At 42.5% G+C, this 144,179-nt stretch overlaps 2 protein-coding genes, 2 long non-coding RNA genes and 1 pseudogene across 10 annotated transcripts in view; 4 read left to right on the forward strand and 1 right to left on the reverse strand.

The window, feature by feature from the left end:
* LOC118161224 overlaps positions 1-240 on the reverse strand; it is a 1,339-nt pseudogene extending 1,099 nt beyond the window's left edge.
* Positions 241-5,655: 5,415 nt separating this feature from the next.
* LOC118161226 lies at positions 5,656-17,283 on the forward strand. Its single transcript, XR_004747906.1, has 3 exons — positions 5,656-5,857; positions 7,211-7,219; positions 17,273-17,283. It is a non-coding gene; the product is annotated as an uncharacterized LOC118161226 (long non-coding RNA).
* An 8,837-nt stretch (positions 17,284-26,120) lies between these two features.
* GFOD1 (glucose-fructose oxidoreductase domain containing 1) lies at positions 26,121-107,445 on the forward strand. Of its 3 annotated transcripts, XM_035317332.1 has the most exons (3): positions 26,121-26,125; positions 30,871-31,180; positions 103,073-107,445. In XM_035317332.1, the coding sequence occupies exons 2-3, from the start codon at positions 30,928-30,930 to the stop codon at positions 103,990-103,992; spliced, it is 1,173 nt and encodes a 390-aa protein (XP_035173223.1). In that variant the 5' UTR covers positions 26,121-26,125; positions 30,871-30,927; the 3' UTR covers positions 103,993-107,445. The 3 variants fall into 3 exon arrangements, with proteins under 3 accessions (XP_035173223.1, XP_035173222.1, XP_035173224.1); XM_035317331.1 differs by lacking the exon at positions 26,121-26,125 and having other exon boundaries at positions 30,760-31,180; XM_035317333.1 differs by lacking the exons at positions 26,121-26,125; positions 30,871-31,180 and adding an exon at positions 64,481-64,626.
* LOC118161726 lies at positions 44,689-48,145 on the forward strand. The gene is made up of 2 exons (XR_004748143.1): positions 44,689-45,432; positions 45,862-48,145. It is a non-coding gene; the product is annotated as an uncharacterized LOC118161726 (long non-coding RNA).
* Positions 107,446-118,715: 11,270 nt separating the features above from the next.
* The window catches only part of LOC118163093 (TBC1 domain family member 7), a 28,203-nt gene continuing 2,739 nt past the window's right edge, over positions 118,716-144,179 (forward strand). Inside the window, exons 1-8 of one of the 5 annotated variants that reach the window (XM_035319560.1) lie at positions 118,716-118,734; positions 120,282-120,402; positions 121,115-121,195; positions 124,916-125,103; positions 127,463-127,600; positions 129,282-129,427; positions 136,768-136,897; positions 137,708-137,985. In XM_035319560.1, the coding sequence (XP_035175451.1) occupies positions 120,291-120,402; positions 121,115-121,195; positions 124,916-125,103; positions 127,463-127,600; positions 129,282-129,427; positions 136,768-136,897; positions 137,708-137,794 (882 nt within the window). In that variant the 5' untranslated portion in view covers positions 118,716-118,734; positions 120,282-120,290 and the 3' untranslated portion in view covers positions 137,795-137,985. Of the gene's footprint in view, positions 118,735-119,633; positions 119,839-120,258; positions 120,452-121,114; positions 121,196-124,915; positions 125,104-127,462; positions 127,601-129,281; positions 129,428-136,767; positions 136,898-137,707; positions 138,100-144,179 lie in introns of those variants that run through there. The other 4 variants (XR_004748844.1, XM_035319559.1, XM_035319561.1 and 1 more) reach the window with 4 other exon arrangements.

The following is a 144,179-nucleotide window of genomic DNA, read 5'->3' on the forward strand; positions in this document are numbered from 1 at the left end:
AGAAGAAAGCTGTCATAACAGTCAGCATCATAAACCTTGTTGTAGAAATCCTTCTCCCTGGGACCTCAAGGTGATCGCTGCAGCTGCTTCAGGACAGTCCTATCCAGATGCTGCAGAATACCACCTTTATCCTTGCTGTACAGGTGCCTGGCCACCTGGTGCAACAGCAGCACACAGCTATTAAATCCCTGCCACCAGCCCCTTGGTGCTACCGCCATCATCACTGGTCCCAACCTGGACATAGAACTATTGACTGCAACTCTTTTGAGTGCAACCATCTCCAGCCAATTCCTTAACTGTTGAGTGGTCAGTCCATCAAATCCATGTCTCTCCAGTTTGGAGACAAGAATGTCATGCTAGACAGTGTCAAACGTTTTGCACGAGCCCAGCTGGATGCTATCAGTTGCTCTTCCCTTATCCACCAGTGATGTAATCCTGTCATAGAAGGCCACCAGATTTGTAAGGCATGATCTGCCCTTAGTGAAGCCATGTTGGCTGTCATCAGTCACCTCCTTGTTTTCCATGCACCTTAGCATAGTTTCCAGGAGGATCTGCCCCCATGGTCTTGCCAGGCACAGAAGTGAGACTGACTGCCCTGTAGTTCCTCAGGGCTTCCTTTTATCCTTTTTCTAATATGGGGGTTGTTTCCTGTCTTCCAGTCACCAGGAACTTCACCAGAGTGCCACAACTTCTTGAATATGATGGATAGCGGCTTAGCAACTTCATCCACCGGTTCCCTCAGGACCCTTGGATGTATCGCATTAGGTCCCATGGACTTGTGCACCTTCAGTTTGCTTAGATGGTCTTGAACCTGGTCTTCTCCTACAGTGGGTGGTTCTTCATTCTCCCAGTTTCCATTCTCCCTTTGGCTTCTGGGACTTGGGCTATATGACGAGAGCTCTTGCTGGTGAAGACAGAGGTAAAAAAACTGTTGAATGCCTCAGCCTTCTCTGTATTCAGGGTAACCAGTTCTCCTGTTTCCCTCTGGAGATGGCCCACAATTTCCCTAGTCTTCCATTTATCACTGGTATACCTATAGAAGCCTTTCTTGCTGCCCTTGATGTCCCTGGCCAAATTTAATTCTATTAAGACTTCAGCTTTCCTAACCTGTTCCCTGGCTGCTCGGATGATTTTTCTTTATTCGTCCCAGGCTATCTGCCCTTCTTCCATCCTCTGTAGGCCTCCTTTTTCTGCTTGAGTTTGGCCAGGAGCATTTGTTCATTCATGCAGGTCTCCTGGTGTTTTTGCCTGACTTCCTCTTTGTTGGGATGCCTCACTCCCAAGTTTGGAGGAGGTGATACTTGAATATTAACCAGCTTTTTTGGTCTCCTCTTCCCTCCAGGGTTTTGCCCCATGGTACTGTACCAAGCAGATCCCTGAAGAGGCTAAAGTCTGCTCTCCTGAAGTCCACAGTGAGCTTGCTGTGCTCCCTTCTCACTGCCCTCAGGATCCTAAATTGCACCAATTTGCGGTCACTGGAGCCAAGGCTGTCCTTGAGTTTCACATTCCCCACTAGTCCCTCCTTGTTGGTGAGAATGCGGTCCATCATAGCACCACTCCTCACTGGCTCCTTTATCACATGGAGAAGGAAGTTACACTGAGAACTTCCTTACTTTATTACACGGAGAAGGAAGTTACAATGCATTCCAGGAACCTCCTGGACTGCCTATGCCATGCTGTGCTGTCAGTCCAGCAGATACCATGGTGGTTGAAGTCCTCCATGAGGACCAGGGCTTGTGAACATTAGCCTGCTTCTATCTGTCTATAGAGAGCCTCATCTGTTTGGTCTTCCTGATCAGGTGGCCTGTAGCAAACTGCCATTGTAATGTCCCCTCTCCCTGCCCCACAAGCTCTTTGTCAGCTCCTCATCCACCCCCAGGCAAAGCTCCATGCACTCCAGCTGTTCACTGACATAGAGGGAGATGCCCCCTCGTCTCCCCTGCCTGTCCTTCCTAAAGAGCCCATATCCTTCCATTCCAACACTCCAGTCATGGGAGCCATCCTGTTAGGGTTAAGAAACATATCTTGGTGATGGGAGATTCATAGCCAAATATTATCATGTGTATAGTAAAGGAAAGCATAAATAAATGATAAAAGGATAGAGCAGAGACAAGACGAGCCTCGAGAGATAGAAGAGGAACAACTTGAGCCTTGATAAGAAGTTAAGATGGATGAGGTGGGTTAGGACTGAAGCCAAGAACTAATAAAAGTCAAGAACTGAAAAAGAGCATGTGCCAAGAAGAAAAGGTGAAAAGTTTAACCCTGAGGATGACTCCTTACTTCATCTGGACGACCCTCGGGACAACCATCAGAGAGCACCACACATGCGTGAATGGGAGGAGAGATAATCAGCATATGAAGCGAGGCGGATGTCGTAAATATTAATGAATACTAATGAATATGTAACCTGTATGATATAAATAGCGATCAGGATGTAACAGGACTTGAGGCCAGATTTGGGCACCTGCCCCTGGTTTCCCAGCGCTGAATAAAGCACCTTCATATAATCATGTTGTGGTTATGTGTCTGCTACGCTAACAATCCTACTATCTCTGTAATGCCAATGAGGCATGCCAATGCATGCCCTGCAGGCATGCAGACATCTCTAACTCCTCTTGTTTATTCCCCATGATACATGTGTTAGCATAGAGACATTTAAGTTGGGTCCCTGAATGACGATGACTTGCTGGAGTGGCTGCAATTCCTTTATGCTGCTCTTCAGGTGCTCTCCTGCTGACCTGTGACCCTTCTCCAGACTCTGGGTGGGCATCACTGACACTGGCATCAAACTGGGAGGAGCAGGATGGATTAAGGTTCCCCTCCCCCAGCAACTTTAGTTTAAAGTCCTCTTTACCAGCTTGGCAAGCCTATGACCAGACGTTCTTCCCCTTCTCTGACAGGCGGACCCCATCAGCCCCCAGCTGATAGGGTTCCTTAAAGCCATGAGTTTAATTGTTTAACAGTTCAATGGTTCCCATGGTTTAAGTAGCCAAAGCCCTGCCTGTGGCACCAGTCCTGTAACCATCTGTTGATTTGCCAGATTCAACTGGCCCTTTCAATCCCCTTCCCTTTGATCAGGAGCATGGTTGAAAGGACCACCTATGCTCCTTGAGCCCTTTACTGGTGCTCCCATGGCTCTTTAATCCCTTCTGGTTCTCCTCAGACCACTGTTGGCTGCATCATTGGTGTCCATGTGAAGCAGCAGCAGTAGATAATAGTCCTTATGCTGTACGAGGCTTGGCAGTCTCTTGGTGACATTCTTGTTATGAGCCCCTGGTGAGCAGGAAACTTCTCTCAAGAGCAGGTCAGGTCATCAGATGGATGACTGTACCTCTCAGAATCACCTATTACCATCACCTGACACCTATTCTAAGTTGCACTGGTTGTTATTCAGGTAGCAGACTGGGCTGCTTTACTCAGCTCTGCTCTCTCTGCAACATGTCTTTCCTTTTAAGTCTGTAGAGGTGTAAAGCAGGTCTGTAAGAACACCTCAGGCTTTGGGGAAAGACTTCCTCCTGCTGGGCTTTGTTGTTGCCAACCTCCACTCTCCTGTTATTCCTCTCCCCCTCCTGCCCCACACCAATTGCCTCGGACAGTGATCAAAAAATCTTAGCAAGTGTGGATTCCCAGAAGAGCATTTCATGTCAGTGCTGACACGGGCAGATGGTACTGTGATAGTTGTATCTGAGCTGCCAAGGTATATAACCTTGGTATACACCAAGGTACGTAGCATTGGTATCAGCAGTGACACACTGGGAGTGCCTTTGTAAGCATTTCAACTTTGTATGTGAAAATTTATAGGAGCAGGACTATAGAGAAAGGGTGAAGAAAAGGGATAATAACATTTATATGGATTCTATTTAAAATATCACTTAAGAGTTGTAAGGAATATGGAACTGGAAATAACCAGCACTGTCATAACTGAAATTGAACGTAACTCAAGCGCCCGACCACGCGTTAAAGTTGAATCTCGGGCCCTTGCTTCGCCACGGGCGGCCCCAGGCAGCTGCACAACCAGACCGCACCCCCCAGCTCTCGCGAGAAGGTCTGAGACGAGGGGCGTTGCCAGGGCAATGGCGACTACGCCCCCGCCCCCTGCCTAGGAACAGCCTCCGGGAGGGCGGGGCAGGGCCAGCAGGGCGTGCGCACTGGTGTGGTGAGGCGCGGGAGCTGGGCAGAAGGAGTTGGCGGGCAGTGCGGTTGGCTACTCGTGTACCGCGGTGTCCGTCTGGCAGAGAGCCCGCTCCAAAGAGGCTGTGGCGACCCAGACGCAGGGCCTGCCCAGAGAAGTGGTTGTTCAGGCCTCTAGCTGCAGGGAGCGCCTGAGCCTGCCGCTGCCGGGGGAGGGCAGCGGAGGTGAGGAGACTGAGGAGCATCAGGCCGTGTGAGCAGGAGATTGCCTGGTGGAGTGCCATGGTGTGCCAGGGGACCGGGGAGATGCCCCCCAGAGGGTGGTGGAGCCTCTGCCCTTTTGTTGTCGGGCAGAGGGAGGGGACCAAAAAGACAGGAGAGTTGGAAGCGAGACCCACATTGGTTTCTTGGGCAACCCCCCTCCCTACCTCGCTTTCCCAGGTGTCCCTCCATAACAGGTTTGAGGCCCTGGATCTTAAAGGAGGGGCTGGTGAGGATTTGGTGGAAGGCCTGCCTATGAGATCATGTAGAAAGATGCAGCTGACACCATGCCTCAAGAAATGAAAGACACAGACATGATCTATCTTGATTTCAGTAAAGTATAAGTATTTGCCCCAGCATCCTCACAGGTAAGCTGAGGAAGTGTGGTCTGGATGATCGGGTAGTGGGGTTGGCTGTGAAGTGGATGAAGGGGAGAAGCCAGAGCGTTGTGGTCAATGGGACGGAGTCAAGTTGGAGGCCTGTAACTAGTGGAGTCCCTCAAGGGTCAGTACTGGGACCAGTGTTGTTCAATACATTCATCAATTACTTGGATGAGTTAATGGAGTGTGTTGTCAGCAAGTTTGCTGATGACCCTAAACTGTGAAGAGTGGCTGACATGCTGGAAGGTTGTGCTGCTGTCCAGCAAGACTTAGGCTGGAGAGTTGGGTGGGGAGAAATTTAATAAAATTTAACAATGGCGAGTGCAGAGTCCTGCATTTGGGCAAGTGTACAGTCATGCATTTGGGCAAGAACAGCTCCAGGTACCAGTGTAAGTTGAGGACTGACCTGTTGGAGAGCGTCGGGGAAAGGGACCTAGGGGTCCCAGTGGACAGCAGGATGACCATGAGCCAGCACTGTGCCCTTGTGGCCAAGAAGGCCAATGGCATCCTGGGGTGTATTAGAAAGGGGTGTGGATAGTAGGTTGAGAGAGGTTCTCCTTCACCTCTACTCTGCCCTGGTGAGATCGCATCTAGAATATTATGGCCCCTCAGTTCAAGAAGGACAGGAAACTGCTTGAGAGATGGCAGCGCAGAGCCATGAGGATGATAAAGGGAGTGGAGCATCTCCCTTATGGGGAAAGGCTGAGGGAGCTGGGTCTGTTTAGCTTGGAGAAGAGGAAACTGAGGGGTAACCTTATTAATGTTTATAAATATGTAAAGGGTGAGTGTCAGGAGGATGGAGCCAAGCTCTTCTCGGTGGTGACATCTAATGATAGTACAAGGGGCAATGGGTGCAAGCTGGAACATAGGAGGTGCAACATGAGACAAAACTTTTTCACAGTGAGGGTGACAGAGCACTGGAACAGGCTGCCCAGGGAGGTTGTGGAGTCTCCTTTTCTGGAGACATTCAAAATGCGTCTGGGTGCATTCCTGTGTGACATGATTTAGGTGTTCCTGTTCCGGCAGGGGGATTGGACTAAATGATCTTTCAAGGTCCATTCCAATCCCTAACATTCTGTAATTCTGTCGTTCTGTTTAATGAACGATTTATGAGAAAGTCACATATGTTACCCACCAATCTGTGTTTAGAACCAGGATTTAATAAGGCCAGTGTGCAAAATGGAACACTGCATAAGCAGTAACAAGACAACAGTCTACTAGTAGTAGAAGGAAACCCAGCCCCTAATCAATTCTTTTTTACTTTGTCTTTCATTAAAAATGGGTCTGCTGATGGCTGGCAAAATTAAACATCTTCACAACTGGTCCAGAACTGGGAAAGAATAGGCTATAGAAGACTTGAATGTTTTCACATTGGTGGCACCTAATGAAATTAACCTTGTATAAAATAACTACATAAAACAATCTTAAAGATATTAATGGACAACTTTTTTGTTTGTTTGTTTTTGTTTACTTCTGTTTAAGACTAGGACTATACAGTTACTGCCCAGACTGCCTTGCTGTCTCTCCCAACCCTGAGTATCTTTCCTCAACCAGTCCAACATTTTTCTGTCCATCAAAGCAGGTGTTATGACCAAGCTGGCACCTCTTACAGAAATCTGCTTTCCTTGTATTTTGAGAAAAATGATGAAAACTGTAATTCTGTTATTAATGTAAGGGGGTAAAGATGTTGTTACTACTTTTCCACTCCTTTTCTTTGTTTAAAAAAAATAAATAAAAATTGCCTCTCACAACCTTCAACATTAACAGGACAGCTTTGTACCATTAAGAATTCTTGCCTGATAGAGAGACTCATTTAAATATGTCATAGTTTTATTCAAAATATGTGTTTTACTTTCATTACATTCTAGTACCTCATCAAACATACAGTCAGCATATGCTTTCTACTGAATTTGTCTCCAATCTAAGTTGCTATACTGAAACCCAAAACCTTAAGTATTTAAAATTTTGTAATTATTATATACCTGAGTCCACTTTTCCCAGAAAAACTAGCACACAGCCAGTTTGACCTGTTTTTCAGGGGCTGTGTAGTGGGTTTACGTGGCAAGGTTTTGGTAGCAGGGGGGCCATAGGAGTGACTTCTGTGAGAGGGATCTAGAAGCTGCCCCATGTTTGGTAAGGGCCCCACTGCTGACCAGAGCTGAGCCAATAAGTGATGCTGTTTGCACCTGTGAGAGCATATTTAAGACAGGAAAAAAATAAAATAAAAGCCACTGCTACACAGCAGCTGGGAGAGTGAGAGGAGTGAGGAACAGCTTTGCAGGCACCAATGTCAGTGAAGAAGGAGGGGGAGAGGTGCTCCAGGCGCCAGAGCAGAAGTCCCCTGCGGCCTGTGGTGAGGACCATGGTGAAGCAGGATGTCCCCCTGCAGCCCATGGAGTACCATGGTGGAGCTGGGGTCCACACTGCAGCCCATGGAGGAGACCACAGTGGAGCAGGTGGACCTGAACTGATGGAGACTGTGGCCTGTGGAAGACCCCTGCCGGAGCAGATTCCAGGCCGGACCTGTAGTTTGTCGAGAGGAGACCACGCAGGAGCAGGTGACCTGGCAGGAGCTGCTGCCCATGGGGGACCTAGGTTGGAGCAGTTTGCTCCCGAGGGATGGACCCTGTGGTACGGATCCATATCTGGAGCAGTTCTTGAAGAGCTGCTGCCTGTGGGAAGCCCACACGGGATCAGTTCAGCAGGGACTGTATCCTGTGGGAGGGACCCCACAGCACAGGGGATGAGAGTGACCGAAAAGGAGCAGCAGAGAAGAAGTGCAATAGGGGGACAACTGTTCCAAGTAAACAAAACCAATCAAATTGTTTTACTTTGTTTTGTTTTTTTTGAAGGAAATATGTCACTGAGGTTGACAAAAATCTCTCAACCTTTGCCAAAAAGAAAGGAGCTTGCAGGGAATAAGCGGGTCCAAAAGTCCCTTTCCTGAACGGTTAGGTGGTAGAAAATTCAACTATGCTTGCATGAAAAAGTCTGTCAGTTCTCTAAGATGGAATAGCAGATGTGTTTTGCTTCTTGTCGCACAGTAAAGCAAAGACTTTGCCAAGATATTTTAGGAAAGCTGAAAAGCTTTTTTAAAAAGTAGGTAGGCTTTCTTTCTTTTTTTTTAAAAAAAAAAAAAGTAAATAATTAAAAAGTTAAAGCATGCCAATGAAGAAAACGAGTAACAAGTGAAGTTACACAGATTAGCACAGCAATTTAGAGGAATAATTACTTGAAATTGTGGTAGGCCTTACAAATAAGCTTTTGATGTGGCAGTAATGGAGAAGGCAAAGCAGCATTGAAATCCAAATTCCAAATGCAGGAATTGATGTCTGCATATTTAAGTAAGTGCAGAAAAGACCTACATAACTGTTTAGTCTAGAAACTGCATAAAATGGCTCAAAATAAAAATGTTAGAATAAATGATTTCTATTACTAAAGGCATGAAATTATTGTTTTACAGTATGAGACTAGTTCTGCATGTAGATAATACGTGGTACTAAAGAGCAGTTAATTTATCATCATTGATTGGATGCTAGAACCAGATAAAGAGCTATCAGCTTAGTACTTGGAGAAATTAAAGGTTTCTGAAGTATATCATTTTGGGCAAAATCCTTGAACTTTATAATTTTAAACTTCATGGATTTAAAAATCTGTACAGCCGTCTCTGGTCATACTACTTTTCCTGTTCTTTGAAGTCTAGTTTTTTAATTTTTTTATATATTTTTTTTAAATAACAAGACAAGGTCTTGATCTGTGCTTCCATCTACATGGTGATCTCTTGTTTGTTTCCTTTGTTTTGTTTGCCAAGAGTTCATTTACCAATTATTTTTAAGTTCTGGAACCAGTCTGACCTTGTTATAGTTGCTGAAGTGAGTCAGTACACTGCCATCTTCCTAACTACTGAACTGTTTACACCTTTCCCATTCTTCCTTACCAACTGATCTGTGACACTTAAAAGACCACTGTATTATAGACTGCCCACAGATTTTAACTTACACTGTTCAGTTGATGTAATGTCAGCAGCTTAAGAGTTATAACATGCAGGAGGGCTGTGGCCCAAGCCTAGAAAGCTACCAAGAAACCCCACAAGCAACCCCTGTCCCAGGCAAAGAGACCAGTCCTGTGAGTCTGCCCAAGAGACGTGCACCCTGACCCAAACTGCCCAACTTCCTTGGGCAGCATGTGGACTTTGCACTATGCTGCAGGTAGCATTGCCCACTGAAATGGAAAAATAAAACAAAATGCCTATTCAGGAGAATAAGCTAAAGTAACAAAGGACATCTTGAAAAAAAGACTAGATGCACCAAAGCCTTGAACTGGAAATTGAACTTCAAGTTAAGTTTCACTCAGATAATGTGGGTTGTGGAGGAGCACTCTTTACCCACAGCTCTAGGGAGCTTACATCAATTTGTAATACTATTACGGGTTGGAAGCTTTTGTTTCCTTATATCCTTAGTCTGAAACTACAAATGAAAAGCAGAAGACTAAGAAGGAAACTAAGAAATAGGTCTGTGAACCACGATTATTCTTGAAAGGCACAGATGGCCTCTTTGGATTGCTTCTGGGTACCTAAGAACAAGAGACATCCTGAAGATACCATCAATAAGGGCAAAAACAAGGAATTGTAACAGTAATTTATCATCAGAAAAGGAAAAAAAAGAATGTCTGGGAAAAGTAAAATTTTGTTTGAAAGAACAGGAAACACCATTGTCTATTGGTTGTCTCACATTAAGCAGAAATCAGCAGCATCTATTGGCTGCTCTACAAGGTGGTGTCCTATGCTCTCTTACTGTCTCTGTGACACAAAAATGTCTTGCTTCCTACCAAAAATTGAGAGTTCTCTCCAAGAACTTCCTCTGCGGCCCAAACTTTTCTTTCCTACAGAATTTCCTTAACAAATTGAACCTTCACTGGAGATGCTTGGCCAACTCCAAACATGCAGATCATCTTCAAACTGAGATGTCGTTCATTATTTATTCAGTCTCACTTCTGGGGATTGGGCTCTTCAGTGATCAGTTTTCTTAACTGGACTGTTTTGAGATTGATTTTCTTAATTAGATATTTTTGTGGTTGGTTTGACACCACCACCACACACACACTTACGGGATTGGTTTGGTGCATTTTGTACCAGTACCTTTTTTGACGTATATACACATAACCTGTCATAAGTATAGTCTTGATAAGTGTAACCTATGTATAGCCATTGTTATAGTATTGATATGTTTGTCATGAGTAATAATTACATTCACTGACATAATATTGATAAATTGGTTGAACCTATAATGCTAATCTATATTTATTGTTGTATTACTCATTTTTATGACATTTAATTGCCTTCCTACTTCCTCTAATTCCCGCTATTAGTGCTATTCTCTTAAAGCTATTACCAGTACTACCAAGAAGCATGTTATATATGTGTGTGTGTGTGTGTGCTCTCCGTTTTAATCATAGTATATTTGTTAGTGGTGGTTTGTGGTAATTATAATAAATAGAAATTTATGAAAATGAAGCCTCTGTGTCCTTGTATATTATGAAATCCTACAAACCCATTGCTGTGATCTCTATATTATGACAAACCCCAAAGCTATTTTTAAGATTTTTGACACCATGACAACAGTGTAAAAGCAGAGTATGAGGTCTCTTTTCCCTGTGCTTCCAGTTTGGGTAAATAGCAAGCTGCTATTGCCCTTGTGCTGCACTTGTTCTGAAACCTGACAGGCAGTCTGCAACCAAAGCTCTGAAGAGCCCTTAACGGCACCTGTCATACTCCAGAACCGAACAAGGCTCTGGAGAAGGGATATAAGATCTGCATTTTGAAGTAAGTGATAACATTATTCTCCCAAATCATATAGAACTGTAACTACCAGAGGCAGGAAGCTTCAGGCTACCCTGGCAATTGCACAGTTGCTAACAAGAGTAAATATGCTAAAGATTAAAGGCAGAATGAAGACTTGAACATATTAAAAAATATTTGTGACCAGAATATATTAAGAAAAATGCCAGATTGACAAACGTTTTTTAAATTCTCAGAGGTAAAGTTGGACAGAGAACCGAACAAACATCTCCATTATAAGAAAATTTGAAGTTATCTTAAGAATTAAATAAGAATTAATTAAGATAATTATCTTTTCTTATTCTCAAGATGCCCATTCCACAGAATCAAGTGATTTTGCTGTAATAAATTTGTGATGATAGAAGCAGTTTGGCTGTTAAATGTATTTGCATCATTATGAAATTGAATATCAGACAATATTCAAAGAATACTTCATTCACCTCAGAACAAGAGCTCTGTCTTCAAGGATGGCAAGAAAAGGTCAATAACTTTCTGAATGACTTTAAATTTAGACATTTTTATGAAAAAAAATACTTGAATCACTGATATTTATTTATTTATTTTGCATTCCTTTAAAGTACAACCTCTGTTAAAAAATCTGGAAGGTTATCTCCAGAATTAATATTTGAATTTATCTGTAAGAGTCTTTAAATTTGGCAACACTGTAGCAGCTGAAGAATTACAGACTTATGATGAGTTACAAAAGTGCATATATGGCTTCTGGGGTCCTACCAGATCATGAAAACTATTTTGTTTCATGAGATCTATTTTGTTCTATGAGAAGATAGTCTTCCCATAAATGTATAAAAACTGCTGAATGGTGGACATCAGAAAATTGAAAAGCTGTATCAGGATTAAAAAAGAAAAATAAATTAACAAATATATTTAGAAACAAAACAAGTGTCAGAAGCTATAAGCATTGAACACTTTCAATATGACTGCCAAACTAACTCTTTTACCATTTAATCAATCATGGTCATTTTGAAAAATAAAAATGAAACACAGATGTTGGCCTATTATTGGAATTGTGCATGGCTTCTGAAGCCTGCATGCAATGCTAGTGAACAACAGTCAGAAAGATGAATAGAACTGACTGCTAAGATGATATGGAGAATAAATTATTCAAAATGAGACTGAAGAGAGGTCAACGATGCCAAGATGTCCTTGCACAGCAATACTAAGATAGAACCTGATTAACTGATCTCTATAAACATTTCTGATAACTGTTTAACTATGAAAGAAGAACTGTTAAGGCTCACAGACGAAATCAAGTCAAGAGCATAGCCTGTTTAAATTGACCATGAAGTGTGGAATCACATTGGTTAGAAGGCATCTCAAGAGGTGATCTTGACAAATTACCTAAAAGCATGCGTTACTAAAAGCATGCCCATTTACAACAAGTTGCTCAGGACCTTGTCTAGCTGAGTTTTTAATGAAGAGTCTAAGATATTTCTGGGCAAACTCTGCCTGTGTTTTACCATCCTTATGGTAAAAAATATTTTATATATATCTAGTAATTATTTCTTGTGTTTCAGCTTGTGTCTGTTTCTCTCCATCCTTCTACACTGGACTCTAGCTCTGTCTTACCTATACCCTCTGATTAGTTTACTTGTGGACAGCAGTAAGATCTCTCCTGTCTGTTTTTGAGGCTGAACAAATCCAGTGCTCTTACCTCTCCATGTAGGTCTTGTCATCCCACCTCCTGACCAACTTGGTGGTCCTCTGTTTGACTTAGTCCAGCCAGGTCTTTCTAGTACTGGAGAGCCCACAGCTGGATCCCTTACTAGAAAAACCACAAGTGCTGAAGGTTTGCTCTCAAAGAAAGCAATCACTTCTCTCGACCTGCTCTCTACGTGATTATCATACAGCACAGTAGGCGGCTGGCTGCCTTTGCCACAAGGGTGCGCTGCTAGCTCATGCTCAACTTTCTGCCCACCAGGACCATCCTTGCCCCCACGTCTTTTTATATATGGCTGCTTTCTAGAAAACGGTTCTCAGCTTGCATAGTTGCACGGGATAATTCCATTCCATCCCAGATGCAGGACTTTGCCTATATTTATGCTGACTACTAGAAATTTCTCATAGTCAGAACTGGAAAAAAAATGAGAGAATCACGAAATAAACATTTTGTAGATTTCCTATGGGGTTTTATCAGCTACTTTTAAGCTATATTTCTTATTTAATATTTAGATGTCAGCTAACAGGTAAGATATAGCACACCTTAAATACCTAATAAAATTACCAGAAATAAACATTAATTAACAAGTTCATTGATATTTCAGTGGCATTAATCTAATACCTATTTAATTACTGCCTACTTCAAAAGAAAATAATTAGAGTGGCATAAACTTTTGATAGACACTTCCTAAGCAATCACACAGACATACTTAATTTGAAATTTACCTGGCGGCTATTTATTTGACACCAACATACAGATTTTAAGCACCAGCCTAAATCAGTGCTTATCTCAGGGGTTACTGCACTGACCTAAGATTTTAATTTAACACTTCCTGAAACAGCATTTATTAATATCTATGAAGAATACCTAGCTTACTGGGTAAGCAGTAAATTCTGAAATTCCCTAAATTACTTGATAAAGATGACAAACTATCTAGGCACTCTGAATGGAAAGTACCATTGTATTGATTGACAGGCAACTATACATTGCATTTAACCACACATTTTCACCATAGTCTTTTATTTGCTACCAGAATTTATGATTATTAAAAGATGCTCCCTAACAAAACATGTAACCCTACTCTACGTACAGATTTTTGAAACAGAGGCATCCCTTTGGTTCCCATCTATTATAAAAAGTGCCCTAATAATACAAGTTTTTCTTTCCAGTGGTTATTAGTTTTGCTTCTTTCAAGTCCTTACAAATGAAGCCCTCTAGACCTCCAACTAGAATAAATTTTCAACATTTTCAGAGAACAAATGGGGATACAGCAAAAAGACTGGTCTTTGGAATAAGCACACATTAGATCCAGTGGGAAGCTGAATCATTTACTAGGTGGCAATTCCTGAACATGGTTTCACAGAAAATAAAGAGGTGAGGTGTAAGCAAAGCAGCTCCCCACAATATACACTTTTTAAAAAATCATGAGAAAAATTATGGTAGGATAAAGGTATTTCCCTTCTATCATTACATTAAATGTTAGTGTTTGCATAGTGTTTTGAAATCCTCTCCTGCAAGTACTATAATTAATTTGAATTGAGTTTTAGTATTAATACCTAACATGCATCTTAATTAATTTTCAAAGACAAAGAAATGATTCAAGATTTTGGAGGCAAGGTTAGGCAGGTGGTTGCTTCTGTTAGCCTCATGGTACAAAAGGTCAACAGTGCTTGCCAAAAGCACTGGCTCACAATTTCCTTGTTGTGTGGAGTTTCTTCCACTCTTTTTCCAGGAAGATCCCCATACTGGCATGTCCCCATCTGCCTGAGAGGCCAGGCTGTCAGGAGGGAGAAAACTGCAGGAAACCCCCTGTGCTTCAGGAGTGCTGAGGTGCAAACACCCCGCTTGGCTGCACACATAATCCAGAAGAAAGCAGGGTGTTCCCTGTGTGCCTTTGCAGTCTGCTCTTGTGGGTTGAATGATGATGATGATACTGAATGATGATGATGATGTTGAATAATGATGACGATGATGATGGTGGTGGTGATTATGATAATAATAATAAATTTGTTGCTTTATTTATTTATTTATTTTAATATTTTTTGTTTTTCTGTGTGTGTTACTGGCTGCTGCCAGCAAAGAGCGGCCATGCCGCTCTCACCATGCTGCCGCTCCACATGGCAGAGGGATGGGCACGGGTGAGGAGCCATGAAGATGGCTCACCTGCTTGTGCTATGAGGTTTATTGTAGCCACCAGGCCTGCACCACCACAAGCTTGCCCAGGAGAACCCAACAGCCTGGCCACTTCCCTGTCACCTCTGCAGCGAAGGGATGTGAGCACGCTGCCCTTCTCTCCAGGCGTGGTACACAGCCCCGTGCTAAGGAGCTCACAATAATCATGTGACGAATGAAAATAAAAGCCCCAGCCACTCTTCCTATATCACCCCTCCCACTTCCCCCCTCTGAAGGAAACCACTTCCTAAGTGTATTTGAAGACCAGCACAGTCTCTCACTTGTGCGTGTTTACATCAGTAAACAAAATCTGCGGGTCTGGTCAGCTTGAAGCACAAACAGACGCCTCCTTCTTCAAGCACTTATTATGTTATCTGTTAAGAAACAGATAAACACTATAGCTTTGCAGTATATAACCAGGGAGAGGATGATGGATATATCTTTGAAGGTGATGCGCTCACAGCAGTGGTATAGCATTAGCAAATGGCTTTATCTGCTGTTACCCAAAGGCATCCCATTGGTAGGAGACTTATTGGATGTGCTGAAATTCCCCAATAAACCCCCACACAGCCTCCTCCGGGGATGGACTAGGTGTTGCTCCATCAGTATGCAGCACCGCAGCCAGCAGGTCAGAAAAACACGCACCAGCAGGAGAGAAAATAGATGAAAAGCAGTGGGAACATAGTAAATGCTTACACATTCTGTAAAGAAATTTCCCTTTGCTGAGGTTCCCTTTAGTCTGTGGGGTCATGACAAGACCTAAAATATTCTGAGGTAAGACTGAGGCTGGTCTGCTTACCCAGAAATGAAAGAAAGAAATGAAGACTCCCCTGGGAGGGAGAGGCATTATTTGTGATGGGGGGTACAAATCCAAGAAATGTGACAATAGGCAGAGAGTGGGAACCCTAAAATCTTCCAGATGCTTCATAATCCATAAAGCTGCTGTGAAAATGATCTTTCTGGTTCTCCAGTTTTTTATGCATCCCTAGTGTTGAGCAGTGTTCTAGACGCTCCACCCTGCAAACAAGCAAATATTCCCTGTAGTCAGTAGTACAAGGCTGTAGATGTTCTGAGGCAGAGGTGGCAGCAGCCTGCAATTATTCTTGTTTTGCTTAGCTGTTAGCACTGGAGTACCAGCTTCTCTAGGGAGCAGCATGTTACAAGGAGACAGAAAACAGCCATAGATTTTGTGAGATATGTCTGAGTTATAGAAGATACCCCACAGGATTCCCTGCAGGATCTGGTGTGCTCCTCAGATATGCACAAACAGACACTCAGCTTTCCTTAGACAGCATTCTCTGTAAGGTCTGAGCAAAAGACCTGCTAAAAGAGGATGTTAAAAGCACTCAAATCCTTCCCTGTCAACCCACATGTGTGTTAGAAACAGCAGGAAAGGGATGAATTAGCTATTTAAACAACCATGTTAAGTCAGACCTAATTAGAGCCAATCTTGGGCAGTAAGTGCACACAGAAAAAGAAGAGGTTTTGTGGAAGAAGAGCAAGAGAGGCCAGCCTACTATTAACTGCATCTTGTTTAGCTGTGTTACTGCAACTAACCCCATTCAAATATTTAATTGGCATCTTGGTTTAAAATCCAAGATGGCAACTCCACGACAGATTTGTTCTCAATCTGAGTTATTCATTATTCTCTCCTTCTTGAAAGGAGATTGCATGAAAATTAAAACTCATCTGTGATGAGTTTTACCACCCAGATATGGCATTGCCCAGCTGTGGAGTGAGGAAGAGAGGGTGGTGGAACATCTCATCTGAAGTGCTGTGAAGATGTTGGCCTGGAAAAAGATGAAGGTTTCTGAGAAGATTGTCCTCCTGACAAGTGCTGTGCTGTGTCAGCTGCCCCCTCTGGGTTCCTGCCCTCCTGACTCTAGTTTTCAGCTTTTCAACAGACAGATCTGTCAACAACATGAGTTTTGAGGGCTGTGATCAGAAGTAAATCTATTTTCAGATCTTGCCAAGAAAACCCTCAGAAATCCAAGTATTTCCATACAGAGGAGAATACAAGGAGAAGGTACTCTTTTTTAATTTCTCCAGAGGTTCTCTGACTTTTATCGGAGAGGGAAAAAAATTAGACAATGAGCTTTCCTGTAGGTGTCTCTGGAGACAAGACTTGGTTTAATCATCATGCCTGGGCAAACTAATATTCACTAACACATTCAAAATTGCTCTGTAGAATGGTTGCACTTACAGGACTGTCTCCTGGCAGACAAGGGGATCTGAGGCACCTCCACCCAACTGCCCCAGGGAGAGGTGTGAACTGGAGCAGCCTGGGATCTTGAGTTCTCAATGTCCCTTTTCTTCTTGGTCAGGAAGCTTCCCTAAACTCCTGGAGTTCCCTCGGTATGGGAAGCGATGCTCAGTGTGGCTTTGGTTTATGTATTTGCATAAGGCAGGAGAAACATGATAGTTCAGTAAAAAATTTTAGTCTGAGGTTCCCAACTGCACTCCACTGCCTGTGCCTATGACAGAGCCATCTGCGTGGTACCCAGCTGGGGGAGGTGGCAGCATTGGGGTTTGCCCACACAGACTTAAAGAAGGTGCAGAGATGATTTAAGCACATTGGCTGCATGTAGCTTGCAGGGGTTGGGGGATCACCTGAAAATTACCCAAGTGCTGTCACTCACTGGTTAAGCCTTCTCCAGCCCCCCCAGACTGTGGATTAGGCACCAGCTGTGTCCTTACTATGTCATGGTTTGTGCAGTTGTGCCATGACCACCCAGCTGTTCCCTTTTCTGGAAGAAGATTTGAAGTTTCTGTCACTTTCAGCTGAATTTCCCAGAGAAGTAAATGTTTCATCAGTTTCAGTTCTTTAAGGTTGTTGAAAATCATTAGATGGATAGAGGTGACAGGGAAAAATCAGCAGAGTCTGTTTGACATCTGCCAACCACCTGAGCATCGTTGGCATGGCCCCTGGCCAGTTCCAGCATGTGTAGTCTTGTGATGGAAAGGGAAGAGACACAGAAGGGGCAGAACATCTGGGCAGGATATGGAGGGGGATGTGAGGGCATGGGACTGCATCACACAAGGGGTCAGAGGGAAGGCAAGGAACCAGACTTTGCTAGTCCTTTTGGGAAAACTAGAAAAAAGACCATAGATCTTCAAAAGTCACCTGGACATGGTCCTGCTCTGGGTGTCCCTGCTTGAGCAGGAGGTTGGAGCAGATGGTCTCCAGAGGTCCTTTTGCACCTCATCCTTTCTGTGATTCTGTGACTATAAACACATTTCTATCAAGAAGGGAGATTGTATAGTGCTGGGATATACTTTTCTGCTGCTGTAGTGTTAGCATTATCAAACCACAGCAGGGTCTGAAGCTTCTAAGGCAGATGGAGGTGGCAATGGACTGGGTGCTGGTCTTTGCCCTGAGATCTTTCACTCTGCAGAGACCTAAGGGATGGAAACCCTTTCCTGAAGTTTAAATCTCCACTGAATGATTTTGAGATTGCTGTCAGTGTGTTTATCTCCAGATCCAGAGAGGATAAAGTGCAATTTTGGGGCTTGGCGAATCCAGCAGGAAACGTAAGAACTGAACCGAAAGAATTTGCCATTGGAAAGGGAGTTGTTATGGTCACGTTGTGTTCGGCAAAAACACCTTTGTGCAAGCCCTAACTTTCCTCTGAGGCAGTCTCAGACTAGGCAATAGGGCTACACAGTATTTATTCACAACACACTGATGTTCATTTCCAATGGCATTTACCAGGGCTGCTTTAGGGTGAGAAACTGGCAGAACACCATTTCTAGTTGCATGGATGGAGAGAGTCCTGGCTGGGGACTGACAGGTAAACTGCGCAGCATTAGTACCTTTCCTGGCACACTGCAAATTCTGCAGTCATGATCATTAAACTTTATTACCATAGCCTTATACTGGAGGGGGCTCTGAAGCTGAAAACTTCATCAACACAGCCTGCACAGACTACTTTTTGGCTGGAGCTAAATTTTTGTAAATGATAAAATGCTCTAGAAATAGGTCTCCTGATAGAAATCCTGACCCCTTGTTGTACCTCGTGTTGGAAGCCGTTTTCATATAAGCCTTCAGGAAAGTGCATAAGCATCAGCAACCCAATCTTGGCAATAAATGAAATCTAGATGACAAAATCAAATACAATTTCTTTCTTCAGAATCATAAGATGCCACGACAGGTACAGCATGGTGGAACCACAGTAACATGCTATAAACTTAAACAAGATGTGATATGGGGAAAAAAAGGGAAGGTGGCTTTGCTCAGGTCATGCACCTAATGAAAAATAAATAGCAATAAGCTTGCTTTTATCTGGTTTGATCAAATTTTAGACTTCTAGCTAGTTGTTACCTGTACATTGCTGCAAAGCCCATGGTGCCCTGCCAAGTAAATAGCTCCTTCCCATCAAAAAGCTGCAGTGCATCTCCAAGAGTCATATTTGACAGACAACTTTCTGTAAACCTGCTGCACTGATATGCACCTTGACAATCTTTTCCTGCCAACCAAGCTGCTGGCTTTTGATCAGAAATCACACGTGTGCTAGGAAGAAGTGGATTGCTGTTAGCTGGCTCTAGTCTGCTTTGCCAAGGAAGTAAGGGTGAGGTGCACAACACCAGGTTCTGCAGCTGGGAGGGAAAAGGGTGTGCTGAAAAGGAGCTTCAGTGTGATTGCTGAGCAGCCAGAGCCTGGCTAGTTGGCTTCTCCTCTGCAGGGAAGCCCAAAATTTCCATGATGTTTCCTGTAACTGGAAGAGCTGCTTGCAATGCTCTGAAGAAATGGTGAATTCCTTGGGAGATGAGATTCCTCAAACACCTTGTTCCTGGCAAAAACTGTTCTGAGTTTTGCTTCCCACATAGCAAAAAGAGAATAAATGCCAGCCATAAAACTCTACTGCATGGTGCTTGTTTTAATGCCATCTCTTTTCGAGGCATCTCGTAAAAAAAGGTGTGTTTTTTTTTTTGGTTTGTTTGTTTGTTTGTTTGTTTGTTTTCCAGGTCCTGACTTTTCCTGTCTCACTTGACATTTCCTTTGAACATCTTCATCTTCCTTCTGTAAGGCAGCAAACTTCCCTTCCCTTCCCTTCCCTTCCCTTCCCTTCCCTTCCCTTCCCTTCCCTGCAGCCTCCTATAAAGAGCAGAGAAATTTCCCTCCCATATTGATCGGCCATTCCTGCCCAGCTGATTTCTGTTTTCTCTCGGGCTATCCAGCAGGTTTGGGTGATTAAAAGGCAATGACTGTATGTATTATAAATCTCTTCTCTTCCTGAGAAGACTCTTCTTTACTCATATATTGAGCATGGCAAAGCCCCCCCAGCCTTGAAGATGATCTGAATATAAGCAAGTCGCCTGCTTGAACCGGGTTTTCAGAAGCTGAGTGGTTGCAGACACAGAACCTGGAAAGATGTCAGTTTTGCCAAGCAAGTTTCTGTTTGATTAACATGGCAATTATTTGTCAGGAAATTAGGAGAGTTTTGAGAGCTATGAGAGGAAATTAGGCCATTTTTTAAAACTTCAAAAACTCAGTAGTACTCTTCCTCCCTTGGAGGTCTATGAGCATGCAGACAACTTCCGCATTTCATCAAGAAATTGTCTGCACAAGAGCTAAAAATATTTTCCAGGGGCAGTGGAACTCCATATTCTTGTGATAAGAGACCAGAAATTCAGCATCTTGGTTTGCATACTCCAGATCCTCAGCTGTGCACATAATTTTAGCCAGTGATGGGTTCTAATTCAGAAGTTCTTTATAGCATCAGGCACTGAGTATAGTCTGACTGGCACCTCTGGAAGTCTTCTTGACCACATAGGGATTTCTCTGTAGGTTGTGTTGTCTGTCCAGAGTTAATCTGAATTCCCTCCAATGGAGGGAAATGGCCAATACATCTGAGTGATATGGAGAAGAACCATGTGGAGAACCATCTATGCATCCTCATGGGAACAGGGTGGTTGTAATACATACATGAAAAACAAACAAACAAACAAACAAACAAAAAAACAGAAACCAGCTGTGCAACAAGTCTAATTCAAGAGGAGTAAACCCGGAGTTAGTCAGCAGGGTCAAGGATGTTTTGGAGGCTTCTTAATGCTGGGTCTTAATTAAGGTTTTGCTGGGAACTCATGATTTCAAAACTGCTTTTCTACCAGACATGGGAATGCAAAATTAATGCAAATGCAGTAAACATAGCCCCATGGATAAGCTGTGAGAAGAAGATCTGATTTCTGTTTGGGGATCTGCTGATTATAACATGAAAAAATACTGTGTTATATTTAGGACTGTGAGATAGCCGCTTAAGGTTAATATTTATGGCAGTCACAAAATTATTTTAACCTTCTGTGCTTGTACCTTTTCTGTGAACTTAACTTCCCAGCAATTGGGACCCCAGGGCCAATGTTCTCTAATCTCTAGCCTGGAAACTACTAATCTTCTATAAGATAACAACACGTGATCTGTAGAAGAACCACAATTTAAAAACAAGGTGAAATTATCATACATGGAATCACAAACATACAAAAAGGGGAAAAGACAAGTACTGAACATCACTAATTGTATTTGGTTGCAAATAAAAGCTATTGCGATGACTGGACAAAATAGCTTTTTGATTTTGTTTCCCCAGAGAAGTAAGTTGCTCTGGATTTGAGAAGAATCACTCTCCATGCAAGGCTTTTTGCTGCTGTCCATGCAGACAACCATACACATCCCTGACACAGCTGAGCTGCATGTCTTGTGTCTAAATGCCTCCAGGGTGCTTCCCAACTTGTTTTGCATCTGGAGCCTTCCTCAGATCTAAGTACAACTGACACCCCACCTCCCCAGTAAGTGTAGAGATGTTTGGTATTTTCCCTCTGAAGCACAAACTCTGTAGTTACGGCATTTGTTCCAGTTGCAGAAGAATCAAATTCAAATTTCCAGTTGCCTTGATGGAATGCAAAATCCTATCTCCCACCTTCTGGGAGGGTGTTCTTGGCTTGAAGTTCCCGCAGTTCTCAGCCTCTCCCTTCCTCTTGGTGTGGGACATTTGCATCTTGCTGAAGCTAACCACAACTTTGCAGCTCAGGAGACAGGGTACTCACTCATGAGGAAGACCTGAGCTCCAGTTCTTGCTCAAAATAAAAGCTCAGTGCTTTAGCAACATATTTGATAGCAAGGCTTTAAAGAAAGGCAGAGCACTGAGTGGGGAGCCAGGTCAGCAAGTAAACTGCTGGAGCAACTGTTTTCTGAAGACATGAACAGGGCTTTTGCACTGGGAGCCTTTACTGCAGGTGAGGAAAGCATATTTCCTTCATTTCAGTGTCCTTGTTTTAGCTCGGTCAATGATTTGCTCATTAGAAGTAAGAAATTAATTATAGGTGGAAAAAAGATGGAAATTAATTTTTTTCTACCCACCTGGTTACAAGATTATTTCTTGAATGACAATTTTCTTTGTTCAATAATTCAGCTGACTTTAAATACAGAATGTGTTTTGATACCTTCTTCCATAAACAAAGGCTTTAATACAATTTTATTTAAAATGTTGTTAAACAACATTGCCTTTTTGTATGCTATTATAACCTAATTTCTATACAAAGGCAATGTGACAATACTCCTAAGTAAAGAATTCAATTACCTAGTAAATACAAAATATTTGCCATTTTCTGATACAATAAAAGTAAACGTTAAAAGTTTGAATAAAAACTTAAGTTGTTTAAGTAATTAAACATATCATGCACTAAATTAGCAAAACAAGAGAGCAGGAGATATAGCAAAAGGCTTCAGGTGCTATGGGAGAAATCTCAGTGGTTGCCAGCTAGGGAAATGAGTAAGTACAAATGCAAAGCAGGAATGAAAGCAGATCACTTTAACCAAGGTAATTTGCTTTCTCCTTTAAGTGACAATTACAGTACTGATAAATCCTATGCACATAAATCTCTCCACCCTGCTCATTCTTCACAGCAGAAGGCAGCAAGCTGAGCCTCTCCATGATCATGAGAGAGGAGGAAGGCAACACATGCTAGCAGTGTTGCTGTGGGCTGCAGTTTCTGTTCACCTCCATCCATTCCCAGCCCTCCCTCGCAAAGGGCTTCTAGCAAACATCCTTTTCACCTCACATTTCTATCTGCTGCCCTTCTTGGAAGTGAGGCTGCTTGGCCTTCCCCCTTTCCAACACCTGTGTCTTTACCTTTGTTCATCCATCCCATCTGTGTTCCCCAGAAATCTCACACACCAGAGAGATGCTTGTGAAACCATCATGTGCGTGTGAGCGGAGTCACTCCAGTGCTGCACATCCTGCCCCACACCTTGTACTAAGCCAACCCAGTCCATGTGCAGTGTAGTTCCCCTGCATGCCTATGGGAGACTTCCCAAATTACACCGTGATGCCCACTGCAGCCAGATCTTCTCCCAGCATCTGGATGGGCTCCAGCTCTGCGGTGGTCCCAGGGAGAAGCACTGCCTGTGGGATAAAGAGAAATGGGGGATGGCATTTGGGCTGATAAAACGTGTTGGCTACTGGTTAATGTTACTCTAAATGTGATGTGGGGGAACTGACTCAAAGTAGGTTTGCTTGCCTTGGATGAAAGGCACAACTGCAGGACTGTGCAGCCATGTGCCTGCACCTATGTGGAGAGTTTAGCACAGAGAAGAGTGGGATTTGCATCCATGCAAGACTACTTTGAATCTAGGCTGAGGACATTTACTGTGGGAAAAGAGTTAACGTTTCTTCTTCCTTAGCTGTCATGAAAATGAGTCATAATTTAATTTTGGGCCATTTTCTATTCTAGATGAATGATACAGTGATATCTGAAACAAAAACAATGCAAAGATGAGAATGTCACATTCCAGCACTCAGATCACAGAGCTCTTCCTTCCCTTCATTGTGTTCTGCATTTTTTCAACTGTGAAATGAATAAAACAAAATGAAAGAGCAGCTCGCCTTTCAAGATGTACATGATTTTACAGCAAGTGCTCTGTGCTTATTTTTGTTTTGCCTTTGAATCTTGCCCATCATGATATTTACTACTTTTAAAACTGTTTCTCTGTGGAATCAAATCCGGTTAAGTATAAAGTCTGAAGGTAAATGTGCTAACCCGGATTTGTAAAATGCTTTGCAAATGTGATTAAAACCAGTCTAGCTTTAAATGGTAAATAATAAAACTTATGCATCTGACAGGGACATGTAACTGAATGCTCCCTGTGAGTGCACTACTGCATTAATACCCTCCTTTGTCCTGCTTCTTACTAGAACAATAGGAGCACAGTCAAGTCATACATCTTAACAGTGTCCCACATGGGACATCACATACTAGGCTGATGTGTACCGTATTAGACTCCATAATGTCCTTAATAAATCTGCCCTACTTTCTTTGTTGATATGCTCTTCTAATATTAAAAGTGCTGAGCCCTATAACACAGCCTGATTAATATTCAAAGAAGTATTCTACTGTTACTATGCAATCCTCATTCATCCACTTTTGGTCATTTGCCCCATGTTAAAAGGTGATGTGACCTTGAACATCCAAGGACAGGCATGCATCTGGAGCATATAGCTGAAGCATGTCGTGTGCACTATAGGTGAGGTGTGTGGCACCAGGAAGCTGCCTGCTGCAGCCCTCGCGGCAGTGAGAAATCATGAAGTCCTTTCATGAGGGTGTATTTGATAAACCACAGTTGCTGAACCAGTTCTCAAAATAGTAAGTATCTTTTTAATTCCCACTGATTAATATCTGAAGCCTGATGATACGCAGTTATCTGAGCTGTTAAAATACTTTGGAAGAAACATTCTCCTCTTAAATAAAGCTTCTTTGAATGCACTCCTTGAGTGCATTTTCATTTCAGGAGGCAGATTAAGCCTTGCTTATTTATTAACAGGAATTTCTAGTGGGGAAATTGTCTATTTACCTTGAGTAGTTAGGAGTCAGTCTCAAGCTGTTACCGTTTCAAAGAACATCTGAAAAAAAGGCAACCTCATTAAATACTGTGCCTTATTGCCTCCCTCAATTTGCAGATTGCCTGAAAGAGCAGCTCGGTCCTGATTGTCTCATGGGTTATAATTCTGGCCTGGGTACCGGAGACTGACAGCTCTTACTGTGCTCCTTGGGGCTCACTGGGGGAGGAAGGAACAAGCTACAAAATGCACACAAGCAATGCCGAATGACAACTCATGCTGGGCAAGGCAGAAGAGGAAGGGGAAATGATTAATTTCAAGAAGGAAGTCTTCAGCTTTGAAAAAAAAAAAAATAAGAAATACCTTTGTTGACCAGAAGGGAATGGATTATAAAAACAGCTGGCTGCTTCTTTGCGCAACCTTCATGTGGGATTATGTGGGACTAAAGCAGGGAGGTGGGCTATCACTTCTGTGCAGCACTCAACATTAGCCATGGCAAACAGACACTGCTTTTAGGGTGGAAGGAGAAGTCTTCTAGGGTGGATGGATAAGGGAAGTGCCTAACATCTGCTTCAAATTAATGCCCCAAGCTACTATTAAAGAATAACAGGAAGGTGGGGTGGACCAGGTGCCCTGCTCCCAGTGGGAGAGGTGAGAACCTTTCTGAGGCAGACCATGCTCACCTTCTTTGCTGTGGACATTATGCCACTCAGTACTCACCTGGATAGGAGAAGGAGCCTCTGGAAAGAATGCCAAATAATGGTTTTACTATTTCAGCTAAAGGAGAATTTGCAAAGAGCCAGTAGCCTAGAAACTGCATGGGATTAAATTTACTCTTTGCACAAATAAAGAACACATGATTGACCATCATTGATTTAATGAAAAAAGGTCACAGACCAGGTAATGCAGTCCAAACCTCAACACATTCACTTGGTACAATTGGCAAATCTAAAGCCTCATATTTAACTGTATTATAGTTCTAAAGGACATGATTTTAAGGAAGCAATAGCAGTGCAGAAGTAAATCTGAAAGAATATCTGAAAGAAAACTGCATGAATCCTGTCCATGCTATGGTACTGGAGTAGGCCCAACTAATTATTTTTCTTAACAATTTTGTTTCTCAATGCATAAAAAGGAAGGACTCAACAAGCTTGTTTTTTGGTACAGATTAAAATTAGTCACAGTACCAAACCAATTTAAGTGGCGTAATGACCACACAGACACCAAAGTTTCTTTTTAGGATCAATAACTTCAGCTACCTTTATTGAGGACGGGCTGCCTTCTTATACCATTAGCTCTACAAACGGTACTTTCCCACTGGCATCATTAACCAGTTGTTAACCATTGGTTAGGAGTCAGTTTCAGGTTGTTAACCACTGGTTAGCAACTTTGCCTGGCAACAGCAAACATTTAGACACTTCCATGTCTTAAGGGTTGGAGAACAAGCAGTTTGAGACACCAAGGCCTCTCCTGAATCACCCTTCTTTGTTCCTTCTAACTTGTTTACATTCCTCATGGCTTCATCGTCAGGAGTCTGATGTTATGACCAACCACAGGGCTTGTCGACCCCCATGGCGATACTCCCACAAATTTATGTGCCATAAATTCAAAATTGAAATGGAAACAAGTGACAAAGGCTGCCTAGGATGATAGCATCGTACTTCAGGTTGGAAGGGACTCTTCAGGGGCAATTAGCTGGCTTCAGCTATTCTCAGGAAACAGATACTCCTGGGACTTGGTATCTTCTCAGCTCACACAGTTCCTGGGCTTGTTGCAACAAGTACAAAGAAATGTATGCCTACCCGGGTTGAATCACTGGGTCTTTGACAAGCAGCAGCAGGTTTCCCATCGTGAAGTAGAGCTGATTTGCAGTGTGCTGGAGGGCTCTCCAAAATCTGCAGTATTTAACATGTGGGGTGTTTAAAAATGATTCCTGCAACAGATATATTTTCCTTTAAAACCTGTCCCATAACTGTCTCCCTCAAGGCTTCTTGCAAGTCCTGCTGAAGTCCTGGCCACTTCCAGAGAGAAGATACTTGACAAGGGGATGACTGCCTGACCACAGCGCAGAGCATCCTTGCGCTGCATTCCTCTATCAAAGTGGGTTTCCACTCGACTGAACTCTTTCAAAACATGTGTTGCATGGGAAGGCTGAGAAGCCCTGAAATTACACATGCTTGCTGTCATGCACTCCCATGTGACTAATGAAGTGATGATGCTCTGCTGTTTTCATCCCAAAGAAACATCTCAGCTGCCATGCAAATGGTGTGGAATGTTCTATTCCTAAAATAATCACTTCTGCAGCACAGCACAGCTATTTGCACAGCACTTAACAGGTGTGATGTGGCACAAACTACTGCTTAGGCTCAAAACCATTTTTCAGAATTAAGAATTTCAATATGACTCGTTCACCCTGTTATTACTTTTTTTTTTTTTTTTTTTTTTTTTCCAGCAAAGTACCAACATGAGAATCCCCTTCTTTATGTGTCTACCTATGTATGACAGGGGTGATGGCTAAGGCAGCTTAGTAAACTTTAGTTACTGCTGCCCAGTCCATTCTATTTGTCCAGGCTCTCTAGCTGCCTGGTAGGAACATCTGGAGCAGCTTGAGCTCTCCAGGAAAATGGTCTGTTATTGTTCTGGTAGGAGCTCTCAAAAGTCAGCTAGGCCAAAATTGCAAGGGTCTACTAGTATTTTGGTCTCAAGCACCCAGAAATTGAGGACCCAGGAGAGAACATTTCTCTGAGCACCAGTTTCTATGCAAGTAAAGTGGGAATGCTCACACTTGTCATCCTTCATGGGATGTTTATATTGTCCAAGAGTGGGAACTGTACTTGCTTAGATCCTTCTCTATGCCTTAATGAACAGAGTACCAATGCCTTCTTGCAAGTATTTTGTTAGCAATCTAGATTCTTGAAGACTCTCTGGTTTTCTTACAGCCCATCCACACTCAGCATACAAATCTTGTAAAGAATGACTTTGGGAACTGGGAAAGAATAAACTCTTAAAATGTACTGAATGGGCTCAGCAATTCTAGGTATGGGCAAAACACCCACAGACCAGACTGATGTATGGCCGAATGCATTATGAATTCTTTGCTAGCACATGTTTTACTTTTGTCTAGTGCTCTGCACTGCACTTTGGACCATTTAATACTCAAATGTTAAAGCAGTTCCTAACCTTATATCCCACATCAAGAACCCACTATGGCTTGTCTCAATAGAAACACATTCAAAGAGACACTAAAATGTGTATGGCTGTCTGCAAGATCACATTTAAGTTGGCCTGAGAACTGCAAATTGTGTGGTGTTAAATGTAAAAAAGGACTTGAGCAATGCGGCTCACAGATCAATTGTTTCTAATGCTATGGATGACTCAGTAGAGCTGAGTGGGAGAACCAGAGAGGTCTGAATCACCGCTTTTTCCTCTTCTCTGAAGCACTATTATCTCTATGCAAATAATTTACAGTCTCAAAGCTATAGTAGCCCAGTGGTGGAGAACACAAACCTCATTCCCCATCAGGAGCCAAACAGTTAATGAAAACTCACTGCTACTTCATTTTTGGTTTATGTAGAAATTAGTTAATTAATCTTGGAATCCTGGGATTTGAGAAGTATTTGAACAGTGAGCTCCATTTCATGATTTTACAGAAGCCATGTATTATCCAGCTCTTTCTATTGTTCAGGCTGATGTATGAGATGTTGGAGAAATGCAGCTGTGGAGTCTGAGTATAAATGTTAAAAAAAAAAAAAAAAAAAAAAGGCAGAATTTAAGTGCAGAGAAGTAAGAATGAAAGATTTTGGGATCCCAGTGCTCTATCAGATGGATCTACATCTTTCTGGTGACTTCAGAGGGTTCTGGACAGAAACCTGAGCGACATGTGGGAAGACCTTCACACATTTGAAAAGTAGATTGAGGACTTTTATGTGCTAAGGGCTGATCTGGAAGACCACCAACTTTCTGCATTTTACTTAAGCCAACTGATAACAAGCATTTGCACGTATGCTTGATTGATCCTTGCTATATCTTTTTATGTCTAATATTTTCAATTTACTAGCTAGGCTGATAATAATAAAACTATATACAAAGCTAAATAAAAGTTGAGTGAAAATAATTAAATAAAAAGTAAAACCCCCCAACAATTTCTGATTTTTATACTCCCAAAATGTAATAAAGAAGAAAACAATATAGTCCTACAGAAAGCACCACAAAATATCTGGCATCCAACTGAAAAGATTGTTTCAAATCTTTGCAAACAACACTACCAAAATTCTGTAGAGGAGATATTAAGTTAGGTTTTCTCACATAAAGTTAGTGATGTACCTAGTTGTGCATTACATATAGCATAATGACCTGGCGCTGCAGAACTCAACTGAAATATGTAATAGGATCAAAATGATGACTGCAACACTTTTCTTATTTCCTGCAAGTTTGTTTAATTTACAGAATTTAGAATCAGAAAAGGGCCATGTGAGCCTGTCAAGTTTTTATATATCATCATCATCATCATAATCATCATCATCATCATCATTATTATCATCATTATCATTATTTTCCACAAGCAACTTTATGCTTTATGCTAATAATTTATTTCAGGCTAAGAAAAACATCACGGAAGATAAAAATTATCATCTGTCACAGAAATGCATGTGCATATGTATTACTTGAAGAAAGCTGTAGCAGCCATAAGAACGAAATGCTGGCTCTCTTGACGAGACTGGCAAACTTAGAAATTGAAAGATATTGAAGATATATGAAACACAGGAGGCTTCAAGGTTCCTGGAATACATGCAGCCCATGGAGCCTCAGTCCTGGTTAGATGTGCTTTCAAAGCAGAGCAGTTTGGTGCTGCCTTAACCTCTCCTGCTTTGCACCAAAAAAAATCTTGCCTGGATTTGATAGTAAAGTCAGCAGAAAGTGGCCAGTACAAGCAGTGCTGTAGATGTGAGCACAGATTCTGCCGTCACTGATCTTGGCAGTTGTGTGTATTTCAGAGATGACACAGTCAATGTTACTCAAAATAATCCTGCACTGGCTTCCCTCAGCCCTTCTGGGTGCTCACAGGGACAAGCAAATACAGGGTGGTTGCCCTATTTCATGCAGTTAATTGAGAAATAATCGCACCTTGCTCCAGCGCAAACTGGTATGGGGATGCCCACGAGTCCCTGCAGCACGTGGGGGAAATGCAGCCCCAGTTCAGATTTGGAGTTGTCACCTGTTCAGGGCTTGGCTTGGCTAACTGGGGTTCTCCAGGCTAGCTGCTGCTTGCTCAGTGTAACTCTGCAAAACTATGTTACCCTAACTGGAAAATAAATAAATAAATAAATAAAATTGAAAAGTAAAGGAAACAAAAATTCTCCCTGAGAAAACGATAGACTTGGTGGAGTGTAATAATTTCATTCCCTAGTCCTCAGTTCCCATTTCGTCTGCCTCACTGAAAATTTTTCCAGACAATGACCTGATTTAGAGCTTCATAAACTCGTGCTCACTAAAATAATGAAAAGTCTGTAATTACAAATAGGAGTATGACACCAATTTCTGTTGGGCCTTCACCTACCTCCTCCAGAACTGTAGACTGGTGACTTTTGGTCGACTTTTACAAGCAGCCAGGCAAACCTTCAGCTATCTACGACTTTTTTTTTTTTTTTTTTTTTTTTTTTTTGTTGTGGGGGGTGGGGGGGGGGGTGGGAGGGGGGAGCTTTTATGAGCAGCCTACAAATGAGGACTAGTATCAGGAATAGCATCAGGAATTGTGTAGCCAGGGGGAACAGGGAAGTGATTGTCCCCCTGTACTCTGCTCTGGTGAGGCCGCACCCCAAGTACTGGGTTCAATTTTGGGCCCCTCACTACAAGAAGGACATCAAGGCCTTGGAGTGTGTCCAGAGAAAGGCTACAAAGCTGGTGAAGGGCCTGGAACGCAAGTCTTGTGAGGAGTGGCTGAGGGAACTGGGGTCGTTCAGTCTGGAGAAGAGGAGGCTCAGGGGAGACGTTATTGCTCTCTACAACTACCTGAAAGGAAGCTGAAGCTCAGCTTCTTCTCACAGGTGATGAGTGACAGGACTAGACAGAATGGCTTCAAGTTGCACCAGGAGAGGTTCAGGTTGGAAATTAGGAGACATTTCTTCTCAGAAAGAGGAGTCAGGCATTGGAACGCTTTGCCCGGGCAGGTGGTGGAGTCACCGCCCCTGGGGGTGTTCAAGGAAAGGTGGGACGTGGTGCTTACAAGCATCGTTAGAGAGTGACATTGGTGGTATGGGGTGGTTGAGCTCAGTCTCCGAGGGCACCACAGGGGCGGAGCCACGAGGAAGAGGCAGCCAATGGAGAGGCGGGGGCGGGGCAAAGCCTAGCTGAAGGCGGGGTTGCGGGTCTGCCGTCTTCCCTCTCCCCCCGCCTCCTTCCCTGCCGTCCCTCCCCCTCCCGCGGGCAGCCGTGCCTGTCATGGCGGGGGCGCGGCGCTAACCCCCCTCACCCTCTGCGTTCCCTTCCTTGACATGGCGGGGGCCGCCGCGCAGCTGAGGCACCGGGGGGCGCCTGGGCCCGCTGCCGGCCGCAGTCAGTGGGGGCTGCGTCCCCCTTCGCCCGGAGCAGCGGCGGCGGGGTGCTGAGGGCTTGTTCCGTCCCGTCCCGTCCCGTCCCGTCGCCATGCTGCCTGGCGTGGGGGTGTTCGGCACCGGGCTGACGGCGCGCGTGATCGTGCCGCTGCTGCAGGCGGAGGGCTTCGCCGTGAAGGCGCTGTGGGGCCGCACGGCCGAGGAGGCGGAGGAGCTGGCCGGGGAGCTGAGCGTGCCCTTCCACACCAGCCGCATCGACGAGGTGCTGCTGCACCACGACGTCGACCTGGTGTGCATCAACCTGCCGCCGCCGCTCACCCGCCAGGTGGCCGTCAAGACGCTGGGTGAGCTCCTCTTGGGGTGGAGGGGGGGAAGGAGCAAAGCGGAGATCACCCCCCCCCCCCCCAAAAAACAAACAAACAAAAAAACGCGATCGCCGCGCACGAGGGGATCCGGGTGCTTTGTGCCCTGCTGGGTGATGCGGATGGGGAAGGGGGAGTCGGAGGGTTGGGAGAGATGCCGCTGGGGGCTCGCTGATGCCACCTGCGAGCAGCAGGCTGCGAGGGAAAAAGGGATGATGAACGACAAAAGGAAGGTGGTGCTGCGCCACACACATCCATCGTCACTCCATTGGGGTCCGTCCTACCCCCCCAACGTTGGCTAGTTGCATGCCTTACGGGTAGAATATGGGCAAAAACACATGGGGTAATCATAAAATAGCGATTAACCGTGCCATAACACACCATGCACAACGTTTTTTTAGAGTGCATACTCAAAGGATTGCTATATCCAGACCGATCGACACCTCTTTCCCCCAGCTATTTCAGAGGGGATTTTTCTTACTACTTGATTTCTGAATTCAAGCACTGGATCTGTAAAAACGAAAGTTCTTGTGTGTTGACACAGAGAAGACTGGCGGTTCCTTAACTGCTGAGAGGAGTACCTCACAGCTCCCGGCTCCTTCTCCTGGTCCTGCTTTGTGCTTCATGCCTCAGGAACCAGGGAGCCAGGGCATGATGGTTTGGCTTTAAGTCCCTGGATTTGACGTTTCAAGGGGAGGAGTGCAATGCATTCATCAAGTGGGAAGGGTTCAAAATCCTCTGGTAAGGAGGGGCAATGTTGTCTGTCCTCTGTTGAGGAAAACAAAAGCTGGAGAAATATTAGTTTCTATCATAAGGAAAGGATGTGGGACTCTTTTTTTTTTTTTTTAAAAAAAAAAGGCAAACTTTTTTTTTTTTTTTGCTTGAGGTTTCACACAAGAGACATGGTATGGCAGCTAGTGATAGCACATGGGCAAAGAAACTAAAGGTTTTACTCACAGAGTGAGGCTTCAGGAGGACTGAAAATGATGTCCTGTATTGCAGCAGAAAAGACTGAAGAAAGGCATGGGTAATTTGTTGATACACCCTGGTCTGGGTTACATGTGGACAGAGGCATATCTGGCCTAGGAGGACACAGGGCCCAGGGGCCCAGTTTTTTTTTTTTTTTTTTTAATTTTATTTTCTAACCTGTATTTTACTTTTTAAAGTGACTTGTTGCCCAGAGCTCTATTTTCATGTGGGGCAGTTTTGTTATCAAAAGAATAAACACAGGGAAGCAGCTGCTGGTATTTCCATCGTGTGACTGTGTTTGCATGGTGAATTTTCAGGCCTTTCAACTGACTGGCCTATTTGGGGTGCTGGAGGTATCAGTGGGGCTGAGCAGGTGTCCATGCAGCTGTGTGGGCTTGGACAATGCCACAGGAAGCATGCGGTTGCTTCATTTTAACTACCATGTCAGATGTGTAGGCAAGTATTGCTGTTGTAAATGTGTTTTAGGCATGCTGCTAAAACACAAAAGTGTGAATAACAACCCCAGTTGAGGAAGTCCCCAAAATATCCCTTCCTGGAAGCTGGGGGGAAATAGGGCTTTAAACTTGGCATGTTAACTTTTCCTCTAGCATCATCTGCTTGTCTCTGTTAGAAGCAGGCTCCTGAGCTGGGTCTGGCTCTGTTCTGCAATGCTTAGCAGCTAGACCAGTACTGGGCAAGTTCAAGAGAGAAACCTGAAATGAGGGGCTGTTTTGGACAATGACCCAAAGCAAAAGTAAAACCTTTGGCATTTTATGTGAAAGGCAATGGTGTTCTCTGCTGCTTCTCTGTGAAAGGAATCAAATTCCTGTACGCTTTTACAAGATGGGGCTATTGGAGCCTTTCTCTTTCCTGCCTCTGGTCTGTCCAGCTTTTTAGCAGTTACCCTGTGTATTGCTGTTTGTTCTAATTCCCTGTAGTTGTGGCAGCTGGGTGCTTGCATAATGCAAAGCTAATGTCCAAGCTGACTTGCTGCTTGGTGGTCAAGAAACATTTGGGTGAGTGTAGAAAAACAGTATGAGTTAGTAAGGGTGTTTTTTATCCTCTCACTGGGTAGAAACGTTTGGCATGTTAGCCAGCAGTGGTCTGCTTTTCCCATGCCTGTGTGCATCAGCAATACAGCTGGGTCCCAAGCCTGACCAGGAATGGGGGATGTATTTGCAAGCAAAGATAAAAAGTGTCACCAGGATCCTTACTTGTGTTTAGCATCTGAAGAGATCCTGGTTCAGATAATACAGTGTGACTCTGATTCACCTCATGCAAAATTGTCAACATGTGAAATTTCACAGCATAATCTCTCCCTCTGCCCCTGTTCAATTAAATACGACTTCAGATCCTGACTGAAACTTGCTCTGTGTGGCTAAATAGCTGCTGCATCATGTGAAATGGTATGCTGCAGGTGGTCCTGAGAAGTCCTTGATGATATTTCACCTTTAAATTTTAGGGGAATTTGCAGCCATTTCTGTGCTTCTGGTTGCATTGGTGTTTAAGTCAAGTCAACTTAACTGAAGAGACTTTATTCCTGAGGTTCATGTAAATGTTTTCTGGGGAGCAAATGTTTTGCTTTTGGGGAGAACCAAATGCCCGATGTTCTTCAAGCATGTCTCTGGAGATGTTACCCTGTTAACTGTGGTTTTGCTTCCTGTGTCATCGTAAGTCTTGGGCAGAAATGCTAAGTTATGTCCTGAATATTCAATGTACCTATTCACAGCTGTGTCTACACAGTGTTATTTTTTGAAATGTTTTTATCATAGTAGTGCCAGGTAGGAGCCCTTTCTACCTGTGGACTGTGCAGGCAGGATATGACTTTCCCTGTCCATCAGAGTTTGTTCTTCTTAAGATCCCTTAAATTTGTTTGCTGACTGGTGCTTCTATACTTGATTGTGGTCATGAGGGAGCATCTTCATTTAGAGAGGAATGTAAATTGTGCTGCTGGGATCCTCACCGTCCTATTATGCAGGCAAGCAGTACAGACGTTGTCCAGAAGGTGTTTGTGAGAGCCCCATGTTGAAATGCTGGACCTCCCCCTGAAGTGTGAGGATCATAGGCTGCAGTGAAGTAATCCACAGATTTGATGTAATCTGTAATTCATTTGCTCATTCCTTTGCACCTGTACAAATCGTTAAGGGGTTGCAGGGTTCTAGCTGTGGACATGCTTTTGTGGTCCAGATTTTGTAAAGTGATAAGATGCTCTATTAAGGTAAAATACTACCACAATTATTTATTATTAATAACAATGCAATGTTTGTCCTGCAATACTGAGTTTAAATTTGACCTACCAGCAGTGACATGGAGCAGAATGAGCTCTTGTGCTTGGAAGGCAGATGACTTTGCAGCATATTAAATGTGAATTATGGACATCTTATTGCAAAAGAAAAAGTCAAATGAAGTGCTGTCTATCATCTGCAGAGCTAGGAAAGGCTACAATGCATTTTTTGCACGTGGCAGACATTAGAAAGTGACTCCAAAGACCATGCTGGCAGTCTGCTGCAAGCCTTCATCCCACCTGAGTGATGACCATGTGCATTAAAAAAAAAATGCAGAGGATAATCCAGCTCTTTCTTTGCCCTTTTCTCTCAGTACAGCAGACCTTTAATTCCAGTGCTGTTCTTGTAAAACTCCTCCTGAGATGCTGTGGGATTGGGTGCAAACTTGTTTCCTTCGTGGCCTTCAGATTAAAGACACTTCTCCATTCTTTCCCAATTGTCTGCTTGTATTTCATGAAAATAAATGCCAGTTCAGTTGTTGTGGCAGTAGTGTAGGCTGGATGCCCAGCATGGAGAGAACTGGGGTGCTGAGCTTGCACTGCAGTAACACACCCAAATTTACCTAGACTAAGAGCAGCCAGCTGCAATTGAAGTGCCTGCATTAAACCAGGTGAGGCTCTGTCAGATAGTACAAGGCCCTGTAGCTGTCTCGGCTGAAACAAATGTCTGTCTAAGTCCTCAACCATGCTCCTACCTTTGACCAGCCATGTGGGGTGCATGGGCACCCTCCTATCATCTGCTCCACTTCTGGGGTTTTGACCTTCAGCAGATGAGGGGACAGCTGTGGTAACATCTGGAATTGCAAGTGTTTGATTTGTCAGCCTTCATTAGACAGCCCATAGTCAGCAATATCATATTTTGATGAGAAATCAGACTTTTTTTTTTCTTTGAAAGGGGACTTTCTTTTTTTAAGGCAAGGTCTTGAGGCTGTTATCTGTTTTTCTGTGCTTTGAACACTATTCGTCTCTCACTATTCAGGCCTTACATTGGTGTTAGTGGTGGCAAGTACACCTATTATTCCTTCTGTCTGCTGTTTGGAGATTAGCAGACACGAGAGCTATGTCCATCACAGGTCCTTCCAGAGCATCCTTGTCAGTGCTAACAGCAGCACAGGAGCATTAGCAATGCCATCGCATCTTGGTTTGGTGTTGAAAATGGCTAAAAGAGTGATGTAGCTCTTCTAGGCACAGCTGCTGATATGGCTGGTGAAGATCTGTCTGAAGTAGCCTTAGCTAGGAAAGGGCTGGGAACAGCAAAACCATCTCCTATGAACAAGCAGTTATTAGTGCTAAAAGACTGCTTGTCTTAGCATAAACATACGTACCTGTTGGCACAGCTGTGTTAGTGAGGATCACCTCTTGGATTTCTCATACTGGCACAATTTGTAGAGTGGCTATCACAGAGGCAGCAGGTTGTATGATTCATTTTTTGGGTGAGCCATTTTTGGTTTGCAGCACTAAGTAAAGAGTTTAGTTAGCCTAGTTGCTTTTCTAAGCTAAAGACTGCTAACAAAATTGAAACTAAAGATGTAAACCATCTTTATTCAAGTGGTAGCTTAGTGTTTTTCACATTTAATTAAAATTACAGAAAAAGGTATGCTTATTCCAGTTCTGTTAAAAGGGGATTATGCAATCATATCTGCAGAGTCCACTGATAAGTTAAAATGGGACCATGGTATTGTGGATGCTGTGGAACAAGCAGAAAATGTGTAACATGGTTTTATTCTATGAAAAGATATGTTTATACAGCTATGCTGGGGCTAAATACTGTAAGTTTAACATCTGGAGTAAATTATTGTGTCCCTTGCTGGGACCCAATATATGCCCTATAACACAGAAAACAGCAGAAAACACATCTTTTATTAGTATTTTTCTTATTTGCTTGGCTTTGTGCCTTTTCTCTGATCTGTAGTGGCCATTGTAGCACCTGCTAGGGTATTGGGTTATCTGGTCCCTCCCCATGCCTTTATCTCACTTACTTTATGTTGCTGGGTTTTGGGACTTGTAGTGGTGGGTGGTCTAAGTCCAGGATGACAGATTTCTCTTGAGTGAGAGCTCTGCAGATGAAGGACTTGGTCCTGCCTCTGTTGTTTTGAGCTTCAGGAAAATGTTAAATAGAAGATTTAAGAAAGAATGTGTAGATGAATGCAGAGAAAAGAAAATATGCTGGGCGGATAAAATCACAGAATTGCCAAGCTTCCCAGTGTTGCTCCCACCACCCAAGCCCTCTTAGGCTTAAGTCTGGCTCAACGTAACAAGAGGTTTTCTATGTGACTCCAGGCATGGGTAGCTGAGCCTAAACGTGTTGTACTGTCTGCTTATTTGAGAGCTAGGTAAATCGTGCTGAGGCCTATTGCAACTTACTGTCCTTTTCTCTGTGAGTATGGTAGATTTTGCCCATTTAGCAGTATTGGTGGCAAAGTCCTGAGATTAAAATGGAGTTAAATTTCTAAGGTAGCCGGGACTGATATTTTCTGTGCGCTGCTGCAGTACACCACCACCCTTCACTGTTATCAGTTTGCCACAGCATTATCCATAGTTGCTTAGAATTGTTCTGGTTTCCTCAAGCCACCGAAACAGAAGCATTTACCCGAGTGTATTTTGTTTATTATTCATACAATAAGCCTGTAGCTCATATGAGTGAGCTGTCAAAGTCAGAGACTTAATTTACAAGGTCAAGGTCAGCATACACACATGTAACAAAACCACCATCCCTACAAAAAATGATTTCAGGTCTTAAGTCTTGATTTAAACAAATTGATTTAAATAGCTATGTAATTAAACAGGAACAATCCCTTGTGTAGGTTCCCCAGATTGATTTAAGGCCTGGTCTGCACATGGATTTTTGTACCAGTATAATTATGACTGCAAGAGGTATGATTTCTTTAATGTAATAATTGTTGCATGGCCATTAGAAGTCCAGCTGGTGTAAATGCAGCTCTACAGGCATAATGGTTACTCCCTTTCCTATGCAGGTGCAAGTTGTTGGTTATATATACATGTGTAGCATCCTACTGGTGTGACAGTGTCCTTGTTACAGGTGTGGTCCACCTATCACTGTCCTGGTACATTTTAGGGCCAGCTTTTAAAAATTATCTGCATGTAGGACTGAAATGCATGTCAAGTAAGTTTGCAGATGATACAAAATTAGGAGGAGCTGTTGACTCCTTTTAGGGTGGAAAGGCCTTGCAAAGAGATCTAGATAAATTAGAGGGCTGGGCAATCACCAACTGCATGAAATTTAACAAGTGCTGGGTTCTGCACCTGGGACAGGGCAACCCTGGATGTACATACGGACTCGGGGATGAGAGGCAGGAGGAGCAGCCCCATTGAAAAGGGATCTGGGGGTTCTGGTCAGTGGCAAGTTGCATATGAGTGAGCAGTTTGCCCTGGCAGCCAAAAGGGCCAGACGTGTCCTGGGTTCATCAAGCATGACATTGCTGGCTGGTTGAGGGAAGGGTTTATCTTGCTCTACTTAGTGCTGGTGCGGCCTCATCTTGAGCACTGTGTACAGTTTTGGATGCCACAGTATAAGCAGGAAATAAAACTATTAGAGTGTCCAAAGGAGTGCAACAAAGATGGTAAAGGATCTAGAAGGACAGATGTATGAGGAGCAGCTAAAGTCACAACAGCTTGGTTTGTTCAGCCCAGAGCAGAGTAGGATGAGGGTGGGCCTCATGGTGACCTTCAGCTCCCTGACAAAGGGAGCGGAGGGTCAAACGCTGAGCTCTGCTCTCAGGGGACAGTGACAGGACCTGAGGGAACAGCATGGCGCTGTGACAGGGGAGGTTAAGGCTGGGTGTTAGGAAAAGGTTCTGTACCGAGAGGGTGGTCGGGCACTGGGACAGGGCAATGGTCACAGCACCGACCCTGCTGGAGTTCAAGAAGCGTTTGGACATTGCTCTCAGACATATATGGTTTGATTTTTAGGTAGCCTAGTGTGGAGGCAGGAGTTGGACCGTACAATGCTTGTGGGTCCCTTCCAGCTCAGAATATTCTGTGATTCTATGAGCTGTACTCCATATAAAGGCTGATGATGCATCAGTTTAGGTGAATTATTCTTGTGGACACTGGGAGGAAGGCTTTTGGGTTGCTGTGAGTTTGGAGGCCTTTGAGCAATAGCCCCCAAAGGGCTTATAAATTTTTCCTGTGTTTATTCAGGCTGTATAATGCAGTGTGGCTGCACTAAGAATATGATGATGATGAACAGGGTTCACTCTACTGCAAAACTGGTGCTGAACGCCCTTATCCCTCCAGTGTTGCACATGGTGATTGTAAACATAACAAAGGTGAAAAGTTGTTCTCTATCCTTGAGCACCATGGGTGCCTCCAGTAGCTGCAGTGGAACTGGCATCCAGGGTAGCAGAAATACAGATTTTACATTGGATGCAGGTCTGCAATCTGATCCACAGGCTAAGAGGAATTTTATGGTATCGTCATGGACAGGATCACAGGAGAGAATGAGGGTATACCCCCCTCTTCTCTGCTGGAAGGAGCAGCCTTCATTTCAATACAGCCAGGGCTAATGTTGAAAGTTATTTATCAGGCATGACTCCTAAGTCTGAGCATGGTGATGAGTACAGGAAATGAGAACATGGTCTGAGGAACTTGCAAATGAGGCAAGTAAATAGGTCTAACGATTGGTAGTAATATAAGAATAAACATAATGATTTAACACAGGGAGCAAAATTATTTTGGCCATTTGCTACTGTGCTAGAGTGGAACTTCAGGGTAAAAACCAGTGCCTTCAATTTCGTTGCGACAGCAATCACAGCTACAGTGAAGCAGATGGGGCTGAAAAAAAGGTAGCAGCTTTGTTTTGCATTCTGATGTTTCCATAGCTTTTATCAGTAATAAAGACCCTTGTTTTGGCACTTCCTTGCAGTGAATGTTTGGCAGCCTCTAGTGCTTCCATCTGGTCATTATTTGCCGGGAAATGCCCAGAAGGCAGGTCATAGTTGAATTAAATACTGTCTCTAGGGTACTGGGCTTCACACAGCTAATGAGAAACCTTAATATAGAGAGCTTTTCAAAATCCAAATAGAGAGTCAAGCAAGGACAGAGAACCATAAAATAGTAGTTATCCTTGCTGTGCTGAAGTGACATTGCTTAAAAATGTGAAACAGAAAGCTAGACCAAGCATTCAATTTCTTCTCTTGATATCTATTCAAGTCTGTGTTATGCACACATATGTAGATATATGCATATAAATTAAATAACATTCAGGTGAAAAATATTTAAATTAAAAATTCCTGGAAGTCCCTCCCATTCCTTCACTTCCTCAGTCTGTAAGACACAATGCAATTGTTACTGGTTTATGCGAGGGTAGGAAAGAGGAGACAAAATTGCTTAGAGAACATCTGGAAAGCGATTAGGTATCCACAGTGCTATCCAAGCTCCTGTACATTAAAATAAATGGCAGAAACACATCTGTGAAAGATGTATTTAACAGCTCAGATTCTAATCTTGCTTACTCCACTTTGAATGCAAGTAAAGGTCTGCTGGATCAAAGGAAATAGTTGATGTTACAGAGAACCCATAGAGGTCCGAAAGAAAAATCTAACCACACAGCAGGGAGGGGAGGTTGGCCTTGCAGAACTGTGTCCTCTGAGCAAAGGCATGTGTCCACTTGGGAAGTGATTGGTGGCAGTCTCGGGACACAGTTCTGCAAATTTTTGCTTACTTCAGTAGTCTCCTTGAAGATAAAATCCCTGGTTCCTTACAGGGAATGTTTGTCAGGCATAATAATTCACAGAAGTAGGAATTTGCTTGCAAACTTCTTTTACACTAGTTCAACAATAACAACAAAAAACAGCTACATCTGTGCAATTCTACAGCTCAATCTGGTTGTGCTTGTAGAACATGTTATGGTGGCATTTCTGTAGGAGTAAAAAATAAGATGGCCAGTATTTGGAGCAGAGGTGTGTGCCACACCTCCAGTATTTGGAGCAGAGAAATGTTATCCACAGCCTCTGAAAGTCAGTGGGTGAATGAGCTTGACAGGACTTGCTGAACTCTTTTGTGACTTGTTACTTTCTTTGAAGGAACTTGAAATTTTAAGGTTGTGAAAGACTTTTCATTGTTAGACAAGATGAGATGCCCTGATAAAGACTCGTTTCTGAGGCAGAGGGCTAGCTGTACTCCCCGAGATTAGCTTGTGGAAACAAGATAAAACATTGTCCAAATATATGCAAAGGTGTCCAGAGTTTCGTATCTTTAACTCATGGGCAGAGCTCATTACTGATGTTGCTGAAGAATTCTGCTTAAAAATCAGTGTCATGAGATGCTCCATTTGTGTGGATGACATCCTATTTTGCTAGACTAGCCAAAGTACATTTGTACACGGTCTGTGACTGCTGGCGTAGTTTGAGAGGACCAAGGACCAGAAGTGTTGATACTGGCTGTAATTTTTGATGGACTGTGTCATTAATTTTTAGGAAATAATGTTTTGATCCATTGTGCGCCTAAAATGAGGAAAGTCTTACATGCTCATGAGCTATCTCACCTGCATGCCAGCCCAAGATTCAGTTGGCTTTCTGTGCTGCAAGCATGTGTTGCCAGCTTATGTTGAGTTTTTCATCAGCCAATCACCCCGATGGCTGAAAATAAGGTCAGTGCTTCTCTTGTTGCTGTCCCCTTTTAATGTGTGTCAGACACCTTTTGAAAAAACTACAGGAATTTTGTAGAGAATTCCTTTGTTGGGGAAGATTTACAGCTGGCATTTAGCGATCTGTGGCTGTGTTCAGTTGTAGGGTTGTGTCTGACACTGAATATTCTGCAGGTTGTTACTGAAAGTAATCATTTTCCCAGTGTTGGGCCTTTATTCAACAGATGCTACAAAAATCTTATTAAGCCAGTTTACTATGAACAGTGATGGCTCAGCAGCTGGGAAGTTTGTGTGTTTATTTTTAATGAAGTATGGAGTTTCTCTTTGGTGTATGTTTTCCCTGCATGCAGAGAGTCATAACCTTTTCTTTAGCAAATATGTCAGGCCTTTCTGAGCTAGTGGGAGGAGCTGTTTTTTTTTTTTTTTTGGAAGACAGACACGTAGCATACACGTACATAATGTTTGCAGATACAACTTTGAGCATTGTTTTAAGCCAATGTGAACAAGTTTGGATTTGTAACTGCTGTTGAACAGTGTTCAAATATACAAAGATGTTTAATGTCAGGTCTTGGCATTTTTCAGTCCTGTTCTGTCTTTGAAGGCCGCATGCCCAGGGCCTCGTGATTTGGGCACAATAACCTGAGGGTGCTTGGCAAAAACCATCAGAGTGCTGGTAGTTACCGAAGCCTCCACATGTTGTAACTGTGCTTACAAATGCTTTGCACCAAATGGAATTGGGTTGCAAAGAGCCACATGCCAGGCATTTCCCTCTCTGGCTACACCTGCATGTCAGTGCATTTCATTGGGTCAGTAAACAGGCAGAGTGGTTAAAAACATTCCCAGCACTTGGTACTCAAAGGAAAACAGTGGGGTGATGCTATACCCCTTGAATCTGATTTTGGCAAAACATTAAAAGTCCCCCTGAAGCACTGAAATGCACCGCAAGTGCAATATTAACTGACTTTGTGAGCACTGCAATTTAATGAATTGGGGGAAGAAGTGGATTTTGAGGCCTTTGCTTACTTTGGGGAGGAATTCCTCTTGTGTATCCTTTCATTGAAAAGAAGAAAATCAATTGTACGGGAAGTACTTAAGCTGTAGGGTTAATTTAGTAACATAAACTGGTTGGTTGGTTTGTTTTTTGCTGCTAAAAAATGTATTTTGCCAAGGCAGTACATGCCTTTCACACTGTGTTCGAGAGGACTGTATATTTCCAGAATCCTCCCATCATGCGCACATGCTGATAAAGTTTCCTGCTGGTCAGTGTTGGGTGTTTACACTGCAGCTCAGGACCAGCACAATTGTGACCAATACTTCTGAGTTTTTATAACTAACTTTCTGATCTAAGTAGACTAGCCTAAATTGCATCTGCATTGTGTAGTGCTGGAAACTCTGCATGTAGGAACCGATCAGATTACATGGATTATATTATTGTGATCATAACATGTGCATATTCTTATGTGTATCAAAATCTGTTTAGAATGCACTTTGGATGGTTTTGTGCTGCAGTGTGAGGCTTGTGAAATCACTGTGACTATTAATGCAGGAAAAGCAGAGAGGTTCATGTTCCGCAAGTCCTGCTGACAAATAAAGATACATGAGTTTTCAGTTGAGAGTTTTTCAGGAAATATGTATCTCTAGTAATATGTGTAACTTTGCGGTCTCTCTTTTCGGTCTTTTTTTCTTTCTCTATTCTTATTCCTGTAAAACCTGTTAGGTTTCAGTTAGGACAGAGTTATTTTTCCTCCTAGTAGCTGGTAGGGTGCTATGTTTTGGATTAGGATGAGAAGAGTGCTGATAACACACTGATGTTTTAATTGTTGCAGAGCAATGCTTACACTAAGGAGAAGAGTGGGTATTGTGCTACTTCCATTTGCTGGCAGCAAATGGTGGGTATAGTTTCTTGAAGGCAGATGACCACAGAGGAAGGGAAGTCAGAAAATGAGCTTGAGACTAAGAGTCTTTGTACCTCTGACTGGAAAACTGTACCATGAGACTCAGTTTTAATACAGCTGTGCTGTCCTGTCTCTAAGCTTATAATTACAAGATTATGTGAGCTGGATTGAGGTGGGCAGTAGTTAGGATATTGATTAAAATACCATGGATGATGTGGAAAATGATATCCCTTACATGATGTATGTAAAAAAGTTGGAGAAAAGTTCGTTTGAAATCACAGGAGCTGTTGATCTTGGATCTTGTTTCTTTTTCTCTTCATCATTCAAGCAGCTGTGAATTGCTTCACAGGGTACAAGGTAGTGGAAGTTTGGTGCCATAAGTCAAAATGAGGTATTTATAGTCAAATGTTCATCTCAGTAGGATTTAAACAACTTTCAGCTCGCCTGTTGCTCTTCAGGCATACAAGCCAGAAACACAAGTTGTGTGGAGTAATTAGAGATCTCCCTCTGGGTTTTCTAGAACAATCTAATATATGGTGTTCATACTTGTATCTACCTGTGCAGCAATGCCATTCAGGCTGTCTCCTATTAAAATATTTATGCATTTGTACTTCTTTGCTCTACTGGTGGATTAAATTATGAAGAGGTAGAGCAACTGGAGAACACTTTGGGCAGCTGGGGCCAGGAATCTGTGGGAGTCTTGTTGCTTGTTTCATAGGTCCCATAGCCCTTGATGTAGAGTTGTGAAAATACCCTTCTCCTTCTGTGCTTTTTCAGAGCTCTGATGTGTTATACAGCAACTGGTTGACTGGTAGTGCCTCCAATAACTGCTGGTGTCAGAGCCCCCTGATTCAAAGCATGTTCAACGGCGAACGATTGCAGACAACATTACGTTGCAGGATGCTTCCAGAAAGTGAGACATAGCTTGGGTTAGGGCAGGAGGAGTGAGGGTCATGAAGTATTGCCAGTTCTTGGCTGAGCAATACTGGTACTGGGAGTGTGTCAGCTTGGGCTGTTCAATGTTCCAGACTCTGGGTTACAGGTAGAAATCACATAGGATCTTGTCTCCCCTTTATCTCTTTTTGCAGGAGCCCGACACTTGCTGCAGGTTCCTCGAACTAACGTGGGAAACCATTCCTGTCTCTGTGTAGAACCTCAAGCTGAACAGGTGTAGTGGTCTTTGAAAAATGCACCCTTACCCAGGGCTAGGAAACATCAGATAATGTTGGACTGGAAGAGGAGGATGCATTTCAGTGAAATGATAAGAAGGGAAGGCTGTTCTTGTGGCCTGAGCATGAGACACCTACCTGCTTAGAAATGGAAAAAGAGATGCATATGGAAAGTTGAAAAGGGAGATGTGTGTTGCTGACAAATTTGGCCAGAGGAGTAAAGGTTGGCAGGAGAGGGGTTGGGAGGGAGCTGGAGCAGGAGGGAAGGAATGTTAATGTAGCTGCGATAAGACTTGGGGCAAATGGAAGGGGAAGGAGGGTGTAGCTCTGCTCTGCCCCTCACTGGCTGTGGGCTGCGTTCCCCACCTCCTTTCCCTCCTGCTGCCATTCTGCAGGCTGTTCTCCCCACCCCAAAAGGTTGGGGCAGAAGTTGCTACCCCCAGGATGTGCTGCAGGGTCTCTGGAAGCAGGTGGTGGGATGCAGCTGGAGGGAGACAGCTGAGGTTGGACCTGGAGCAGGGTTTGTGTTGGGCTGGGAGAGGATGAACCCGGAGGGATGCCTGAGGAGAAGGAAGACATCCTTGGCTTCAGGGAGAGCTATAACATCTCCAGCACTGAGATGCAGTGAATTAATGAGCCCTCCTTGGAAGTGAAAAAAACACATGAAACAAAGTTCCCTTTACTGTCCTGTCTTCAAGCCAGCTTGAGCTTCCCAGAGTAAGACTCTAAAAGCTCTCTCCCTCTGGAGACAAACTTCGTGGTTCAAGACTGAGTGCAGAAATGAAGCAACCTGCCTGACACCACTGGCTCCCTGCTGAATTTCCACATGCGTGCTTGACAAGCCATGTTCTGGTCAGGCAGAAATTGCTCTGGGCACCAAACGTAGCCACTTACTGAGGATATCCCTGTAGTGGTGAGTGAAGGATGAAAAGGGGAAAAGGCTCAGTGTGAAAAGTTACCTTTCCTAGATGAAAAGGAAGGCAAAGAGAAGTTAAGCACAGTTACAGGCTTCTGTTAATTAAACAGTGGCAATGAATATCTGCTTCAGCATCAATAAACCATGAGATATTTGCTAAGAGCCTTGTTGAGTAACTTCAGAAGTTTCTGCCAAACCTTGTAAGGTCTGTTTGGTTTGAAATGACTTGTGATGTGTCTGCCTGTCACATAGACAAACGTCCCTTCAAGTATGTGAGCTGTCTTTCCCATGAGTCAGTTGTTGAAGAACACTGTAGACAGCCAGCTGGTGACAATTCAGCCTGTGTTTAAAAAGTGGGTGAACATTTGTTGAAAATCCCAGGTATTTGTTTTGGGTTCTCAGGACAAATCTTTCCTTCTGTGCCCTGGGGAGGGAGCAGTGCTGGGCAGAGTTGTGTCAGGGCTTGGTCTTGGTTGCTGCCCTCAGCTCTGCGTCACAGCCCTGCCATCTGCTTTGCTCAGCCATCTCATCCAGCTTCCGTGAGGCACCACAAGGATGTATCTATTAGCCATACCTGTGTTATGATGCCATCTGGTTTTGGCAGTGGTTCACCTGCAGTGCGTTTCAGTTGTGCAGGAAGCGTTATCATAGAATCACAGAATGGCGTGGGTTGGAAGGGACCTTAAAGACCATCTAGTTCTTTTCTTGGGACGGTCTTTCTGCTTTGTGAATTAAAGGGTATGGCTTGAAGCAAAAGAAAAACAGCAACAGAAACAACTTTAAGGATATGGCTGATGCTTTGCTTGAAGAGTAAAAGGTACAGTGCTGCAGTGTTAGTCAATGTGAGGTCTGTGAGATACCATCACGTAGGCTGCAGATATGTACCTGCCCTTAAATGCAGCCAGTCTGCAAGAGGGAAAATGCAATAACTGAGTATTTTAGGTTTAACTTGACACTTAGATGTTTGCAAATGATGCAGATGGGGAACCAAGATACAAGACAGCTCCATTTTTTATTTTTATTTTTTCAGAATTGCCTGGTGGTTGCTGGATTAAAAATTGCTGAGAACCTTGTGCTTGTGAGTTGTGACCAACTGAGTGTTGTCCATCTTTCACCCTGCTCAAAGCACATGCTGGCTTTCTGAATCCTGGCCTTGAAATGGAGAGCTAAGGGATCTGTCACTGTGTCTTGCTTGGCTTGACCCAGGGAGCAGTTTAGCCTTTTCCTAACATGGCTGTTTCTAGAGTTTGCATGACTCTGTGTAGCTGGACTATGTTCTTCTTCTCCTGGTTTCTTTTTATCGAAGTCTTTCTCATTTGATTTTTTTTTTTTTTTTTTTATTAGATGAGGTTTACAAGAAGGAATTGACATTATATTTCAAGGTTTGCTTCTGCTGTTGCATTGGCCCACTGATACCATATCCTCTGGGGTCAAACCTCTGGGCTAAGAGCCAGAACTTACAAAGATTCTTTTGCAGGGTGTAGGAGTATTTTGTCATGTCACCCCCTCTGAGTTCACCCTCTCCCTCTTGTGCTGCTTGTTCCTTATTTCACACTCCACCCCTACACCATGGTAGAAGTGGCTGTTTTAGCCCTGATTTTGATACTTCTGCTCAGTCATCTGCTTAGGAGGCATTGATGATACTACATGCAGCTTAATCTCCTGCTGACTCATTTTTGAGTTGCTGTATGCCATTAAGCCATCTTTGAATCTCACTGTGTCACAGCGGTATACACAAGGAGTAAATCCACTGAAGTCAGTCAAGTAACTAACACTAGCATGAAACTGGAATGACCAGAGAATCATGTCTCCTTTCTTGTAGCTTATGTATAGCAGAGAGGAGTGAAAGCCTCAAGTGAGCACAAACAATTTAGAAATTTGATTTGCCTACCAAAGAGACTGGCCAAGGGTGCTGAGAATGATTTCAGAGACCACAAGCTGATTTGAACTGGGTCGCTGGAGCTGCACAAACATAGTGCGCATTATGCATAAACTCGCTGAGCACTGAACCGGGACGTGCAGAAATGTGCTTGTTTCACCTGGTTGGCTGGCCCTCTGAGGAGGGACTACGCTTTGTAGGCTGGAGTGAAGAGCAGAGGAGGCTGCTGATACAATTAAATTACACCCTGTTTATCTGTGATTTAGGAGCAGTTACAGAAAGCCCATCTGAATTCACTTAAGACTTGTTAATGCTGTGTTTAGAATACAATGGTTGGTGGGGACCAAAAGTTTGAAGCACAGAAAAGCAGCTCAGAAGAAAAAGCTGCCTGGACACAAGTGTACCGGTGTGCTCAAACACATCACATTCTTGTGCCTCCTCTACCTCACTTGTGGGAAAGAAAAATAACAGTAGCTTTTATTAGAAGCTGTTGATTGTGGTCTCCTTCAGTGCATTTCTGAATCATAACCTTGCAGAAAGCATACCTCACCCAGCAGGAATTTAGCAAATCCAATAACAGGCTTATGATGCTGGGTCTGAGATCTTGCAGCTCAGCAAACTGTCGCCTGGCCAGCAGGCAGAGGGCTGCTCTCGTTCATACTGAGAGCTGTGGTATTGGTGTGGAAAGCTTGTGGAAGAACTTGGCATTGTGTGCAGTTTCTATGTGAAGTATCTTGTCACAGAGGAGTTTGTAGATATAGAAACGTGGACTTAGAGCAGTTGAGGTGACCAAATCAACCTTCCCCCACCACCACCTCAAAAAAAACCCTCCAAAACTTGGTCAGTGGCCACTGCAATTTTCCTCATGCTGTGTTTGTCACTCTTGCAGACTCAATTTTTGACTGCTTCCTTGGTAGTTGTCCTCCTCTCTGATTTTAATCCAGCAACAATGCTAAAATGACGATTTCTGTCTTTGCAATCCTCCACTACTTTGCCATCTAAGCATTGAGGTTACAACAGTTGTTAAATGTGCCATGAGCAAAACCTGCTAAGAACACCATGATGAGACTGAGAGTAGACTTATAGTGATTTGAATTATTCTCTCAAGTTTTATTTAGTGTTGTGTTTGTGGCAGTAGGTATTTTAGCTGCCACAGATGTGCAGTAATATTCTTAGTCCCATGACTGCCCTTTCTTGTGATGTTGCAGTTCATTAAAAATAAAAAGGAATGTTCAAACAGAGCTGGCATAATAGTGGCACACTCAAAAAACTAGTCATGTTACATCTTTGGAATAAATTGTTAAGTATTTGTCATTAAAACAGTTGTTCAGGTTTGGTTTTATGTCTCAAATAGACAAACTCTTACTGCTTCATACATTCATAGGCATTTGAATAGACAAAAGTGTTGAGGTCACCTAGGCAGTGTCCTGCACAGAGTAGAGTTTTCCCTATAGAGTATTTCTGTGAAGCACAGAATTTTAAACGTTTTCCTTGGTGGGGATTCTGTCACCTTCCAGAGAAGGCTGTAGTTCAGGTGGGTCACTCCACTGGAAGTGGCAGCTTTGTAGTCAGGCCATATTCTTAATTCAGTTGCATTATTTCCATGTAACTTCAACTTGTAACACCTTAATGAGTCCACTTCAGTCCTTTATTTCTCCTTCTTTGGGTTCACATCTACCTCTATTAGAGACTTCTGCATTAGTGTGTCATACCTGTCTTTCAGCATGTTTGCTGAAATTACATTGGTTTTTACTAATGATTCACATCTTTTGAAATGTGTGCAAATAACATTGAAATGGGTTGGAGTGCTAGACCATCATGGTGAAGAAGCCTGGGGGTAGGTAATCCCTAAAGATGCATTCCAGCTTAAGTCATACCCAAATAGTGTTGTGAAAAGCAGAGAAGCTGTCTGCATGATGCAGTAGCATGTCTGAGCCTGTGGTCACAGTCCATATTCTGGGGCAATACTGAAGATGGAGATCCATCAGGGCATTTAAGCTGCTTAAAACCTGCAAAGACAACGCTGAATGTCAGCAGTTACTCTTGTGGAGCTGGACTGATCATGAAAGAAGCAAATTGCAGCGTGTTTTCTCAAAACTTCTGGAATGACTGTGCTGTGAAGGGGTTGTGTGTTCACTCCATGCTGCTGTATGTGGTCTGCAGGATGTGATGTTTTTTCACACTGTGCTGCATGTGAAGCTGGAGGATGCTGGAGCTTGTTGCACCTATTGATCACAGTCGTGTCAGGCAGGAGATAGTAACTCTGTTGTTTTTTTTTTTGTGTCTCCTCAGCGAGAATTCAGTCTACTTTTTTCAAGTCTGGCAGCAGCTCTTGCCATTCAAGTGGGTGATGTATTTGAGCAGTATTTGAGAGGTGATGGAAAAGGATGGTGATTGGATGTAACTGCTTAAAGACTGCCATGCACTTTACAGGAACTGTTTACTGTTCTGTATCCTGAACTGAAGCTGAAATTTTACAGCACTGAGGCAGAACAGCCTTGAAGGGGGATTCTGGCCTTTTGGAAAGCTTTCTTAAATACTGCACACTAAGGGGATCTGTAAGCTTTACACTAAGAAACTCATCTATTTTGCTATATGTGGAAGCCCAGGGGTGGACATGGTATTCTAAATATACAGGTCTTTTTAGTGAACACTTTGAGAACGCTAGCGTAGATGGGATTCTGCTATGGCCTTATTGGATGCTGGGGACACGTCTGTGTGTTCCCCGAGTCGTATTAAAACACAAAGTATATGGACCCATGGCAATTTTTTATATATGGATAACTTTTTGTATGGAGCTGGCAATTTCTTTCCTCCAGAATGATCACTGAGGACTGACTGAACATGGAAATCAAACTCCCTGTACTTCCAGATGTTTGGCTCTTTCTGGACTGATGTGAGTGCTGTGGAAGAACTCATGGCTAGGCTCTGTGCAGGAGCAGCAGATGGGCCCCTGGGGATGCCACTCTCATGCTTCCACCAGCATTAAATTCACATAACAATAAACTGCAATTGTTGTGTTATGAGACCCAAATGTAATACAAGAAGAATGTGTGGTGCACTAAACCTGTCTGGTTCATACAGAAAATCATGTATAATTCACAGTCTTTGTAAATATGTCAGCTTAATGCCTCTCTGGTACCTATCAGCAAGGCTCTGTTTCCCCTGGGTTGGTCAGACCTGACAGCTTCTGAAACTGGACTCTGAACTGTGAGACAAATGGTGATGAACTCTGAACATTAGTGAATAATAATTAGTTTTGATTGCAGGAAAAAAAATACAATGAAAGCCTTTTTAATTTAGTTTTTCTCTTTCTCCATGTCATTATCTAAAATTTTCATCCTTGATATAATGGAGAAACCCTTTTACATTTTTTTGTAGAGCAGAGTTACATCTGGGTGTGTATACCAGCACCAGGCTTTGGTTATCACAGAATCACAGAACTGTAGGGGTTGGAAGGGACCTCAAAAGATCATCGGGTCCAACCCCCCTGCCAAAGGAGGTTCCTCAGAGCAAGCTGCCCAGGTAGGTGTCCAGATGGGCCTTGAATATCTCCAGAGAAGAAGACTCCACAACCTCTCTAGGCAGCCTGTTCCAGTGCTCCATCACTCTCACCGTGAAGAAGTTCTTTCACATGTCGGTGCGGAACTTCCTGTGTTCTATTTTGCGGCCATTGCCCCTTGTCCTATCCCCACAAACCACTGAGAAGAGGTTGTCTACATCCTTCTGTCTCCCACCCCTCAGATATTTGTACACATTGATAAGATCCCCTCTCAGTCTTCTCTTCTCCAGGCTGAACAGACCCAGGTCTCTCAGCATTTCTTCATAGGGAAGATGCTTCAGGCCTCGTATCATCTTTGTGGCCCTCCACTGCACTCTTTCCAGGAGATCCCTGTCTTTTTTGTACCGGGGAACCCAGAACTGGACATAGTACTCCAAGTGAGGCCTGCCCAGGGCAGTAGAGGGGGAGGATCACCTCCCTTGACCTGCTGGCCACACTCTTTTCAATGCACGCCAGGATCCCATTAGCTCTCTTGGCCACCAGGGTACACTGCTGGCTCATGGTCAACCTGTCATCCCCCAGGTCCCCCAGGTCCTTCTCCTCAGAGCTCCTCTCCAGCAGGTCATCCCCCAGCCTGTACTGATACTTCCAGTTGTTCCTTCCCAGGTGCAGGACTCTACACTTGCTCTTATTAAATCTCATTTGGTTTCTTCCTGCTCATCTCTCCAGCCGGTCCAGGTCTTGCTGAATGGCAGCACAGCCTTCTGGCATGTCAGCCACTCCTCCCAGCTTTGTGTCGTCGGCGTACTTGCTGAGGGCAGACACTATTCCCTCATCAAGGTTGTCAGTGAAGATGTTGAACAAGACCGGACCCAGCACCGACCCCTGGGAAACACCGCTAGACACAGGCCTCCAGCTGGACTCTGCTCCGCCGATCACCACCCTCTGAGTTTGGCCAGTCAGCCAGTTCTCAACCCACCTCATCATCCACTCATCTATCCCACACTTTCTCAACTTTGCTAGTAGGATGTCTTGGGAGACAGTATCGAAAGCCTTGCTAAAGTCAAGGTAGATGACATCCACCGCTCTCCCCACATCTACCCAGCTGGTGATGCCATCATATAAGGCAACAAGGTTGGTCAAGAATGACTTCCCCTTGGTGAATCCATGCTGACTACTCCTCATAACATTCTTCTCTTCCAATTGCTTGGACATGGCATCCAGAACAAGCTGTTCCAACACCTTTCCAAGGACAGAGGTGAGACTGACTGGCCTGTAGTTTTCCCGGATCCTCCTTCTTGCCCTTCTTGAAGACCGGAGTGACATTGGCTATCCTCCAGTCTTCAGGCACCTCACCCATTCTCCAGGACCTTTCAAAGCTGATGGAGAGCGGTTCGGCGACCACATCTGCCAGCTCCCTTAGCACACATGGATGCATCCCATGGGGACCCATGGATTTGTGTGTGTTGAGCCTACTCAGACGCTCCCAAACCACTCTCACATCCACCGGGGGAGCTGTCCATTTCCCAGACCCTTTATCCTCTCACCAGGGGCGAGGAGTCCCAGGGGGAGTCCTTGAAGCAAAGACTGAAGGAAAGAAAGCATTCAGTATCTCTGCCTTCTCGGTGTCTCCTGTGACCAGGACACCCCTCTCGTTCAGCAAGGGACCCACATTATCCCTAGTCTTCCTTTTGCTGTTTACATACTTGAAAAAACCCTTCTTATTATCCTTGATCTCTTTGGTAAGCCTCATCTCTAGGTGGGCTTTAGCCTTCCTCATCGTGTCCCTGCAGGCCCTGACAACATGTCTATACTCCTCCCAAGAGAACAGGCCCTTTTTCCACATTTCATAGACCTTCCTCTTCCTTTTGATCCTATCAATGAGCTCCTTGCTCATCCACGCAGGTTTCCTGCCCCCTTCCCCGATTTCCTGCTCTTCGGGATGCACTGATACTGAGCTTGGAAGAAGTGCTGCTTAAATGTAGCCCAGCTCTCACAAGCACCCTTCCCTTCAAGCAACCTAGCCCATGAGATACTCCAAGCAGTTCCCGGAAGAGGTCGATGTTGGCTCTTCGAAAGTCCAGGGTAGCAATCCTGCTTTTAGCCTTACTTCCTCTGCCTAGTTCCATCTGGTACTCCAACATCTTATGGTTGCTGCATCCCAAGCTGCCACCAACCTTCACATCCCTACCAAGGCCATCCCTGTTGGTAAGAACAAGGTCCAGGAGCACCCCCTGCCTCGTTGGCTCCTCCACCACCTGCGTCAGAAAACTGTCCTCAACGCATTATAGGAACCGTTTGGACTGCGTCTGCCTTATTCTTCCCTGTAGCACGTTACATGGTGTTTCTTGGATTTGGTGGTTTGAAGTTGTTAGCCAGCTAATAGTTTTTTCAGACATTTGTTGTCTAATTAATATGTATGATGTTTTCCTTTGGACTGCAGTTTACATGCAGCCTTCTGAATAAGTGTCACTTGCTAATACGTGGCTTTGCATGAGGCATAGATATCTTCCATACCACAAAGCTCTTAGTAACTGGAGCAATGTGTACCTACTTGTTAACTGAACTGCTCAAATTCTGTGGATAAATTAAGCTGTGCTTGGTGTGAAACCTGTGAGAGTACATAATCTGGTGTGGCTGTTGCTTGCTAGCCCTTCATTAAGTGAGAGTGTGGGTCTTTTAAGTAGCCCATGGAAAGCAGCAGTTTCATTCAGATACTCAGAGGAGAAAAGAATTAATTCCCAAAGGTACCAGAGGCACTATGCAAATAATCTTAAGTAACAGTACATTTTACTCTGTCTCAGTCAGAGTCACTGAAAACTTCAAGAGCTCTTGGGCAGTAAATTACTAAAACATGTGGGCCTCGGGGATGCTGAAGTGGCCTGGGATGGAGCCAAAGTCCATAGAAGTCTACAGGAGTTGTCCAGTGCATGTAGCCTTCTTGGACTGGGTCCTTGGATGTGCTTTTCTGAAGCAGTCAGCAGTGCTCAGCCTCATTGGCCCTAGCTCCGGTGGGAGCAGGGAAGCCAACACTGAGTTTTTCTGCGCTACGGGATTTAACGTCCTCTTTGAGTGATTTAAAAGCACACTGCAAAACTGTGTTTTCAAGTCAGATGTAGTGTATGTTCTGCCAGGAGATGGTTTTGCCAGTGACTTAAACTCAGCCAAAAACTTTTTTCTGTGTTGCCAATGTGAATTGGGTTCCTCCATGTAGATGTGCCACAGCAGTGGAGGCAAAAGGTGAGTCTGCCTTGCTGAGCACAGCTTTTAGGCAGGAGCTAGGAGATCTGGTGGAGAATTTTAATGCCTGTCTATAAGAAGGGAACTAGAGCAAGAGACTTCAATATCCACAAGCTCTCCTAGGGCACATCTCCTTAAATTTTACTCTCTTCCCTGACATCTGGCTTCATCTGCTGTCCTCAGGCTACTGTTTAAGACAATTTAACAGCCAACAAGAGTGGTGTGGGAGCTTCCATAACCTGCTGGAGGGTTGTACCATGGTTCTTCATTCTCTTGAATTCCAATAATTCTTCTAATTGGGAAACAAAACACAACATATCTGCAATAAAAACGAGCAAGTCTTCCTGCAAATGCAAGAGCACAAAGGCTGGGTGTTCTTTTTCCCACCGAGGCTATATGAGTCAGGCAGCCTTTCCCCTCTATTCAAAGCCCTTGATTTAAGGAAGGATAGTGATTATGCAATCAGCAAGGATAATGGCTATTTACTTTTGGAAACAATGGGCTTGATGAACCACAAAAAATGACCTAATTTTCAGAAGTGCGTTTTCCTTGGAGCAAACTAGCTCAGTTTGGGATGCAAGTAAATACATTATCTTCATGAGATGGTAAAAAGTGACCTTCTGTTCTGAGATAAATCATGGGGTTTTGTCCTGAGGACTTACATGGCCCTGAGCATGGAAATATGTCAAGCTGGAAAACAATTTTAACGTATTTAAAGTAATGGAAACAGAGTTGAAAATATATATTAAAACTTATAATGATTACAAATTGTCAGGCTTACCAAGACAACTTGCTAGGTTTTCCTGTAATCAACTCACAAGTGCTAAAAAGTGCACAAAGGAGAATCTCCATCCTTTACTGGATGCAGGGGGAAACTTAGTTACAAGAGATGAGGAAAAGGCGGAGGTGCTCAATGCCTTCTTTGCCTCAGTCTTTAGCGGCAATACCGGTTGTTCTCTGGATTCCCAGTACCCTGAGCTGGTGGAAGGGGATGGGGAGCAGGATGTGGCCCTCACCATCCACGAAGAACTGGTTGGTGACCTGCTACAGCACTTGGATGTGCACAAGTCGATGGGGCCGGATGGGATCCACCCAAGGGTACTGAGAGAACTGGCAGAGGAGCTGGCCAAGCCACTATCCATCATTTATCAGCAGTCCTGGCTATCGGGGGAGGTCCCAGCTGACTGGCGGCTAGCGAATGTGACGCCCATCTACAAGAAGGGCCGGAGGGCTGACCCGGGGAACTACAGGCCTGTCAGTTTGACCTCAGTGCCAGGGAAGCTCATGGAGCAGATCCTCTTGGGAGTCATCATGTGGCACTTGAAGGGCAAGCAGGCGATCAGGCCCAGTCAGCATGGGTTTATGGAAGGCAGGTCCTGCTTGACGAACCTGATCTCCTTCTATGACAAAGTGTCGCGCTGGGTGGATGAGGGAAAGGCTGTGGATGTGGTCTACCTTGACTTCAGCAAGGCTTTTGACACCGTCTCCCACAGCATTCTCCTCAAGAAACTGGCTGCTCTTGGCTTGGACTGGCGCACGCTTCGTTGGGTTAAAAACTGGCTGGATAGCCGGGCCCAGAGAGTTGTAGTAAATGGAGTCAAATCCAGTTGGAGGCCAGTCACTAGTGGCGTCCCCCAGGGCTTGGTGCTGGGGCCGGTCCTCTTTAACATCTTCATCAATGATCTGGATGAGGGCATTGAGTGCACCCTCAGTAAGTTTGCAGATGACACCAAGTTAGGTGCGTGTGTCGATCTGCTCGAGGGTAGGAAGGCTCTGCAGGAGGATCTGGATAGGCTGCACCGATGGGCTGGGGTCAACTGCATGTAGTTTAACAAGGCCAAGTGCCGGGTCCTGCACCTGGGGCGTAATAACCCCAAGCAGAGCTACAGGCTGGGAGATGAGTGGTTGGAGAGCTGCCAGGCAGAGAAGGACCTGGGAGTGATAGTGGACAGTCGGCTGAATATGAGCCAGCAGTGTGCTCAGGTGGCCAAGAAGGCCAACGGCATCCTGGCTTGTATCAGAAATAGTGTGACCAGCAGGGCTAGGGAGGTGATCGTCCCCCTGTACTCGGCTCTGGTGAGGCCGCACCTTGAGTACTGTGTTCAGTTTTGGGCCCCTCGCTACAAGAAGGACATGGAGGTGCTTGAGCGGGTCCAAAGAAGGGCGACGAAGCTGGTGAGGGGCCTGGAGAACAAGTCCTACGAGGAGCGGCTGAAGGAGCTGGGCTTATTCAGCCTGGAGAAGAGGAGGCTCAGGGGCGACCTTATCGCTCTCTACAGATACCTTAAAGGAGGCTGTAGAGAGGTGGGGGTTGGCCTGTTCTCCCACGTGCCTGGTGACAGGACGAGGGGGAATGGGCTAAAGTTGCGCCAGGGGAGTTTTAGGTTAGATGTTAGGAAGAGCTTCTTTACTGAAAGGGTTGTGAGGCATTGGAACAGGCTGCCCAGGGAGGTGGTGGAGTTACCATCCCTGGAAGTCTTTAAAAGACGTTTAGATGTAGAGCTTAGGGATATGGTTTAGTGGGGACTGTTAGTGTTAGGTTAGAGGTTGGACTCGATGATCTTGAGGTCTCTTCCAACCTAGAAATTCTGTGATTCTGTGATTCTGAAAAATACGGCTTTGCTCTATCTGCAGTAGAATTTTGTTGTGTATTCATCACTATGTTGAAAACAGCTTCTCCTGTTTAGAGATGTCCACTTAGGTTGCAATATAATTAACATCTCAGTTAAAATGTGTTGGGGCCTGTGTAGGCAAGGATAATAGAGAGGGTGTTATTGTGTTGCTTAGCATATTCTTAAAATACAGGGAATACCACTGGGCTTGCTGTGAGAGCTGGATAGAGTTTATAAACTAGAGCTGGCGGTGGTGGGATGGTAGGACGATTCCCATTCCTATCTCAATTCCAAGCCAGCCATGTCCTGTGCTGCATCAAAAGCAACATGGCCAGCAGGGTGAGGGAGGTGATTGTCCCCCTCTGCTCTCATGAGACCTCACCTCTGGAGCCCTGAGTTAAGCTCTGGTGCTGCCAGCACAAGGACATGGATGTCCTCTAACAGGTCCAGAGGAAGACGACAAGGATGATCAGAAGGCTGGAGCACCTCTCCTGTGAGGGCAGGCTGAGGGAGTTGGGGTTGTTCAGCCTGGAAAAGAGAATGCCCCGGGGAAACGTTTCAGTGGCCTTCCGTTACCTAAAGGGGGCTGGGGAGGGACTCTGTCAGGGAGTGCAATGATAGGACGAGGTGGAATGGCTTTAAATTAAAAGAAGATATGTTTAGATTAGATGTTAGGAGGAATTTTTTTTACTGAGGGTGGTGAGGCACTGGAACAGGCTGCTCAGGGAAGCTGTGGATTAGGATGAACACCCCATCCCTGGAGGGCAGACTGGATGGGGCTTTCGGCAGCCTGGCCTGGTGGGAGGTGTCCCTGCCTATGGCAGGGGATTGGCACTGTGTGGTCTTTAAGGTCCCTTGCAACCCAAATTATTCTGTTATTCTGTGATTCTAATCATCTAATTCGAAAGAATACTATTTGCTGAAGTTCATTAGCACGTGGGAAAACCACATGCCTGGCAATGTCCATATATTTACTACAAACGAGTTGGTTGTTTGGAAGTGTACAATTAGTGGTCCAAGGTGATCTAAAGTCTATGGAAAGTTGACCAATGGATGCAGTTGGGAAAAATGAGCTTTCATGCACACAAGCCATTCTTCAAGTTTCACTTTTTTTTCATTATTTTAGTTTTTGAGCATTATGGGAGTCTTAGTGGGTGAGACAAACATAGAGAAACTTCAGCAGACTTTATTCTTTACTTTTATTTCAGATTCTGGCCAATGAACCGTGCTAAAGCTCTTTCCACTTCACTGGTGCATGCTAGAAGAGTGTTACTGAGAGCTTTTGTAGTTTTGAGCAGACGCTGCAGTAAAATTCCCTTCTGACGCTTTATGCCATTCAGGCTTGTGCCAGTGCTGCTAAGTCACCTAAAAGCCTGGATTAAAAATACCTTGTGCAGTCAGAGATGGTTAATCTATGCTTGGTTTATATGTCTGGAAAAGCAAAAAGTTTTCTTTGGTGGTTGATTAGGCCTTTGATATTTTACAGTAGATAGGACCACACTTGGCTGTGATTACATCCTCTCAACACACAGAAGATGAGGAAGATTTTCTGCATATTTTCATCCAGGAGAAATGTCTTGTGCATCTCAGGCCTTCAGGACCTTTGCTACAGAGGGTGCAGCCTCCCCAGTACAGGAGGTGGGAGCACACCAACAGGAACAAAAGCAGGGTAAGAATCATTGTTTTCTACCCTGACAGTCCAGAGCTATCCCCAAATACTAAGATAGTCAGTACCTTATACGTGAGATTATGACTCAATACGCTACAGTTAGGCTTCACTTTTCCTTGTTAAGCTGCTATGAAACCTGAAATAGTTACACCAGCAAAAACATTAATATCAATGCAGTTATATGGTTATAAAGATGGATTTACACCAGTGTGGTTTACTCCAGTAAGAAAAGTGAAATAAGCTAAACTAAAATAAAGCATGTTCACAATATCACTTTTCATGGCAGACAGACTGGGGAATCTGTGAGCGTTTAGGAGAGGTTTTAAGAATGAATCTAGAGTTTAGACTACGCTAGTTTCCTGTTTCTGTGTGTGGCTACGAGTAAGCTAACTGAATTAAATTATGATACACAGTCTAAAATATTTATTTTATTTTAAAATTGCAGGTTTATACCTGCAATAACCAAGATGAGCAAATGTAGTGGTGTATTTTGTTTGCTCACTTCTACCTCTCAGCTCTTTTGGTACACAGACCTCTTATATCCAGAACAAGCCTAGATGCATGTGGCTGTCCATTAGGTCTTCACTATTACCGTACATTACCATGCATTGTTGTGCTACGCGTTGCCATATTGTAGGCCATACCTGGCACATGAGCAGGACTCCACCTTGCTAGGCACTGTCAACAAAGAGCAGAAGTCTGATTCTGTCTGCAGAGCCTTTTCTCCTAAGAGCAATCAGTATATAACAGGTGGTTATAGATGATACATGGGAGAGGACAGAGAAGACGACAGCATTATGCATTTTGCATGCAAGATGTCAGGTCTGATAAAGGTGGTGCTGAGAAGTTTACACAAAATGAAGGAGGAAGGCAGTAGCAGTAGGAAAGCATGAAAATGCTTGTTGGAAGGTCTGATAGTTGAGTGATAGTGGAAAGCTTCCCAGGCTGATCGGAAGCAGGAATTGATTAATCTCCGTAGTGAGTGAGAAATGATAGATATGGTGAGGATATGTGACAGAAGCGTTGAAACCAAAGATAAGAGGCTTATGTTTGATGTAAAAGTATGTGAAGAGAACTTGTGCAGACAACAGTGAGGTGATAATGACAGGCTTGGAAAGTAATTTCTAATGAAGCATTCTGGATGGGGGAGAACAAGTTTCTCTTTATCAGGACTTGAGGAAACAACATCAGAGTAACTGAAATGTCAGGTGCTAGAAACCTGAGGAAGGAGGAGTTGCACAGATGATGTGTAAAAAGTGCTTGCAGGATGCCCCATCTATCTTGTCTGTTAAAATAGACAACTAAGTTTAAAGTGTGTTTTCTGCTACTAATTACTCCACTTGTAATTTTGGGAATGGTGGTCCCGTGTCCAATTTTTCTCTTAGCTTAACCCTCTTTAAGTGAATCATAGAATGGTTTGGGTTGGAAGGGGCCTTAAAGACCATCTAGGTCCAACCCCCCTGCCATGGGCAGCGAAACCTCCCACCAGACCAGGCTGCCCAAAGTCCCATCCAGTCTGGCCTTGAACACCTCTAGGGATGGGGCATCCACAGCTTCTCTGGGCAGCCTGTTCGAGTGCCTCACCACCCTCTGAAAGAATTTCGTCCTTATATGTAATCTGGATCTACATTTTTTAATTTAAGATTGTTACCCCTTGTCCAGTCACTACACTTGCAAAAAAATGGCAGAGAGGCATGCTTCTGGTCTGGAAGAAAAGCATCCTCTTGTAGAGCTGAGGAACACCAGGAACAGCTATTAGGAGAAGCTCTGCTTCTAAGCAAGACATTCAGTATAATCCAGATGTGCAGACCTAAAAAGTGCATGTCCAAGGGGACAGTTGGTAATACAGGGCTGAGTTGAGTTGTGTCCAGGATGAAAAGTAAGAAGAGGTAAAATCTGATGGACAGTAAAACATTTTCTTCTACTGTGTTGTGCTTGAAACAGAGAGTGGAAGTTCTGGGTTATCTGTCCCCAAAACAGACCAACAATTCACTGAGCACTGAAAGTGAGAAGTCTGGAAATAGTTGTTCATCTGTGCATCATCAGTTCAGATACAACTGAAATAATTTGCTGATAAGATCATCCAGAGATTAACTGCAGAGAAGAAAAGCTGCTCAGGGTACAGTAGACCACAGAATATTGGAGAGAATGTTAAAGAGTGTATGAGTAAAGCAAGAGAAATCAGGTCTGGACAATCATAAAAATTAAGGCTTTTATATGTCTCAGGAGAAAACCTGAACGATTGCATTAATGCTGTTGCAGTATTGTCAGGTCACATTAGTGATGCTATGTGTCTAATGATGTTACAGTGTTTCTGTAATAAAGAATATAAGCAATCAACGGTTATATTAGCATTCACTTCTTGGCAAGCAATTGAATTAACTGTGTGTGATGGGAGCAAGACGAGGAAGGTATATGGTGATTAATCGCTCACTACCAGCACTGCTGCTCAGTTATGGGAGTGCAGTATTTTTTTATTCTGTTAAGGATGTCAGTAGTAACAAAAGTGGGATTTATATTGTAATTTTCTTTTTTTCTATCTTGCTAGACTATATATTTTTGGGATGTGGGATTGCTTAGCAAGCGAGCTGTGGCTAAGGGGGATCTTCTGGTTCTGATTATATTGCAAGCATTTTGTAACTGTCTTAAGTTTTTGATTGCCAAAACTTAAAAGAAAAGGGAGCTGGGAACAAGGGAAACTATTTGCTGAAGACTGAAATATATGCAGCCTTTTCTTAATGTAAAACCCTAAACGCTTACCAATAGCACACAGTTGTTGAGAAAATGCAATATTGATGTAAAAGCTATACTTCATGGTGAAGAAGTAAATAAACAGATGTTTCAGAAACCAATCTTCAGTCAGCCTGCATCCAGTTAAAATACAAAATTTGCTCTGTTACTCCTCTCAGGCTGTCCTAAGGAGCTTACCCAAGTGCTGGCTGGCTGTGATCTTGCCTGCAGGTGGGGCTTATATCTTCATACGGAATGTGATTGGACACTGAATAGGGTGCAGCAGCAAGAAGTATCCTGGATTTTTCTTCTAGTCTGGGAACCATGAGGGATATAAAAGAGTATGGGTGGCCCAGCAAAGAGCTTGGGGGGCTAGCATGGGAGCTGTTGTGAAAGCAGAAATGTAAGGCTGTTCTGGGCGGTAGCAAGAGACCCTTTACATCCACGGTGTCTCTGGAGAGAACCCAGGGCCACATGGCTCCCTTGGTTGTTTTTGTTCACTGAGGACTGCTCACTAATATAGCAACAAGAGTATTTTCAGGTAGCTGGTCCTTATTTCCCATTTGTCATGGAGTTTAAACAGTATTTTGGAGGTGTTTGTGGAGACTTATCCCAGCTCTTTTTCCCTTTTTGGAAGAAAATTTACCTCTTCGTAGCATGACCGAGACAAAAACACTTGAGGAAGGTAATTGCTATGATCCCCTCTTTACTGAGCCTCTTTTTTCCCCCTGCATTTTTCCTATTTTGTATTTAGGCATCCTGCTTGTATCTGTAATCACTGGGAGTTCCTGCCTGTAATGACTGAGCAGTGTAGCATCATTCAGTCACCTTGTGATTTTGTTAAATATTAAACTTCTGAAGAGGTGAATAAACTCTTAGCCAAATGCAAACTATCAGTATGGCTTGATTCGCTATTCCATTTGGCTGTTTTGTGCAAAGTGAGTGTGAAATGGTTGCCCATTTGACAGGGTGTCACTTTGTGCTCTCTGACTTATCCACAGGCCGGTAGAGAGACCAGTACTGTGTACAGTGTAATCCAGTTGTTACAGACAGATACGGATGAGTTCTGGGAACAAAGCTGGTCTAGAAATAGAGGATCATATTAGAGAAAGATCAACATAGCATATTAAAGTCATTAGATGATGATTTGCGCATGGAACCTCTCATCTTGGATGATCCTGTGTTTGCTGATGGATTTTGCCTCGACTTTGCAAGAGCAATTAGAGTATATTAATTAGAATGTTGGGTAATATTAATATCGTTAGGAATGCTAATGCAAGTTTACCTTTCTTTCATCTCGAACTGGCTTGATGTAATTCAGTGCAGATCATTGGTACTCATAGATGTGAAATTTTGATTCTTGTTTTTCTTCCTAACTTCTTTTTCTCTGTTCTTCCTCAGTCTGCTACATCAGTCTAGTCATGGCCATAGAGCTTCTGTCTGCTTGCTCTCAGAGTACAGAGTTGTGCTCTGGTTTTGTTTCTTTAAAAGTAAAAAGAAGGGGAAGTAATTGAATATCATTCCCTTAACTGGAGCCATGTTCTTGTCTGAGCAGAAAGGTTAGTGGTCCTTTTGGGAAACATTCAAGCCAGATTTTCAAGATTTACTCCTGGGAACTTGTTCTGCCACTGGATCTCCTCTGCCTTTGTAAGCCTTACAGAGAGTACTTTTAAAAAGTGATGATCATAGAAATGCCTGACTTGTCAAGAAGCAGGAGGAATTGTCTTTAGGAAAGCAGTTGTTGGTCTGTTTAAAAAAAAATAAATCACATAAATCACAACAAGCAACAGTTAGTGAAATCAGATTTCACTCTGCACTAACTGTCCTTGCATATTTATTATAAGGTGGTTGTTAGGTATTTCCCATATAATTCTGTCACTGGTCTACCATTAATTACACAGTTTAAATCCATTGACCAAGTCACTGATGGAGGGTTCATTGTGGCAGAGAATTTGTCAAAGGTGTTTTTTTCCCCTTACATGTCTGTATATAGACTTTGCATTTTTTTTTTTTTTTTTTTCCATAGAGGGTGTTCAAGTCAGGAGACTTGAAGTCATAGGAAGAAAAGCTCAACCAAATAAATCAGGTTCAAATGCTATTTTTTACCCAGGAAGCAAATGTCCTTAGATGGGTGAGTCTTCCTCAGCATCTGTTGCTCAGCCTTGCTTCATAGAGCTTGCTGTTAGTCAAACTTGCGAAACTTTGTCAGTGGCTGCAGCAGAATACAGCAGTGATACCATGCTGTGTCCAGAGATTCTCTGAGTCACATTAGATTCAGGAAACAACAGTATAAATAGAGCTCTCCAAATAGTAGCTTTACATCATCATCATGTGTTTCCAGTTGGGGGATAAATACTTACTCATTCCCGGGTGATATCACTTTTTCAGACCCTCTCTAAAACTAAATATAGTCATAGAAAGTGTCACTGCACATACAAACTAAAGCAGTTGAGTCATTTAAGACCTTGGAGAATTGGCAAGAATATGCTGTATCATCACTGACAGTCACAGAGGATGACTTAATGGGTAAAAGGGAGGCGTGATCTTGTGGTTAAAGTGTGAGTTTGTAGGTCACTAGTTCTGTTATGTAGGGACTGGCCTTGCAGAGATGACTCTGTCCATTTGTGCTTCTGTTGATACTTAGACTGGCGAATTGCAACCCATCGCCAGCATATCTGGGTATGTATTACGTGGAGTCCCCAGGGAGCTTCATGGCATTTCTGGTGGCTTCCACTTTTACAAATGAAGCTTCACTGGCAGTGGAGTTCCCTTATAAAGGGAATGGTAAGGAAGCAGGGGTATCCATTGTTCCTGATTTCAATGGCTGTGGAGCACGTTTGCATTTCATCGCTCAAAACACCTGAAACAGCAGCACTGCAGGATCCTGTGGTGGGCTCTTAAATTCAGAGTCATCCAAAAGCAGTCTGCTCCTGGAAGTGTTGATTTTAACATTGCAGTTTCCTGTTCATTAAGAAGAGACATCAGGTTAAAGCAAGCAAAAAATAATAAATGAAATAAAACCTGATCAGGTGTTTGAGCCTTGTACAGAGGTCAGTAGCATTCATTAGATCAAAAAAATAACAGAGGGACCATCTCAATAAACGATAGTCCTAAAACCTCATCATTATATCTGCTCATTTCCCTGCCTTAATAATTCTGTCATTACTAAGCATTGTGGCATTTTGCTAGCTGTTCTTACAGTGCAGTCCAGTCTCAGAAAGCAATGAATAACCAAAGCAATTAATAACCACTGTCTGTAGATAGCATTTTGAAATGATGGGATGGTCCCTTCCAATCTTTGGATGTGAAAATACAGGAAAAAAATACTGTTTAGGCCTGTTGTTTGCCAGCTGGCCAGGGGACCTAGGAGTCCAGAGAGAGCAGAGCTATGCAGGGCTGGCAGCCCCACCATAACTTGTGGAGATCTGGGGCTTTATGAAGCTGGACTTTATGAAGCTGGGCTTTCTGAAATTTGCTTACCCACGTCTCTGTGCTAGAGAGATGTACTCTTTCAGTTATGTGGTTAAATATTCTGGATATACAGAAATGAAAGGCCACTTCTGAAATTTTGCACTGTAGCTTGCAGATGTAAGGACACATCTTTGTGGGAAAAACAGCTGTCAGGTGGCATTTCAGTCTTTAAGGCAAGAACTGAATACATCCTGCTGTTACAGTTCACACTTATATGGATTGCATTCAGTGTGAATCCTTCTCATAATTCATTTGAATCTGGCAAATACATACTTTGTAAAGCACATTGGGATTTATGAAGGCGTTTCTGGTCTTTTATTATTTTTTTTCCACGGACAGTGGGAGCTCATTCACCAATTTCTGAACTGTTGGCTTTGCAGAGCTGAAAGGTGCCACTTGTCAAAAGGCACAAAGGAGCGCTGCCTGTGCTTGCTGAGTCAAGGGAGGGAGTGCTACGCTTGCTGTCATTATGGGGAAGTTCACGGGTAGGTAAATGGTAATTTTCCAAACGAGAATTTGGCACAGTAGAACTAATTTATTCTTTCTCCTGAACAGAAAGACTGTAGAGCTTTTATCAAGCATAGTGATTTGCGCTCTTTGAGATCCAGCAGGAAACAAATTAGGAAAAAGAAAACACAGCAGTGGCTTTGCCTGCAGTTCCTGCTTTTTGCTCCTAGAAGCTTACCATTATTTGTGTTATCTAGGTGCTGAAATGAAAATGTCTTCCCCTTCAGCTTTTGGGTTGCCCTGCCTCTTGTGGTAACTGGACTGTGCATGGCATGAAAAGGCCTACTGTGCGAGGGGAGTCAGCTCGGCCCTTCAGATATGGAGAGGCTGGGAAACGGACAACAAAGGCTTCTTGTGAATTGCCAAGAATGCTTTGCTATAGTAACTAAACAGAGAAATTAATATTAGTGCAAAAGCAGCTCTGATGTGTTCAGCTTGCAGAGCCCTGCTCTGTGTCACAGCAAACATGTTTTTATGCCGCGTCTTTTCTGGTGGCCTGCCCTGTGGGCCATGTTGCACAGGAGGTGGGTGGCTGGGTGAGACCCCAGCTTTAACACCGATGCCTGCTGACCCGGGCTGCATCTAGAACAGTTTTGGAGGGGTTTGGCATTTGGTTCTTCTCTCTAGCTAAGCTAAGTTGGGCAGTGCTTGCAGCTTCCACATGGCATTCCTCCTTGGTACATACTTTCTCTGTCTCACTTGTAGAAGGAGACAGTGCCTGGCAGGAGCTCAGGGAAGAGGACTTGCCACAGGACTTGCTTTTCAAGGCCCAGGATAGTGTTCTGGGCGGTGGCATGGGGCACAGGATATATTTACAGCCATCCAGTGGCTGCTTCCACCATTTTAAGTACATGGCGCTTGCTGTTGCAGGTTTGAGGGAGTGTGATGTAACCAATCTGCCAGGCTTCTCCAGATTTATATTTCAGCCATTGTCCTCCATACCAAAGAGGTTTTGACCGTTTAGCTTGCTTGATTGCAGCACATGTTTCACAGTCATGAATAACCTGTGCTATAGTGTCCATGGTCAGGTCCACCCCTTGATCACAAGACCTCTGTTTGTTGCATCTCTACCTTGATGGCCCAAGGTGTCGTGGGCCCATCAGGCTATAAATAATTCACACTTATGTTGTCAGTCCAAGTCCACCTGAACCACTTCACTCTTAGCAGCCTGATCCACCTGCTGGTTCTGATGTTCTCCAGTAGCCTGATTTTTGGGCACAGGAGCATCTATGTGGCGTACCTTTACAACCAGGTTCTCTACCCGGGCAGCAATATCTTGCCACAATGCAGCAGCCCAGATGGGTTTGCCACTTCGCTGCCAGTTGTTCTGTTTCCATTGCTGTAACCACCCCCACAGGGCATTTGCTACCATCCACGAATCAGTGTAGAGGTAGAGAACTGGCCATTTTTCTTGTTCAGCAATATCTAAAGCCAGCTGGATGGCTTTCGTTTCTGCAAACTGACTCGATTCACCTTCAGCCTCAGCAGCTTCTGCAACTCGTCGTGTAGGACTCCATACAGCAGCCTTCCATCTCCAATGCTTTCCCACAATACAACAGGACCCATCAGTGAACAGGGCATATTTCTTCTCATTTTCTGGTAGCTTGTTGTACGATAGGGCTTCTTCAGCACGGGTCACCTCCTCTGGTGATATTCCAAAATACTTGCCTTCTGGCCAGTCCATAATCACTTCCAAGATTCCTGGATGACTGGGGTTTCCTATTTGAGCCCATTGAGTAATCAGTGCAACCCACTTGCTCCATGTAGCATCAGTTGCATGATGTGTAGAGGGGACCCTTCCTTTGAACATCGAGCCCAGTACTGGCAGTCGGGGTGCCAGGAGGAGCTGTGCTTCAGTACTGACCGCTTCCGAAGCAGATCGAACTCCCTCATATGCTGCCATTCTGTCTTTTTCAGTTGGAGTGTAGCGGGCCTTATATCCTCTGTATCCCTGACTCTAAAACCCTAGGGGTCGACCTCGAGTTTCCCCAGGTTCTTTCTGCCAGAGGCTCCAGGTGGGGCCATTCTCCCCGGCTGCGGTGTAGAGCACATTCTTTACATCTGGTCCCGTTCGGACTGGCCCAAGGGCTACTGCATGAACTATTTCCTGCTTAATTTGTTCAAAAGCTTGTCGTTGCTCAGGGCCCCATTCAAAATCATTCTTATGGGTTACTTGGTAGAGTGGGTTTACAATCAGACTGTAATTTGGAATGTGCATTCTCCAAAACCCCACGACACCTAGGAAAGTTTGTGGTTCTTTTTTGCTAGTTGGTGGAGACATAGCTGTTATTTTGTTGATTGCATCCATTGGGATTTGCCGACGTCCATCTTGCCATTTTATTCCTAAAAACTGGATCTCTCGTGCAGGTCCTTTATTTTGTTTTATGGCAAAACTGGCCTTCAGAAGGATTTGGACTATTTTCTTCCCTTTCTCAAAAGCTTCCTCTGCTGTGTCACCCCACACAATGATAGAAAACCGTGGCCTCCGCATCTCGTGCGGCATCTCCAGCCACGGTCACCAGTGTGGCTACTCAGATGGAGGGCTCGGGGAAACACGCAGCCGTCCAGGTCCTGGGCTGCAGAGTGTGCCCCAGCCTTCTGTCGGTCTCAGACAGCAGTGGAGGGTATGCCTGTGGGAGGTGTGCTCAGCTTGAAGAACTGCTCAGCCAGGTAGCGGAGCTCCGGGAGGAGGTGAACAGGCTCAGGATCATCAGGGAATCAGAGATGGAAATTGACTGGTGGAGGTGCACTCTACCCTCTCTGAGGCAGGCTCACGAGCCTGCCACAGCACAGGCGTCTCCTGTTATGCAGAAGACGGAGGTTCCTTCCTCCTGCCAGGCAGTGGGAGGAGACCTAGATCAAGGGGGGGAATGGAGGCAGGTGCCTATTCGGGGTGGTAGGCGAGCCCTCTCTCTGCCCACCTCACCTTCTCATCTACCCTTAAATAATCGATATGAAGGACTAGAACAAGACAATCTGAATGACATAGTAGATAAAAACCCATCCCAGTTGGAGGGGGCGCCTAAGACAAGGCGACCTACACATCGCATTGCCACATCATCCTTCAAAAAAGAAAGAAGGGCTATTGTTATGGGGGGCTCCCTTCTGAAAGGGACAGAGGGACCGATATGCCGACCGGACCCAACCCGCAGAGAAGTCTGTTGCCTCCCTGGGGCTCGGGTGAGAGACTTTGCCATGAAAGTCAAGCGCCTGGTACGGCCCACTGACTACTACCCGCTACTGGTCTTTCAGGCTGGTAGCGATGAAGTAGCAACGAGAAGTCCGAAGGCGATCAAAAGAGACTTTAGGGATTTGGGGCGACTACTTAGAGGATCAGGGGCGCAGGTTGTGTTTGCCTCTGTCCTTCCGATAGGGGGGATCGAAGCTGAAAGGCGTGCTGTTCACATAAACTCGTGGCTTCGAGACTGGTGTGACCGGCAGAATTTTGGGTTCTTTGATCACGGGAAGGTCTATGCTACACCGGGCCTGTTGGCACAGGATGGGATGCGCCTCTCTCGGAGAGGGGTAAGGATCTTTGGTCAGGAGTTGGCAGGGCTGATAGATAGGGCTTTAAACTAGAGTCGAAGGGGGAAGGGGCTAAAACCAGGCACGCCGGTGAAGACCTAAGGGATGGTACGCTAGAATCAGAGGGGCTGTGTGCCAGTGAGGTCCTTCGGTCAGATCCACAAGGTGCTGAGTGTAAGGAGACGCACCTGAAGTGCTTCTACACGAATGCACGCAGCATGAGGAATAAAATGGATGAGCTAGAAGTCCTGGCCCAGTCCCGCAACTACGACATCATCGGCATAAGCGAAACCTGGTGGGATGAGTCCTGTGACTGGGGTGTTGTGATAGATGGTTACAGGCTCTTCAGGAGGGACAGGCAGGGTAGGCGAGGTGGTGGGGTGGTGATGTATGTGAAGCAGGGGCTGGACTGTGTGGAACTTCAGGTCGGCAATGGCAAAGTTGAGAGCCTCTGGGTAAGGATCAAGGGACGAACGAATAAAGGGGATGTCGTTGTGGGAGTCTATTACAGACCGCCTGGCCAGGACGATAGCGCCGATAAATTATTCTTTACAGAACTAAGAGAGGCCTTGAGATTAACTCCCCTTGTCCTTATGGGGGACTTCAACTTGCCAGACGTTAACTGGGAGTGCCACACGGCTGACACGAGCAAGTCCAGGAGGTTCATGAAGCACCTAGATGATAACTTCTTGGTGCAGGTGCTAACGGAGCCAACTAGGAAAGGTGCCCTCTTAGACCTGTTGCTAGAAAACAGAGAGGGTCTGGTGGGAGATGTGGTGATTGGTGGCTGCCTTGGTCATAGCGACCATGAAGTGGTTGAGTTCAAAATTTACGGTGACAGAAGGAAAAGTGCCACCAAAACCTCATCCCTAGATATGGGGAAAGCGGACTTCAGGCTGCTCAGGGAACTAGTCAGCAAGGTCCCCTGGGAAACTGCTCTTGAAGGCCTCGATGTCCACCAGTGCTGGTCATTCTTTAAGCGATGCCTCCTAGAAGCACAAGATCAGGCAATTCCTAAATATCGCAAGTCAGGCAGGTGGGGCAGGAGGCCGGCGTGGCTGACCAAGAACATTCTAATGGAGATTAGGCGGAAACAGAGAGTGTTTTGCTACTGGAAGGAGGGCCAGGTGTCATGGAAAGAATACAGGGATGCTGTTCGTGTTTGTAGGGAGAAAGTTTGTGTGGCCAAAGAACACCTAGAGTTGAAGCTGGCTGTGTCTGTGAGAGAAAACAAAAAGGTTTTTTTTAGATATGTGAATGGAAAAAGGACAACTAAAGAATACATAGGGCCGCTCCTTGATAGGGAAGGTCTCCTCACAGACAATGACATAGGCAAAGCAGAGACGCTTAATGCCTTCTTTGCCTCTGTCTTCATTGCCGATGAGATGGGCTTCGGGACCCAGGGTGCCCCGAGCTGGAGGACCGGGACGGTGGGGATGACAAACTCCCAACCGACCCTGAACGTGTGCGGGATCTGCTACTCCACCTGGATCCCTACAAGTCCATGGGTCCGGATGAGATTCATCCCCGGGTGCTGAAAGAGCTGGCGGACGTCATCGCGGAACCTCTCTCAATTATTTTTCAACGATGCTGGGAATTTGGAGAGGTCCCGGTAGACTGGAAGCTGGCAAATGTGCCGATTTTCAAGAAGGGTCAGAAAGAAGACCCTAGCAATTACAGGCCTGTCAGTCTCACGTCAGTGCCTGGTAAAATCATGGAGAAGATGGTTCTCGAAGTTATTGAGGCGCACCTGGGGGACAAAGCAGTCATTGGTCCCAGCCAGCATGGGTTTGTGAAGGGTAGATCCTGCCTAACTAACCTGATTTCCTTTTACGATAAGATCACCCGTATGGTGGACCAAGGGAAACCAGCTGATGTGATTTTTTTGGACTTCAGCAAGGCTTTTGACACGGTCTCCCATAGGATCCTACTGGACAAAATGTCCACCATACAGCTAAATAAAAACATCATACAATGGGTGAGCAATTGGCTAACGGGCAGGGCCCAAAGGGTTATGGTAAATGGGGCTGCGTCAGGCTGGCGGGCGGTCACCAGTGGGGTCCCTCAAGGCTCCATTTTAGGGCCGGTACTTTTCAGTATTTTTATAAACGATCTGGATGTAGGAATAGAAGGTATTTTGAGCAAGTTTGCTGATGACACCAAACTCGGAGGAGTTGTGGACTCTTTTGAGGGTGGAAAGGCCTTGCAGAGGGATCTGGATAGGTTGGAGAGCTGGGTGATCACCAGCCGCATGAAGTTCAATAAGAGCAAATGCCGGGTCCTGCACCTGGGACGGGGAAACCCTGGCTGCACGTACAGACTGGGCGATGAGACGCTGGAGAGCAGCCTAGAAGAGAGGGATCTGGGGGTCGTGGTAGACAGCAAGTTGAATATGAGCCAGCAGTGTGCCCTGGCAGCCAGGAGGGCCAACCGTGTCCTGGGGTGCATCAAGCACGGCATTGCTAGTAGGTCAAGGGAGGTGATTGTCCCGCTCTACTCTGCGCTGGTGCGGCCTCACCTTGAGTACTGTGTGCAGTTCTGGGCACCACAGTATAAAAAGGACATGAAACTGTTGGAGAGTGTCCAGAGGAGGGCTACGAAGATGGTGAAAGGCCTGGAGGGGAAGACGTACGAAGAACGGCTGAGGTCACTGGGTCTGTTCAGCCTGGAGAAGAGGAGGCTGAGAGGAGACCTCATCACAGTCTACAACTTCCTCGTAAGGGGGTGTCGAGAGGCAGGAGACCTTTTCTCCATTAACACCAGTGACAGGACCCGTGGGAACGGGGTGAAGCTGAGGCAGGGGAAATTTAGGCTTGACATCAGGAGGGGGTTCTTCACAGAGAGGGTGGTTGCACACTGGAACAGGCTCCCCAGGGAAGTTGTCACTGCACCGAGCCTGTCTGAATTTAAGAAGAGATTAGACTGTGCACTTAGTCACATGGTCTGAACTTTTGGGTAGACCTGTGTGGTGTCAAGAGTTGGACTTGATGATCCTTATGGGTCCCTTCCAACTCAGGATATTCTATGATTCTATGATTCTATATCACTGATGTACTGCAGATGTTCAGGAGCTTCCCCCTGCTCCAGCGCAGACTGGATCAGTCCATGGCAAATGGTAGGGCTGTGTTTCCACCCCTGGGGCAGCCGATTCCAGGTGTATTGGACACCCCTCCAAGTGAAAGCAAACTGTGGCCTGTGCTCTGCTGCTAGCGGGATGGAGAAAAATGCATTAGCGATATCAATTGTGGTGTACCACTTGGCTGCCTTTGATTCCAATTCATACTGGAGTTCTAGCATGTCCGGCACTGCAGCACTCAGTGGTGGCGTGACTTCATTCAGGCCACGATAATCCGCTGTTAGTCTCCACTCCCCATTAGACTTTCGCACTGACCATATGGGACTATTAAAAGGTGAATGAGTCTTGCTAATCACTCCTTGGCTCTCCAGTTGACGAATTAGCTTATGGATGGGAATCAGGGAGTCTTAGTTGGTGCGATATTGCTGCCGGTGCACAGTTGTAGTAGCAATTGGCACTTGTTCTTCGACCCTCAGCAGCCCCACAACAGAAGGGTCCTCTGAGAGACCAGGCAAGGTAGACAATTGTTTAATGCCCTCTGTCTCTAAGGCAGCTATGCCAAAAGCCCGGCGGAACCCTTTTGGGTCCTTGAAAAATCTTCTCCTGAGATAGTCTATGCCAAGGATGCATGGAGCATCTGGGCCAGTCTATGCCAGGGATGCATGGAGCATCTGGTCCAGTCACAATATGGTGCTTTTGCCACTCATTCCCAGTTAGACTCACTTCAGCCTCCAATACAGTTAACTGTTGGGATCCCCCCATCACCCCATAAATACAGATGGGTTCTGGCCCTTTATAGCCTGATGGCATTACAGTACATTGTGCACTGGAGTCTACTAAAGCCTTATACTTCTGTGCGTCTGATGCACCAGGCCATCGAATCCACACAGTCCAATAAACTCGACTGTCCCTTTCCTCCCCCTGGCTGGAGGCAGGGTCCCTCTAATCCTCATCAGAATCTGCATTTCTGTGTCTGAAGGACTGCCCGCTGGATGTTGTAGCAGCAAGTTTCTCAGAAAATCCCTTTTTTCCGATTGTTTTTCCTTGCAACTCACGTACCTGTGCCTCTAGGGTTGAGGTAGATTTTCCATCCCATTTTCTCATGTCCTCTCCATGGTCACATAGGTAAAACCACAGGGTGGCACAGGGTATATCGTTTTCCTTGCCCAGAAGGATGCTTACCCCTGATAGCTGAGACACTGGTTTGTACAGGTGGGTGGGGAGGAAGATAAATTCTCTTTAAGTTGGTGGAACTCTTCAGAAAGTTTCTCCACAGCCGAGACGCAGGCCTGTAGGGAAGAGGAGAGACTTTCTTCATACTGCCGGAGTTGTTTAGCCACTTCATCCACTGTGGGTTCCTCATCCTCTTTCCAGGCCATTATTGCCAATGAACTGGCATACGATGATTGTGCACTCTGTACAAACTTCCGCCAGATGGGTCATGTACACTTGACGTCATCTGGATCTGTGGATATTTGTTCATTGTCTAGGTCCTCATAAATCACCTTCTGTACTGCTAATTCCCTCAGGTACTGGATTCCCTTCTCCATAGTGGTCCACCTGCCTGGAAGACATATAATTTCTTCCTTATAGGGATACCTTTCCTTCACAGCTGACAGGAGACGCCTCCAGAGGCTGTAAGGTGGTACTCCATCCAATTGCTTTGTCAATGCCTGCATATCTAGCGAGGGATCCCAGCCGCCTGGCTTCCCTGCCCTCTAATTCCACGCTAGTGCCTCCAGTGTCCCAGCACCGGAGCAGCCAGGTGACAAGCTGCTCACCTGTACAGTGACTGAAATCTTTTTGCACATCTCGTAGCTCACGCTCATATAGGTTTTGGCTAGATATCGCTGTTTTTGCAACATCTTCATCCTCCTGCTCCTCTGGTGGCCTGGCCTCGTCTTCTCTATACCTAGACCTAGCAGAAGACTCTCCATGTTCTAAACAACCTGACTCTCTATACTATTTTTTCACCTTGGTTATGGGTGCAACCGACACTGGTAGTTTGTTCCCCTGGCTCAGCCTTGGGGCCTGTTTTAGGGCTTGGAGTGGCCGGTGGGTTTGTCTCAGATGTTGAAGTGGCCTCTGCGTTTGTCACTGGGGTTATTTTGGCATTGAGTGTAGCTCGGAAAGCATAGGACAAGTCCCAACATGTTGCAGTGATTTCTGTATGTCTGGTACTGCCAGGGTGATGACACACCTTTTTCAAGCACCCTACCAGTTTTTTTTCAGTTTTTCAGGGGTAAATTTCCAAAGCACTGGAGGTGCCCACTGTTCTAGATGCCTGCCCATATCCTCCTGCTCTCCCTGCCACTCATAACTACCCTGTCTCAGGACAGATCTCTGGATGACACTTCTAAGTATTTGTTTAACCTTAGACAAAACCTGAAGTGCATTCAGGAGACATAACAATGAGAACATGCTGGTCTGAACATCCCAAGGATATTCAAAGTTTTGGAAAGCTACCATAACTTGCCTGGAGGAGAAGAAATGGAAAGTGAACAAATGGGAAAAAACATCTTCCCCTGACCCCTCCATAGATTGGCTCCCTGAAGAAAAAGCATGAAAGGTGTAATTACTAATAGTTTCTGAGGTAGGGTTGCCAAAGTATGGAGTTGATGACAATGCTGTGTACAAATAGCAGATTAGTCTCATGGCTGATAATTTTATCATATTGTGTTACACAGTACAGCGAAATAATAACCTTGTACCAACCCCCAGCAGTGATAAGCGACACGACAGGGAACACATATGGTAAGTAATGTGCTATATAACTCAATTTGGAAAACAGGCACAGCAGACTTGAGATCACAAAAATCAGCATTGTGATTAGTAACTATTAAACTGATGTAATGCTTATCAGAATATTGTTTTACCACACTCTGGTCAGATATGTTGTTATCTTTGGTCAGATATGTTGTTAACACTTTGTGCCCCACATTGGGTGCCAAAAGGACTATTGTGGTTTAACCCGGCCGGCAGCTAAACACCACACAGCCATTCGCTCACCCTCCCTCCTCTCTCTCTGGGATGGGGGAGAGAAACGAGAAAAACTGAAGCCTGTGGGTTGAGATAGAGACAGTTTATTAGGACAGAAAATAATAATAATATGTACAAAACAAGTGATGCACAATGTAATTGTTCACCACCTGCTGACCGATGCCCAGCCTATCCCTGAGCAGCTGGCCCCCCACCCTGGCTAGCCACCCCTATATATTGTTTAGCGTGACATCAGATGGTATGGAATACCCCTTTGGCCAGTTTGAGTCATCTGTCCTGGGTCTGTCCCCTCCCAGCTCCTGCTGCACCCCCAGCCTGCCTGCTGGCAGGACAGAGTGAGAAGCTGAAAAGTCCTTGGCTTAGTATAAGCACTGCTCTGCAACAAGTAAAACATCAGTGTGTTATCAACATTTTTCTCATCCTAAATCCAAAACATAGCACCCTACCACCTACTAGAAGGAAAATTAACTCTATCCTAACTAAAACCAGGACTAATACATTGGGACTTTCATAGCTGGCCCTTTTTCTTTTGATGTTTGTTTGCTCTTTGGAAGCTTTCATGTGATGCAGGGACTAGCAGGATGTAGAACCGTATGATTTGGTCAGCCCTGGATTATGGTAGCTTTTGTAAAGCATTTTAGCCTTGAGCAGCATTCATCCTCTTACCTTCCCTGGTTTGCTGTAGGCTGTATTCAGAAGGTCAGTGACCTAAACCAGTTCATTATTTATTTTCCTGTAGCATCTGTAGTCTCCTTTCAAGGCCAAAGAACTGTATTCAGTCTGTAAATATTTATGTTCCTTATGACCTTGAGCACAAAGACAGGTCAGGAGGAAGTTGTAGGTTAAACAAAATCAGTTAAATCTTAGTGCAGAAACATATTCTGATGCTGGAAGAAAGAAATAGCATGAAGCCGTCCAGTTCTTCTAGTAGCATGGCTTTTATTGTTAGAACATTTTCAGGGCAGTGCATTTGTAAGAGTCTGTGAAGCACGGCAGAAGCAAATTATCTATCGCCTCATATCCATTTGAACAATACATGTTCAATCATCAGGAGGTTTATTCTGTCTGTTCTTCCAACTAGAGCAGTCTCAGTGTGAGCCCTGCATACTTCCAGCAAGAGACTTCTGTAAGCAAACCACAGAACAAAACAACTAAAGAGCCCCTTTCTCCATGCAGCTTTTGGGGAAACTCTTTTGTTTAAATAAAGGGAACCAAGCCAGTAGTTTCTGGAACGATGTAGGCTTACTGCTGAGATGTAAATAATTTTTGATTCTGTCTGGAAGATATATTCTGGGAACAGAAATGAGTGTCTTAAGGAGCTGTGAGGTGGGAGGAGTGGGTGGCGACAAGTGTTGCATGATGTGAGAGGATGGCGGCTCTTTTTGCACACTGGCATTGCTGTGATGGGAAGGAGGAGGATCTCATCCTGGTACTGAAGGGGCACTATCTCCTGGGAACTGAGTCAACTTGGAGAAAACAGGTTAAAAGACTTGCCTGTGGGTGTTATTTTTGGGTTATCAACTATTATATTTGCGCTGTTCTGCACATGGGAGCCCAGTGCAAACTCGCTGTATTCCATAAAGTGGAAGAAGAAAACAGCTCCTACCTTGTGGGTGTTATCTGTGCCTAGTGGTATATAGTACAGACAGTAACGTGAGTAACGGCATAGAAGCATGGGCTTTGTGGAACACAAGGTAACAGGTAATATGAACGATACCTGGTAGGTTGCTACCTATGATAAAGCCTGCTGTGACTTCTCCAAAGCCTGCCTGGAGGTGGCTGCAGGAAGTCTACACACACTTTCGTATGCTGTGTAGACACACCAAGAGGATGGTGCCTGCACAGAGAGGTGAAGGCAGGGTGGTAGTAGAGAGAGATGCCAGCAGGAGTGACTGGAGAGACAGTGGTAAGCCTCTTCACTAGCCTGCCTCACTACGTAGGGTAAAACTAGCTTAAGAACAACTATGTTTGCTGCAACAAGACCTCTCACAGACACGTGGTGGAATCCTGTTGTTTTTTCTGCCTAGAGCAAGGCAGAAAACCTTTACAATGTAAATATACACATAATCCCCTCCTTTAATTCGTTCTTTTGTAGTAGTGGTCTAATCTTCCTACTGACAATAGGTGATACAGTAGGTCTTGATTCTTTGGAAATCAGGAGGAATCCAAAGGAAGTCACAGGTATTTCTCTGGCATCCAGGGAGCTTAGGGAGCCTCAGGGACTGGTTAAAAAAGGTGTTGTGTGTTTTAACCAGCCCTGAAAGGGGGTGGCTTCATTCATGACATCTTTGCCAGTGCGAAACCCCTGAGGGTGCAGTGGTGTGACCAAGGGGAAAATAAATGAAAGGGACTTGACCTTGGTTTGGGTACTGCAAGTACTAAACTTCCTGAAATGTTAGTCATAAACGATCTTAGTAAGTTTGCATTTGAGCTGGTTAAGGGTTGTTTTAGCGACATAGCAAGTTATAAACTTTGGTCACTTCAGCCTAGGACTCTATCCTGATTTGGTCAATGTTCCCATACTACAGAGCAATTCCATTTTAAATAACCTTCTCTGTACCCAAAAGCAATGAGGTGTTTCTTTGTTTATTCTTCTCAATGTAACACATTTACAAGCCAGTAAAGTAAAAAGCAAACAAACAAACAAAAAAAAAACCACAAAAAACAGTGAAAAAACACAAGTACAAGCCAATAAACCAGTGCTGCGCACTTGTAGCTGGAACAGCAGTGGTATCACACCAGTGTTGTGTCTGCTGCTCAGAAGTGCTGGCATAGCATCAGGACTCTCTCTAAGCCTCCTAGGGGGTGGGCAAAAAAGTGAGAAAGAAACATCACCAGGGCAGCTGACCTAAACCAACCAAAGGGATATTCCATACCATATGATGTCACACTCAGCAACAAAAGGTGGAAGAAGAGGGGAGGGGTGGGCTCTCGTTGCGAAAACATCTGTCCTCCTCCCGAACACCAGCTACATGCGTTGAGGCTCTGCTTCAAGGACGTGGTCAAGCATCGCTCATTGGTGGGAAGTAGAGAGTAATTTCTTTCCTCTGCACTTCCACATAGCCTTTACTTGTTTTATTATTCCCTTTCCCCCTCCCTTTTCCCCTTTCCCTTTTTTCCCTTTAGTTGAATTGTTTAATTAATAATAATCTTTCCTTAATAATTATTTTTTTCCTTTAATTAAATTATCCTTATCTCAACCCATGAGTTGTTCTTTCCTTTACCTTTTTCCCTCCTCATCTGGGGAGGGGGAGTGAGAGAGCGGTTGTAGTGTTCAGCTGCCTAGCACGGTAAAACCACCACAAGGTCACACTCCTTTCACAGATGACTCAGAAGTCAGTCTTTTTTGTTGTCTCAGGGTCTATCTGGATTTGACAGTAAAGTTCTTAGCTTGAACAAATTGGCTTCACATGAATGTTCATATGACCAAATTACACATGGAGCCAAAGTTTGAAGATACATTTAATACATAGACAGCAAATGAGATAGGACTCCAAGATGATTTTTCCTAAAACTTAAGCTGAAGTTTGCTTGAGTTGGTCTTTTGCAGTGAGACTCCTACTGAGTTATTATTTGCCTCTACCATTATGGCAAGAGATTAGATGCAGATGAAGGATAGCTAAAATAAGAATGAGGAGAGCCCCACAAAAATCATTCTTCCTGTCACTGATGCTAGTCATCTGTATGGAAGGCCACTAAGCATAAAATAGCACCTTTGTAGGACAGACAGTGTCAGGCTTGTACAAGGCATGTACAGAGGCTTTGCATACTAGGTAATTATTACAGTAGAAAAACAGTGATGGAGTCAGCAAGCGAGCTATTCCTCCGTGTCATTGGACATCTGTTGAAGTTCCTTCTCAATGTCCTCCTGCTGTTCAGAGCATGTGAGCTCGAGGCCTGGCAGGCATGTTTGTCATTACTGTTCCCAATGTCATCCTGATGCTGCTTGTTGTGCCATGGAGAACATGTGTTCCTGCAAAGCTAGTCTGTCGTGTGGACTGCTCAAGGGTAGGAATGAACTTTAATCAGGCTGCTCTGGTATAAGCCTGTCTCCCTGCAGAACGATAAAAGGAAAAAAAAAAAGCTTTATAGCCTTGCTTTTCAGTAGGTTTCATGAATACTGGCTGCTGCCTTTATGGATGCCCATTGACAGAGACTTCTCGAGCAGCCACAACTGCAAGTGAGTTAATGGTTGCTGTGAAAATCAATCCCAAACTAGCAGCCACCTAGCAATCAGGCATAATCAGGATAAGAAACACCCAAGTGTGTCACACCTGGGTTCACATCTGGACCTGGATATGTTGTTCAGTGAGAGTGCAGGGGCCTGGCTGCTGCCTGCGGTCTTCTCCCTTGTAGTCTCCTGCAGAGACAGTTCTTGTATTTTGTACGTTATCAGGAACAAGCCTGCCTGTTCTGGTTGTTTGTGGACCCACTGTCCCTGGGTTTGTTTAATCCCTTTTTGAATCTGCTGATGCTATCTGCCTGGGGCAGATGTTGCAGGTCATTGCTGTGGCAACAGATTCCAGAAGTTCACTAACCTCTCAGTAGAAATGTGCCTTCTTTTATTAATTTTTTAAATAATTGTAAATGGTTTGGTTTCTTGCTAGCTTAGGTGAATGCTTCCTGCATCTAACATTATTAAATGCAGTGAAAAGCAGTCCTATGGATACCATTTCCACTGCCATCATAATTTTGTAAACCTTGATCGTATCCCCTGTCAGACTTCTCCTTTTTAAGCAAAAGACTCCCAGACTTTTCAGTCTCTTCATAAAGCAGCTCCTCTGTCCCCTTAATTATCATAGTTGCCCATCTGTATAACTTTTGTGGTTCATCCTGCTTTAAATGCAGAAAGCAGAAATACTCAGGAGGCCCTTAGTCTTCATGAAGATGGAGCTTGAAGGTGGAACCAAGACCCTACAGAATTCACTGCATAGAAGAACCACCAAAGCTACCAGTTTGAATGCTTACTGGACATTGACATACAAATACATGTCAATGTAAAAAACACTAAAATAATAGCAGTTTGTAATGTGTTTTCTGTTTCATACTGTAAATATGAGTGGCACGTTAGGGAAGAAACAAAGATAGGGTAGGTCAAAATAAGACAGCACTACCTCACAGTTTCTGAACAAAATGGTTTAACACGTGGTCCTAGCCCTGCAAACATTTCCAGCTGTGTTATTGCCAAGAACAATCATGTGAATTTGCAGGGACTATTTATGGCAGTAAGCAGCATTGTTGCATCTGAACCCGCAGTGCTTATTTGTGTACATACACATGTGCATATTACACGTAAGGGTTTTTTTTGGTAGCCTTGTGCTCTGCCAATGTAAATGTCAATGCCTTAAAAAGGAAGAGTAAGACCAGCTTACCTCTGTGGAAGAACTGCAGGAATTTCTTTGTACAAAATTCATAGCTAGATTGAGATAATGGTTTGCGCAGGTTAAGATGAGAAATGAATCTGAAGGTTGACCACATGGATTTTTAAATTTAGTGATCGGTTTTGTAATGATTATTTTTGTCAACCTTCTATGTGCTGTTGCTCCCTGCAAATGGAGGGTTAACTTTGCACAGTTGCAAAGCAATGTTGCACAGTTGCAAAAGCAATGTTGCGATTGTCCTTGGCATTTCCCTCTGGAACAGTGAAGAAACCCATTTTCTTACTGGGTGATCATCTTTATGTGAATTTCAACCTCTGCATCCTCTGAATGCTGTTTGCACACGTTGAACCAGGATAGTTGTATGTTGGTTTTGGTAGATGTTTTCTTGAAAGCCTTAGAGGCCACAGCTCTTGGCAGAGATCAGCGGTCGAGTTTTACCCTCTTAACCTATGCTCCAAGAATTTCCATGTTTTTTTTATTGGAAGTTATAAATAATTAAGGATATTAAGTTTGATCTTCTATTTTGCAAGGAGAAAACTGAAAAAAGCATTACACATGAAAGGCATTGCATTACATGAGTCTGAATTCCTTGTGTGTAGGGAGAAATGATGACATAAATCAATATTTAGTTTCAATTTCAAAATTTTCTATCAAGGTAACAGGAGAGCTAGTTTACAGTCAAAATTTTGTCCAGTAAAACTTGTCCTATGAATCACACTTCCAGTGTTCCAAAAAGATCAGCACTTTTTTTAGAATAAATATGTTCCATTTGGCACATTTGTCATTTAATTTTTCTGCTTTTTCCTACTTCAATATGATAATCAAAAAGCTACAGAGGCTTTATGGTACAGCTGTACTCTCATGTATAAGAAGTTTGGCTGCCTTCCAAAGGTGGCACATTTCATCCGTGGCTGTCATAAAAGCTGCTACAAAGTATTCTAACCATACAGACAGGCTTGTGTTTCAACCATCTTCATTATGTTTTTAAGTCAAGTTATGTTCAGGAATATTCCTGGCCCCATGGCTACGTAGTACAGCAGCTCTGTGAAATATCTCCTGGGACATAAGCTGTCATCTCTGAGTCATTGAGAAAAGAGTTTGATGATATCTACCCAGTCCTTAGTGAAACATTTGCTTGTAGGACCATCTGCCCCTTTAATAGAGTTGTCATTTTAACAGAGCTTCAATTTTTGCAGCAGCTGCCTATTGATAAATCAGATGCAGGGATGTTGCAGAGAAGAACAGCAGAGCCTGACTGCAGTGCTGTCGTTGCCTTCAGCTCAGCCCGCCCATACATCATCTTCCCCACTGATTAAATAAATCCCCAATGCATTCTGTGCCTGATCCACCCTTCAGATTTCTTCTTGAAACGTCTGCAGCTAGGAAGGCAAGTTGTACAACAGCTTGGACCAGTTGCCTTTTTCATGGCCTCTGCCTACATTGAGAATCTTTCTGTGCCTGTTAAGATTCACTTGGCTAACGCACATGAAAGCATTGGCAAAGACATAGGAATATACCACTTAAACATGGGTTAGCATTTCTAAGTTCTCATTTTAGGCTTGAGTTTGAACTCTTGATCTCTGTTTACTATTGGACTTGCCAGACATCTTCCTTTCAGCTGTCCAACTGAGTGTACCTACTGGACCACTGCATGTCTGAGCAGTCCAGCTTTAGCACCCCAGCACTGTCAAGCCCTGCAGTGATTCCCATTGGGCATGAAGGACTGGCACGAATGCTGTGGGCTTTGGGAGGCAGGCATCCTGTAAGGAAAACCTTGAATGAAAAGCCTGCGTTTTTTTGAACAGATCCCATGCCAGTGACTTCCAACTGTTCTTCTCTTTACAGATGTTCTCTGTGACCAGTCACAAATGTGACAAATAGGCGTTATGAAATAATGCAGATCAGGAAGGGACATTCTAATAGTTTGCCCATTAGCCTGAGAGCTGGGAGATGCAAATTAGCTTCTCTGTCCTGCAGCTGATATTCTGTGTCCTTTATAGTGGAAGCCTGTCTCAATTAACTTTAGACAGTCTCTGTTTAGGCATCTAGTTTAAAATATACATGTCTAGTCTTGACTGGGTACCGAGACTGTCTTGGTAGATGGTGGAAAGGCAGGCCCCATCCTAAAATGTTGCCTAAATTAGATACAATAAACATTTGTCTGGAGGTGTGTAGTTCTGTCGACTGAGTCCAGGAATCTCAGATGATTAATTTAGACTAGATGCTTAAATTTGTGATGGCAGACGGTAGCAGAAATGAATCTGGGACTTGTACTCTCTCTGTGCCTCTGTTCACTGGCTGTACAAATCATTAATGATTATCTGCTGTTTTGCAGGATGTTGTGGTTGGTAATGGTGAAACTGCTCAGAGATTTTATAAATAACTAAGTTAGCTTTGCAGAAGGGAAACCTACCCCCATGTAGGCAGAGGTGACCCAAATAAAGTGACTGGCTTCTTTTGAGTGGGAAATGAAAAAGAGAACTTTTATCCTCCTCCCAAACTAGTTTATAAAATTTATAAAGTCAAAAGGTTTATAAAATTTATAAAGTCAAAAGAATAGGCAGCTTTTGTGGCAATCTTGGCTCTTTTTACTTCTCCCCTGCAGTTCAGGTCTTTCATGGACACGCATATTTGTGTATGTGCATCGTGTGGTCACAAATCCGCTGTGCCCAACCAAGCTGTGTGAGTGAATGAATTCCTTCTTTTCTTCTGTAGTTTTTTTCCTCCTCTGATGTGAGTGCTGTCCTTGTGGACCAAAACGACAAGTTACAACAGGTATTGGTTATCTCTTGATTCTCAGGTGACAGACTGTCGATATAATTTCATTTAACTTCTCGTTTTTGTCAGTTTCTCTCTATGGCCACTTGGAAAATCCTGAGGAGCTCAGTACATGTTATTGGGTTGTTTTGCCATGAATTTTTGTCTTCTTTTTTGGCCTTTGGGTCATCTTCCAGGCAGAAAGCAACTGCTTTCATGATTGGAGCAGTCATTGTATATTAATAGAGTAAACAGATTGTTAGGCAAGACTGCTGCATGCTTTTTGCTCTTCTAGGATCCTCGTTGTGAGAGGATCTCACAACCCTGCCTTCTCAGGATTTGGAGTTGGGGGCAGGAAAGTGATGTCTTTTCCACTCTTTTGTGTCTATGCTTATTGAGAAAGCTGGGGAATAACCTTAAGACTCAGAGTGCTTTTCTCTAGAAACCTGGTACGCTGGCTTTCAGTTGGGATACAAGCATGTTACTTCCCAGCAGGCAGCATGCATGCTGTGCAGGCCTTTGTGCCCTTAGCCGTGCTGCCTTCCTCACCATAGGTGGGAGATGTGACAGTTCCCATCGACTCCTAAATATATGTCTGAACATGGTGACCAGGTGATCAGAATGGAAGTGTGTTTCTCTCACAGGTTCATGTCACTCTTGTGCTGCAGAGCTGCCTTTAAAGATGCTGACAGATTTTGTGACACTGGCACAGCCGGGGTTGCTTTAAAGCTTTGTGTAGTGCATGTGGGACCTTCTCCGGTGTCTCACTGTTCAGTGTTTTGCACCTTCCTCTGGAGAACTCCACCTCTCAGAAGAAAATCTGGTTGCAGTTGTAAGTAGGTAACCTGGCGTGTGTTTTAACTCGGTCACCTTTCTATCTCACTCATACACATGCTAGCATACGTTATGAAGGAACACCTTAGACTCCTTTAATTAATCAAAATTGTAAATTTTGACCGGGTCTGATCTGACACAGCATACCTGTACTATAACTACTCTTATCTGTATTGCTGTTAAGTATTTTGTTTTAACACAGCTGGGTCATTTTCTGGGGTGTGGGGCTGGTGAATGTGAACTCTGAGCCCTGAGATTTCCTCTTGTTTCTCTGACCTTACTGGACTGAATGCTCATGGGATCTTGCAGTTTGGAGTTTGGCTGTAGATCAAAATCTTCTGAGGCCCTTGTGACTGAATAAATCAGAATCTAGAGTTTGGCTTCTGATCATCCTTTTTTTGTTTTGTTGCTTATTGTATTCCTAGTGCTGTCACGTACAAGGAGACAAGCATTTCTGAAAGAGGATTTAGGTCAAGCTGAAAAGAATTGCTATTAAATGACATCAATTTTGTTTTATATAACTAGGACTCTTAAAGTCCTTCTTGAAATATTCAGTGAAACTTTTTCCTCTTCAATTCAAGGAACTTGTCTTGCCCTATTGCATGAGTTCCCTTGCCAGCATGCAGAGGTTGCCAATTGTTTTCTTTTCATCTTACAGGGTTTGGCTTTCCACCATCTCTGTAAGCAGTGTTTGAGCATCATATCCAGATAATGGTCCTGCTCCCTACAGCTAGGCAGTGCTCACTGACTTCCTCTAACAAGCTTGGCTTTGCTGGCCTGGATATGTTCACCCTTCTTGGGTTAGTCAAGATGAATCAGGCAAAGGCCACACATTAGCACAGTTTTATTGTTTCCTGCCTATACAGTTTACCTCTTCCCTGCCTGGCACCTGGTGTATTGACTGGCACCTCTGCAAGCTTAATCTAAATCCCTTCCAAGTCAGAACAACTGCATTTAGTAGAAGAGAATGGAACATCAATCCCCTTCCCTTCCCCCTCCCCCACCCCCCCTTTTTTTTTGGCTGCTTTATCATTGTGGCACATTGTGTTTGTAATATGTTGTACCTGCAAAGGTAAAGACATGCTTTACTGAACAGACGTAGCCTTTAGTCAGGGGTTATGATACGTCTTTGAGCTGGATTCAGATAACTCTGTGAATAGCAGAACTAATGAAACCTGATTTCCTTTTCCCTTTTCTTATCTGGAATTACTGGGCATGTTAAAAAGATAGGAATCTGATGCTCAAACATACTGGCCGACAAACAAATGTGCACAAAGCGTGATCCCATGAAATTTGTTTCTTGGTGAAGTTAGTCTACAAATGATTCTGTGGCTAGTCCTATCTCACTGTCTTAAAAAAATATAGAGAAATGAACATCTGAAGTTTTCTCATGGTTGAGTTAGTTTGTAGGTTGTTTGCCAACTGTTAAGAAATGGAAGCTATATCCCCTCTATTAAGCTGTTCTGTTAGTTTATTTAGTCTCCAATTCATAATCTTCACTGTCTAAACCGTAAGGATTTGATCGAATGAAACTTGATTAAAAAGTCTGGCATATAGCTCAATAATAGATCCAGAAATGTTCTATCCCAAACATTCCCAAAAGGAATGGTAAGCATGAAATGTGAAAAAGCCTGTTACACCAGATGCTGTAAAGTTCAGTTGAAACCATTTCTAGGATGAAGCGTTGAGGTTGCCGAAGCGTGCAGGCAGAGCCTCAAAATGCTATATACTGTCTCCATATGCAGCTGTAGGGGTGCCATAAGGCTTCCTCAGTGGGACTGGCCAACTATACTCTTTCTAATACTCCAGCACGATCAAATGGCACAGTGTAATGACCACAAGAGATCTAGTTTTCATGTGGTTAAAACGTGCCCGGAAGCCTGGCATTGCATCAGTGATATTTATCATATGGTAAAGCATTGCTAGGAGCTGGCTGCCAAGACAAACCAGTGCTTGATATATCATGCTCTCGTCGTGTGACCTTGGAGGTCCCTGCTCCTGTGTTTTCTTTGATCTGGGGAGAAGCTTTGTCCTCTTTCTACGCCCACGTACATTTGTATGCACCAAAGAGGTTAATGAAGCTTTGGCTGGCCTCGAATAGCAGCACAAAAGCCATGAGCAACCAGAAGTCACATTTGTATGCATCAGAGTTCACATTGCCACGAATTTTGACCTGAAGTGACAGTGGTGGGGCAAATGGGGACAAGCAGCTCTTCCAGAGGACAGTGAAGAGAAGAAGCTGTGGATGATTTTGGCTGGGAAGTCAAGTGAAGCCCTAGCAAAGCAACTGGAGCAGGCTCTTGCCTAAGGAGCGGTGAGCTGGCCCCTTCTGGTCCTCTCGCTTTGTGATGCTGGGACTCATGTTCTGCCTGAGGACATCTTGTGTGTGTTCTGTTGCGGTGGTCTTCCACGTGAGCTTCACTGGGAGTGTCAGAGAAATCACAGTGGCTGCTTGTGACAAATAGCCACAGAGTGGATAAGGGCTGCCCAGCTGAAACTTCCAGATCTGAGTGAAATGCTTTACAGAGGGAAAAAGCCCAGTGCTGAAGACAGGACTTAACCATGTGATTCCTTCGGGGGAAATTCTGAGTCCTCCTGATGCAGGTCCAGGATAACCCTAAGGGACTGCAGATTAATGACAGACATCCAAAGTTTCCATACCTGCATTGAAAGGTTTTCTTGATGGAGAGGGCTGAGATTATAAAATTCCTTGTGGAATGCCGTGGACGTTCTTATAGCTCCTTTGGACAACCAAAGGGATGCTCCAAGCTCAGAGCAGCTGGAGTTTTGAAATCCTCCTGGGAACGGTAATGCACACTCAGCTCCTACCTATTAGGGAACTGAGGTATCTTAATAGAAGCTTTTCCTGATGCACTTCTGGGGAGCACAAATAACAGTTCCTCCGACTGCGCACAAGTAAAGCTGACTCAGATGCTTGCAGACATCTCTCCTGTATCCATTATCAGTAAAAATGATTTTTTGGATTTTGGGATACTTGGAGGCAGAAGTCACCAGCATTGCATGGTATATTCACTGTAGAGAAGGCAGTAATATACTTTTTTGTGCAATTTGGACTAGAGGGAGTAAAATGATTACATCTAGCAAGTAAACAAGAAACCCAGAAAGACACTGCATTTTAATACAGTTAGGTGGGGAGAACTGGACAGCAGAGCTCTGTGCTTTTTGCTTCTGTATCCACCCTCAGGCCTCTCAATGGGAGGCCAGATCCCCTCTGTAATTCCAGTGCTTGGTAGAACAGCATAAACAAGTGGATAAAAATCACGTAGTTATCACAGAATATTCCGAGTTGGAAGGGACCCATAAGGATCATCAAGTCCAACTCCTTACACCGCACAAGTCTACCCAAAAGTTTAGACCATGTGACTTAGTGCACAGTCCAAACACTTCTTAAATTCATACAGGCTTGGTGCAGTGACTACTTCACTGGGGAGTTTTAACGTTTTAACGTTAAAATGTTTTGCTAAGTAGTTTTAACGTTTTGCTAAGTAGCTTTAATGTTTTGCTAAGCTGAGGTAGCAAATATGTGGCTGTTTACATATTTGCATGGGGACAGTCATTAATCAGGCTGTGCCTGAGGCTCATTTGTTTCCTCCTAGAATGGGCTTTGCTCACACTAATAATTGCTTCCATCTGACAGCTGGAGATGCGCTGCTCTGGAACTATCACTGGGACAGGAGGTGCAAGAATGCTAAGCCTCTGCTAGGTCCTTGCTGTGAATGTCAGCTCTTGCCTGATATGTGTCCTCCTTTTAGCTGTTCTTCACAATAATGCCAGAAGCCAGGAAAACAGCTTCTTAATTGCCTTCTTACCTTCTCTGCAGTGGATGCTTCGTTGCCTACTCTCAGTTTTTCCTGGGCTACTGACTCAGCTCAGAAATGGAAGCAGATGAGCAAGAAATGAGGAGGTGCTGCCATCGCCTCCCATCAGCAGGGTATTGTGACCAGGTGACCGGATTCCTGTGTTTTGTTGATTCTCACTTTGGAAGGGATTATTTTAGATGAACTAAACAAAAACCAGCAACAACAGAAGCCATGGACCAAACAGTTGGAGTACCAAATATTCTCTGTAGACTTAGGAGGGTCTGTTTTGTTGAGAATAGACAACACAATTTTTTTCCAAAGGATAGCCCAAGTGGATGTGACTCAGGAGGGAACCATCCAAATTTCTGTGAAGCCCAGCTTCGTTTCAGTATTGTAGAGCCAGCTGAAACCTACTCTATTGTAAAAACATTGGCATCAGCACAGGCATGTGCCTTGTTCACCCTCAAATATTGTAGTGCTAAATGTAATTTTATTAAAGGGAAGCCACACCTATAACAGTAAAGACCTGTCTGAGCTAGAGAGATTTGCATTGGTGTGATGACATCCTACAGAAATGGAAAACTGTTAAATGGGTTGCTTTGGTGCAAAATGGAGCTTGTAGCATAAAGCCTGTCACAGCATGTTGCAAAGTTTTATGTCCTGCTGTGTCTCAAGGACAAATACTAGATGCACAGTTTAGAGAAAAGCATTTTTGAAACTAAATGTATTTACAGTGGACAAAAACTCTCTTAAGGAATCTGTATATCCAGTGAGCACACAGCATGCACGCGGTCATTTGGCAGTAGATGTGAAATCCCTAAAAGTCAAGCAGCCTGTTGTCTCTAGTCCTTGCTCCAGCCTCTACTCACCACTGGATCCCTGCCGCAGAATATATCTGTTCAGATCCATGAGGTCAACTTTCTTCCAAGATAGCAGTGCAAACAATGCGAGCAGCACTCAGTAAACAGATAACGTGGTGCAAAGGTACTCCGGCTGTATTTTCCTGTGGGAAATGCTCACCCATCTACCATGTCTGACCTTGCATTCTCTGATCTGTTCTTACATCATCTTTAAGAAGACAGAGACCTATGAACATATATTTATCCAAAGAATGGGAGGGAAGAAATACATCTTGTTTAGTGTTGACATGCCCTTGGAAGGTAAGGACACCTTTAGTAAAATAGCTCAGATGGTCCATATCCTGGAAAATTGACTTGGACTTGTTTGGGTGCTTCCCTTAATTCTGCTAGCGTGTATTGCCTTGGTGGCAAAGCCAGCTCTCGTAACGTCCCTGGCAGAAAATGTAGATGTTTGCAAGGGTAATGCAGTGTTTGGTAGGAGATGCTGACTGCTGCAATCAAAACCCCCCTTCACTGCATGCTGCTGCTTGAACAGCCTAGCTCCCCACATGCTGTTTTTGCATGAAGTTTTCCTAATGAAAGCTCAAGTAGTTGTTTTGGCACCTACCTCGTGGTGCATCGAGTCACTAGGGTGAGCTTTTGCCTGCAGTGAGTTGCCTACAGAGAAATCATCCTCTCCTGCATTTGGCATTCTGCTTTTAGTTATGTGGGGTAAATACTAACTCTCAGCTGGAAGTGGAAGAAGAAAAGGTATGTTGCAAATAAATCTTTTGCACCCTGGCATGACGGCATGATGCCTTCAGGTGTGGGAAGGTTACTAGGGAAGGAAGAGGTTAGATATGATTGCTGCTTTTGCCACTTTCACACTATAAGTACTGGAAGGAATCATCAAACATCTTGATTGCTCTTTCCTCTGTTTTATGAGGGAGGGATGGTGCCTGCTGAGTTTTGTGGCGTGCTTTGAAATCTGTGGGTGAACTGTGGTCGATAACTGACCCAGGATTGCTTTCAATAGTACTATAGCTGCTTGTTGATTGTTATTGTTCCTGCAAAGGAACAAATCCAACTCCAATTTTTTTTCTGCAGCAGGTGCAGGTACAAACTTACAGTTAAGGTAGATGTTGATGATGACACTTGGAGGTAAAAAAGCTCAGTTCTGGAGTATCCTAGAGAGCCTTCTGTTTGATATATGTGGACTCCCAGTTCAAGGGTAAATAGGCTGGACTCAGAAGGGAAAAATAAAGGGGTGGTTTTATTAAATTTCCCCCATTCCTAAGCAAACAAGGAATTTGGAATCAGCTCAACACAATGCATGAGTGGGACCCTTGTGTCACAGGCCACAGAGGGGTCCTTTCTGATAGCTCAAAAGCTCGTGGTCTTCAGTTGGAGTTCATAGCAAAGCTCTTGTCCAAATCCACCCGCATGCAGTCACATGTCGGTTTCTAGCTGGAACCTTCATCCAGATGGAAAGACATCCCGTATAATACAAGCTTCCCAAGGAGCTTCTTGTCTGACCTGCATGTAAACTAGTTCTGGTGTAGGATGTGGGATAGGATGTTTTACATACAGAGTTAAAGTGGTACAGCTTCTAACATTGCTGGTTTTACTGGTATAAAGATGACATATAGCAATGAGCCAAACCACTATAAAATACATTTTAACAGTAAAACCATGTATATGTTTGGAGGTGGGTATGGTATGGATTTTTAATGCGTCATTATAGAATAACAACAGACTGTAGATAAAGCCTAAAAAATGAAGAAACCTTGGCTAGCTTTTTGTCTGTAGTAACTGACATGTCTTTGGGTTATTAAAACCTTGAACTATATTAAATGATCTTAAAGATACAAGCATATTATTGTGAAGCCACTTGAAATATTGCACAATATGGCTGCAGAGCTATGCAAATTGAAGTCATTTCCATTTGACATATGCACTGTAATTATTGAAAGCTTTTTTCCAAATTTATTTTGTCTGCTGTAGTTAATTCACAATATCCTTTTAACATTGTCAGTTATAATTATTTGCCAAGCTTTTCTTTTGATTTCATGCAGCTTTTTCTTTCTTGCAGCTTTTCTTTTGATTTCATAATGAGGTACTGCTAATCAGAGGAACCAGTGCTGGCCTTTGAGTACCCAGCAGGGCAGAAAAACATTGCAGTCAGAAAAAGAAATGCAATTAATTAGCCTAAGCTTCTTTCTAGCATCCCAACCCTGGGCATCCTGGTCATAGTGAGTTTCCTGTGTGAAAAGATCAGTCAGAGTTAACATCTCAGTAGGACTAATAGAGAAAACTGTGTATGCCCTGAGACTTCTTCTTGAGAGCTCTTGTTCATTCTTTTGTCGGGCCTACAGCTAGAAAATGACATTTATTTGGGGAAAATGATATTAAGTTGAAAATTTAGGGCTGTTCTGCATAGGAATTTGAACCAAACTGACTAAAAAACTGTGACTAAAAAATGCTATAGTTGAAGGGGTTTAGGCTTCTAGATGGATACTGCTGGTTCAGAAGAAAAGGTATTCTTACTCACTTGAAAATGAATTGCCCTTCTTTTCCTTGAAGATCAGTGTTACACAGGTTCTGAAAGGAAATGTCAGTGCAAGTGCTTTCTAAGCATTATTGACCTATTTTACAGGTGTTTCACTTTTCATCAAGTCAGATACGTACTTGCCAAAGTATAGCTGGGTACAAACTTCATTTTTTTCACCCACCACGGCACAGGCTAAGATGTACAGGAGAGCTCATCCCCGTGGACTATTGCTTCAAAATCTCCTGGGGCTTCAGAGGGATGAGATCAGAACGACCACATTGCAACAAGGTTGCATACAGCCCTGCAACCTGAATCATAGTTCTCTCATTGCAGAAAGTCTGTCTGAAGGCAACGCAGCAAGAGGAACTGCCTGCATTGACCCTTCATTCAGCACCTATATGGTAAAACAAAGCTCGTTGCCAATAGGGGTTTGTTTTCTATCGCGTGCTTGTGGAGCACCTAGGGTTTCCTACAATGTAAATACATCAAAAGCAGGTGATGAGGATGATGGCCATATTGATGATGAAGAACACCTTAAGCTGGGCTACCAAAATTGGCTGGATCCAGCCTGCTGAACACAACAGAGAAATGTTCCAGCCTTGACTTGTTTTTAGCAGATTTCCAGCAGTGGGAAAGAGTTCCCACTCTCTGTTAGAGCAAAATGTGAAAAAAAACTAGTGGATTATGGTTTGAGCTGCTACTGTAGCATAGCCGTGTCTTGTCCAGCACACACTTAGCCAGCAGAAGCAAAAGATTTTCCAATAAACCCTTTTGGGAGGATTAGCCTGCAGATTGACTGCAGATAGGGCAGTCTGGAATCCAGGCAGGTTAAACCTGATGAGTTACTGCTCTTTGAGTCAGCTGTTTGGGCTGTGGCTGAGTCCTCATGTGTAAGCTCTGCAGCTTGCGGAGTAATTAATCAAGCATCCATCTTTCTTGTGGATCCAGGGCTGGGGCCAGGGAAGCACGATGTCAGCATCTCACGTATTTAGAATTGCTGATTCACTTTGATCCATCCTTGCTTTTGCTTTTCAGCATGGGTTCTGTTTAACAGTGCTTAGTTCCCTCCTGCAGGAATAAGATCTTAACCAAAAATATACCCCTATTCTAAGGACACTGTCTTGGGAGGGGAAATGACTTTTAGAAGTTTTTTAATACCTGATAACTTAATTATGAAATAGCTTTGGCTGAAAAGTTGATGAAGGTGCAGTTAGTATAAGCCACAGGTAGCCTGTAATCTCTTTGTTGTTGTTCCATTGATTGTGTTGCTTGAAGAGCCGAATTAATGGACAGCATGACTGCTTAAATTAATGGGATTAGAGCCAAGGTAAATCTGACACAAAGCTTGCTAAGGCCTGGTGCTAACTCTGCTGGAAATGTTATCAAAATTCTTACCAACTTCAAAACAGAAGTAGGCCTGGAATGACTTTGGTAGAACAGTGTTTGTCAACATCAACTTCTGTGAACACATCTTTTGGCTTGATAGCATCCCAACAGAGAGATCTTGTTATGGTTAGTGTTTTAATTAAACTATTTCAATTTTCTTATGTGGGCTAAGCTAACTTATTTTCTTCATCTGTGTGTGCTGTAGTCCTGATCCTTGTGGTCTCTTCTTCTTGGCAAGATGTAGAAACCACCACTGGTCTGACCCAGATCATTTAGACTGTGAAACAAAAATGAGAAGTCCCGGAGAATCAAGTTATGGTCTCATCCATAAATAGTTCTGGGCAAGCTTTGGTGACATTCTGTAAAATTCTGTCTCACATATGGACTGGTGTGGTTGCACTTTTGTAATCTCCCAGATCCCAGTGAAATGGCATACCAGAAACAAGGAGAGATACAAAAGGCACCCACCCTTCAGCCCCTTGGGTGAAGTTGGGAAGCTGGTTCAGCTGATTTGGATGGTTTTTGCTTCCCAGCTTTTGTCTTCCCTCTGCTGCAGCCTGTCTTGAGAGGAGCAGTCGTGCCAGCCTCTCCAGTCCCAATGCTAATGCCACTCAGTGAGCAGAGAGGGGAACTGCTGACTTGATGATTGAGAAGCAAATGTGAGATAGTTCTCCTCCATAAGACATGTTGTGCAACCTGGCACACCCATCCATGTGTAATTATTGCTCCAGAAGATCTGGTTCCACTGCTAGGCACAGTCTGATGGGCTCTAGGAATATTTGGCCAATAATTGTGTACTGACATTTTCAATTCCTGCTGTTTTATACTATGTATACTCATCATTGAACAGAAGAAACGGCACTGCACACCTTCGCCTGCCATATATGTGTATCTCGGAATGTGTAAAGTATTCTGCTTCTCATTCCTTTCTCTGCACGTGTATCTGTGTCTGTACATACATGTATACCGAAGTCAGAAGTGTGGAGGGAGTGCAGTTTGCAAACCTGTCTAGCCAAGATAGCCCATCCCATTCTGTAGTTGGACAGTTTGGTGCCTGTAGTCAACACATTATTTACAAAAGTGAGTAATGATTTTAGAATTTATTTTAACCAGTCAAATCACAAAATTAGGTCAAATGCTTGCTCCATTCACCTAGCACTGCAGGACTGACACACATTTGATTTGCTTCAGCATAGAGATCCTTCGAACTTCACTGTGCAAGAAGTAGAAATACTCCAGCTAAAAATACTGGAGAGAAATAAGGTTAGGAAAAATGTTCTGGGTTTCATAGGTAGCAAAGCTCATGCTTCCAATAAAATAACCACGTAGCAAGGATCATACTAGAAACTGCAATGCATCTCACACAGTGTCACTGAATGCTTACTGAAGAAAAACAGTGCAAAGTGCAGGGAGGGTACAGGGGGATGCTGTGCTGCATAGCGATGTCATGTGAGATACAGATTGGTCTGACGCTACAACTTGTTGGGTTTTTTAAAACTTGGATTTCCTGACACATTTCCCATCACCTGGCTGATGAGCTGTTGTTTTTCAGTGTTCTTAAGGCCTCCCAAATCCTGTAAAAACTGCCAAAATAATGGCTGCATTAATTACTTGCAGGCATTAGTCTGTTGTTTCTCTTTCGTCAGTTTCTCATTTAGTACCGATTACAACTTGCTAGTTTTAATGGGGATAGAAAGGGTAGGCAAGAGAAACATAAAGAAAATTAACTGTAATTATCAGCCATAAATTTATCTAACTCAGTAAGCGTAAACAATTCTGTGATCGAAAAGAAAGCTGAAAGAAAATTGAACTGCCTGATTTTCTAATCCTACCAAAGCCTTTACAAAAGCTGGGCATTTAACTGTTGTCAGCTAATGCAAAAAGAAACATATTTAAAGACATATAATAATGCCTCGTGAGAATGGCAATTGAGCATGGGCTGTGTTTGCCCTGTGATTTCATTACCATGGAAGAGAAGGGTGTTAAAATATGCTAGACTGATGGCATACATTTTCTTCTAGAAGGTGAATAGAGGAATTTAGAGTAATTGGAACAAGTAAAGGACCAAATACAGAGAATTTCACTGAGTTTATTTAGACAATTAAAATCCCATATAAATTAATGAGTGTTTGCTTGAATAAGGTCTAAGTAGAATGGTTTTCCTTTCTCAGTTTATCTCAGTATGTAGGGGAGTCTTTTTTTTATTGTGTAGGGAAGTTCTCAAAAGGGATGTGAATACTCAGCAGTACTCAGGATGCATAAAAATTGAGCAGCAATTTGGGAAAGCCAGCATGGTTTGTCCCATATACTTTTTCCCAAATGCACATGAGAGTACAGAAAGCATGCAAGGAGGGTGCAGGGAGTGTGAGTCTAAGCATGTTTCCGATACCTAAATGGATAATCTCAAGCTGGGAGCATTTCCTTGTGGTGTGCAACTAGTTAGTTTGTCAGTGTGTATTTGTAACTTCTCTAGATTTTCTAGCAGTTAAAGTGTTGTATATAGTTAAAAATATATGGAGTGCTTCATTTATTTCAGTCTGCTTTGCTGCTATTTGCATAAATGCCTGCAGAGAAGTGATCAGAATGACAGGCTGGGTGGGCTGTGAACCAAGTGTTAAACTCTCATTCGTAAATGTTAGGAATGCGCTGAAGACTTTTGCTTTGCCATGCCAAGTGTGCTGGCATACATAGTAATGCCAGGCTTGGTTGCTTTCCTTGCTCTCAAGTACGCTGCCTATGGATTCAGTGATGCACATGCTTTATACTCCCAGATCAAAGGCTGTAGTTGAAAAGTCCCCGATTAGCCACGTTAACAGCAATCAAAATTATTGTGGACTTACTAGAAAACTTAGATTCATGTCAGAGCAGTGTTACAATCATATGGATACATATGGTCTTTGGAGGGGAGGTCACATATCTGTACTGTGCTTGTACAACATCAATCCCTAAATGGACCGTATCTGTTTTAAAGAGCCTTGAGTACTGCTACAGCAGCATTTGTACCTAGAGCAACAGCAACATATGCAGAGACATAGCCGTAATCCATATCCTAATTGCTACCTCTGTGCAAATGAAGGCTGGTACTGGTATTAATACATGATGAAGACTGATAAACCATCATTATGATCTTCTCTCATCCATGGTTCTGCTTGTATGGCACTCATTTTCCTGAAGGCATCCTTACAATCTGTTGGGGCCAGCAGGTATATTTGCCCAGCTGAGGCACCACACCTTTCCTCAGCTACCTACAAAGATCCCAGCATCTCTTTTTTATTAAAAACAAAACAAAACAAAACAAAACAGTCCCCTCTCTTTCTTCCCTTTTCCTAGGATGGTTTTGCAGACCACTAACCCTGCTGATACCATTTCTGCAAACTCACAGCTCATGAACCTTTTTGCTTGTCAAGACTGCAGCTGTAGTGCTGTTCATTTGGGAGCGCTGTTCATGTGGGCTGTGCATGCCTCCTTTGCTGGGTGACACCTAAGCTGTTGTCTGAGATGTGTTGTGGTTGAACCCAGCTGGCAGCTAAACACCACACAGCCGTTCGCTCACCCTCCCCCCTCCCTCTCTGGGATGGGGGAGAGAAACGGGAAAGTGAAGCCTGTGAGTTGAGATAAAGACAGTTTATTAAGATAGAAAATAATAATGATGATAATAATAATATGTACAAACAAGTGATGCACAATGCAATTGCTCACCACCCGCTGACCGATGCCCAGCCCCACCCCGAGCAGCCGGCCCCCTCACCCCGGCTAGCCACCCCTATATATTGTTTAGCATGATGTCAGATGGTATGGAATACCCCTTTGGCCAGTTTGGGTCAGCTGTCCTGGGTCTGTCCCCTCCCAGCTCTTGCTGCACCCCCAGCCTGCCCGCTGGCAGGACAGAGTGAGAAGCTGAAAAGTCCTTGGCTTAGTATAAGCAGTGCTCTGCAGCAATTAAAACATCAGCATGTTATCAGCACTCTTCTCATCCTAATCCAAAACATAGCACCCTACCAGCTACTAGGAGGGAAAATAACTGTCCTAACTGAAACCAGGACAGATGCCAGCCATGTGTCACTAGCAGCAGCAACTGCTCCATTTCTGCAAGGCGTTCCTTTTTACCATGCGCGTAGTCACTTGAGTGGACTTTGGTTTAACATATGGTTGCAGTGCAGCCAAGGCAGAGGCAGTCAAAAGCAGTTTTTCTCTGTTTATTTGAATATGTAGGTTTTAGTCTTTGCAGCAGTTGTGTGGAAAAGAGGTTATAGCAGTGAGGATAAACCTAGAGCCTGAAACCTGGAGTCACAGTGTGATTCACCAGGGCCAGAAGGAGAGGCGTGAACTGAGACCCTGGCTCTGGTGATGGTATGCCCAGGCTGGCCATGTATAAACATTATATATGTTTACTGTATATAATCTTTCACCTAATACTTGGGGAGTGCGTCTCATCCCAGTCAACTATGAAATATAACAGTGCAAGTGTTTATTTACATCATAACATTTTGATGCAGAGGAAGAGATTCAGGGTTTGTAAATGCTGCAGAAGCAATTGGCTTGCTATGGCCAAAAGAACTGTTGCTTGTCAGTGGCAAGGTGTATTACTCTTGTGTGCCTTCGCAGCCTGTTTCACTTGCAAAGTAAAATATGTTCCTTAAGTTGCTGTTATTTTACCTCACACTTACCACAGATGAGGAATACACACATGCCCTGTTAATATGAATCAGTTCATGAGCTCATTATGCTGTAGCAACTTGAATTTTTTGCAGCAGCTGTACATATCTGTGATTAACAAAGACTGTCTTAGCTAGCCGATATTAGAGCTGTGACTAATGCCAGTCTTAGGCATTCATCAACCAGATTTATCTCCTTGTCAAAAGTTTACTTAAATAAGGTTTCCTCAAAGAGACATTGTCTTGCCATCAATTTTCCCCTGGCAGATCTATTGATTGAAATAAATGTGTTTTTTTTTCTGAGCCATTTAAGGAACTGGGTGACAGATGGTGCACTGAATATGATAAATACAACCATTGTTATTATTGTCACTGTAATTCTTACTGTATCACAATATCGACAGTGGCAGCATCTAATAGGAACAGAGACACCTATATATGTAAGAAAAAATCCTTGTCCTATGTGAAAAGGCATTTGAATTACCTGTGTAGTAGCCTTGCCTGATTGTTTTCATGAGGAGGCCTAGAATGCACTCCTCATTATAAAGGGAAATCAGCAGTCTAGTAGTTTCTCCACTGCTCCTGCTAGAAATGTACATGCCCACATTTATTTATACCATTTTCTGAGGGATTCAAAAGCTTTTCATCACTTTACAGTATGTGATTCATTCATCCCCACATTTAGTACATCAGAAAAGAGTCTCAGCCCCATAGAACAACCAGTCCCAATATTGTATTCCCCTAGTCTGATGCACTTTTTGGTCAATAGTTTAACTAGCACATGTATCAGCGTTGTAATGTTGATAGCTTTTTAGTCATCATCCCTTCCTCCTGTCCAGAAGGGTTCTTGTTTTCTCTGCAGTCTCCTCCTTCCTGCTCCACTGTTATTTTTTCTGCAAAAAAGATGCTACCAGGACTCTCATGAGCATTGTCTTTTAGGATGCACCACTGATGACCAGGAATGTTGCTGATACCACTCAGGCATGCTGTGTGCCTGGAGTGGCCGGAACTCCTCTGCTCTGTTGGCTGCAACCTCTCCCATCCCCTTCCAGCATCCTTCTTTACACCTTGTAGCATCCTTCCTTCTGTTCCCATTCCTGCTTGAATCTGCTGCATCCCCTGCAGCCCATCTGGACTGACTCCAGAAACTTCCAACAGGGGCTAAAGTGTCCTTATGGCCGGCATCTGCAGCTCAGTGGGGAAAGAGCACTGGCACTGGGCAGTTTGCAGATTTGTATTTAAGAGGGGGTAATGCTCACCAAGTAGCATTGCAGTGGTTGAAGAGCACATCAGAAAATCAAGTTTGATCAGTGCTAATGTAGTAGTTTATGGTTTAGTGTGCATGTAACATGTTAAACTGACTGCATGATTACTGTATCTCAGAGACTGAAGAGCCTGCCCTGATATCAAAACTTACAGTAAATGAAGAGTTGCTGTAAAAGCCACAGCTTCCAAATGCTGTATTTGCATACAATTTCCAAGAGGCAGTCTGAACGTTGTGTGTCTCTCTGATACACCTGTGCTAGAAATACAAACTGGTACTGAACTGGTTTGTTCTGGCGTCAGATGAAAGGGAGCATGGTTCTGAGGTTGTGTTGAAGACAGGTCTATAACAGCAAAAATAACCAGCTCTCATCTGCTTTCAGTTCTGGGGGTAACAGTTCAGGGCAGTTGCAGCTCAGGTCACTTCCCCTGTCTGCTGGGTGTCTTAGGTTGTGATGGATTTGGGAGGGAAAGAGAATTTATTCACTAACAACCCCTGCTTTTATTTAGAGTTTTCAAGTATTTTCATGAGTCAGTGTAGATAGCTGAGAAGGATTTTTGAGGTCCTGGCTAAATTATAGCTGTCAAATGTTGTATTTGCAAATTTGAAAGAAAAGAAGGGAATGATTTAAATGGTTTTCTGAAAAAACCTATCTAGGGGAAATTCAGTTCTGTATGTTTTTGTATGTAGGTATATGCCAGAATTTATTTTAATTTTTATGCAAGATAGAAATGGAAAGGCATTCTCTCAGTATCTAAGGGGGCTGCAGTAGCACAGTACACTAGCATGACTAGAATTGCAAACAGATCTCTGTCCTGTGTGGGAATATGCAAAATACACAGCTCAATTGATGCTCAGCTTGTATCAAACATCAATTTGATGTTTGTGCAGGCTCCATGCACTGGCTCCTGGCACCTTATGTGGCTTCTGAGATGGTTTGCGTGCAGAACCACAGAGTTGACAATATGTGTATATTTGTGCAGAAGAGCAAATTGCTGTAAATCAACAATTTAAATGAAAAGTAGTGTCTTTTGATTTAAGTAATTGGTTTTGACAATGATTTTTGATGTTTTCCCGAGGAAAGGTCTTTAATCAATATGGCCAAAACCACTGATTTACAGCAAAGTAGAGCTTTTTAACTAAGTTTTCTAATTTTTGTTTGCTAAGTTGGGCACATTTATAAAAGCAGCTGTATATCTCAGCTTAATTGGTCAATAGTATAATGCTGGAAAAATGTAAATGAGTTACTCCTCATTCATGTGTAAGGTGATGCTGTTTTGTATTTGCAAACCATGTTAAAGTGCATTGGAATTGAAACTGTGATCTGGTTACAGCTAATAATAAGTGTACTAATAATATAACATATCACTGCACTGTGTCTTACAAGCTATGAACAGAATTGAGTGCCAAAAGTGATTTTCCCTCTGATTCTGCATAGGAGCTGAAGGCAACAGCATCTACAATGGGCAAAATCTGTGAAGAAAAATGTGTCCATATTTATTTATTGAAATAATATCAATACTTTGTAGTAATAATAATGTGCATTGTCACTATTCGGAATGCAATTAAAACAAACGAGCAAAAACATTTTAAAGAAGATGCTATAATCCGATACAAATGCTTAAAATCATCCATTTGAAATAAGCTGGTAAGCATGCTCCTTTTTGAAGGATGGCCAAGCAGAGAGACTGAGATGAAGGGTCTCAACAAGAATAACATTTACTTAGGTTATTTTTCTTCTTCAGTTAGCCTAAGAACTTGAGAAATCAACTCAGAAGTTGCCTGATAGAGAACTGTCACATCTCAGACTGTATTTCTTGATGCATAGGAAAGGGATGTGTATCATTTCATACAATGAGATGTATTTGACTCTATTGCTTATCACCATGGATAAATATATTGTGCTTTCTTGCTGAAACAAGCTGACTGCACTTCCCTGCTCTTATGTAACTGATGAAGTTCTTTCTGTCTGCTGTAATGTGATTGTCAAATATATTTGAAAAGGCAAAACATATTTACAGAATGACAGCTGGTAGCAATTGCACCTCTCTTAGGAAGTCTTGTCCAGAAGCGGCCAGGATTATACCCCAACGCTAGGCCAGGAGAATGGGACTGGATATTGTGTCTAGGTCAATTGCACAGGAATGCTTCTGCAGAACCTGCAGGCAGAATCACACATTTGCACCAGGCTGTCAGCACTGAGAAGGGTGATTTTCCTTTCACGCTGCTCTCTGATCTGCATGTGGCTGCTTTAGAGTGGCTCAAATGGAAGGTGCCTTTTCTCCATCTCTTTTTGTGAAGGGAGCACAGAGAGGAGAGCAAAAAAAGATGGCAATTTGGTCATCTTGTTTTTTAGTCTAGTTGCATAAACACGCCAGTATTCCTGTAAATTAAATTAAGCAAACCTTTCATCTTCTCTCCATGTTTCAAGAAAGCTAATGTGTCTGCTTTCAGATTTGCAGCTACAGAGATGACAAAGATTTGTAGTGTGCACACGCTCAAGTGCTGAACAGCATCATGCTGAAAGAGCCTTGCACAAGCTTTAATTGAGTATAAAAGCTTTCTGGGCACCAAGCAAAAAGTCTGCTTAAATCCCTGACAGGGATGAGAGCACAGCATATATTATCAGCATATGCACAGGCTCTAGGAACATTTGCATTTTGGATTTGCTGTAATTAACAGATTTCAACCATGTCAAAAAGGTTGAAAAATGGTGGAAGGAGTAAATACAGAACTCCACATTTTCTGTGTCTCCATAGCAATATTTAGGGCTCTTCCCTTTTCTTTGCATGTGTGCCTGACTTACATTGATACTAACAGCAATTTTTCTTGAATATAAGGAAAGTGAAATCCCATAAGCTTCTCTTTCATATTTATAATGATAATGTGGTACTCAGATTATGACAGCCCCAAGTGTTCCCTGCCAGTCACGGACCAAGCCCCCACTATGCATGATACTGAGCACACAGGAAAAGGTTGTCCCCAGGCTCCAGTGCCCAGTGAAAGGACACCCTTTTTCTTACATGCACATGTAGAGCTGCATATCTTGAGAGGTGAGTGCCTGCATAGACCCCAGATGAGATGTGAGAGACATCTCAGAGGTAGTATGTTACAAACTGAACTGGAGCAGAAAGTTGCATGTGTGGATCAGCGGTGAACAGGTCAGATCATGCTGCAGGGTGTGGGGTTCTCTGGGGACAAGTAGCTATTTCAGGAAGATTTGACTGTAGGCAAGTTTTGACTGCCTAAGATTTCTCTTATTTTGATAACTAATTTGCCAGACTAAAATCTCTCTGCAAAGAGTGTGTAACTTGAGGAAGACTATTATATTAGTGATCTGTATCCCGGCATAGCTGGAGCTATCAGGGGAATATAGGGCAGGTGGATGAATGCAGTCTCTGATATCAAAGGCATGCAGAAAAATATTATTCAGGAGCAGGAAAAAGAGTGCTAGAAGATTGAAAATATCAACTCAGTCACAAATAGTAGTCTGTAAAGATGAGAAAGAAAAGTGAGAAAGACCATGGCCATTGAGTAGAGGATTGCTATCTAGTATGAGAGGACAGTGATTATCTTTGTACTTAACTGATTATGTAGAAGGTTAATAGAAGCAAGTTGAAGGAAGATTTTTCCCTTTTTGTCTGTTACTAGATGTGACTGCCACTTCAGTGGTGAAAGCCCTCGCTCTAGTTTCAGCTACTCAAATAGCAGCAGACAATCCTGTGAATTAGGCAGTGTGGATAAGCTGGTTATTGAATGTTTGGACTGTGACCCCATTCTTCTTGCAGTCAGTCCTTTAAATATTCATATAAGTGGGCTCAGACATATCCTTGCCATCTGTCTGTATTTATATGACTTCATCCAAACAGCTCCAAAACATGAAAAATTTTACCCTCATGACATTGCTTTAAATAAAATGGAATTTCTCCTCTGTCTTAAGGGAAAAGGAATCAAAACACAAAGAGGTTTAGTGATTTATCAGATTTATTAATCTGGACTCCAGCAGACAGGATCCAAATTCAGCCTTTCTAAATGCCAGGCCCAGCTATAGCCCCAGGTTCCCAAGGCAAAGGTCATATTTAATGCTGTAGGGTGTTGTATGGCTCACATAATATTGCTCATTAAGCAAAAAAATGATCTATGTATGCAAGTATAAAGGCAAGTGGAGACTTTAAAACTTTTCTTTTATGCCATGTCAAAAACTTTAAATAAAATACAGGCTTTATATAAAGTCACTGCTCATTTATGCTGGTGACAGGTGCCCCTGGTCTGATGCCTCTGGTCAATTAATACTGAACCTGGGAAGATGCAAGTAATGTGTCCTTGGTCACATTCCATGTTGCTCTCCGCAAGCTGGTTACTACTATAGGCCTTTGGCTGTTAACTTTGCTTCTCTGTCACTATGTGTGTGTATGGGTACAGAATGAAAGTATTTGACAAAGAAAAATCAATAATAAAACTATTATTTAGGCATCTCAGCCTGCACTGCATTCAGCTGCACACCTTGATGGTCAGATAAAACAGGATCACTGTGCAAGTTTCAGTAAACACTGTGCACCATATGGGCAATTCTGTGAGGGAACAGATTGTCACAGATACATTTGACCTGTTTTAAAGCAATTGTGTCTCTCCCATGTACTGTGGATGCATTGATGACATTTTAGCAGAACTCCTTCAAAAAAATGCTTGTCATTGTCAGAATAGTGAGGCATTTTGTAAGAAGAAAGTTTTAAATTTTAAATCATGCAACAAGTCCAGTACCTCTCCCTGTCTCCAGTGAGAGCATCTTAAGCAGTCTGAATGGAAAGTATGATGGAACAAGACCATTGAGAAGACCAGCCCAGACTTTTTAGTGTACCTACATTAAATTACTATGGACATGAGGTTGTGTGACTCGTATGCCTCAGGGTTTTGAATTTGAAGCTCAGATTCAGCTCCTGGAAGCACCCCCCATAGGCAAGATATCACAGAAGAGACATCTGTGAGATGGCAGAGTTGAGGGATTTAGTTTTCTGCCAGCTCCCAGAAGGTGGCAAATGTGGAGTAGTAGTCCACTTTATCTTAGCTTACTTTCTTATCTGTCCAGACCCTTGCTTTCAAGCTATTTTTAGGCAGGAGTGCATTTTAGGAACAAAAAGGAATGCATTTTCACTCTGGTACTAAAGACACTGTTACATGTATGCCAGAGGGAATCTTTGTGCCTTTAGCACAATATTGAAGTATTTTATTTCAAGGATCTTTCTCCTTGACTTAGTCTTTAGGAGTAGCTGTGATGCTCTGAGTTTACTCAATCAATATATTTTTGTTGTTGACTTTTTTTGTAAATGTTTTTCAGGCATTGGAAAAAATGTCATCTGTGACCGAACAGCAACTCCCCTGGATGCCTTTAGGATGATGACTGCGGCTCATTATTACCCAAAGCTCATGAGCATCATGGGGAACGTCTTGCGCTTCTTGCCTGCCTTTGTGAAAATGAAGCAGCTGATCCAGGAGGGTTATGTGGGGGAGCTGCTGGTGTGCGAGGTGCAGGTTCACAGTGGAAGCCTGCTGGGCAAAAAGTACAACTGGAGCTGTGATGACCTGATGGGAGGCGGAGGTTTGCATTCAGTTGGCACCTACATTATCGACCTCCTGACCTTCCTCACCAGCCAGAAGGCTGTGAAGGTGCATGGCTTGCTCAAGACCTTCGTGAAGCAGACGGACCACATCAAGGGGATACGGCAGATCACCAGTGATGACTTTTGTACATTTCAGATGGTTCTGGAGGGTGGTGTGTGCTGCACAGTGACGCTCAACTTCAATGTCCCTGGGGAGTTCAAACAAGACATTATTGTGGTGGGTTCGGCAGGCCGGCTGATTGTAATAGGTGCTGATCTCTATGGACAGAGCAACAGCTCTCCTCAACAGGAGCTCCTGCTGAAGGACTCCACGCCAGTCAGCAATTCCTTACTTCCAGAGAAAGCATTCAGTGACATCCCTTCCCCTTACCTCCAAGGCACTATTAAGATGGTTCAAGCTGTCCGGCAGGCATTTGAGGACCAGGATGACAGGAGGACCTGGGACGGGAGGCCTCTCACAATGGCTGCCACCTTTGACGACTGTCTGTATGCCCTGTGTGTGGTGGACACCATTAAAAAGTCAAACCAGTTGGGGGAGTGGCAGAACATTTCAATCATGACCGAGGAGCCAGAACTGAGCCCAGCATACTTAATCAGTGAAGCCATGCGGAAGAGCAGGATGTCTGTGTACTGCTAGCTCCCCTCAGCTCCTAGGAGAGGATAGGAACCAGACAGCTCTTAAAGGAAATGGTAACTCAGCCCTTGTGAAGGGCTTGGGCATCTTGCAAACAGCTGAGGATATGGGGGGAGGAAATACGGTGTTTGGATCAGCTAAACATGTTGGTGGCTAAATACAAAAGTGGTAAGAAAAAAATGCCCAAAATGGATAGGAGAGTTAAGAGCTGACATAACTGTTTTAATAACAGTATTAGCTGGCTGATTGGAAAGATAAATCATGGACTCACCTCCTGCTTGCAGGTGCTTTAGATTATTCAATTGTGTTTACTGTGAAAGGTTGGGAAGGTCCTTTTAGATTTTCCTGATGTACCAGAGGGCTGTGAAGGTACTGTCATGTCATCAAATTTTCTGTATTGTCTGACATGAATGGTTCCTATCATGACAGCTGACACCATCATGCTGTACTACATCTCTGACCAACACACAGAGTAGCGGGAGTTGGTGTGAAAGTGTCGCGTGATATAGAAAATCTTGGCAGCTCACTTTTCATACAGCTTTTTAGGAGCTTCTATGTGTTGGTTTAGTTAGTTGTTTTGTAATTCCTTTTAAAGCACAATTAAGTAGAAAAATATGTGGCTTTTACAAAGCAGCCCTCAACCACAGTGCATATGCCCTGGTGTTAAGGAAGTGAGGGTCTTTTGTGACCTCACATGAAGCTGCAGCGTTAGCTGTACAGATTTGCTGATGAAAATGGGTTGTGCAAAACCTTCATGAATGTCAGGTGGCATGAAACAGTAGTGCTGGTGGGTTTTATTATACAGCTGAACTCAGGCTAGTCTTATGAAGGTTTACACTCAATTTCCTGTGTCTGGGACTCACTTTTGTGTGAATTCATCTTGCATTTCGGTATTAGGTGGAAAACAGAAAATAGTAATCCATCAGAAAACCATTTGATGCTTAGACAGTTATTTTAAATCTTTGTGAACTCTCACTTAAGGCATTTATACCAACAATTAATTTCACATAGCTCAACCCAGAAGGTTTCATGTTCACCAAGTGGTGTGTGTGAGTCAAAAAAAAGGGGGGAGGGGAAAAGATTTCTTGTCATTTCTAGGGAAAAAATTACTTAAGAACCTCACTTCTCTACCTGCTTAAAGTAGCTAGCTATTGGTACTGTAGTAATTGTTCCCTGTCATCAGTGCAAGGATGGACAAACTTTTTTGATAGGTTTGTCCTGTCCTTCTTTTTAATATTTTAGATTGCAGTCATGAAAGAATATATTCTTTCAGTTCTTAAAAGAATATAGTGAAAGGTACATGTATTATCCCAGTAAATGGGGATACTGCTGTTCTGCATAAAGCTGCTCCTGTGCTTATGTGTGTACAGCACTAAGTCTTCAGATAGGAAAGAAGTAGAAAAAGCATATAGCATTAAATCATTTTAAAATTGATGAAAATCTTTTCAGTTTGTATTTTTTATTTTTGCTAATTTGACTAGGGAAAAGAGGAAAACATTTGGATGAACAGTAAATTAAAAGAGAAATTATGACTGTCTCAAGGTCATTAGATCACTGTTGCCATTTTAGGTTAGAAAGAGAACAATCAGAATAATTTTTTTTTTTTTAAAAAAAAAGCACTATCAGTTTTACTATTTTTAGGAGCACTAAGGGCTTCTGAAGAGCTCCTTCAAATTACTTCCTCTGATTGCTGTATCCTCCTGCCTGTCCTGTTCCCACTTTTAGTGCTGCAAATTAGGAAACCTGAATCCCACCCCAAAATTATTAGTGTGTGCTTAATTTTTAAAGGGTGTGTACGTGTGACTTTTTATTAAATAATCCCTGAAGTGTAAGGACATGACGAAAGAAGAAATGATGTGATACAACAAAACCACAACCAAACGGAGAATTGCTTCTACCCATATTGTTCTGTTAGTTGTAGCATTTGTCTCTGGGGCACACTGTTCCTGCTAAGGCCTTGGGCAAGCTTTCATCGTTCCTTCTTGGAAACAGCTCTTGACAAGTTTGGATGTTTTTCCTAGAATTGACTTCTCTGAGAATTCCTGTAGTAGTGTCTGTGCCAACTAGAATTTCAATTAATTATCATGGTATACCATGCTGTACAGTTCTAGTTCTTAAAAATGCACAGAAAAATACAGGAGATCAAATTCAATCAAGAAATCCTCTTTCTCTCCTGAAAAATCGAATTAGCCCCAAAGGGATCAAGGGAGAGTTTTTATATTGTAACGCACAAGCCATTTATTGAAAATGCTGGCAATTTCAAATCATGACTGTAAGCCCGGTGGATAAGTAAACGTATGTCTAGTTAAATAAATATCATCCCAAACGGGAACTAAACATGGACCAAAATGAAGTGAATCTTGCTTCTTAGTGGTTTGGCCATTGTGCTGGAATTGCTGCTCATTTCTTTGCACCTTGTTTTGGTTCACAAATGTGGACAACTATCTGCATTTTGTTTCTGTGTCTTTCTGGGTTTTGTGATTCCAGCTGGAAGAAGATATGCTGGAATCATAGACAACCCCTCCGCAGTGAATCCAGGCAAAACGCAGAGAACAGGGATAGTACTACTGAGCTTGACCTTTCTGTCCCGGATCCAAAGCTTTAGGTGACACACATCATCCATCCTCTGTACAGATTTACCAATGCAGATATTGTTGCTTAGCAGAAATAATATTTAACACTTTGCTTACATAGCCATCTGATGCTGGTATTAGTACTGGCTTTACCGAATCCTATACAGCTCCCTTTGACCACAGTGCTGTTCCCAGGATGAGCAGGGGCAGGGTGGGACCTCCTCTTCTGCGAGCAGCATAAATCTTATGCTAGATTTAGGTGAACTTGTTACCTCAGTGGGACGGCAGCAGTAACCGAATACGTTCAGGATTGTATGACAGTTTTTCCATTCTTGATTAGGTGAAGGTGCTATAGTGTCGCTTGTAAAGATACTAAACTTCCACCTGGCTAAGAGGAGCAAGGACTTGGTTTATTTGAAGAACAAGTATCACTATTCTAAAAATAAACGTTACTTTACAGACTGGGATCTTTCTTGGCAGTATGAAATTCTCTGCTCTTCTGGTACAGTTGAAAGTACATTGAATTGCCCTAAGTAGCCTCTGGAGTTCATGCTGGGTTTAAGAATTTGAGCAGGAGTTAAAAGAGATGTACTTGATTGAACTCAAAAGCGGTACTGCACCAGGGATCATATATTTGGAATTGCACTTTTAATGCTGTTTTTTAATGCTGTGCCACAAGATTTGAGATGAATGCTGCTAGAATTGGTGCAGGCCTAATAGCCAAACTGAGGCTACTGCTGGAATTTACAGTAGCCTCCAAATGGGCATGTTCATACACTAGATGAGAAATGTGCATTCCTCTTTCCTAGGGCTCCTGTTGCTCTTTCCTTTGCCATCTACCTGTGCACATAATATACTGAACATAATGGTCTGTTGCCAAAGAAAAAAAAAAAAAAGAACCAAAGGGGAGAGCCCGGGTGAAGTGCTCTGCTGCTCTGCAGGGGTCTCTTCCAGTGCTGGGATGGTCAGCTGAGAGACAATGTCCTATTTTCAGTGGGAATTGTATGGGCTCCACAGCAGGGGAAGGGCAGCCCTTCACTGTGTCTCTGTGCAACAGCAGGGGAGAGCTGAAGCCCTTCCAGGTGCAACAGGGAGAATGGTAGTTGCAGCGACGAGCGGAAGGAAGGTGTGCCTGCAGCCTGGTACCTACATGCCCATGCCAAAGGGGAAAATGTGCTGGTAGTGCAGAGGGTGAGATCTGCTACACCTGAAGGTAAGAGCAGCAGCCTCGCTCCACCTCTGTGTTTGGGAGCCCCAGGAGGGGCCCTGCCCTTAGCAAAGCAGCATCTGTCCTGTGCTTTTGGTAGATGCATGCACATCCTCAGTGCTGACCTCGTTCAAGTTCCACATGGAGATGAAGAACTCTGCAAGAGCTTTAGGGTTTCCTATATCTAATATCTTGCATGTTTTAAATCAGTAGTACTTAAGCTGTGTAGATGCAAAATACCGAGTAGAGATGATAGGTCCTTACCCATGCATCCTATAAGGCAGAGAATCAGGGCTTTCACAGACAAATTTAGGCTCAAGATGGACTGCTGCAGAGTTCATCCTTTGCTTTGGCTGAAAGTATGAGAAATTCCTGCCCAGCCAACACAGGGCAATCAGAGGCACTCTCCACTTTGTTCTTAGTGTTTCCTTCTTTTGGATAGCTTTTGAATCACAGTGACTGTACGAGTGAACAGCTGTCCTTGAAGTTCAGTCATTCAAAAAAGGAGGCTTTTCTGCTCTGTGTGGTCACAGCACAAAGACAATTCAATTCTGTGTTACCTTGTTTATTTCTGTGGCCATACAAAGGGGAAAAGACCCAGACAACTGAAAATGACTACCAAAAAAAAAAATAAAAAAAAATCATTGGTAAAGATAAACATAGTATTGTGTCTTCACAGAGATTCAGAAATTGCTGATGACAATTTCTTGTTGCTGAGAAATTTTAGATTTGACTTTTATCTATTACCTTCAGTGTAAAGTATCACAAATTACAAAGTCTCTTCACTGTTAAGTTCTGTATTTACAATGGTTTAAAAGCACCCAGTAGATTTTGGGCTTTGTGCAAATACCCAACACATTGGCCTGATGCTCCAGTGACCTAGTGAAGTACCTTTAAGTACGTATGAAACTCAACACTGGACTGTTTGACCTCTGTAGTGCTCTCGGGGTATTTAGGACTAATTGTGAAATGGCAGGATTACTCAGGAAAGCAGTTTCTTGTTGTTGAAGTTTTTACTTATGGGGAGCAAAGCTTGTAAATTTTAGAGATGATGTATGACTGAATAATAATTGACAGTCATTTCTGCTTCTAAATTTCCTCTCTCTTGAGCTGCTGGTGAAGTCTGTCCAATAAAAACAATTTCCCCTTAACAATAACTGCCCACTTCCATTTGCTCATGAAAATAAATTTTCAGTAGATGAGACTATACCTAATGCTGCATTCGTGATCCTTTGTCATAACCTCATGATTTACTGAGAGTATGAAGCGAGAGCCAAGGCAAGTAATGACTTTTTCAAATCTGCCAAACAAAGCAATGGGGTTGGCAAGTGAAGGGTATCAGCTTAGGTCAAACCGAAATAGCTTCATTTTCAGTTAAATGAGTAAACAAAATAGCTATAGTCAATCCAAAATTGAACACAAAACATGTTTGTAGGTGGTCTTTTTGTCTTTTTTTTTGGGGGGGGGGGGGATTAAGTTTTATTTTTAAAGATTACGGTTTTGAATTTTTTTTTTTTGTTTTTGTTTTTTTTTTAAATCCATTTTACTATGTTTTGGCATGTGTGAAATTAACCATTTGGGGTTGCAGGTATTTTGTTTTAAGTTCACACTTTAAAATATTCCATCCACGTTCAGTGGATTCAGCTGCCCTTGGGCAGGTTCAGCTCTGAACCTGCAGTCCTGCGGTGTCATGCAGTGACCCCATTAGAGCATCTGAATTTGGCCATCTGGGTTTAATTTGTTTCTTCTTGTGGCAGAGGGGAAACCGGTTCATTACATGGTGTTGGCTGTAGATGATCAAAACACATTTTGCAGCAGTGCCAGCCATCATCTTTAAAAGCATTTAAATTTATTAATGTGTTTACTGTGGTCATTTATGACCTTGCAGCCACGGGCTACCATCCATTACCCCCTTTTCCCTTTTTCCGTCAGACTTGCTTGCCTCCCCCCTTCTTTCCTTCTATTGCAAGTCTCGAGGTGGGTCTCTCTTGTTTCCCACTAGGTTTACTCTCAGTCTGCGTTACACATGGCATACAGGGTGGTTGACATATGACTTGAAGTAACTCCTAATACAAACTCGTTAAAGATGTCGACAACGCAAACCGCTCAAGTACATGGCATACCTGATGCCCAGCTAGCGCAGGAATCAAAGCTCCCTGCTGTGCCATGCTTTACAAATTACAGTCACTGTTTCTGTCTGTACTGGTTTTCTTTTATTTGATTTTGAAAATGGGAGTATGTTCAGTTTGTTGCTGTGTCAATATTAAATATATATTTATTGTTTTTCAGACATACATATATATAAATACTATATAAAATGTCAATGCATGGACATATGTACAGTAGATATTTTAAAGAGCTATTTATCAAGAAAAGTAAGTGTTAAAGGTAAACAGTTTATATTTTATATATTGTGTAGATAGAAAAAAGTGTTTAAATTATAGCAGAAATTTTGGGGGTGGGGGGTGGGTTTGGAGAAATGGACAAGGACTGGTTCTAGCATTTTAAATAGCCAAACTACTTTGTACGGAAGCTGCCTGTTGTGCCTCTCAGCTGCAATATTTGTTTGTTTCTTCTTCTGGAAGATGATGTGCATTGTTACTTTTACATTGCTTGGGGAATGTAGTTAGTTTATTCTCAGCCAACTGGTATGTGCTGCTTAAAACATGTTTTTCTGGTGTTCTGCATATTTGCATTGATGGATTAAAAGGATCTTAACTGGCAAATAAAGACATAAAATGATGTGATCCGAGTTGCCTGTCATTCTTCCCCGCAGTTGTATTGGTAGTAGCTATCACTTTCGCCAGCCTTCTAAGTTCAGCACATCTGAGAAAAAACAGTCTTTGTGTTTGGGGGTGGGGGCTGTGGTGGAAGGAAAGAGGGAAGACAGAATTAGCACTGAGCTATTTGAGGGCTTAACACTACAGCAAGGCCTGAACGTGGTATGTCCTGGGGAGACAGCCCGTTTTATTGCCAAAGGGTGCCATCAAAGGCAGTAGCATAGCAAAATGGGGGCGTAGTACACCCCTAAAGAGCACAGCCTGGAGAACCTTTCAGGGCCCTTCTCCTTACCTCCCCATGGGTGTCCTGGGATGCTTTTGCCTTCCTCATCCTCGGCTGCCTCCAGTGACTTCCCCATGCCTACCCAGCCCTCACTCCACTCCCATCCCTCCTAAGGAGATTTTTACTCGAGCCGCCCCTCTGATGCTGGATAAAACCTCACCGAGTACAAAGCAGAAGATCATAAGAAGCAGTGGGAAATTCTAGGCTCTGAGTCATGGCCTTTATGACTGACTGTAAAAAGGCCACAACATTCCCTATGCTGCTTTTTCTATTTTACAGCAGAGTGTGCAGAAGGACATTGGGTTCTGCGCGTGCCAGGGCTCACTCATTTCCCAGGCACCAGGACAGTACAGTAAGTCTGGGGCACCAAATTATAAATGGGGGGGGGGGGGGGGGGGGGGGGGGGGGGGGGGAGGGCGAGGCATCACAACCACTTACAATGCACCCCCACACCCCCAGATCATGCGATCTTGTGAATAGTATATATATTTTTTTTACATACACAAAAATAAACACAGTGGGTACAGCATTTACTTCAACCCAGAAACGCAGCTTGGTTGTAATTTTTACTACTACCATAGCACCTATAATATTTTTAACATGTACCGATGTTTATATACACATAAAATGTGCTTTTATCAGTTTTCATATTTCATTTCTATTAAATGTAGGTAATCACACAGGCAGATTCACAAGAAATGCAAGAAACACAAACATTCCCAGATGCTGACAACTAACTCTCTGTCCTGTTAAATTCTTAGAAACATTCCAATAATTATTTTTGGCTTAGATCAATTTATATTTTTCTGTATCATTCCTGTGTCACAGTTTGGAAATTAGCACACAGCAGAGACTATTCCCACCAAGCAAGTTGCTTGTAACCACCCCCTTTTGGAGATTATGAAATTAATAATAGGGACGTGGGCCATTCTATGCTAATTGGCCTAGGTGCCAGAGAGAGGTGGCTTCTATAGATGTAGCTTAGATGTGAGAGCTAAATGGAAGAACTGGAGGATGTTGGTAAAAAAACTACTGCAAAAAAAACTACTGCATTAAAAATGAGTCTATCTCTGTCCCAGAGCTAGGAAGTCCAGGTATAAACTGTGCTGAGCTGTTTCAGCAGAATGTACTTGGGTTAAAATAGACATTTTTTCCATTCCCTGTTCTATGCCTTTTGCTCGCATTTCCATAACAGCAGAATCAATTTCCCATGGGACACCCTGCCCTTCTGGCTATAGAAATTGCTAGCTCTGAATAATTTCTGTTTAGGACTACAGGAGGAACAGGGCCTCAATGGAAAAGGGACTGAGTCACTTGCTGATTAGACAAAGCTCACAGCTATCCACCCATATTTGGCAAACTGTTTCCTTAAAAGCTTACTGTCACATGCTAGAAGTAACTTGCAAACATTAACAAGTCCCCACAAAACGAGCTCTTGTGATTATCTCAATTTTGCAGCTGGCAAGGTGGAGGCATAGGTGAAGTTGGTGGGATGTCTTTGAAGAATTTCTCTTTTCTATTAATTTCCTGATTGTTTGTTTGTTTGTTTCTGAATTAGATGTGCTTTCTCCCTGTGGCTGAACCCATGAATTGAAATGTTGCTGGCAGAAGGCCCTCCAAATGTCCAAGAGTAAAATTTCTCATTCTAGGCTGGGTATGAGTTTAGGTCTTTACGGAATTTCAGCTTGCTTGGAAACAGTTTTGAAAATACTATTTTTTAAACACGTTTTTATTTACTTGCAGCTTCTTACTATTTTTAATGGCATTTTTTGTAGTTATTTTTTTCTCTTTTTATGGACTGATGGGTCTGAATTGTTTAGCATTAAAAAAGATTTTAAAACAGGAAGATTTGAAATTGCAAGCTGCTGTTTTAAAATACATATGGAGATATTTGTGTTTGTAACAGGATCTCAGTGGTTTTATGAAGGAGGTACACACCATTCATGATTTTAACCTTGTCTTTTGAAAACTAGAGACAAAAGGGTAAACCATGCTCTCCAAGACCACACAGAGCGCATCTATGACATTCAGATACTAGATCCTGCTGCTTTAATTTCTAGTTCCCTTTAAATAGTTCTTAAGCCTAATATATTTCTTATACGTTATAATTAATATACTTAGTCATATATAATTAATGTCTAATTAGCTGCTGTGGTTTGTGAATGCCAAATAAACTAGTGTCTGCACAGTCTAAGTTCAAATCCATCAGTTTATAAAAGTGCTAGCAACACCAAAGCCAATACCAGCAGCTTTATCTAAGTGAATACATTTTGTGCAGCCCTATCTATGGAGGGGAAGGTGAGAGACGCTGCACTCTCCAAGCACTAATTTTAAAACCAAGCTTTAAAACCAATCAGCAGGAGATCTATGTGCTCACCAGAAAATCACTGAATCAATCAGCCTGGAAAAGTCCAAGTCAGCATCCAAAAAGTCCAAGTCACTCCACAGTTCTGTTTGACATTTTATTTATTTATTTATTTATTTATTTTAACCCCCCACACAAACAAACAAAAAACACCTCCACAGATAACTCCTTTTATTTCCCACTGGCAAATTCTCAGTGCTAATAGCAGCAAATCATCACCTGGAAAGGCAGAAGACAAGACAATCATCCCAGTGTAACTTGGGATTTTTGAGGTAAATTGTTGAGTGTTTTTTATGGTTTTCCCTGTGACAGCAACCAGAAAGCAGGACAGCGCTACTTTTAGTGACTATGAGAAATGGACCTAGAAGGCTGAGACAGAAAACCATGATCAGGAGGGAGGTGGAGACTATTTTGTCTTATCACAAAACAAACACCACTCAGCAATTCCAGTTTAACAGCTTGTCTTAATGTGTTAAAACAAGCCTCAAAACCATGACTCATATAATTTAGAGTAATTATTTAGTTGCTACTCAATCCTTTAAATTAGTGTGCTAGCAAAGCCCTCTGAGCTCCACCGAGATCAAAAGCCAGCTTGTGTACAAGGCTCCCCACCCCCCTTGGTAGGCAGGCTTTTTGAAAGAAGGTGATTAAGTGACAAATTACTCTTTGGGGGTACCACTTCGGGGTATTCTGCATGGCTTTGGTTGGATCTGAGCCTTTCATCCCTCATTAGTGATCCCAGCGAAGTCACTGGGTTAGGTTCTTGCTGTTGACCCTAGGGAGCAGACTGGAACTATTTTTATTTTTATTTTTTTAATGTTATATTAGAGCTATCAGATAACACGGGCTATTGAACTCCACAGCCAAATCCTCAAGCATGGTTGCCAGGTGCTGCTCTCACTGCGGGTGCTGGCAAAGAAGGGTGGTTAATGGTTGAGCAAAACTGGCTGCTGCGACCTGGCTGTTAAAATGCCGCTTTGAAAGCCTGGCTAAGTGCTCGCTGTAGAGAATGTCTGCTTCAAATCGTCCCAAGGGACTGAAACAAACTGTCTCCACCTTCATCCTGGGTCACTGGACTCTAGAGGAGTCAAACCCGTTGTAACTCCTCCCTTAGTCCACTGCACAGTGCAGCTTGCCTAGGCCCTAAAGTTTTGGGGGTGCTTGGTTGAATGAAGAATGCAGATCCAACCTCTGTAGCCAGCTGGTGACCTTGAATTAGTCTCTAGGCACACTTCTGGCTTTAATACAAGGAGAAGTGCTGTAAGGATGAAACATGGTCCTAACTCCAACATGCTGTCTCATGTTTGTGGCAGGTACTTACACATTGCCACAGTTTTTGCTCCATCTCTGGCCATGTAGCGTAATCATAATAGCTAAACCTGATCTATATGCATGATCTCTTCATTAAGACTGTCAAGGCCTGTCATTTAATTTTCCCAATGTGCCTAAAATGACCAACATTTGTTTCATTGTCATCTCCTTGTCCCATCTGAATTAAAGAGAAACTAAAGAGAGCAAAGATTATTTGGGACTACTCAATTATTTGTTATTACATTGTGCCCCAAATATGTCATGCTCACCGACAGAACAAAGCACGGTTTTGTTACTATTTAAAAACTCACAACCCCCTTTTCAGTCAAAAACATCAATCACATCCTTTGAACTCAGCTACTCATCAGGTGTGTAGAAGAATCAGGGCATGCACAGTTGATATCTGAGGTTAAGGAAAACATCCAAGTTATGACTGGAATCCAGGACAACCTAAAAAATCACTAACATGATCTTAAAGCAAATCCATTTACTACTGGAGTGAGCAACTGCATTTTGTTATTCCTGTAATAATTGTATTGCAGTTTCCATATGTCTTCAGACAAAAGCATGTCAGCTCTGAAGTGCTCTAATTCTCTAACAGAAAGGGAAAACAGAGAAGTAGGACACATCTGCACTCAGCTTTCCCAGTTCAGCTGCTCATCAGGTGTTTTTGGACCTGTGGGCCTTTACTTTGCTGCCATTTGGGGATGTGTATTCATGATTACAAAGGTAGTGTTTGGTCTGCTTGGAGACAGACCTGGTGCTGCCATGCTGAAATGAAAGGCTAGGTTCCCTTTTGCTGCCAAATTGCTTTATTTTTTTTTTTTTTTTTTTTTTTTTTTTTTTTTTTTTTTTATTACCCCAGAGTGTTTTTGTTTTGTTTTGTTTTTCATCTCACTTCAATGAGGGATTGAGTTGGAAACATTTATAGCTCCAACATTTGCATTCTTCTCTCAGGTAGAATATAAACAGCAGAATGATGCTGTTTTGGCCAGGAAATGGGGCAAAGCTTTTCTCGATCTGCTGATGGTCATAGGTTTTGTGTAAAATAAATTGTCCTTTGTGTAAATAAATTGTCCTTTCCATTAACACAGCCCTACTCACCATCTGGAACTGTTCAGGCTCCTGAAGAAACAGGGGATTGTATATTAGAAAAGCTGAAATTACCAAATTTATAACTCCATTCCGCAACATTAATCATGTCCTACTACAATAGGAACAAGGGATGGTGCATCAGCAGACTGAAAGTATGCACTGGTTTTGATATACAGTGAAGATATCCTCAGCCACGTGTCCTTAAAAAAAGAAGAGCATCTTCAGTTAGTTCAGAGTGAATGAAACTCACCTGAAAACTTTGCTTATTCTTTGTATGTTACAGTATGCATTTAATGACATAGAAATACGGACCTCTGTGCTGTGTAAAATCAATGTTCCATTGCTTTGCATTTTCATCTTCTTTTGGTAATTTCACACAATAAGGTGTGTTTCCCATAACCATCTGCAATTCCACTGATAGGTCAGGCATACATGAGAGAACAAAACCCAAAACACTAAGAACTATCATATTCAACAGCACAAAACTCCCATAAAATTATTCCAGCTTTAAGAGCAAAAGCATTACTTTTCAAGAACCATGGGCACAACACAGTACATATTTTGCAAGAAAAATAAAAAAGAATAAAAAATAAAAATTAGCAATGCTCTTTTGGCTTCCTTCTCATGTGGCTTTTATTTGTCAGTGAGTAATTCACTTTTGCAGTACAGACCTATCACTAGAAAATACAAATGCATTAATACTCAAATTAAAAGATAAAGGTGAGAGATGCAGTATGCTAGCAGGATGCTAATTATTTTGGCTTTGCTACCTGAGATAATTCCAAGTCAATTCCATACCCATTCCCCTTTTATCTTTTATGTGTTATATCTTTTTGGATGTTATTGCATTTTTAAAAAACTAATATTTAGGTTTTTATTGTTCAGAGAGATGCCTTGGAAGGTATTATTGATTAAAGATAATTTAACCAATCGATGTTATTATAAACAGTCTTTCACTTAGCTGATTGACTACTGCAGCTATTCATGATGAAATTCTGCTTTCATTTACAATGGCAACAAATAGATTCAATTGGTAGGAATGAAAATACTTTATCTCCCTAGACAAAGGACAATCAGATCATTATTTGGTTTATGAAAATGTAGGCAGTTTAATATGTTGATTTAAGTAATGCAATTACCCATGTGCTTTGCAACACTGATTGCACATAGAGTCATTTAGCCATTTTCAGTACATGTGGATGTACAAGGGTAGTTATAAAGAAATAAGGCTGTTAAATAAAGATGGATAAATATAAATAAAATGTAGAGAACATAAATAAAATAAAATAGTAAACATGTCCAAATGTTTATAGGGCTGTCTTTCTTTAAAAAAAAAAAATAGGTTTGCAGGTTTTTTATTCACTTTATATCTGTCACCAAACAATAGTCTTTGTCATCATTAGCTGTTCATGCTAAGCCTATGCTTTTAATTTTGATGTTTTGGAAAGTCTCTAATTAATTTATTTAATTAATTTCCTAGTGATCTAAATATGGTGACCAGTAGTCAGATTTACAACTGACTTTGGTTGGGTTTCCACTATAAACTATTCATTACAAGTTAGAAACTGTTTACAGATACCATTAAGAAAAATGGTGTGTTTCAGAAACATGATTGAGAAATTTGCAATATGTAGAGTTTAGAAACTTTTAGAGGGGGAGCATTTTTTTTATTATTTTTGGGTGGTATTATTGATTTTATGCTATATTTTTATGCAGCTAAATTTTTCAGACTTATTTTTACTATTTATTTGATTAATCAAAGCCATCATTATTGCATTAACCTAATCCAAATTCACAGCACAGTGCCTGGTAGCTCATCTGCTTAAATATTTTTGTATCTGCTGTGCAATGAAACAATGTTAAAACGAATTGTGCTAGCTTCAGCCCTTTTTAGAGCACCACTAAATCTATGTGACGCATATTGACAAGGCCAATAATAAGTACTTAAAAATGACAGAGATTTGATTGAACTTCTGTAGCATTTTCCTGAATCTCGTGATACTGGTTAGCTCCCAGCAGCACCAGAGGTCTCACACAGAGGCAACTGCCACCTATCGACAAAAGATGCATTCTACGGCAATGACCGAAAACTGCAGAAAAATGGCACCAGGCTGCCACCTGCTGCTGTGAAGAATTATTTCAACAAACACATTTGTGAGGCCACAGCATCAACGCTCGACGAGCTGGATTCAACAAAAGCGTGCCCATTGTGCAGCAGCGTGCTTTCCTCCAGGCATCCAAAAAGCGTTGCTCAGGATTATAGAAAGGGAAGTTCTGTCTGCTTCAAAACAGGCCACTTATAGGAACCTAAGAAGCTATCTGGAAGGGATCTAACATTTTGAAGTCTCAGTGTTGCTGGCTGAGGTGTTTGATGGTTAATGTTCCTGCTTCCAGAAAGGGACCATGAGATGAGAACTCAGCTTCTGTTAAAAGAAGCTGCCTATCCCTTGCAATCGGGCAGCATAATGCTGGCCAGATCTCAAAACTCTGAACAATGAAAACATGAAGAAATTAAAACACGATGTCCCATGATTTTGGCAGCATAGGGTGATTTTTGGATGCTGGCCTTCCCCCAGTGAGGCCCATCATCTGGTATGAGGGGTGGAAGTTTTAGTGTCAGGTACAGAGGAAATCTTGTTGGAAAGTCCAACAGCTTTCTATAGGTTGTTGTAAGTAAATTGTCCCTGTCACAGTGGATGGCCCACACTGCTAAGCATAAAACAGTAAATAATACAGCGTGGGCAGTATTAGGCTTGCTATTCTTGGCCTCAGTGTTAGCTCTTTATCAGCAGGCATTACTGGTCTGGGGGAGTGCTGCAGTTGGTGGGTCACTTCTCTAAGTATCTCCAAACTGGGCACAGCCTGCTTCTGTCAAACTTGGAGATGTGTATGAGGGATGACGGTTTGCTTTTTTTGTTTGTTTATTTTGTGTTTCTTTGTTGGGTTTGGAGTTTTTAATCCTTCTTTGCCTCTTTGCGCGTACCCCCAGCGCTACTCCCCCCTCACATAACTTGGCAGAGTGCTGCTGTTGGTCACGCGCGGCGCAGCTCAACCGCCGCCGTGTGGGCGGTGCCCGCGCATGCGCCTTTCGCCACCCAGTCGCCGTTTGGGGCCGTGTCCGGGTGCCGGAGGTGGGGGTCTGGCCTTGGTCTCCGGAGGGGTTTGCTGTGGGGAGGGAAGGAGGGGGCTATTATTAATTATTATTATTAACGTTGTATCGATTCTTTCTTATAGATGGTGCTCTTATTCTATGTGTTGTTCCTGTTCTGTGACTGTACTGTAAGCTTGCCATAAATGGTAGAGGCTGAATGTTTTCTAAGTAGTGCATATTAAGTTCAAACAAATATTTTAAGGGTAATTGAACGTCTCTACTACCTTAACTCATCTTTTAGGCGTTGCTGCACTGTAAGTAATGACTATTGGGCCCTTAAATGCACAATGCATGAATATCACAGTCATTTTCGTAGGGACAATGCGTAACTGGAATGTCTTGCAAGTAATATAAATATATTTTATTTCTCTGGCTTGGAGATAGTATTTGTCTGATCTCAGCATTAATTCAGGACTTTTCTGCTTTATATTTTTCTGGTTGGTCTTGGCTGTGATCCTACAAAGTACTCAAAATGTTCTTAGTTTGAAAAACAAATAGGTCTAATGGATATACAAGTTTAAATATGTTTGCTGCTTGAAAAAATGTGACCTTTCTTTATATTTGCAAATGTTGTGCTCCTATTGTGTGTGCTTCAGTTTAGCAAGGAAAGGAATAATTTAACTAGGAAAGATTTTTTGTATATAATTCACCCATTGCTGTCCCTCAGAACAATTAATTTTTCTCCAAATTTTGCTTTTGTCACTGGGCTTAAAAGTTGAGGCTGTTTGTAACTCCTTGAATTACAAATCATAGTTTTATTATATTTTGTAAGCCTGCAAAGGAGAGGAGAGAATTGATATTTAAAGGCTTGAGCTGCATTGAAATACGTTTGTTATGAAACACATGGTTCTCGCTACAATAATTTACCATTGTTTCCACTACAAGGATGAGACAGTTATGTCCCTTTAGTACCTGAATGACAAGCTCAAGATTGTGGGTGTTGCAGTGTCTGGTAACAACATGAACATTTAATTCAAATCTGCAACTTAAGAACAAAACTACATATCTAGCCTTATCCTTTGCTGTCACTTCTGTGTTACTGAAGCCAACGTTGGCTTGCTCTTGCCTCTGGTTACCTTGTCTGTTGAGTATGAAACCTGATGAATTTTACTTATTTGGATAACGGTTGTATGTGGTTAGAATTTCTGTAGCCAAAATTTTGTCAGGCATTTAACTGTATTTTTATAATAGTTTTGAAATATGAGATCACCTAAAAAAAAGTCTCTCCAGCATTTTTTTGAAACTGTAACGTAATTTACTGCAGGAATAATAGTGTAAAAAATCACTGCCTTTCATTTCAAAATTGAATATATTTAGATCTTGTTTAGGTCCAGTTATTTATTTTTATGATCGTCTATGTTAGCATATGATGAAGAAAATCTTGGAAGATTTTCATATTCTGTAGAGTTCATTAATACTATAGAGACATAGGCAATCAATTTTTATCAGTGTGCAGCAGTATTTGACTTTAATGTAATAGGAATTTATACTTGTAACTCAAAAGAGGAATTACTGTTTCTCCAAAAGAAATCAGTCATGGCTGACGACTCTCAGAGAAACTTTCGCTCGGTGTATTATGAAAAAGTGGGGTTTCGTGGAGTTGAAGAGAAGAAGTCACTGGAAATTTTGTTAAAAGATGACCGGTTGGGCAAGTCACTTTCACTCTTTCTTCTATTCGTTTGGTGATTTAGCATCAGGTAGGGGAGGAAATAATAGGTGGTTTGTAGCAGCTGAGCTTAATACTCACTAAAGTTTTTCATCCTTTACCTTTAATCTCTCTGTTTTTACTAGCAGTCCTCTGAGTTTCAAGGAGTTGAGGATATGAATTGTAAAAACTACTAAGGATCTGTGCTTGCATGGTTTTTTTTCTCATTTTCTACGCTTAAGTGAAAACAATTTTATCTGAAAATACGTATCATATTGCATATGTAAATACGTATCATGCTGTTAGTTCCATCTAACCTCAAAATGATGATTTTATAATTGCTGTTGGTCTTTGAGGAAGGCCTGTAATGGAATAGAAAGATAAAAGTTGTCCCTTTAACAGAGCACTTAATTGCTTTGACATAGCAACATTGCAACAAAATGCCTATAAAAATGGTAGTTTCTTCCTAGTGAAAGCTGGGGCAGCTATAATGTTATTGTAAATCAAGCCAATGTATGTTATTTTCCAGAGAAAATACTGTTACAGTTCATATAGCTCATTCTATTCCCAACTAAAGTGGTGAAAGCATTTGTTGGTAACAAATCATGAAAGTGGAGATTTCTATCTGCTTGTCATACTTAGGTAATTCATAGACTGGGGGCTACTGATATATTAAAATTTAACATTTTTTCTTCAATTTTTTATTTCTCTACAGATATTGAGAAGCTTTGCACGTTTAGTCAAAGGTTCCCTCTCCCATCCATGTATCGTATACTGGTGTGGAAGGTTCTTTTAGGTATGAAACATAACGTCTGTGATTCTCTGTAGAAATGAGCACGTAGAAGGTGCTCTCTCTTTCTCTGTCAGTACTAATGACATGAATTATTCTGTACTCTTGTCTACTGACATACTCAGTCTATTTTTACATCTACTGAGGATGCACAATATCACAATAAAGCTTAATAAAGCTTTATTGCTTAATACACAATAATTGCTATTGCTTAATGCACAATAAAGCTTAATATCACATGCATACTTCCTGAGAACTTTTGCAGAAGTGTACGGAGAAGAGTGTATTGTAGTCTTAACGTTATCCAAGTAAGTCTATTGCAATGGATTTAAAAAGTGGCTTTTAAGTCACTGATGCTTGATAAGGTTTTCAGTTCGGTTCCTAAAATAAAACATAACTGAGTTGAAGTAAAGTGGTGATTAAACTTGAAAAGCTAGGCAAGCTATGGAAATGTATGTTTATTTTTAAGAGAAGCTTTGTGTTGTTGGTTTGAAGATTACTTCTGGTTTTGGTTCTAGATTTGAATAGTATTTGCCAGTGAAGAAGTTATGAGGCCAGAGAGAAAGTATGGCATCCCCAGAAACAATAATCAAAGGAAAAAAATCAATTTCCTTTGAAGGGTATTTGTTAGATGACCAATTGAAAAGTATTAATGACTTTGCAGTAGATGGTCAAGTGTGTCAGATTTATTGGATATGAGGTGATGCTGCTTGGGGACAGGAGGGGTTATGGAGGGCCTGGGAGTTCTGACCTGTACCAGGTATCTGGAGAGGTTCCTATAGAGTTACCAAGTGTAAAGAAACACTGCTGGACTGGTTGTGAAGGTAGGTTGTGTGACTGAATCTCTGAAAGAGAAATGTGACCTATTGAAATCTCTGAAAGAGAAATGTGACTGTTGGTGGTTGAGCATGCCACTGTTGAAAAGCTTGAGGGTGACTCCCATGCTGAGTGTTGTATTACTACAGCTGTGGTCATGCTTGGGATGCTGCTTCATCAGGGAGACACCTGCAGTATTTGTCTGCAGGTTGGCTTGCAAGCTGCTGTCTTCTGCCCTCTGCAGCCATCCTGCTTCTCCATTGGCTGTTGGCTCTCTGGAATATGCGATACAGTTCCCATAAACATCTCCTATCTGAGGATTTTTGGCATGTAATTCATAGTCAAAAAGATTGACTCTTGCTTCCAATTGAGTAATTGGGGAAACAAACAAACACGTTTTTATCCATTTCAGGATGCTTGTTTATTTTAGGTTCTGCCATAATCTTGAAAGTTCAAATAAATGTATTCTCTTTCTCTTTTTGGTCTCCATGTGCACTACACATGGAGTTTGAAATAATGTATTAGGAAGTTTTATTTGAATTTTAAATGATCTTTTAAAATGTCTATTATTCTTCAGTTTCTTAAAAATTGTGCCTTCATAATAATGATTATTTGGATTTTTAAGCCTTTTTTGGGGAGAGGTGGTAAATGAGCAGTGTGGGGAAGATACAAGATGTAAGGTATAGAAATTAAAGTTCTTTATATTGATCACAGAACTAGCAGTAATCCTACCCGATAAAAATCTCTGCAGTTAGGGCACTAATTTTAGGATGAAAAGAAATCTTGTAACCCTGGGCCTTAGTGAAGCAGTCAGCATCCTTTAAAGAATTTGTAACAGGAAATATAGCATAGGTGGTTTGAACAGGTAGCTGTTCAAGTTAGTACAAGATTCTTCTTTCAAAATTGTAATAGCAAAATACAGTCTCTTGGAAAACTTGCAACTCACTGCAGAGCCAGTGGTATATCTTTGACTGTTTTAGATAGGATGATTTGTGAATCCATGTGATGATATAAACTGCAATGATTTTTAGGCTAGCTCCATCTGAGTTAATTGTATGGAAAATTCTGTGTACTCAGATATTGAGGTAAAACAGGAAGAAGGTTTTCAAAGCTTTTTTTTTTTTTTTTTTTTTTTAAGGATTCTGTATCTTAAAAGCTTTCAAAATAATTTATTTCAAGTACACAAGCTGTAATTTTGTGTATTCCCTGGGTGACCAGAGTACAAGGAATTTTCTTATGGTGCATCACAGTGTTAACACTGATTTGAAGAACTGGCTTTCTAAATGGCAATACAGAAGCTCTTTCCCTAAATGACTAGAACAACAGCCCAGTCCATTTCTGGTGGGAGGTATTAAATCTCTAAATAATGTTAATACTTTAACAGAAGGGATTCTGTCCTCTCAGCAGAATCATTTCAGACACCTGCCAAGCCTTGGTGCTATCCCAGGTTACTTGTTATGTCAGAGATGTCTCTTCCAGTTCAAGTATGACTCATGATGGTGTTGAGGCTAAAATGGTTTAGCCATCCCTGTGTTAAGATTCTTTTCTGTCAGCTCAAGGTAGTCTTCTCTATTTAAGCAAAGCAGTTGGCAGTGTGTACAACCGTAGTTGTTGACTTTGCATCACATGAGAAATGTCCTGCTCTGTCCTAGCTTCTGCAGTGCAGGTGGATTTGCAGTTGGGAAATAAGTTATTACTGTCTGTTGTGCTTGATACTCAGCCATTTCATGGTTTAACACTTGACAGCAATATTTTTATTTTAAATGGGAGATGAAAGCAGCAGGTAGCCTGTTTAAGGACTGAGTTTTGAAGAATATTTTGTTCTCGTGGGTTTCTACACCAGTTCTGCTCCATTGGTGGTATGAAGGAGGCATATTTTTGCTTTGGTGCTTCTAAGATCTTGTTTCTATTGAAGCCAGTGACAGTTCTGTTCTGAACATCAGTGCGTTGCAAGGTTGAGCCTTGAGTTAGGGGAAGGATAGAGTGAAATGTTGAGCATCTCTTCTGGATATCATAAACAACTCTTTTTTTTCCTGCCTCTCTACTTGGATACTTTTAATTATTTTTTCCTCCTAGGGAACTAGAAAAATGTACTATAATGAGAAAGTTAAACTTGCATTGAAATTTGGGTGTTAACTCTTAATCTTTAATATGCAGCTGTAGGGTTGATTTTGCTTCTGAATGTTTTTTTAGAGAGGATTAATCTCTATGGTACAGCGCACTAAGAAGTTTCCAGCAGAGATCTACCAGTAAACTTAATAATGAGATTGGGATGTAGAGTATGTTTGCATCAGTTAATTGCATGTATATATTTTCTGGTCATCTCAGATGAAGTGTATGATTTCAGAACACAGACAGCTAGTACATATAAAAATCATTCTGTATCCGTTTTGTTGGCAAAATAAAATGAAGCCACACACAAATATGCAATTAATACTGTATTAAAGCTTACAGATAGGTATAAAAAAGGAACAAGTCAGATTGACAATTGAAAAATAAAGCTAGCCTGGTGAAGAGGGAGAGTACACCAATAAAGTTATTTTCCATCTGTCCCAGTAATGACGTTTCTTACCAGCACATTAATGTAATATACAAAAGAATTAGCATTCATTTGTTGAAAAATTCATAGAAGAGCTTCAGAAACAGTTCTCAACAGTTGATGAGAAACAATAGTACAAGTTTAGATTTTGTCTATGCTTGGTTAAAATATATGGCTTATGTTTGTAAATCTAATGCTAAAGTGTTTTCTTCCCTTGTTACAGGATTTTCTCCCTGTATTCTTTGAACAAGTTTATAGAAAAATTGCACTGTCAGGTCCTACATTTTTGTAGGCAGATCTCTTGGAAAGGGAGTTTAGAGTGCTCTGTTTTTTCTCTTTACAGTTGCTTTTTTTTTTTTTCTGCGTTTTAGGAATTATTCCTCCTCACCATAAATCTCATGCCTCGGTGATGAACTACCGGAAGGAGCAGTACTGGGATATACACCATGCTCTTCATGTAATTCGTTTTATCAATGATTCTACCCCACAGGTAGATGTTTTCCTCCGCATACATCAACTTGAATCAGGAAAATTGCCTCGAAACTTGGCATTTCCTTTGGTGAGCTGTCATTTTGATAGTCTTTTAAGCATACTGGCTAACTTTATGCTATATTTTTATACTGTTTACTATACATTTTTTTTAAGCATATAGCTAACTTATAGTATAAACCGGTGAGAAACTGAGCTGCGTATAGCAAAAGTACATGTAGATAAATTCATGTAAGGGGAAAGAAAAACAGAAGTGCTGTTATAAAATAAGGTATTTTAGTTGAAGTGCTTTTCTTTTTTTTGTTCCCTTAAATACTTACATAAAGTTGTATGTCTTAAAATGTCTTTTATATATTCCAACTGCTAGGCTTTTGGCCTTTTTTATTCTAGTTTTCACTTCAGTTTCTTCATAGCAATGAAGTCAAAATGACTTGGTACTGGATCTTGTAGATTGTTCACTTACCTACAATGGGGGTAATTCAGAGCCAGTACAAGCAGCAATATGTTGCAAATTACATCATATTTCTAAATAATTTGTTTTAAGATCTAGATTTTAAAGTACTACTCTCCTTTTTCTGCTAGTCTGAACTGATCTAGGCTCAGTCAGGTAACATACTCTGTGGCTTACAGTGCACTCGTGGATAAAAAAAAAGTATATTTAAGTATATAGTGTGATGATTAAAAACTGTGTGTAGACCTTATGTATTAGCCTCTGTAAAAGAGGAGGTGATGACAGGAGCCATGGGACTTGCTGACGTGAATTTTATCCTATGTTTAATGTAACTTATCCATGTTCACAGTAGTCCAGCTTACTGTTTCATCTATAGTAACAAAACTTGACATAGGAGCTTACACAGTATTTTTATTTGACCAGGAATGGAAGATTTACATACTCCTTTGTCCAATTGTGGCTTTATTAGCTCACAGGCTTGCTTTCCTTTCTGATACGCTATTTTGATTTTCTGCAGGGTGTATTTTGGACAGATAAAGTGAACATAGAAAATCCAGCAGTGTTTTGAGCTAGGGGATTGTATGCAGCATCCTCTTGTTGGAGGAGCGAGAGCGTTTTGTGCGTTTGCCATTGCCTAGGAATGCAGTCATCCTGCCCTGCAAGTTTCCAGTAGACAGATTTCCTTGACAGAATGTTCTAAAAGTTCATCCTTTCTCGAGTAGTATTGGTTTCTGAGCAAGTGTTTTGTCAGTGCGCTCCAGGGTACTAGATAGTTTCAATACTGTGATGAGATTTAATAGAGATGTGGGTTAGCAGAGCCACTGTTATTTGTCCTGAAATTTGCTGCAGAAAACATTTATTCCATTTTATGTCAGCCTCTTTTCAGTGAAGACGCTGACCCCTTAGACTGATAAAAGGTTACAGCTTATTACAGCTTGATAGTAATGCAAATGTTTTTCAGTGGAGGCAGATAGAGTATGAAGGTGATATTTTGAAGAGATATTTGGGTCATTTAGTGGGCTTCCATGATTTGCACGTTCTGCATCTGAAAGCAGCTTAATTAGGGGGAAGTGTGCATTGCAGCCATCTATGTAACAGAGGCACATCCAAGCAGCATTTAGACTGTTGATGTGTTTTGCATGAACATTACTGCACCAAAGCTTATGATACTACAGCTTACTGCTACTGATGGTTATGTGAGAACAGACTGTGGATTCGCATCTAACTTGTTACCCCAAGTCCTAATAGTCAGTACTGCCTGCTTAAGGAAAACTTTAAGGAACACAGGGCAAATATAGCACCTCTCCTGATGAATCTTCCCAGTTGAGAGGCTTTTTGAGCTAGTTGTTGACAAAAGGCCTGGCTTATTTAGACTTAATTCACCCCTATCCTATGTGCAGTCATACCAGTAATTGTGTTTTAGGCATGCTGGTACCTTTTGGTAGGAAAGTGTACCCTCTAGAGAAAGGAAGATACTATGCCCACCACATGCTCTAGCCTTGTATTGTGGCGAATAATCACCTGGAAAAGATACTTCTTTCTAGCTATTGTGTAGCTAACACCCATGGCAAAGGTGTTTGAGGGGCCTGTTTGGCAAGGAAAAAGATAAAAATATCTCCTGCTATGTAGTAAAAACATTATTGTGGGGCATAGAAGTAGGAATGTTGCTATGCTATTAGGAGGTAATCTCATTTAAGAATGTTTGAGAACTTTGGATCAGATTTTTTCCAAATTCCTGCTGTCTGCTTGGTTTTAAAAGCAAGACAAGTCTTATTTGTTCTGCTTTAATAGGTATCTGATCACCGTAATGCAGCTGTTGGCCAGTGCTTTATTTATGAATATCAGAACAGGTAGTATTTATCTTTGTATACTTTGGTTCCACTTTAGTTTTGCAAAGAGTAGGGAAAAGGAATGTAAGAATAACTTAGGCAGTCTAATACTTCTTTATAGTTAGTTTTTTTTTGTTTTTGTTTTTCAGGAGCCAGAAGATGAAGTGTTTCTTGCTATTGCTGAAGCAATGGAGGAAATGGTGGAGGATCCTATAGAATGCTATTGGCTTGTCAGTAGCTTTGTTAATCAGCTGAACAGCAAGCACAAAGATGCATTACAACAACTGGTAAGGGAAAGATTTTTTTTTTTTTTTTTTTGTGAGGAGAGCAGTAAGGGAGAAGGAAGTCATAGAAAGCATGCATGCTGGGCATTTTGGAAGTTGCAATGTATGGAGGTAACCACAATGTCAGAGGCTGCATCCATGGATTATTTTCTGGCAGGAGCAGTGCTTTTTGCATTGTGATTGTATTCTGCTGTAGGAAACTTTGTCTAAAGTAGCAAACCCAATTTTTTAATATTGCATTTTGGTTTTTAACTATTCTTTTTTAAGTTAGCTAAAGCTTACATTGTATTTAGGTGAATTATATTTCGTTCAGTTAAGAATATTCTTTATTTTAAACAATTAAAGATATAACAAACTTAAGGACATCTCGACTTAGGTTTTCTAGTATTTTTGGCTGCATCCCTGGCACTCATATGCTGTTCACTGGATGACAGTGATGCAATGCACTATTGTTTTGCTTCATAAATGGAGCAGGGTATTTTGTGTCTTCATAAAGACAGCATGTTACAAATTAAGTTACAGTTAAAAGTGTAACAGGACTTTGTCACTGATCATTCAAATGCTCTCCGAGAATGTTAATTTTGAATTTCTTTATTACTGCTTTATAAAGTGATTATAAAGCAAATGCATACTTAACAAAAGGAATTTTTATATATAAAAGCTTTTGTAATTCTTCAAATAGTCTTAAAAGTTAAACATTTCAGTTAATATCTACTGATATAAAAATATGAGTATCTTCTCTGGCAATCAATGAAAACTGGTTGCAGAAAATTATGTATGTCCTTTGTTATTGGAACACAAAAATATATTTTAAGTCTTATCTGCTTCTGCCAGAGGTGATACCAACTATACCAATTTCTGTATTTTCTTTAAAAGGAAAGAGGAACATTTTTAAAGAAGGTATGTGCCTCAGTTACATAGGGCTGTCTCCCTAAGTTTTTATTTTAATGTACACGTTGCACCAAGAGTGTGGATGTTAGAATATGGGCAAAGGAAGTGCTTTTTTTTTAATGTGAAAGCTGAAGTTATTAGCTGCTTATCTAATGATGAGAAAAAGTATAAAGACACTGGAATTTATGAAAATGTGTATTGTGTTACATTAGACTTTAAGCAAAATGAACGTTATTCAAATTTTTATGCCTATTTGTATGCTCTTCTGTTGCCTTTTCTAAATACTTTGTTTTCTTAAACAAGAAATCAATGTCCAGCTTTTATTATACTGCACAGGGATTTGCTCTGAGAATTGTTTTTCTTGTTTTCACTGCATTGTGTGTAGGTTTTTATGATGCAAGATTATTACCTTTGAGTTGAATAAAACTCAATTTTACTTGTGAAGATAGCAGTAATTAGTGCAGGTTTAATCTCTGCATTGCATTAAGCTCTCAAACACCTCCTTGCATTAGCGAGTAGTGCATTTTTGGAAATCCTGCTAGTGGTCAGCAATTTAAGGAACCTGTGGCTATATATTTACTAAATTGCTAAATTGCAATTTTACTAAATTGCAAAAATCAGTGATAGTTTTATTTTGGAACACCAGGGTTTAGTTAAAGTAATGTAAGTTCATTATTTTAATGTGTTATCCTTGCAGGTCTTCAAAGACACATCTTGCTTTACAGTGTGCTGTAATATGGAGGGGAAGGGTACTCTGTTACTTATCCTAAAATTTTCCAATTCCTTTTTTCAGCCAAAAATTCTGGAGCAGTATTTGAACATTGAAGATAACAGACTACTAATGCATCTAAAAGCATGTGCTGCAATGAGCAGACTCCCTTATGATCTTTGGTTCAAAAAGTGTTTTGCAGGCTGTTTACCTGAGTCCAGTTTACAGAGGCAAGCTCTTTTTTTTTTTTTCCCCCCTTTCTGTTTGTAATTACATAGTAATTTTAGCTTCTTGTTACCAAAAGCAGGCAATGAGCTTTCCTTATCTTTATCTGTACTGAAGGTATGCGGTTAGCATTATTTACTGACTTGGAAATTACAAAATTTGATTTGATCCCACTCGTTACTGATGTGAGGTAATCTGAGTGTGATCACTTGGTATTGACGTATAAAAAGGATGGAGTTAAATATAGTGGCTTATTCTGTTTCATGCTTTTTGCCTCCTAGGATTTAAAACTCCAAATCCCCTCTTAGCGATAAGTAGCTGAAAGTAGTTAGTTTTCAGGCTTTTTAACCAAAATCACTCCTTACGGAGTGATTATAATACTGTATTATCACAAGATGAAAACGATTTTGGGAGTGTTGGTTTTAATAAAAAAATACTATGGCAGGTTGATCATTACAGAGATCATGAAATAGTGCATAATATCAAGATCCCATGGTTGGAAATAGGCTGTCCAGCTTTTAAAAGGGGGAAATTCTCGTGCATGGTACTTCTCCAAAGGGCCTTTGAACTGAAGCTTCTGTGATTTCTCTAATTCTGCCATCTGAAAACTCTTGGAAAGTGGAAAATTCAAGTTAAATGAAAAGAAGCATAATGTTTCTGCACTAACATAGATGCTGCTAATAGCTGAGTGAGAAGTGATACAGAGAAAGCAATGGTCTCATTTTCTGCCACCTTTTAAAATCTTGAGAAGAAACAAGGTTCAGGGGAAATCTTACTCCAGCACCTCCAGGATGTCAGTGGCTGCTATAAAAACACTGTACTGGTTTCAGCTAGGATAGAGTTAATTTTCCTCCTAGTAGCTGGTAGGGTGCTATGTTTTAGATTTAGGATGAGAAGAATGTTGATAACACACTGATGTTTTACTTGTTGCAGAGCAGTGCTTACACTAAGCCAAGGACTTTTCAGCTTCTCACTCTGTCCTGCCAGCGGGCAAGCTAGAGGTGCAGCAGGAGCTGGGAGGGGACAGACCCAGGACAGATGACCTAAACTGGCCAAAGGGGTATTCCATACCATCTGACGTCATGCCAAACAATATATAGGGGTGGTTAGCTGGGGTGGGGGGGTCAGCTACTCGGGGATAGGCTGGGCATTGGTCAGCAGGTGGTGAGCAATTGCATTGTGCATCACTTGTTTCGTATGCATTATTAGTAGTAGTACTATTATCATTATTATTTTTTTTCCTGTCTTAATAAACTGTCTCTATCTCAACCCACAGGCTTCGTTTTCCTGTTTCTCTCCCCCATCCCAGAGAGGGAGGAGGGAGGGTGAGCGAATGGCTGTGTGGTGCTTAGTTGCTGGCCAGGTCAAACCACAACAAACTCTGAAATTGAGATTTTTATTGAATGCTCTGTAGAAAAGATACTTTGCTTTATTGTGGTAGAGTTGTTTGCAATTGAGTGCAGTGTTTCTTGCTTATCTGGGTTTTTATATTTCATGAAGGCAAGTGCAGAACAGCTGTTCTTTAAAATATTCCCTCCCACACCCCTTAAGAAAATATTAGGTTTTTAGAGAAAAAGCTATAAGATTAATATTTATGCTTTTCAGTCTTGTAGTGCAATGGACTTTAAGGTTGTGTACATGAGGTTGTGTACTGTTGGTAAGGAAGGTGTCTGACAGAAAGCAGTTTTTGGAACCAGAACTGAAAGAGTTGGTGGCAGACTTTTTGGTGTTATCCTTTGTGCTGCGTGGTCATTGTTACATGTGTAGTTCTTCTTACCAACACTGTAAGGCTCCAAAGTAGTCTGTGCTGTATAGAGGTTGTGTGTGATGTGAGGGTTAAAAACTTATTACTGTTGGGGCCACAGAAATTATGTAAGCATGTATACAATGTTTGTTAGATGTTTAAAGACAATTGAATATGTGTGATTTGTCTGTATCTCTGTTCCACATTTGTATTTATAGGCTCATTTTAGCAGGTAACGATTGACCTGGTTTCAACCAGTTTTCTATGTATGAAACTTAATACAGTTTGTTAGTAGATGTGACTGTTCCACCTGGGACTTGCCAGTCTCCTCAGAACTTCATTTCTGTAGGCTGATAGGATACAAAATGACCTCCGCAAGCATTAGGAACCTCTTTCCATGTCTTCTAGTAGATGTTTTAATTTATAGCTTAAAGGATTTAACATTGAGGCTAGGTCTTTTGGCTAAGAAATTTGCAATAGAGCAGCTTTGCTATTGGAGGATTCCATTCTTTTGACATTTTGACATTGAAAACTGCATGTTTTGTGGAGCTGTCTCATCTAGACAGTATAAAAGAAAAAAATCTAGATGAAGAACTTTGATTTTCCTATTTTATATTGTCAGAATTTTGTTTCAACTTCTGTAATTCTGAATCAGTTCATTTACATTAAATGTTATATCTAGTTAGTGTACTGTTTAGCATTCTCATATTCTATTTTAATTTACTGAAGTAAAATAATTTGACCTGAAAATATTTAAATAACTTTTCTTTTTCATGGAAAATATCCAAATACTGTCTTTTTTATATCACTCTGCAGTAAAAAAAATTTGGAGGGTTGGAACTTGTGATGGTGCAGCGATCCCATTTACCAACAATTCTTGTGAGAATATGAGAAAAGTGCACTTTTCCTTGGCAGTTTAGGTTTCTGAATTAATCAGTTGTAATGAAAATAGCCTCATTTGCTAAGGAAATAAAATACTTTGTGGGCAACATGTGATAGATGAGCTTTATTAATGCTTGGAGATTCAGTTTTGATTAGAATCTAGGAGCCCGAATGCCTATCTGGAATGTATCCAAATGGCAGCACTGGAACTTCTGAGAACGGAAAACAGGTCTCCAGTTCTCCTGTGAGTTTTACTTACTTTTTTCTCAAGTGAGAGATGATATGAGCTCAGTATTTTATGATTTAATTTAACTTATGTTTTAGTACTACATTTCTTAGAGGGGTTGCTTGCTTTGTCTAAATCGTAGCCTTCTCTGCCAGGCAGCTAAATTTAAATTTCATCTTTATTTCAAGGCTGTACAAGATTTTGATGTGTTATGCAGAAATTTTATCCAATAACGGTGAGGTGAATTGTACATAATACCAGCTGTATTCCTGACAAGTGTTGTCACTTCAGTATACGTATTGTTTCATAATACACTTCTCCTACTTTTATCATAGGTAAAAGTTGTGCATCAATTTCATTTAAGTGAGTTTCGCAAACCAAGGTAGAAAGCTTTCATGTAGAAACTTTTCTTTCAAGCTTATGCATTGTCTTTGCTCAGATTGTGCTAAATGCTCTTAAAATGTAATAATCTTCTTTCCAAACCTCTTTAAGGTTCCACATTGGTAAAAAGTAGAGCAGACTGGGCACTCTGAAGGCTCTGTATCCTCAGAGCTCTGTTATTGCACCTGGAATTACAGACAGGCAGCTTCCTTGAACATGAACCTGCTTGTAGCATGGGCTCCAGATGGAAAAAAAGGATTACCCCTCTCTGAAGAGGGGAGAAAACTGAGTTGCACCTTTGTTTATACTCACCATTGCTCTATTTGCTCGCATTCTGCATCAGGGTATCTGGTCATCTGTTCAGCAAGCCCCATGTGTAGAGAGTTTTCAAATGGCACTGTGTGGGGCCTCAGCTGTAGAGTCTTGCTGTTAAAGCAAGGTGTCCATTTTGCAGCTTCAGCTCTACAAGGCCAAATTACATCTCAGCTGCTAGTTTGCTCTGATATAACAGAAATAGTGGAGCTTTGCAGATATGGTTGTATGTAAGCCAGGCATTTTTTATTGCTTAGTGTTGCCAGTCATGTATCATACCCCTAGGTGATGTTTTCAGTCCTCACTGAAGACTTGGCACAGCAATAACTGGTGTGTTGGGATGGGTTTAGGTTAGTGGCGTCTGGTAATTTGTTTGTGGCAAAGTATTCTGTAGTTCTCCTGAAATCCTACTGCCTTTCAAACTGGCGCTAACACAGGTATTAATGTACAGCTTGTGCAGTTTTACAACTGATCTCTGTCCTGCATAAATTATATCAGTTGTGAAAATATGAGTCATTTAGTAGAAAAAAACAGAAATATAAAAGATGCCTTCAATTTACTGTGAAAGGGATGTGGGCTGCTATAGTTCCTCTGCTCTACAGAGAAACTTAAGTCACTTGTTGGCCTATGTCTAAATAATTGAGCTCCTTCACAGCTGTCTCCATGGCTGCTGCAAGATCACAATATGATGTCAGCATGAGACTTGTACGTGCCTCATTGTGTCTGTCTGTACCTGTTCCCATTGGAAGGATACCTAGATGTGCAGAGGATTGAGTAGCGTTTCCCATTAAATGTCTATGGAGCAGATGACTGGAGGACCAGAACCAGGGAATAAGGTTGAATGAGCTTACTCTGCAGCCTGGGTGTAGCCTTTAGTGGAGGGGGAAAGCTGTGAGGTTCACAACAACTTTCTCAGAGAGAGTGCAGCAACATTAGGATGCTTTTTGCTTAGTACCCCACTGTAGTGATTGAGGAACCTGAGAAATGCCTTTAAGAATGTTGTTTTTCAGTGCACATACAAATCATGTCCTGGCTACAGAAAAAAAAACTCAGTAAAAATTAAGTTTCTTTGTTTGCGTAGTTCTTGCCATTCTCTTTACTTTCATAGCTTCCAATGTCTTTATATTTTTTTAATTGTGGTTTTTACTACTATTTTACTGTTCAAGAAACACCCACAAGAGAGCTCTTGTGGCTAATTGGTTACAATTATATATCACAGAGGATGGTATAATTCCAGTTTGGTTTTTTTTATGACTTCAGTGTGCACTTTCTTCTTCAGTGGTCCTGAGTCGGGCTACAAGCACAGTTGCATGACATATGTTACAGTTCTCCTGTCTCTTAGCAGATTTTTTTGATCCTCTCAAAGTTACAATCCCTGACAGTACACTTAATGTTTACATACACAACATTTTGCTGTTATTTAAATAGTGAGAGTATATATGTTACCATCAGTAAAGATACAATGCATAAAGGTTGCTATTTTAGGCTAGAATAATCAAAATAATTGTTTCCTTGAAACTGCCTTGGCTTTTTTCTAGTCTGAGTAAACATTTTTCTGACAACATTTGTTGCAGTTTCTGGTTCTATGGTATAGACAAGGTACTGATTGCTGGTCTGTTTATCAGTCATTCCATTATTGCTGTTACTGGTGGAATTACGCTGACAGTACCAATAGCTGGAAAAGTTAAGGGGGAAAAAACAGCAGATGCAGCTAGTTAGTGCTAACATCTCACCACTTATCAATGTACCCTCTTCCCAAATTTGTTAGAGGCTGGTGATTTAGATATTGCATCTGGTTTGCCAGTGTTAAAATACTTGTTCTGGAATCAGACTAAATAATAGGAAAACATTTGAGTTTTTGAGCATGAAGTGTAACCTACTGTAATGTAAATATGGGGACTGGAGTCAGGGGACTTGGAAGCAAAATATGGAAGAAGGTTTAGTAGTGTGTGTTAGAATTGGTAGGTTTATACTGAAACTAATATGGGGTTTAATAGAAACCTGAAAAATTCATTCCTGTCTTTGAATCTGTATTGTCATTTGTAGTTACAGTTCTGATGCCCATGAAGGACCTGGGAAGCTATTCCTGGGTTCTGAACAGAAAAGTTTGAGAAGGAAAATGTATTATAAGTAAATGGGAACCACTTGTACAATGTAGAAGAGGAATGCGTTCTCAGTTTTCTCATAGCCTTGCTTAAAGCTTCTAGACTTGACATCAACATCAGCGTAATATCTACAGTGACCACTTGTCCTGAGATGCTTGAACCACAAAGGAAGCAAAATTTTAATTGTTCCTTTCCTTGTGGGTTTTGTAGTCATTTTTAATCCGATGCAGATAGGGAAATAAAAGTAAATTGCAAAGGGGAGAGAAATTAGCTATGCTTTTATGTATTCCTTTACAAGCTTCTTTATTGTAAGTTCTGGTGTTTTTTTGAGGAATAGAGAGGTAAAAGTAGTGTCAAACCAGCCATGTGGTTGGAAGGTTATCAAGCTGACAAAGATTTGACTTGAGTCACAGTTTAAAAAATGAATGCTGTGTAACAGCAGCAGTCTTTCCACTTTAGGAGTTTAAAAAAGCCTTTGCTTAAAGGTGTGATACCAACTCTTTAACACAGTTCTCAATGTTTATGCCTTCATTGTGTTCTCTTGGCACTCCAAGCTGAAGTGCAAGTTCTTCTGAGACAAGATGTTATAAAAATGTTTGTCTTCTGAAGAAACGCACCTGTAGATCCAAGTTTGTAGGTGGGCTGCAGAAGATGCTTACCAGTTACAATTACTGGATTCAGAGATTATGGAGGATCTTATGTGATCATGTCCCTTATGTCAAAGGAGAAGCACTTATTGGAAAGGAGAAACTCTTTTAACAAGTGTCTGGATGGAGTAAGCACAGTAATCCTCAGACTTTCTGACACAGCTCTTAAAAGTCAAGAACTAAAAATAATGCAAAGCCACAGAAGCTGTAATCTGACAGATGGTTTCACACTGGTTTTGGATAATCTTTCATCCTGTGTCTGTTGAGTTGGGCCAGAGATAGAGCTGCTGGCTGAAGGATGGTTCAAATTGTTACAGGCTGTTCTAGTAATGTGGATCTCTTTTAATATTCACAGTTCTGTTGCTAAAGAACTTGCAGCCTTTGGAGGCCTGTTCTTCAGGTTTCTTTAAAACTGTGAGGTCTGGGCACAGCTTCAGAGAAGTGGTAGGAGTGCTTCATTAATTCTGAGAGAATCTGTGCACAACGGAATGGATTGAAACACTTCATAGTTGTTCTTTGTGTCTAATTTGAACATTACGGATGTATCTTGCTAATGTGTAATATTTATATCTCCTACAGGAAGGACCTGGAATATTTAGCTGCTTCAGATGTAGTAGTTCAGTATTTCAATCTTTTGAATTTTCATTTACTTAACTATTTGAAGAGTGCTTTTATTAAGTGTGCTAGTAAACTTTCTTTTTTTTTTTTTTTCACTAGGAAAAATTCTCACCCTTTCACTGCTATGTAGAATAATTGTCACAGTTAAGGCTATTAAAACAAGATTTACTTGAGCCTTGCAAACAGTTTCATTTTTAACCAAGAACACACCCTATCAATACATGTTTGCCATCACTCTACTCTGTACAGACTGAAGAGTTGATAAAATGCCTTGTATTTATCCTGATATGAATAATTAATGCATTTGTTGCTATTCAGAAAAATTATCTGGAAAAAGGTGATTTAAAAAAATATATATATCCTAGCGGATAAACAAACAGTTAAGGACTACAGTAATGTGTGGTGATTGCTTTTTCATCTCTTTTTCTAGAGTTTGGGACAAAATTATTAGTGGGTCCTGCAAAATTCTTGTTTTTGTTGCTTTGGAGATATTATTAACCTTTAAAGTGAAAATAATAGCACTGACTACAGCAGAAAAGATCACCCAATTTTTGGAAAATGTAAGTAGTCTTCTGTGCTTCACAATTACCATCTATGGCTTATAAAAGTATGTTTTGACCTTTTGGCTTCAGAGTGTTTTATATATCATAAACATACCATAAGGAGCTATTACGTTATTCCCTGAGAGTTGTAGTACCAAGGTGCAGGGATGGATGAGAGGAGAGTTGTTCCTATCAGAAGGTAAAGCTTTCACAGAATGAAATGATTTTTGGCTTTGCATAATATCTATGTTTGTGCAGATTTGACAATATTCTTATGATACTGGAGAGTTTTTCTGTAAAAGTAAGTGCAGATGAAGTTAGATTCATTTTTCCAGAAGCTCCTTCTAAGGCTGGAGTCTGGCACCCTTTTTATTCCTTTACTGAGTGTCAACCTGTAAACTCAAAGCACATTCTTTGTTGATGGAAGGATAGGATCTTGAACCTGACCCTGAACTTTCCTTTTGTGGATGGTAGTGAGCATGACAGCAGGGTTGTAGGATGCTAATGTAACCTGGGTTAGATGGATTTCGATATGTTTGTGGTCATGGTTGGCCAGTACGAGTAATGCCTGATGTCAGATGAGAGGTGTAAAGTGAGAGATGCATGAGTGGACCCCTTCTCTTGTTTTGTAAATAAAAGTTTTATGTTTAAAATGTGGGAGTAATATGGTTCATGTAGGGCTGAGGGATGGTAGGAGTGGGGAGATGAGATTATAGTTTAGCTTTGTATAAAGAGATAAAACTTGAACTTGAGGTTTAAAATCTTTATTATAAAACAACAGTCCAAATAAAGTACACTGACAAGGCATCTTAACCCAATCTTTTGCAGATTCCTCAAGATAACACTGACGCTATTGTCAGCAAAGCAGTGGATCTGTGGCGCACACACTGTGGGACTCCAGCACACTCAGTCTGAGAACTTTCTTTGTTTATGGAAGTTTGGGGAAAAAGAAAAAAACATTTGAAAAGTTTCCTTTTACTGTGATTCCCCTATCATGGTGTAATGTTCTTAATTTCTTCTTCTATGTAAAGATGCTATTAAAGCAGTTTATGGCATAATGATCAATGTGTAAATGTTTTTCAATAAATATAGATGGAGCGAGGATACCTAGTGGTGATGTGATCATGTCCAGAGTGTTTCTTGGCCAGCCAGCTACAGTATTCTGATTGCACAGTGTGTTCCAAGCCTTTTGGGGATGTAAATCTAACTCCTGAAACAAGTTAAATAAACTGACTTGTAAAAAAAAAAAAAAAAAGTATGCCAGCTTATACTTGATATAGCTAGTTACTACTTGGAGGTGCTTTTATGTGAATATACTGAGTGTCTGCTAGTTTGAAACTTTTTGATGAACAAAAATATTTCCTTTGCTGGAAATGTGCATGTACTCTATGAATACTCTAAATGTGCAGGTAAATGTTCTGGAAGAGGCATCACAAGTTTGAAGCAGACATCACAACAACCACGTGAGACGTGATGTTCTGTAGTATCTCAAAATACTTCCTTTCTGTCAGCCAACTCTGTGTGGCTTATGGCTGTACCTTGTTTTTTGTCTTTTTTCTTTGAGATGCTCCAGAAGGGTTTACAAATTCCACTATGGTTTGGAAAAATTAAATGCAAACAATATTCTGAGAAGAGTGTTGTCCTGAATCAAGATTAGAAGTGCCAATTAGCTTTCAGACTTGTCAGCGAGTTTTCTACCAGTCACTATCTGAAGGCTCCAAACTTTATTTTGCTTCATTTTTTAATTTATAAAAGCTTTCTCTATCAATAGGTAGACCATGGAGCTGCTCTGGCAGGAGAGACAAAGATCCTGGCTGAAGTTGGAAGGGACCTCTGGAGGTAATCTAGACCAATACCCCTTCTCAAGCAGGACCACCTAGAACCAGTTGCTGAGGACCCACATCCAGGCAGCTTTTGAGTATTGCCATCTGGATCCAACCTGCAGGGAAGTCTGCCTCCCTGGGGCTTGGGTGAGAGACACTGCTCGGAAAGTCACTCACCTGGTACAGCCCACTGACTACTACCCACTACTGGTCTTTCAGGCTGGTAATGATGAGGTCACAAGGAGAAATCTGAGAACGATCAAAAAGGACTTTAGGGCTTTGGGGAAACTAGTTAAAGCTTCAGGGACACAGGTTGTGTTTGCTTCTGTCCTGATGGGGGAACGATGTTGACAAGCAGACTCATCATAATATGTAGATTTGGGACTGGTGCAAACAGCAGAACTTTGGGTTTGTTGATCATGGGAAGGTCTATGCCACACTGGGCCTGCTGGCACCAGGTGGGATGCACCACTCAGAGGGGGAAAAGGACTTTTGCTCAGGTGTTAGCAGGGCTGAGAGATAGGGCTTTAAACTAGAATTGAAGTGGGAAAGAGATAAAAACCAGGCCTGCTGGTGATGACCTAAGGGATGGTGCGCTAGAATCAGAGGGACTGTGTGCTAGTGAGGTACTTTGCTCTGCTCCACAAGGTGCTGCATGCAGTGAGGTGCATTTGAAGTGCTTCTAGACAAACACAGTATGAATAATAAAATGGATGAGCTAGAAATCTTGGCCCAGTTCCACAGCTATGACGACATTGGCATAAGCGAAACCTGGTGGGATGAGTCCTGTGGCTGGTGTGTTGCAATAGATGGTTACAGTCTCTTCAGGAGGGACAGGCAGGGTAAGTGGGGTGGCAATGTATGTGAAGCATGGGCTGGACTGTGTGGAACTTCAGGTTGGCGATGGCAAAGTTCAGATCCTCTGGGTAAGGATTAAGGGACGAACAAATAAAGAGGATGTCGTTGTGGGAGTCCATTACAGACCACCTGGCCAGGACAACAATGCTGATGAATTATTCTTTGTGGAACTAAGAGATGCCTTCAGATCAACTCCCCTTGTCCTTATGGGGGACTTCAGCTTGCCAGATGTCAACTTGGGATTACCACGCGGCCAACATGAGCAAGTCCAGGAGGTTCATAAAGCACCTCAATGATAACTTCTTGGTGCAGGTGCTAAGGGAGCCAAGTAGGAATGGTGCCCTCCTAGATCTGTTGCTGGAGAACAGAGAGGGTCTTGTGAGGGACGGGGCAATTGGTGGCCATCTCTGTCATAGTGACCATGAAGTGGTTGAGTTTAGAATTTATGGTGACAGAAGGAAAACTGCCACCAAAACTTCAGCCCTGGATATGGGGAAAGCAGACTTGAGGCTGCTCAGGGAACTAGTCAGCAAGGTCCCCTGGGAAACTGCTTTTGAAGGCATTGGTGTCCATCAAGGGTCAGTCTTTAAGCTGGTCAGTCTTTAAGCACTACCTCCTAAAAGCACAGGATCAGGCAATTTCAAAATATCGGAAGTCAAGCAGGTGAGGCAGAAGGCTGGCCCGGTTGACTAGGGATCTTCTGGAGCTTAGGCAGAAAAAGAAAATGTATGGCTCCTGGAAGCAGGGTCAGGCAATGTGGAAGGAATACAGGGGCACTGTATGGGTTTGTAGGGAGAGAATTTGTGTGGCCAAAGCCCAATTAGAGTTAAAGCTGGCCAGGTCTGTGGGAGATGACAACAAGGTTTTTTTTAGATACGTGAACAGAAAGAGGAGGACCAAAGAAAACATAGGTCCACTACTTGATGGGGAAGGTCACCTCACAGACAAGGACATAGGCAAAGCAGAGACGTTTAATGCCTTCTTTGCCTCTGTCTTCAATGCTGATGATGGGCTTTGGGACCCAGGGTACCCTGAGCTGGAGGACCATGATGATGGGAATGATAAACTCCCAACCGACCCTGAACGTGTGCGGGATTTGCTGCTCCACCTGGATCCATACAAGTCCATGGGTCCAGATGGGATTCATCCCAGGGTGCTTAGAGATCTGACTGATGTCATTGCGGGACCTCTCTCAATTATTTCTCAACAGTCTTGGGAATCTGGAGAGGTCCCAGTAGACTGGAAGCTGGCAAATGTTGTACCAATTTTCAAGAAGGGCGAGAAAAAAGACCCTGGCAACTACAGACCTGTCAGTCTCACATCAGTGCCTGGTGAAATTATGGAGAAGATAATCCTTGAAGTTATTGAAGTGCACCTGGGGGACAATGAAATCATTGGTCCCAGCCAACGTGGGTTCATGAGGGCTAGGTCCTGCCTAACAAATTTGATTTCCTTTTACGATAAGATCACCCATCTAGTCGATCAGGGGAAACCAACTGATGTGATCTTTTTGGATTTTAGTAAAGCTTTTGACACAGTTTCTGATAGGATCCTGCTGGACAAAATGTCCAGCATACAGCTAGACAAAAACATCATACAATGGGTGAGCAATTGGCTGATGGGCAGGGCTCAAAGTGATGTGGTAAATGGGGCCACATCAGGCTGGCAGATGGTCACCAGTGGGGTCCCCCAAGGCTCCATTTTAGGGCCAGTCCTCTTCAATGTTTTTATAAACAATTTGGATTTTAGGACTAGAAAGTGTTTTGAGCAAATTTGCCGATGACACTAAACTTGGAGTTGTGGACTCTTTTGAGGGTGGAAAGGCCTTGCAGAGAGATCTGGACAGATTGGAGAGCTGGGCCATCACAAACTGCATGAAGCTTAAGAAAAGCAAGTGCCAGTTCCTGCACTTGGACGGGGCAATCCTGGCTATATGTACAGACTGAGCAACGAGACACTGGAGAGCAGCCCCACAGAGAGGGATCTGGGAGTTATGGTTGACAGCAAGTTGAATATGAGCCAGCGGTGTGCCCTGGCAGCCAGGAGGGCCAACTGTATCCTTGGGTGCATCACTAGTTGGTTGAGGGAAGTGATTTTCCTGCTCTACGCTGCACTGGTGCAGCCTCGCCTCGAGTATTGTGTGCAGTTCTGGTCATCACAGTACAAAAAGGACATAAAACTGTTGGAGAGTGCCCAGAGAAGGGCTACAAAGATGGTGAAGGGTAGAGGGGAAGATGTATGAGGAGTGTGAATGAGGTCACTGGCCTGTTTACTCTAGAAAAGAGGAGGCTGAGGAGCGACCTCATTGCAGTCTACAGCTTCCTCACAAGGGGGAGTGGAGGGTCAGGTGCCGATCTGTTCTCTTTAGTGACCAGTGATAGGGCCCGTGGGAATAGTGTCAAGCTGAGGCAGGGAAGGTTCAGGCTGGATATAAGGAAGAGGCTCTTCACTGAGAGGATTGTCGTGCACTGGAACAGGCTCCCCGGTGACATAGTCACAGCACCAAGCCTGTCAGTTTAAGAAGCATTTGGACTGTGCACTTAGTCATATGTCACCTGTGTGGTGCCAGGAGTTGGACTCTATTATCCTTATGGGTCCCTTCCAACTCGGGTTATTCTATGATTCTATGATAGGGTGGAGATGTCATAACCTTTACGAGCAGCCTGTGCCAGTGCTTCATCACCTGCACCATGGAAATGTTCATGTTACTACAGGAACAACAGTATTTTAATTAAACATTTCAGTGAATGTAGGATGGATCCTCAAGTGCTGCTTCATTTCAATATCAGCTGAAGTTCATGTGCAGCTTTTTAAGTACAAAGAAATAGCAGAAGTGTTTCTTTAACTTAATGCGTTATTTATTCTGGGCTGTGCTGAAGAAAGGGAGTTCTCTAGAGAATAGATAACAGCTTAATGCCATGCTTCTTTCAGTGGTCTGGTAAGAGGCTTTTGTGTATGTCTAATGTGCAGCTTGACCTCTTGCACAAAAACGCTGCAACAGTTAAAGTGTCTAGCTATGCATTTTTAGTGAGCAGTCCAAATCTGTTCATTTATCTGCTACAGACTATGTCATTACAGATTCCTTTAAAGTTTCACATAGTTGAGCATCCTACTGAAATGTCTAGCTAAGTAGTTTGAGGAAAGGATTAACTTTCTGATTTGTCTTCTGCTAGCTCCATGTCATTGCAGGGCTTGCAGTATTTTCTCTCCAGAGAGGTTTAGAGAAATGCCATGTATGTGCTCTTCCATGTTGCATGCACTAGTTCTTTTTCAGTTCAAGTCCAAACATGTGATGGGAATTCCAGATAAGCCAAGTAATGGCAGATGTCAGAGGATGATGTTTGAAAAATGATGAGTGATTTGAACTCTGGTGAGGGGCATGAAAACATGGAAAGAAAAGCAGGAGAGTGTTGAGAAAAAAGTGACTGAGATGGCAACTGAGGGGTTGATAAAGTATCAGTGATGTGGAACAAGTTTATGTGGAAACAGAATTGGCCAGAGTGTCTTGAACAGCTGCTGCAGGGGGTGCTGTCTGCAGCGTGGAGACTGAGGTTTGTTCCCCCACACGGGTCCAGCATTATGGAAGAGCTCCTCACCTCACAGTCTGAGGGCATTCAGGTTCCTTTTTCCTGGGTGCTGACTCTTACCTTCCAAATCAGGGGTCGCAGGCTAGCTTTCCTCATGGAGCAGACTGCAGTATCCCACTTAGGTTAAGCGCAGTAGAACCAGACTGTTTTCTCTGGCTAGATTTTTTGTTAGTACTGGGCTAGTGTCTAGCAGCATGGAGTTTCCTTTGCCTTTGCAGGATTTGCTCAGTGGGCCCAGCATGCTCCTCATCCCCCCAGAATGTAGATGCCTAGTGGTCAGTATTTTGGACTGAAGATTAGTTCTTGAGTATGTATCTAGCTTTTAGATTATAGGTTTTATCATAGGTTTCATTAGGTTGTTAAAATATTTCTACTTCCTACCTCTCAGGGTTTATGTATCCATGTATGTAAAACTTAAACACTCATCAATTAGATGCTAAGATAGAGATTATTGTATTTTATGTCCCATTAACAATGAATGTTGCAGCAGAGTGACTTCAGGCTGCACCTGGCTTTTTTTTGGCTGTTTCTGTCGGCTTAGTCACATTTTTGAAGCAGTTTGAACTAGCTGATAGAGGTAACATGAATGCTTTGCAGAGCTGGTCATTGCAGGCTGCCTGTTTAATGGATAACTTTTTTTTTCCAACTCTCCTCTTCATTTCTTGCCTACAGATGGCATTAGATTGCAATTTGCTCGTAATTACATGGGCTTTACTGAAGACACACGTGTCTCGTTCCTTAGACCAGTTTTATGAAATGCTTCAGTCAAAATGTAAAAATACAGCCCTTGTGTAGGGATCTCTGTGCAAGGGATTGGTTTATGGTCTAATATTCCCTGTGCATTGTACTCCCACCAATATTTTTATTTTTAACGCATGGAAATTACCATATGTAACCAAAACACAATATAATTCTGCTTTGGAAACTGTAGATAGTTGGGGAAAGGGGATCTTTATTAGAAAACAAGCTTTGTTTCTTTTTTTACTTATTTATCCAAACCCCACTGGATAGTTACAGACTTGCTGGCTGCTA

The sequence above is a fragment of the Oxyura jamaicensis genome, chromosome 2, assembly GCF_011077185.1.
Source record: "Oxyura jamaicensis isolate SHBP4307 breed ruddy duck chromosome 2, BPBGC_Ojam_1.0, whole genome shotgun sequence".
NCBI classification, from domain to species: domain Eukaryota; kingdom Metazoa; phylum Chordata; class Aves; order Anseriformes; family Anatidae; genus Oxyura; species Oxyura jamaicensis.

Excerpts from the sequence above, each read along its gene's own strand:
- GFOD1 (XM_035317332.1), top strand. The coding sequence starts at position 30,928 with ATGCTGCCTGGCGTGGGGGTGTTCGGCACCGGGCTGACGGCGCGCGTG. Across the intron at positions 31,181-103,072 it reads GGTGGCCGTCAAGACGCTGG|GCATTGGAAAAAATGTCATC; the intron begins GTGAGCTCCTCT and ends AATGTTTTTCAG.